Source organism: Thunnus albacares, chromosome 3, assembly GCF_914725855.1.
Source record: "Thunnus albacares chromosome 3, fThuAlb1.1, whole genome shotgun sequence".
In the NCBI taxonomy this organism is placed as follows: Eukaryota; Metazoa; Chordata; class Actinopteri; order Scombriformes; family Scombridae; genus Thunnus; species Thunnus albacares.
In genome coordinates, this window is record NC_058108.1 from 17,263,371 (window position 1) to 17,403,324 (window position 139,954).

The following is a 139,954-nucleotide window of genomic DNA, read 5'->3' on the forward strand; positions in this document are numbered from 1 at the left end:
TAATCCAGAAGAAAAAGTACACATATACACACAACACAGACCCAGCAATGGAGGTTACATGTATTCAAAATATTCCCCTCTGAAGAATTACTTCTTCTCTTCTTTTACACACTTAATATGTGACCAATGACAGGATGAAGATCTTTTGTCTGCCTTGCAATGACTATTTTTAACGGCACGGAAATGCAACAACCCTTTTTGGCCATGATTTCTAAAGAAAGGAGACCAGTAGTCTACAGCCATGCTGGTGGCTCTGTGAGGCTGTGTAAGGCTAAATGTAAATGCTAGCATGGCAACATTCTCACAATGACAATGCTATCATACTGATGTTTTAACAACTTTACAAGAACATTGTGTAGCAGGATGAGCCATTCGTAAAAGGCCTGCTGAGTTGTGTCATGTACAGATGGAGAACATTATGGAAACACTGTACAAAAGCAGGAATGTGAGGAAAGAAAAGTTTCTGAATAAACAATAATCCTGTATCATCAGATACACACATACAGTACATACATCCTTTGTCCCGAGGACAAAACTGAGGCTGACATTCTGCCCAGCCCATGTTGCTTTGTTAATGTGTTTACTACAGTGAAATTATATGGTAGAAACCTTGTCAGCCTATCTGCCCCTACATATTTTACTTGTTCATATGTTTATTACATTTTAATCATATCAAACTTTTTCAAGCTCATTTCTTATGGTGTGCTCTGTAAATTTCATTCATGAGGCCTTGTGAAGTTAAATAATTTGAAGAAAACTATAATGGGATATTATTGGATACACATAAAGAAAACCAACCGCACAATGTATTCAAATGAATTACACTAGTATGAGAGTGTAATAATTTCATTTGTTCAATATCAGTTTAATTTTATCACTTAATTCGCTCATAAGTATTAATTTCTATCATATAAAGATAAAATGCAAAAGATCTGTTGCATTAACACAAGTCTACAGAAGGCTGGAAATATGTACAGATGTAATAATAACCCAAACTGCAACCTACGGTAATTCTGTGGCACAGGAATGTAGAGATAGTGGAGCAACACTGACACTCAGAGGTGCTGATGTGGTATTGCAGCAGACTGATAACCAGCATTTTTACACCACAGTTTAACAGTTTTTCTCTGGAGTCAATAGCAGATCTGCAGATGTCATGTGTCAGAGCTGCATCACACCAGTCATTACAGCATCATGCACGACATGCCAGGATTAATCCCTTTGAAAGACTATCATTGTATCCGACATTATACTGTATATGCTTCAATATATTGAAAATGTAGGAAAGAATGCTATGTTATGCTATTTATGCTGTTTGGGATCTCATTTATACCCATTTTAAATGAGTTACAATAAAGAGTATTTAATCATTTTATGTGATAAGCATCTGTAGAAGTCCTACATGATGTTTTTATGTTATTCAAACACATTTGTTTATTCATATAGATAAAGCTTAATTTGTCTTTTCTCACCAACTCACAAGAATATTGTACAGCTGATGAGCTGTTGGGTTTTGACCACATGGTGGTGCTAGATAAAAAGTCAGGATCACCAAATTTATAAAAATGAGAATATAATTAAAGAGGTTGAACTTCTGTCTTTCCCTCAATTTTAACTGGGGAATTTACATATGCATAGTACATCAGTGTTTGTGACAAGATAGACGTTATTTTTTTTTATCCATTTAAGGCATTATCGACATGTTCATTGGTCAATAATTGTCTAACATTCATTAATTACCTCAACATTAAGTCACTTTCATTGTTAGCTGCTGAGTTTATTCAAATTGACTTCACACACGAGCTAACAGTGTTTCTGTTGATAACTGGATCTCACTGATATCAGCCTCACTGTTTACTGTTAAGTTATTGCTAAATGCAAACCGACCATTTTCAACTACTGCTGCTTCACATTAAGTGTTCAATTGGCAAAACATGGGGGTTAGTTAGTACTTTTATTGTTAAGCAATAACAGGAAACATAATGTATTTGACACCAAGGCTAGATTGTTCATCAAAAATGCGTCTACAAAACAAGGCAGCAGTCATTTTTTCATTATTTTTTGACAGCGGATCAGTTTTAAATTTTGCAGAGAGTAATGGAAGTCATAAGCAGCCACAGTGAGCTGTACACCGACAAACCCCTCAGCAAGCTAACAAACTTTCCTGTGCCCTGCTGTTGTGTAGAAAACTAGTCACGCTGTGTCCAGCATGAAATCAGATTGTGGTTCAAATTTGCACTACATTTGGATGGAAAGCTAGCTATAGAGGATATTGACATGGACGTTCCACCAATACATAAGAAGATCAATTCTTTGATGGCCTTGAGTCCTCAACATCAGAATCCTCTAATTAATTCTGCTGTCCTATACAAAGATCTGGTATAATCTGGTATCTATCCATCCATCCATTTTCTGCTGCAGTCCTCTGCAACCCATGAAGGGTCAGTGGCATCAGACTGAGTAAGGACACCTACACATCACCCTCCTACGAGTTGGACGTGCCCGGAACACCTCCAGAGGGCGGCTTCCAGGAGGCATCAGGTGCCCAAATCACCTGAACTGGTTCCTTTCAACGCAAAGGAGCAGCAGCTGTACTCCAAGCTCCTCCTGGATCTCCGAACTCCTCAACCTATCTGCAAGGCTGACCCCAGACACCCTCCGGAGGAAACTCATTTTGGCTGTTTGTATCTGAATTCTCATTCTTTCAGTCACTACCCAAAGCTTGTGACCATAGATGAGGGTTGGAACGTAGATCAACTGGTAAATTGAGAGCATTGTCTTCTGGCTCAGCTCCTTCTTCACCAAAGTGGTCCTGTACAATGCCCGCATTACTGCTGATGCTGCATTGATCTGCCTGTTGACCTCACTGGCATAGCACCATGGCCTCAGACTTGGAGGTGACTCTCATTCCGACCACTTCACATTCAGCTGCAAACCATCAGTGTGTTGAAGCCAGCAGGACCACATCATCTGCAAAAAGTAGAGAAGCAATCCTGAGGTCCCCACACTAGAGACTCTCCTGAACTGTGATGAAAAACATATTCGACCTGCTAGAAATGTAATGTACTTCACTAATACAACAATCTCCATCAAGAGAGATAAAAATTAATTTCATTAACATTTCATCTTTCCAAAATAATCAGTGCACACAGAGGAAGCTCTTAAAAGAACCGTTGTGGTTTGTGGAGCAGCACAGAGTTTAAGCTCTCTCACCAAGGATGCAGCGGGTAAGCTGGATGTATTTGGGCATGATGGTGACCCTCTTGGCATGGTTGGTGTCCTTGAACAGGCTGACCAGGAAAGCCTTACTGGCCTCTTGCAGAGTCATGACAGTGGAGCTCTAGAAGCACAGGTCGGCCTTGAAATCCTGAGCGATTTCTCTGACCACGTGCTGTAAGGGCAGCTTGCAGATCAGCAGTTTGGTGGATTTCTGGTAGCGACAGATCTCTCTCAGAGCCATGGTACTGAGCCTGTAACAGTGAGGCTTCTTCACAGGGTTGGTGGCCAGGGTGCTCCTACAGGCAGCCTTGGTGGCCAATTGCTTTTTGGGGGCTTTGCCTATGCAACAGGAGAAATAGTGAGGAGAAGAGAAGACACACTGTTCCATTTCTTATAGGCTTCGCCCTCTAAGGCTATCGCTAGTGGGTTTATCCCTCGTGCACCCATGCAGCACTGAGAAAATTTAGTCCACACCCACCTGCAGGATGGGCCAGACTCCTGGTCTCACCTTGAGTATAAATTGCATTAAGACTGTACAGTCAGCTCCCACTTTTCTTCAGCAACTGCTGCAAGCACTAGAGAGCAGGAAGTATGTCTTTGAAGAAAACTGTGAGCAGTGTGAGAAAGAAAGGGGGAGGGGGGACACAGAGAAGCAGAACAACAACAGCAACAACAACAACAACAACAACAACAATAAATACATGACTAGCAACAACAAACAGCAACAACGGCTGGAGAAGGACATCCCCATGGCCAAGGGCAGGTCCCTGGGGTTTCCTGCGGATGAGAAAGCACAAAGACCTCCAGGGAAGAAGTCAAGTTAGTAACATGCAGTAATGGTATATGAATACATACAGATGGAAAGGAGGAGAGAGGAGCTCAGTGCATCATGAGTAGTCCCCCGGCAGTCTAGGCCTATAGCAGCCTCACTAAGGGCTGGTCCAAGGCAAGCTTGGTCGGCCCTGACTATAAGCTTTATCAAAAAGGAAAGTTTTAAGCCTACTCTTAAATGTAGAGAGGGTTTCTGCCCCCTGGACTGAATCTGGAAAATGGTTCCACAGGAGAGGAGCCTGATAGCTGAAGGCTCTACCTCCCATTCTACTTTTGGAGACTGTAGGAACCACAAGTAAGCCTGCATTCTGGGAGCGTATTCTGATGTTGCCTGACCATTAAGAGCTTTGTAGGTGAGGAGAAGGATTTTAAATTAAATTCTGGATTTTACCGGAAGCCAATGCTGCGAAGCTAAGATGGGAGAAATATGATCTCTTTTTCTAGTCTTTGTCAGTACATGTGCAGCTGCATTCTGGACCAGCTGGAGAATCTTTAGAGACTTGTTAGGGCAGCCTGATTATAAGGAATTGCAATAATCCAGCCTGGAAATTACAATTGCGTAGACTATTTTTTCTGCATCTTTTTGAGAAACGATGTGCCTGATTTTTGCAATATTACATAAGTTAAAAAAGGTGGTTAAAGGACATATCCTGATCAAAAATTACTCCCAGATTCCTTACAGTGGTGTTGGAAGCCAGGGTAATGCCATCTAGGGTAGCTATATCATTAGTTAATGTGTTTCTACCTGAGAGTGTCCGGTCTGCCAGACCGGTTACATCATGAGCTTCAACCTGCACAGCTGCTGTGAAGCATGCCTGGGACCAAAGCACGCTCTCACTGGCTCTCACTGACTCTCACTAGCTCTCACTCCACAGTTGCTGTGTCTGTACTATGCTCTCCTCCCTAAAGCCAAGAAGCAGCTAAGAGCAGATGCTTTTGCTGCTGAAGCGGAGGATGTGTGGTTGGTACGGGACTTACTAGCTCTGGATATCCTGGACACGTTTGACAAGCCAGAGTCAGACGACTCCGCCCCCTCCATTCATGAATCGTGCTTGTTGCTCCTAGCTTCCCTCCTTCCAGCAGAAGACCCAGAACTCAGCAGCAGCTCACTGAGTGCTCACCCAGGGGATCCTGGGGTCCCTTTCTATGCTTCAACCTCCCTGCTGGCAATCGGCAGCCTCCTCCGCGAGCTCCCATAGATCATCAAAAAGGCAGCCACCTACAGAGATCTCGCAGTGCTGCCAGGGCGGGAAGCTGCTTTCGTGGACAAGATGAAAAGGGATTTGCCGCTGGCCCAAACGGCCAGACGAGATCATTGTTGTGGCCTCATTTTCCTGCCATCAGGGAATATCAGGAAGGGACGGCGGCAGAGCCGAGAAGTCTGGAAGCAATTGTCTCCACCTACGTCCTCGTCACCAAGGTGGAGGGATTCACCGACCTGCCCCTGGTCCAATTCCCCCCAAGAGTCTTCAAGAAAGCAGAGCAGGAGACTGTGATGGGTTGGGGGGGTTGTGTGCTATCAACCTCCAGGGGCTTCCACTCAGCCCTTTTGACACAAGCCCCCCATGGGTTGCACCGGAGAGCCCCCAGACTCATAAAATGGTGGCAAGGGCTGACCTGGCTCATTTCCCCGGCAACCACAGCACAACGAATGCATGTACACCCACTCTCAGAGCATTGCTCAGAGTGGCGAAGTGTATGTTCAATCGACAACTGGACGACCAGGCTGATCAGCAGAGGCTACACACTGCAGTTCCCAGAGGAACCCTAGAGATTGCATCCCGCTATTTCCTGGTTCTGAAAAAGACATGGAGGATGAGACCCATTCTTAATTTATCCCCGTTCAACAAATCAATAATGGACAGACCCTTTCACATGCTAATGATCAAGAGGGTGCTGGAATGTGTTCACCAAGGCAACTGATTCACTCTATCAACCTGAACGATGCGTATTTCCATGTCTCCATCATACCGAAACACAGGAAATTCCTGCATTTCTCATTTCAGGGAATACAATACCAGTATACCCGCCTAATACACCTAAATCTGTGCAGCCCAGGAAACATTATTTTATGTGACACATTCAGGACATGAACACAAAGTAGCCTCTAGACAACTGACCCAGGGAAGCACCCTGTACTTAGTCAAGTTGCACACTACGATGACCTCTAAAGGTCTGCACAAAATAGGCAAATATAAACGGGCTGAGGTCAAGAAACTAGAAAAGTAGGCAGGTAGATAAACTGTCTGGAACGCTTGACACAAAGGTAAGAGAGGCAGAGGACTGTGGTGGAGTGGGCAGGTGTATGTAGACTAGAAGACTGATTAGGGGAATGAGAAACAGATGTGCTGGCAGATGATCAGGTGGTAGCACTTGGTGGGCAGTGGGGGGAAAACAGTTCTGAAATGACAAGAGGTTAGAGATCAGGAGAACAGAGGATCCCGACATGGACAAAAGCCCTGAATTACAATAAACTGACAGGTAAAAAGAAGCGATATACAATTTTAAAGGTCAGTAGAAACATTTTATTGTTCCAGGCTTTCTATTTCAACTCTGGTTTTAAACAGATCTTCTAACAAACAGTGAGATCGTTTATGACACCAAATACATAATGATGATTTTAGTTGCATTTTAAATGTGCAAAGTTTATTTTATCCCCAGAGAGATAGCTGACAGTGTGGATGATTTTACACTCTGATTCCATCACTGCAGCTCAGAATAACATGAGGCAACTATGTGATGAAAACTAGAAATAAGCACGAAAGACTGTCTTTTATTAGAAAAACTATCCACACACTGTTAATTGGCTCCCATGATTATAAATGCAAAATGTTGATCAGATAGACCTCATCAGTCATTAACTACTTTTCCACTATTTGATTTGGTAGCAGAAACAGTCTGGCATTACTTTTAAGTTTTTTTATGTGCGTGACATATTCAGAATGGTTTCTTCAAAAATACTCTATAGTTAAGTCATATATAATAATTCATACATGTATTCTACATATATTTTAAGCCTTAGCCTACGTTTAACATGTGGAAATTATTTCTAGTGTTACTACATCTTCTTATTCTGTTGTATGATAACAGGCTATCGTTTACATTTTACTTCACTGAATATGACTTTTTGCTGTCCCTAAAGCAGAAGTTTTCCACAGGTGCTTTGTATCACTGTTGCATCTCATATCATATGAAACACTTCATTGGTTCTGATGTCGCTTGTAATTAAAAACCCTGCCTCTTTCACATGAACATGCTCATAGCTGGATAGGAAAACTCAGAGGTTGACTCAGCTAGTTGATAGCCAGTTTCACAATACTGGTTATCTGGACGGCCAATGTTAGGCTCAGTGAAGCCAGCTAACTTGAGCTTTGCAGTGTGTAAATAAAGCAAAAACTTCAAATAAACAAAACTTCTGTTTATTTTACTTTCAATTTAACTGTCTTCATCTGTTGAATAACTGAGCTAAAAATAATAAAACCAGTTCTTCTTTGTTTTTTCAGGCTGATTTTTCAAACATGATTGTGTGTGTAACCCAATAACAGCACCGTGCAGTTTGACATTTGTTACAACCCCCAGAAAGGCTCAATTTAAGAAAAGTCCATAACATAATTTGCAGAGTCAAGGAGAAGTAGAAAAGCAATTTTGTTTTTTTCTTTAATTTAAGAATATATGTGACCCCAACTTAATACTAACTTAGTAAAAGTGAAATAAAATAATGTCTGGCCAGCCAAAGTTAACAAAAAGAAGGGAGGTCAACCCCTCAATGGGTCATCTGACCTGTGCATTCCCCCTAACCCCAGTAAGTTAACTCCAATTTTTGAGAGGAGAAAGAAAATGACCCATGTCAAAAAAATTGTGTCTTATTTACCTTGTTGGGGAAGGTTGAAAAATGTCATACTCTCCTACCCCTTGTACAATCTTTATTGAGCAGGCTGTAGCTGCTTAAAGAAAAGTTATATTTACTGTGATTTATTGTACAGTTTTTAACATCAAAACCACAGATGAAAGTACTTGTTCTGAGATGTACTTACTTTTGGTTACTTGCCTCTGTAAGTCTGAGTTGAATGACTGCTAGCATTTTGAATGGCCACTTTTCAATAAGCTCTTAAAGAAAGATCACACATTGTTTCATTCTTTTACAACTTTATTATAGAAACAAAGCCTACCATCACAAACATAAATGCTTTTACACAAAAGTTACTTCAAGAATAAACAATGGAAAACGGTAATTCATTAAGACACATACAACAAACTTAAAGGTTTGGCTTTAAACAGAAAAAATGGCAGCTGGTCCAGCACAGGACCCCAGATGTTTACGATGTTGTGTCAACAGTCAAATGGGCTCTTGGAACAAATGAAGCGATAAGAATAGGAACATTGGCTGTTACCCCAACCATCTGAAATTTGATAAAAGAGGAGAAAAATACAAAAACTTTTAATTGATGCATCAGATGATGTCATTGCATCTGAAACACTTGAACCAAAAACATACAGACAAGTGACAAATTAAAGGAAAAACCAGTACAGATCTGAATGCTTGACCCCTACAGGGCATTTTGCTGGCATGGTTTGGGTCCACTTGTTCCCTTAGAGGGAAGGGTCAAAGCAAATCAATACAATGTTGTCATCTATCCTGATGGGTGTGGTCTCTTCTAGGATGACAATGCCCCAGTTCACAGGACACAAGGGGTCAATGAATGGTTTGATGGGTATGAAAATGATGTGAATCATATGCTATAGCCTTCACAGTCACCAGATCTCAACTCAATTAAACACCTATGGGAGATTTTGGACTGTCGTGTTAGGTTTCAGAGACGTGTTAAATCAACGCCAAGGCTGAGGAACGCTGTAAAATTAAATTTTTTTAGTTAATAAATTTTACACCATTATGTGTGAGTGAATCCATCACAGCACAGCGTGGACAGCTGCTATTGATTAATAGCGCAGAAGATTTCATATTATATTCGAATATCACGTAGAATTGTACAATGTTTGGTGTTGGCCTCCTCAGAAAAGCCAGCCAGCACTTAAACTGATAACAAATTTTATCTTGACCAACACATTAGCTAAGATTATAATCCTGCTCCAATCCAAACACAGCTGTTTTTTCCACAAGTTATATTCCTTGTGAGAAAACATTAGAAAACAGCTGAGTCAGGGTTGTAAAAGTAAACCGCTAAAACTTTAGCTCATTTAGCCAGTCAGCAACAAACAGGTGGACTTACTGGTGCTGCGCAAGTACATGCAGGGGTAGCTGCTGGAGGAGGCCTGGGAGTACCAGTTAGTGTAATACAAACGTTCACCGTCAATCCACAACCACGTGCCCTGAGAGACAAAGAGCACAAGTTTGGATAAGTATTATCTTACTATCTTCATTTGCTCTGAAGTCTAGATTCCCTTTGGACCAGGTCCTGGGCTAGATCTGGACTGACTAAGGTGGTATTTATTCATAAATTCAGACCTGCAAGTAGAAGCCTCCCAGCCATGCGATGCTCTGACCGGCTGCATTTGTCATCTGCTGGAGGAATCTGTACTCTCTGGGGTTGGTGGCTGAGGCGAGTTGGGCATCCAAGTTATTGCAGTGCTCCTGTTGGACAGAGGAAGAAGACCAGGATCTTTGTGGATACACAACACAGTAGTCATTTACTTCCTCCAAATCGATTTTTCTTCAATTTCAATGTGAAGATTTACTCGTAAAGCTCAGCTTTTCATGGACTGATGATAACACACTGACTGATTAACCGACAAATACCGTGACTATCCTTTAGCCGTAGGCTAGCGCAGAGTAGACATTTCTGAGTTTTAGAATATGTTACATTCATCAGTGGCATCGATGGTAAGCTCTGAAATAGCTAAACTGAATGAATAAGTCTATCAAATGAGAGGAAAAGCTATAATTCCATTCATCTAGTTCACAGTGTGTACAAGCTCAATGAGGGTGACTTCTCAATAATAATATAGATGTATTACAGTGGCAGTACCTCAGCATTGTACCAGTTCATGGGAGTGTTGACCAATTTGAAGCAGCGAGAGCCATAGCTGAACCAGCCGTCTGGGCAGAAGCTAAAGCGAGCTACAGGGACAGAGGATAGAGAATATGAACTTTACTTCAACAGACTGAGCTACTCTGATAAAAGCTCATTGCTAATCACAGATTCTACAGCATCTTTGAACACAACCGCAAAAAAAGTTCTTCCTAAAGTGTTGAAATGTATATTGCATATCTTGTAGAATAGTAGCAGTGATGTAAACACTAGATGGGTTTTAGTTAATGCCCCTAACACATGTAGATATTACCGGTATGCTCATTTATACATCCTAGCATTATATGACATTAGTAATGTTTGGAGAAAGCTGTATGACTTAATTTCTCTTTCAGTGGTGTCATTGTTGTTGCCATGACAGCCTCACACACAAATAAGTGAATATTACATTCAGGTGCTGCTCCCTCCTCAAACACATGTAATGCACAAACAGAGAGTTTTAGTTGATTTGGGACATACTCAATATAATGAAAAGTGATATTTATATTTGTGTATGTATGTGTATATTTGCAGTTACTGTAAAATATATCAAACTTTTGTAAAAACTACTCTACATTCTTGAAGAAACAACAATAAAAATTGACATGTACTATAAGATACTATCCATATATAATAGGCCTATATTGCATGACAGTATGTGTTGGTTACATAAGTCTTCTAAATTGTGTGTTTTCTCTTTGATATGTGGCAAATCGTGTGCAAATTTGTCTATAAAAATATATTTAACCTAATCAAAATTTGTCTATAGCACAATGAAATGCGGAACAGTTAGGAAGCCTATACTTGACAAAGTTGAACTGATAACTCAAATATGTATTTCAGTGTTGTACAATATATAGTTATATGTCCATTTTGATTACCGTTAATGGGAACAGGGACAGAATCTTCTGCCACAACTTCTTCTTTCATCATCTTCTCCTCAATCTCTGTTGAGTCAAGGATGTCCGGGTAACATCATATCACAAACAAATCAACACAGTCAATACCTACATTACCACCAGAGTCTGAGTCATACACAAAAAGTAAGTTAGAGCGAGATAAGAGTGTAGTAGTGCTATGAGGGTGTACTTTTGCACAGTGTGCTGTAAGCCAGATGCTAACATTATCATGCTAACATTCTGATGTCAGCTAATGTTTACTGGTTCACCATTTTAGTAATGCGTGTTAGTATGCTAACATTTGCTAAATAGCACTAAACATCAAGTACAGCTTAAGCTAATAGAAATGTTTTGTAGCTTTGCTAATATTTGGTCATAAACCAAAGAAAGGGACCAACAGAACCCCCCAGAGCAAACCCACTAGCATGGTTAAAAACTTGCATGAATTTGAACTAAGATGATAAATCTACACTTTCAGATTTCCCACATAGCATTTGGCCCTGGGTCCAAACTTAACACAACCCTGACTAACTTGCATTGGGAGAATTCGTTTTTAAGTATTATATATCAGTGAACAACTTGAATAGTCAAAACAACTCTAAACAATGTAAATTAAATTAACTTTTCTGTCAAAAAAACCTGTTGCTCTGTTCTGTTGTTTACTTTCTCCAGATTCTTTCAATGTCATATCAAACAGACATCCCGCCTAGATAACAAGCAGAAAGACAGCAATACCGGTTAAATTTGGGTTCTTTCTAGGTTTGGATCCTAGTTGACTGAGCTATTTTGGTCATTTATTTGGTTACATAACAAATAAGAAAAACATAGAAAACTCTGTAGAAAAAAGTTGAATTAGATTTGAAGAGAACCTGGTGCAGTAGCCATCTCTTCCTTCGGGGCCACCACTGCTGCTTCTGTGGATGAATCATATTAATGTTGATGTCAGATATATGCAGATCTTACATTCTGACCATCTCTATGTGTATTAACCCAAACCTTCAATACTAACCAAGAGCCTATAATGTTACATAAATGTACATACAGGGTGCACAGGGTAACCATACAGTACAATGTTATTGGACTGCTGACTGACTCATGACCACATGGATGATGGTGTATGTTAAGTCTAAAGTGTCTGACCTGCAAATGCAGCACAGAGGAGAATGGAGATGACCAGGACAGTCTTCATGGTGATGATGGAGATCAAAAGATTGTTCTGTGTGGAGAAAATAACTGGCAATAAATATACCGATAGAGAGCAGAAACATAAGCTCCGCTGAGTGAAAAGCTTGGATAGACAGAAAATGTCAATGCAGCAGGTGTCTTACCTGTCAGGTAAATGTCAGGTGTTGTTCTTCAGTTATCAGTGATTAAAGAAGGCTGCTCCACTCTTTATATACATACTGAAGCACAGTGAGTCACGTTTTGGTGTGTGTGGGTGTGTGTGGCAGCACGTGCTGGTGTTTATTTATGACTCACTGTGTGTGTGGGAAGATGATTGTGGATTGCACTTGAAGATCTGACCCTGAATTCTGATCTGTTTTCAGAAAGCACTTCCTTGTTGTGCGACTGATGATTTAAAAAGTACTGAAATTGGGTTATGCATGTGTGTGTGTCAAGGACACACAGGCAACACTTGTTAATAGGATCAATTCACTAGGGCCTAAGCACCTAGGCCCTATTGTATCTGAAGGAATTCTTCTTCTTCTTCTTCTTCTTCTTCTTCTTCTTCTTCTTCTTCTTCTTCTTCTTTTTCTTCTTCTTCTTCTTCTTCTTCTTCTTCTTCTTCCTCTTCTTTTTATCCGCAATGAATTGCATTATCGAGGGGCTAAAGGTCTAAAGGCCCTGCCCCTTGTATCACCCTTCTTCCCTCCTTCCCCGCTTTGTCTCTGGGGGTGGTGGAATGGGGCACCACGGCCGGGGTGGTGCGATTGGGCTGACAGGAGAGGGAGATGTGTGAATAGGAAAGTCATAAATTGGCTGTACCTGAGACAGCACCAGCCTCCCCTACCAAGAAAATTCTTTGAATATATCATATTCTTACTTGAAACAAAATTAAGCAGCTTTATGGAGAGAGACCCAACATAGTTCATACAGCTCACATAGGGTTATCGAAAATAACCTACGATACTGGCATCATAATCTATTGGCTTTGTTGCATAAGGATAGTGAAAATATTTTTGCATCTTATTTGATAGCTAAGATGCACTGCATACTATCATTAGCAATAAGAAAATATAATTTCAGATGCATAAACTCCAAAGTGAAAAACTAGAGCACAAACTATTACAAAATCAAGATGGAAGGCACAGTATCTATATTAATAATAATAATTATATTAATAATAATAACAATAGTAATACTTAAAAAAAGAAAAAAGATATTAAATAAGTAAACAGAACTATAAAAATAAAATAAAGTGCATACTCATCAAATATCATTGTTGACCATCATTGTCAATCAGTGCTTTTGCATGAGCGTAATAAAAATATGTTACATTAGAGATGCCCTGCACCCTGACTCTATCAGATGAGTAAATGAAATATGAAATAATAAATTTATAAACCCCAGAGTAAACAACCAGAGCAGCAGTAGTCCAAAGGCAGGATTGGTTCCCACTCAAGGTAGGAGGTATTGTAGGATTAGTAAGAAAGGGTAATAATGAATAAATGAATGAGTAGATCAATTAGGGAACAAATATGTAAATACATCAAGATAAAGTGTTTATTTGTTAATCATCGATATTGACATCGTAGTCGACCAGTGCCTTTACACAAGGATAATGAAAATATATATATGACTTTGGAGGTGTGCTGCAATCTAACGTTATCAAATAAATAGAGAAGTAACTGAAATTACAGATTCATAAACTCCAAAGTGAGAAAATAGGGCAACAATAGCTTTCTACCTTGAGCACACTCAAGGTAGAAAGCACTGTAGGATTAATTAATTTAAGAAAACAAGAAAATAGAACATCTCAACCCAATATGTACAGGATTTTACAACATCGACCATCATAAACTGAAATTGTCCGAGATGGTGAACATCTGGCAGTGTCACCAACATTGTACTTATTCGTGCCTTATAACTAGGCACATCTAGTGGTGACACATAGACCTGAACAGCATGTAACAGATATAATAAAAGAAAGAGTAAATTTCCATGTTTCGCCATGAAACAGGAAGTTGTTGTAACTCTACTGGACTTTGTCCAATCTGTCTCAAATTTCACGTGCTCGAGTGGAGTCAAAACCTGAACATATCTACATGTCAGTAGTGAGTCATATTCATAGTGCCACCTACTCACAACAGGAAGTCAGCAGTCATTTTGGAACAAAGTTGCTTTGGTTTTTCGCCTGACAGGAAGTCAGCCATTTTGAATTTCATGTGTCAATTTTCATTTTACAAACACATGTTTGAGGCCTTTAGGATGCGCAAAAACTCACAAAACTTAGCAAGCATGTTCAAACTACTGATTTCATTTGATATTGCAATTGGGCATGGGCATGGGCATGGCATGTTGCCTCTATAGTGCCCCCTAATTACTTTTACCATCTTTGAGGTGCTAGGGGTGGTACAAAATTCACTAAACTTTGCACATGCATCAGAAGTGGCGAATCTTGACAAATGATATGGGTCTTGGGCTTGTTTGTGGCAAAAAGGCTTGACAGCGCCCCCTACAAAAATACATGGTCAAAGCCCCCACCTTTAAATTTGACATAGATGAGCAAAATTTGGTCAGCACATGTATCATGTCCACATGCACAAAAAAGCATCTTGGAGCCACACCTTAAGTCCAATGTGAAGTCAGCCATTTTGAATGTACTTTTTTAGCAGTTGTTGCCATTTACAGGCGTTCTATTTTAACAAACTCCTAGAGATTTAACTAACTAATTTGGTTGGCATCATCTAAAGACCTTTGCGATGAAAGTTATCAAAATCTTGAGTTTTCATTGAACACTGTTGCCATGGTGATGCGGCAAACTTCGATGTTTCACCATGAAACAGGGAATTGTTGTAACTTTAATGTAATGTACATTTTCCAACCTGCACCAAGTTTATCATGCGTGATAAGAGTACCAGCCTGAACACATCTACATGTCAATTTTGACTCATAGCACAACAGGAAGTCAGCCTTATATGACAAACATCATCCGGTTTTACATGGTCTGATCTACACATGATATACAGCAACATGTTGTATAATTAGCATTTGTTCTCTTGCTCCACATAGTGGACACAGGAAGTGATATTTATTTCCTTTGTGCAACATCTGATAAGAGTCCAGGCCTGAACACATCGACATACCTGCTATAAAACCCTTCAACTGTGGCAACGTAGGCGAAGGTGTGAGGGCCCGATCATCTGTGCTTGCAGCTTTAATTGTTAGTTTTGGATTTCATGGGATTTGTTAACAATAAGAAAAATACAGACTAAGTCTTTAAGTACTGTTTAAGCAAATACTGTTTGTCAATTTTCTATAAAACAGCGATTTCAGATCAATCAGTGTTTGCTGTATAGCACAGAAAACAATATGCAAGTTTTGAACAGCCTGGGCGGCTGTTTATTACTTTTTCACTTAATTCATTTATGAAAATAATGAATAAAAGTGGGCCTAAAATGGAACCCTGTGGCACTCCTAGAGGTGTTGTCACCTGATTGTTTACCAGTTTCTCTAATATGTTAGCTAGACATGATAGTTTAGAAATTGGTCAATAATTATGTAGCTCATTGGACTGTCCCCCTTTATGTAAAGGTAAAACGTAGGCTGTCTTCCAAATGTCAGGGATGCTTCCTGTTACCACAGTCAGATTAAAAATATAAGTCAAGCAATCAACTAAAAATTGAGCTGCTATTATCCAAGCCTCTGCTCCAACTGATCAGCCCTAGTGGATTTTTTTGGATTAATAGAACAAAGAACACTAAATATTTCAAGACTCTTAAAGGGCTTCCCTTTTTACTCTGAATGTCTTAATAGGTGCATAATTTTCTGCAATGGAATTAAATGTCATTATAAAATAATCTAAGGGCAAGTGTAGATCAGGACAAAAATGCTTCTTCAGAAAAGTGTTTAATATTCCTTTTGACAGTGATCCATGTTTGGATCTTTGTAATTTTGTGTCATGGATGCATGTAGTTGAGCAGTGGGCACTGAAGTCGAGAGGAAAAACACCATTAGATTTATAATGTTGGGGTCTGTTGGTCAAATTAATATCTAGGAATGTGGCCTTTCCTGTATTTTTTGGATCCGGCCAAGTTGGGGAAGAAATAAACTGTGTGAGATTGAATTCATTGCAGATATTTTTTTACATTATCAGAAATATTAGTTAACCAGTTACTGTTCATATCAGCATTTATCAGCATTTGTTCGACAACCATGTTTCATAAAACACAAAAATACCAGGCTGTTTGTTGCACCCAGACTTTAATATAGTCCATTTTGGACATAATACTACACATGTTCATATGAATAATTCCCAAGCCCTTGCAATGCAGGAAGCTCTGCATACTAAAATCTGCATTCTGAGTTTCCTCTGCATTTGAGTCACGACCTCCAAAATACAAAATGCAAAACTAGGGCAATTTTAAATTATGCTTGTTATCAAAAGGTGAACCAGGAGCATTCATTGTCGATATTTTTAGCTATGATTTTTAGCCAGAATAGCAGCAGGTTGGGGCAATTAAATCCGTGTCAGCGCCAAGAGGTGCAATGCGCAAACAATGTTTGCCCCCAACACAAAGAGTGAACCAGTATCAAGTTTATTAATCAAGTGTAATTATTTTGTTTCTAAAAAAATCTCTTCTTTACAGCACCGGTTAGATAATACAACCCAAATAATAAGATTACAGGTAAGACAGGTTTTGCAACAAGCACTCTCACTGCATCCATGTAGTTGTAGGCTATTTGACTAAATATGCAACAATAAATATGCATATTAGAAAATGGATTCACTCTCCTCCAAAAGTTAATTCAAGACAAGATGCAAATTATGAAGGGGATGATGCACAGGCAAACATAGATCTCACACTGTGTGTGCGCCTTGTGCCACAAAAATGGATGAACAGGCCATGAAGCAAAAGCAGACAACCTTTAAGGTTTAAGCACATCAAACGGTTGTGCCTAATATCCTCTCAATGAAATTTGACTTTCGATTCCTTCACTGCTATGTATGAGCATTTAGTTTACATGAGGCAACTGACCAATGGTGTAACTTCATCACTCACTCAGGCACTCACTTGCTCAGGCACTCACTCACAGACAACGGCAGTTATAGGGCTGGTTCGTGGCCAGTCCAGCCAAAAGGGAATGGAAAGAAAATATGTGAAAATATATGAGTGTTAAGTTTGAGATATGTGTTATGGTACAACACTGCCAACTGCTGGACACAGATGGATACAGTTGGATACAGATAGTATCCTGTAATAGGGTTTTGTTTAAATAAAGGTTACCGAATTAAACACAAGACATGTGGTCCTGAGCTTTAACTTCTACACTCCTTTCTTGCCACCCTAACATGATGAAAAAAACTAGGATATATTATAACCGATTTATTATTCTATAGTTGGGGCTTGATATTTTTAATGGTTGGATCTTTCCGTTCTGGTAAATATGTCTGATGAGATTACATTAACTATGATTATAGGGCGATTAGGCTATTGTAGGCAACTATTGGCTGTCGATAAGATCTGTGGCCATGTGAGGATATTTATTATATTCAGTTAATATTTCCAAAACCATAGCCTATGTTCTGTTAATATGTAGGCTACAAGGGTTTTATTTCTTGCGACTGGGAATTTTTTCTGCCAGAGAGGATAATTATTGTTAGCAGCTTTTATCAGTAGACATATTTTCAACCAATTAATCAATAACAGACTGCACATTGCCTGACCTATCCCACATTTCTATTGGTGTAACAGTGGGAGAAAACTCTCTTATGGAACTTCAAGCCAACAACACAACATCAACTTTTATAATAGATAGGTAGAGTCCTCGATATGTGCTGTTGTAGGCCTAAGTGCTGTATAGGTTTGATTCATTTGGCTTTAGGATTAGGCTACTGTTGACAGATTAGTGGATGTGATATATTAACAGAGGATGTGCAATCATTTTGCAGCCAATTCATATTCATGTTGCAAAAGATAGAGATTGGAAATTACATGGACATGGATTAAGTGAAGTTAAATTAACCATTAAATTTGATAAAATAGTTGGGAGATTACCCCACATATTGTAGGCAGAACACTATTGTCTTGGACTCATTCTGTGTGGGCCATTCTGTGCCTATTTATAGACTGGACACAGCCTTCGTATACAATTTACAAGTTTACAATTTACAATTTCATTTAGCAGATGCTTTTCCAAGGTGATGTATATCTGAGAGCTGATACAATACAAGCAGGGATCTAGTCATTACAGAACAACATGAGTAAGCACCATAAAGCTAAGTCCAATAGGACATAGATGCCAACAGGCAGTGCACAGAGGCAATGCATAGAGTGCATAGATTGCATAAAAGCAGAGGTTTTTTTTGTTTTTTTTAACGTATAACTGAGCTGTCAATGTTGAGCTGTTGTTAATAGTGTTGAAGGGCTAGGGTTAATATTAACCTGTATTTCGTGTCAGAAAATAGTTTGATATGCTTTTCTTTTTCTTTTTCTTTTTTCTTTTCAAATTGAGTGACAAAAAGGATTAAACTATTTCCTCATAATGTTAAAGCCTTGACTCAAAGTCATATTGTTTGGTCATGTCATTCCTTCCCATCAGTAGTTACATGTGTAACTATGTCCACATCTGAAGGATCATTGTGGAATAAGGAAGGTATAAAGCCTCTATGGCTCCTGTAACTCTTACATCACTGTGTCAATGAAGGAACCAAGACACCTACTTCGTAAGGAAATAATCATAAGGAAATAACAATCTTTTATTGTCTGAGGATGTTTTGTTAACATTTTCAAGAGTTTATGAATACACAGACTAGAGCAAGAATCTACACTGAGGCCTGGTCGCTGGGAATGTTACTGTTACTGCAGTAGAAACAGACTGAGTGGGTTCTTAGCTGGTTTTCATGTTTTTATTCTCATATTTTGCTGGAAAGTTACCCAGTTTACCAGTCTTTTTGAACATGATTTGGGGATCAAATGATTGTTAGTCCATCTAGTCTGCTATGCTTTCTAACTGTTCCCAATTTTTTTTCTTGGATATGTTTTGGTCAGGTATAGGTGCAAAACCTACCTGGTTAAAGTTAAAGTGGTTACAATCGATATTTTTCTTAATAACAATGTCTGAGTTGACAGTGTGTGATGTGTTGCATGTGGCTTGTAGTGATGAACCTACAGAGAATTATCAGCAGGTCCCCTCTGCTTTACGGAGCTTTATAGCAAGTTTCAGCTCATTGTTTAGTCGTCTGGCTGCAATTTTACTGTTCTGGTTCAGTCTCACCGCTCTCATAGCATCGTTTTCGTTTCCTGCTGTTTTCAGAGAAAATGCTCTGAACAGCCACTGTACACTACCCGCTCAGCACCAAATGGCAAACAGACACAGTTAGCTGTAGACTAGCTGGTGAACAACACCAGTGAAAACAGAGCAAAAAGAGAATGAATATTGGACTTAGATTCACCAGGGCAGAAACACAACTCCAATTCAATGATTATGCTGCTCTGCAACTGCTGGATGTGGAAATATGCCACTGTTTGCTAACAAGTTCAACATATCAGCGTAAAAGGTTATATTATGACAGTGTTCTGTGTACACATGCACCAACGTTCTGTATGTGCTCTATTACTAATAGACTTAATGTTGCAAATGTAAATGGGAAATGTTTGCTTGTTTGCTTGATAAGTTGAATTTACCAGAACACCCAAATGGTTTGGAAAGTCTTGCATTTCATTTTTCCTAGATATGTTTGCCTGTAAGCACAACAGACTTAAGTTGATGCTTCATTCAAAATCTATCTTTTGAGTATCAAGCTCTCACCTTCAGGAAGCTGTGATCGGTCATGAGTGTAATGCTTGTTTTTATTATTATTATAAAACTGTAAATATTGACTACAGTAATGGGAGAGAGAGATAGTGGAATTCAAAGTACAATATGTTGTTTCCTGGTTCAGATTCAAATTAATTAATGTTTACCAGTTACAGGATGTGGTGTGTTGGGAAAAGCAGAGCAGAGTGCTGACCTTTCTTACTGAATGAGGAGGATATAACAAATCATTAGGTGTGGAAGAAAGAAGAGTCATAAAAAAGAGTGCATGGCCTCCAGTAAACATTTTATCATTTGATTTTATAGTGACTGACCCTGCATACTTATCTCTATTTACAAGTGTGTTTATAATGAAAAAGTAAAACATCATTCATCACTATCTCTGCACAAGATCTTGAAAGCTCACATGTCAAACACAAGTTTGAAAAAATTTGGTCCATTATTATTTCAGGTTATGAGATGTGTGATTTAGGAGAAGAAGGAAATCAGTCCCATGTTCCTCTGTGTTATAGATACTATGATGATTTCATTTTACATTAAATGACTCAAAAAAAACCCTGAAATATTATGGGTTACAGACAATGAAGAAATGGAATGGTTACTTAATTTTGATGTGTTCAAGTTTGCTAAAAGCCTAGAAAAAAGGAAAGATGCTTTCTCCAGTGTTATAATTATGTAGATAATAAATGATTTGTGAGTGAATTATCTGTTGTCAAGGTTTAAAAATTTGATTCAAGGGAAAATTCTTTAAGTAGGTTCTCTTTTCATTTTGGGACTTATTTGCGACAGTATTTTTTTTGAAAATGTACATGTAACAAGTCAGGTAATGAATTTTACATTTTACAATACAACAAAAGTTATGATTTATAAGTGTTGCCTTGCCCAACTTTTGCTCCTCAAATTTACTACATTCAACTTTCATTTACAGTCTGAAACAATCACCCTGGATTCTAAAGTCTTGAATGGAAGACTGCTTTTACTGCAGTTTTACACTGAGGTAGTTTCACTTTTACTCAAGTAACAACAACAAGTTGCTTAAATATTTTATCTTCACCAGTGTTGTAGTCGAGTCACTAAATCTCGAGTCTGAGTCGAGTCTTGAATCCCCAGTGTTCAATTCAATTCAATTCAATTTTATTTATACAGCGCCAAATCATAACAAAAGTTATCTCAGGGCACTTTTCACATAGAGCAGGTCAAGACTGAACTCTAATTTACAGAAACTCAACAATTCCCCCATGAGCAGAACTTAGCAACAGCGGCAATGAAAAGCTCCTCTTTAACAGGAAGAAACCTCAAGCAGAACCAGGCTCTAGGTGGGCGGCCATCTGCCTTGACCGGTTGGGTTGAAGAGAAAGAAGGAGGGAGGGAGAGAGACACAAAGAAGCATAATAACAACAAGTTTCTAGATGGGCTCCAGTGCTCCACTCTGGCACAGTCAAAGAGCTGACATACAAATAAAAAAGGTCTACATTAAACAAAAATGACAGAGCTGTCACCATTTCATATTAATAATAATGATGCACTGTTATATTCTTGGCCTATTCTGATTTCCAATGTTGTAAAAGTCTGACCGACAGATTCTGATTTTTGACAATCTTATTTTCTTTCTTTATAAGAATGAAATAAGTTTTTTGGTTTTTTTTGGACTTAAAGGTATTACAAATTGCGAGCTTTGTGTCTTCTTCACTCAAAGAACTTCCATACCAACGACGTGTGTGTGTGGCTACACTGTCTATGCACTGTGTATGCACAAACAGTCGACATCATTAAATTTTGATGATGTGGACACAGGCTATTGTTTTATTCACTACCATGTTTAGATGAGGATATCATGCCTCATGTTGCACTTTAATTTAACAATTGAGAATCGAAGTTATAGTTATAAGTTGTAGTTAAATCTCTTATATCTGTTTTTTTTGTTTGTTTGTTTGTTTTTTTTTGTTTGTTTTTTTTGGCTGATCTGAAATGATCCGATTTGTGACTCAAAACCGTGATATGATCCCAACCGTGAGTTTTCTGATCCGTTGCACCCCTAATTACAACCAGCAGCACTATCAGGCACAATACTCAAGACCAGTTCGAAATCGCCAAATGAACATCCTCGTAATGCAAAAATTGTATCGTCGCCGATAGGTAAGGAAGCAAAGACTACAAGCAACCTTGCGAGCCTTGGCAGCTCTCTGTTTCAGGAGAGACAGATAGGGTGAGTGGTTGTCTATTTCACCAGATGAGCTGTCACAAGCGATTTATTATGGTGTCTTTATTGCGATACATTTTTCTGTGCAGTAGTGTAGGGAAAATGCTTCCAGTTCAACATTGTAACAGGCAAGGCTACTCTTGCAATTTAAACACTTCCTGTTTTACATCTTTCAACATAAAAGCCCTCTGGTGTTTCAGTCGACAGAATCCATTCATGTCCTATTAAACTTTTATTGTGAAACATTTTCAGGAATGTGTTATGGAAAATTCAGTGACTTTCACAGTTCTCATATGGTACTTCATGTGTAGCCACTGCCATCTTGTGACACTAATGACATTACTACAATGTCTGACATAGAACAAGTGCATGTCTACAGCATGTCAACATATAGGCTAATAGTTATTCAACAGTCAATTCATTGTAGATTAAATAAATAAAGAAAATAAATGCTTATTTTAAACAGCCTTCTTGCATGCGTTTTATTTAAATCCTTGTTTTTTAATTATTTAATAGGAGTTTGTGAAAATTATGGTATTTGCATTTATTTTTGTTTTTGTTTTTTTTTCTAATTTTTTGCAGGAACATCTGGGCGTCATGCTTGGTGGCAGCATGTATGTGACAGCTGGACACAGAGAGATTGGCTGCTTAACTTCAGAATGAGAAGAACCACCTTCTCTGTGACAGTTTTCATTCAAGGCTGACTCGACGGGATACCAGATACCGCTAGGCAGTGGGGTTGTGTGTGGTAATATGCTTGTGGAAGCTGGCCACCAATCTCTCACCTAATTGGTATGGTATAATCGAGTGACTGTGCGTTCGCCCAACAAGTTGTTGCTGCCATCAATGACACCCTAAAGCCACAATACCTTCACAGACCTTCAGCTGCAGAAGTCGAAGAAATAGTCAGAGGATTCCATGACGGAGCTGTGGCTGGCACTCATATTTGCATCCTGGAACCACCTCACAACACAGTGGACTTCTACAATTGCAAATGCTTCCACTCAGTAGTCCTGCAAGGTGTTGTGGACCACAATGAGAAGTTTTGGGATGTCAGAAAGCAAGGAAATGGAAATATATTTTCTTAAATTCAGTGATATCTTGGTAATGAGATGTTAAAGTGTTGAAATATGAATAGAAATCATTTCAACGGTCCCAAAAATTTATTAGACGGTCAAATTCATTCCTCCAATTGATTTTCAGCAGAAAGCAGGGAAATTGAAATATATTTTGTGTTACATCAAATTAATAGATTCCTATTGCCCCAGATTGACTATCAACAAGAGGACAATGGAGCTGTTTAGCTGCAACAATGTCCATTTAAGCCTCATCTTTTGACCTCCTTATATGCTCCCTCAGTAGGAATAACAAGTTGATAAACTTTTAAGTACATTTGACATCCCAACTATAAATATTGCAGTTGAAATTGAATGCCTCACTAACCATTAGGTCACTGCAAATAAATGGATTTTTGCAAAATTAGAAAATCTTTCTTAGCCCAGGTAAAACTAAAAGTATCTTTTCTTTAATCCAGTATACAGGCAAAAGAGAAAAAAAAACATATTTCTGAATCATGTTTCATGTGATAAGTTATGAATTACTAAACAAACAAACAAAAACAAAAAAAACACCCTGAATTTATAAATAGCCTACATGGAATCATTACATTAACCATAACCTACCTGAACACACTTGAATGCAGGCTGCTGAGCAAATGATACAAGATCTTCAATTGTCTTGTTTTTCATCTCCTGGAAAGTCATTGGCTGCTTAATGAACTCTTTACACATTGAGGGAGAAAATAGGTCTCATACAGTAACACATATGCTTTTCTACATTCAAAGAATTACATTGTTAATTGTAATAATAATAATAATAATTTCATGTTCAAATTGCATTTAAACCGAGTTTATGTACTTAGTTACTTTCCACCACTACAAAAAGCTAAACTTTCCTACTGTTGTTATTCTACAGTTTCTCAATGTTGTAAAAATGAGTAAAAGAAATAAGTCCAACTATTGATCCCAATGATCCTGTACAGAAATGTTGTTCATCTGCTAATTATACTGTTGGCTGCAATTTTCATGGGTGCTGCTGTCTGAATTCAGTTTGAACAAGTACTGAAAACTGCCAACGATTCTACATCACATACATCACCACTGGAAGAACCAAACAATAAAACAGATCATTTTCACAGTGTGAACAACTTCTGTTGTTCTCAACTGAATAATCAGAGTTTATTAAGCTATTTATTAAGGCTTGTGAGAGTGTTACAATGTCTCATCACATGGAACTTCATATACTGTGGCCTTAGTGTAGCATTAAGGACATTTCTCCAGGACTGTTTGTTGACATAGAAATGCTGCAGCTCCCAGAGGAGCACTTATCTCACATGTCACATTCCACATTCCTCTGCGTTACACAACAGAACTGTGTCTGACTGCCTCAATGGCTCAGTGCCACACATCACATGCTGTCATTAATGTGCAATGTCCTAGTGCTTATTCTTTACATTAAAACAGTGGGGGTTCATAATAGAAGCTTGGAATGCATACCGTATACTATCCAGTAACAGAGAAACATCATGCTTTTTGAGTTATCTGTATTGTCAGACATGACAAGGACAGAAGCAGTTCTCCTCTTCACATGAATAACTTCTGGATCTTGGGTTTGAAAAGGTGAATCTTGCTGGTGCTCATCTGTTTCACACTCTCCTGAGCGCCCAGGATGGCCTGGTGGGCATCGTCAAACAGCTCCTTTCCAATGGCTTCCTGGACTCTGTCCCGCCATGCGCTTAGCCTGGGCCTCCCCTCAAACACGTCCAGGCCGGAGCCCACAGGCTGTCAGTGACACACACACACACACACACAAACACACACAGAGAAAGCCTGTATATGTAGACCTCTTCGCCCATCCACTGTGACTGTCCATATTTTCTCCTATGAACACTAGAATACAATACTGTAGTGTTTTTGATTTCTGAGTCTGTTTTTGTACCTTCCAAGCAGCCACTGGTATCTGTTCATTACACAAGGCCATGAAAGTGTCGATAATGTAACTTTAGACCTGAAGAAAACCCACAGTGATTGAAATGTTGTCATGTCCATGTGGACTTTAAGAACTGGGCTCTGTTCTCCATAGATGGATAATCAGGTTATACAGATTAGAATGTTGATGATGTTGAAGTTCTTAAATCCAAACCTGCTAGAGTGCAGCTTATTGATAGTAAACTGGATCATGACCAAGATGTTTTAGGGTGAACTCAAAACATGAACTCATTTTTTGATACAAATATCTCACTTTCTTAGATTTATAATGAAATTATGTTGATATAATTAGGATTTTTGATGAGAACATGCAGGTTATTGACAAATCATTATGATCTGTTGGTGTTAATTTTTAGAATGAAGATTTAGCTATACTTATACATGATAAAATGTACAACTAAATGACAGTTTGTACACTAAAAAGAGCCAATTAAAATTCAGTTAAGTATACTCTGAGCAGAAAGACATCATTCAAAATATGATTTGTTAGAGGACCAGTGGAGCCAGAACATATGACATTTAATTTGATATTTGAAACACTGAAACTTATTCAGTGATTAACTGCAGTACTCACTTTACTGAAACATGTTTATGCAATTGATGCTGACTGTTAAGAAAGTTATTAATAAGTTTTCTCTTTCACAGCAGACTTATATGTGTCATCACTGGCAGTCTGACCACATTCACTGGTAATATCTGATTGTTTAACAGTGATCAAAGTGTGGACACAATGTGGGATACAATGTATAACAATGCAGGAACACATAAAATAAGACTTAGATCCATGAAGCTATTGCCCCAGTGCATGCTGGGGGGGATTCCCAACACATCTACCTCATGTAACAGCAATCACACGACCAGCACTCAGCCAATCATATGAATGCTGATCATGGTTTCAACTCTCTACTCATTTCGTCTTTGTTATTTATGATGACTTCATCCAGGATTAACATATCAATCCTCAAACTGCATTCAAAGAACCAAATTACCTGGATGAGAATTAACAGGATTATTTTAGCCTGGATTAGTTACGCCTCCTTTGAAGAACAGGGCCCTGAGAACTATATAACAGTGTTAGCAAGGTACTTTATTATTCTTTTTTTGTAATGTAACTTTAACCACACTCAAACATACAGTGACCCTGAGGTACAAAACACAACAACATTTCTGGAGTGTACTCCAGAAAGCAGGTTTGGTGAAAACTCTCAAAGCTTGTTCACCCTGAGATGAGGGAAACTGTAGGTTTTCTGTTCCAGAAAATTTACACTCTACACTCTACACTCTACACTAAAACTTAAACTCTGGGTCAGTTGCCACGGCAACTTACTCTGTGAACCTAACCTGCTTGCTGGCAGGATTACTTCAAAAGACCCAGTCAGAATTTATCACAGTCAGATATTCATTTTTTACACAAGAACTACAGCATTTCAGTCAAGACCACTTTAGTCAAAAAGAAAATTTTTATTGCCATTTGCAGTGGTTATATTTTGCAGTATGGCTCTGTTCTGGGACCTCCCTACCCTTCCATGTGCCTATATAGAAAGCCCAAGGCACCAGCGCACCAGCAAAGACCCCAAGTACAGAACAGCAGGCAACAATGACAACAGAATGACATTGTTTAAGTGAGAAATAGCAAGTAAGGAGGAACTGGGGTGGAAATGGGTTGCAAGCGACATGTGGATGAAGCAGCAAGGGTAGGCAGGCTGATGCAGCTATGAATAAGGCAACCTGTATGAGATTTGCAAATTGAATGCATAGAAGGTATCAGCTGAGCCATCAGCTAACGTAGGCTGGCTTGAGATCAGATGCTAGCTGATGTAGTTGAGTTTGTGAGTTGAGCTTGACTTTGTGGCTTGCCTGAACTAATGCCATGCTCACACTGTTTTTTAGGAAAATCCTGAATAGTATATCTTTAAAGCTACACTAACCATTATTTTGATATAAACAACCAGTCTCACTGCTCTCATCAGCGTTCTTCTACTGCCTCCAAGTGGCCAAACAGCAATGAATGCAGCTTTAGTTTCAAACGTTGACAGTAAAACAAATTTTATTTTACGGCTGCTCATATCTTTCTATTGCCCCTTTGAGAAAGTTAGCTCCTTTTGTTTATGAAAATGATGTTTATATTCCTCAAAGTACAATATTGGAAGCCATATTCTTTTGGTGTCAGTACAGAATCTCAGATTGCCACTAGTATAGAAACTCAGACACAACAAGACAACCTGTCCCAAACTAGTTTTAAATCTAGTGAAACAAATAGAAAGTAGGAAAACCACATTCAGTCTGAAACATGATGACATTTTCATGATATCTCTTGCACTGGGCTAACGTGCACGCACACTGGTTTATCAATGTGGACCATTTTACTACACTCACCTGCATAACCTCCACAATAGCAACCAGGTCGGCCAATGAGACATGCTCTCCTGCAATGAAGGGCCTATCCTGGATGAACTTCTCTTCGATGAGTTTCAGAGAGCTGTTCAGATCCTCCAATGCTGCATCCAGCTTGTCCTGGGGGACATCCACACCCAGAACCTTGGGAATCAAAAGCTACAGCCCAAACATAAAAACAATGTTTCATCCTCGGGGAGAGCAGATGAAATTACACATGATCAACACAGTCAACATGATGTTGACTGTATTGCAGTTGTTGTTTTCCAACTCAAAAGAAGTTTCCTCTCCCTCTTTCTCCCCTCTACCTATTGCCGAACAAGACAAAGTAGTTTTGCTGTAAAATATATAATTACATGTTAAATCAGTTGCCAATAAATATAGGCATTAAAGGACGGGTTCACAATTTCAAGTCTGTCTTAAAACAGCCGTCGAGTACCCAAATGAACAGTGAAACATGTTTTTCTTGTTGTAATCATTCCCCCTGTTCATACTGACCATTAGAAGATCCCTTCATAATGCATTTATGATATAAGTGATGGGGGACAAAATCCACAGTCCTCCTTCTGTGCAAAAATGCATTTATCTGTTATCTAGTTTATCTGAAGCTAATATGAAGCTTCAACGTCCAAATGAGTCAAATCAAGTAGATATCTTTCAACATTACAGTCTTTTTAGTGCCAAAGTCCCTCTTTTTGTTACTATACTTCCACCGCAGCTCAACAGGGAAACACTGTCCAAGGAAACACAAGTCCAAAGCTTGAACAGGCTGACCAGGAAAGCCTTACTGGCCTCTTGCAGAGTCATGACAGCGGAGCTCTAGAAGCACAGGTCGGCCTTGAAATCCTGAGCGATTTCTCTGACCACGTGCTGTAAGGGCAGCTTGCAGATCAGCAGTTTGGTGGATTTCTGGTAGCGACAGATCTCTCTCAGAGCCATGGTACTGAGCCTGTAACAGTGAGGCTTCTTCACAGGGTTGGTGGCCAGGGTGCTCCTACAGGCAGCCTTGGTGGCCAATTGCTTTTTGGGGGCTTTGCCTATGCAACAGGAGAAATAGTGAGGAGAAGAGAAGACACACTGTTCCATTTCTTATAGGCTTCGCCCTCTAAGGCTATCGCTAGTGGGTTTATCCCTCGTGCACCCATGCAGCACTGAGAAAATTTAGTCCACACCCACCTGCAGGATGGGCCAGACTCCTGGTCTCACCTTGAGTATAAATTGCATTAAGACTGTACAGTCAGCTCCCACTTTTCTTCAGCAACTGCTGCAAGCACTAGAGAGCAGGAAGTATGTCTTTGAAGAAAACTGTGAGCAGTGTGAGAAAGAAAGGGGGAGGGGGGACACAGAGAAGCAGAACAACAACAGCAACAACAACAACAACAACAACAATAAATACATGACTAGCAACAACAAACAGCAACAACGGCTGGAGAAGGACATCCCCATGGCCAAGGGCAGGTCCCTGGGGTTTCCTGCGGATGAGAAAGCACAAAGACCTCCAGGGAAGAAGTCAAGTTAGTAACATGCAGTAATGGTATATGAATACATACAGATGGAAAGGAGGAGAGAGGAGCTCAGTGCATCATGAGTAGTCCCCCGGCAGTCTAGGCCTATAGCAGCCTCACTAAGGGCTGGTCCAAGGCAAGCTTGGTCGGCCCTGACTATAAGCTTTATCAAAAAGGAAAGTTTTAAGCCTACTCTTAAATGTAGAGAGGGTTTCTGCCCCCTGGACTGAATCTGGAAAATGGTTCCACAGGAGAGGAGCCTGATAGCTGAAGGCTCTACCTCCCATTCTACTTTTGGAGACTGTAGGAACCACAAGTAAGCCTGCATTCTGGGAGCGTATTCTGATGTTGCCTGACCATTAAGAGCTTTGTAGGTGAGGAGAAGGATTTTAAATTAAATTCTGGATTTTACCGGAAGCCAATGCTGCGAAGCTAAGATGGGAGAAATATGATCTCTTTTTCTAGTCTTTGTCAGTACATGTGCAGCTGCATTCTGGACCAGCTGGAGAATCTTTAGAGACTTGTTAGGGCAGCCTGATTATAAGGAATTGCAATAATCCAGCCTGGAAATTACAATTGCGTAGACTATTTTTTCTGCATCTTTTTGAGAAACGATGTGCCTGATTTTTGCAATATTACATAAGTTAAAAAAGGTGGTTAAAGGACATATCCTGATCAAAAATTACTCCCAGATTCCTTACAGTGGTGTTGGAAGCCAGGGTAATGCCATCTAGGGTAGCTATATCATTAGTTAATGTGTTTCTACCTGAGAGTGTCCGGTCTGCCAGACCGGTTACATCATGAGCTTCAACCTGCACAGCTGCTGTGAAGCATGCCTGGGACCAAAGCACGCTCTCACTGGCTCTCACTGACTCTCACTAGCTCTCACTCCACAGTTGCTGTGTCTGTACTATGCTCTCCTCCCTAAAGCCAAGAAGCAGCTAAGAGCAGATGCTTTTGCTGCTGAAGCGGAGGATGTGTGGTTGGTACGGGACTTACTAGCTCTGGATATCCTGGACACGTTTGACAAGCCAGAGTCAGACGACTCCGCCCCCTCCATTCATGAATCGTGCTTGTTGCTCCTAGCTTCCCTCCTTCCAGCAGAAGACCCAGAACTCAGCAGCAGCTCACTGAGTGCTCACCCAGGGGATCCTGGGGTCCCTTTCTATGCTTCAACCTCCCTGCTGGCAATCGGCAGCCTCCTCCGCGAGCTCCCATAGATCATCAAAAAGGCAGCCACCTACAGAGATCTCGCAGTGCTGCCAGGGCGGGAAGCTGCTTTCGTGGACAAGATGAAAAGGGATTTGCCGCTGGCCCAAACGGCCAGACGAGATCATTGTTGTGGCCTCATTTTCCTGCCATCAGGGAATATCAGGAAGGGACGGCGGCAGAGCCGAGAAGTCTGGAAGCAATTGTCTCCACCTACGTCCTCGTCACCAAGGTGGAGGGATTCACCGACCTGCCCCTGGTCCAATTCCCCCCAAGAGTCTTCAAGAAAGCAGAGCAGGAGACTGTGATGGGTTGGGGGGGTTGTGTGCTATCAACCTCCAGGGGCTTCCACTCAGCCCTTTTGACACAAGCCCCCCATGGGTTGCACCGGAGAGCCCCCAGACTCATAAAATGGTGGCAAGGGCTGACCTGGCTCATTTCCCCGGCAACCACAGCACAACGAATGCATGTACACCCACTCTCAGAGCATTGCTCAGAGTGGCGAAGTGTATGTTCAATCGACAACTGGACGACCAGGCTGATCAGCAGAGGCTACACACTGCAGTTCCCAGAGGAACCCTAGAGATTGCATCCCGCTATTTCCTGGTTCTGAAAAAGACATGGAGGATGAGACCCATTCTTAATTTATCCCCGTTCAACAAATCAATAATGGACAGACCCTTTCACATGCTAATGATCAAGAGGGTGCTGGAATGTGTTCACCAAGGCAACTGATTCACTCTATCAACCTGAACGATGCGTATTTCCATGTCTCCATCATACCGAAACACAGGAAATTCCTGCATTTCTCATTTCAGGGAATACAATACCAGTATACCCGCCTAATACACCTAAATCTGTGCAGCCCAGGAAACATTATTTTATGTGACACATTCAGGACATGAACACAAAGTAGCCTCTAGACAACTGACCCAGGGAAGCACCCTGTACTTAGTCAAGTTGCACACTACGATGACCTCTAAAGGTCTGCACAAAATAGGCAAATATAAACGGGCTGAGGTCAAGAAACTAGAAAAGTAGGCAGGTAGATAAACTGTCTGGAACGCTTGACACAAAGGTAAGAGAGGCAGAGGACTGTGGTGGAGTGGGCAGGTGTATGTAGACTAGAAGACTGATTAGGGGAATGAGAAACAGATGTGCTGGCAGATGATCAGGTGGTAGCACTTGGTGGGCAGTGGGGGGAAAACAGTTCTGAAATGACAAGAGGTTAGAGATCAGGAGAACAGAGGATCCCGACATGGACAAAAGCCCTGAATTACAATAAACTGACAGGTAAAAAGAAGCGATATACAATTTTAAAGGTCAGTAGAAACATTTTATTGTTCCAGGCTTTCTATTTCAACTCTGGTTTTAAACAGATCTTCTAACAAACAGTGAGATCGTTTATGACACCAAATACATAATGATGATTTTAGTTGCATTTTAAATGTGCAAAGTTTATTTTATCCCCAGAGAGATAGCTGACAGTGTGGATGATTTTACACTCTGATTCCATCACTGCAGCTCAGAATAACATGAGGCAACTATGTGATGAAAACTAGAAATAAGCACGAAAGACTGTCTTTTATTAGAAAAACTATCCACACACTGTTAATTGGCTCCCATGATTATAAATGCAAAATGTTGATCAGATAGACCTCATCAGTCATTAACTACTTTTCCACTATTTGATTTGGTAGCAGAAACAGTCTGGCATTACTTTTAAGTTTTTTTATGTGCGTGACATATTCAGAATGGTTTCTTCAAAAATACTCTATAGTTAAGTCATATATAATAATTCATACATGTATTCTACATATATTTTAAGCCTTAGCCTACGTTTAACATGTGGAAATTATTTCTAGTGTTACTACATCTTCTTATTCTGTTGTATGATAACAGGCTATCGTTTACATTTTACTTCACTGAATATGACTTTTTGCTGTCCCTAAAGCAGAAGTTTTCCACAGGTGCTTTGTATCACTGTTGCATCTCATATCATATGAAACACTTCATTGGTTCTGATGTCGCTTGTAATTAAAAACCCTGCCTCTTTCACATGAACATGCTCATAGCTGGATAGGAAAACTCAGAGGTTGACTCAGCTAGTTGATAGCCAGTTTCACAATACTGGTTATCTGGACGGCCAATGTTAGGCTCAGTGAAGCCAGCTAACTTGAGCTTTGCAGTGTGTAAATAAAGCAAAAACTTCAAATAAACAAAACTTCTGTTTATTTTACTTTCAATTTAACTGTCTTCATCTGTTGAATAACTGAGCTAAAAATAATAAAACCAGTTCTTCTTTGTTTTTTCAGGCTGATTTTTCAAACATGATTGTGTGTGTAACCCAATAACAGCACCGTGCAGTTTGACATTTGTTACAACCCCCAGAAAGGCTCAATTTAAGAAAAGTCCATAACATAATTTGCAGAGTCAAGGAGAAGTAGAAAAGCAATTTTGTTTTTTTCTTTAATTTAAGAATATATGTGACCCCAACTTAATACTAACTTAGTAAAAGTGAAATAAAATAATGTCTGGCCAGCCAAAGTTAACAAAAAGAAGGGAGGTCAACCCCTCAATGGGTCATCTGACCTGTGCATTCCCCCTAACCCCAGTAAGTTAACTCCAATTTTTGAGAGGAGAAAGAAAATGACCCATGTCAAAAAAATTGTGTCTTATTTACCTTGTTGGGGAAGGTTGAAAAATGTCATACTCTCCTACCCCTTGTACAATCTTTATTGAGCAGGCTGTAGCTGCTTAAAGAAAAGTTATATTTACTGTGATTTATTGTACAGTTTTTAACATCAAAACCACAGATGAAAGTACTTGTTCTGAGATGTACTTACTTTTGGTTACTTGCCTCTGTAAGTCTGAGTTGAATGACTGCTAGCATTTTGAATGGCCACTTTTCAATAAGCTCTTAAAGAAAGATCACACATTGTTTCATTCTTTTACAACTTTATTATAGAAACAAAGCCTACCATCACAAACATAAATGCTTTTACACAAAAGTTACTTCAAGAATAAACAATGGAAAACGGTAATTCATTAAGACACATACAACAAACTTAAAGGTTTGGCTTTAAACAGAAAAAATGGCAGCTGGTCCAGCACAGGACCCCAGATGTTTACGATGTTGTGTCAACAGTCAAATGGGCTCTTGGAACAAATGAAGCGATAAGAATAGGAACATTGGCTGTTACCCCAACCATCTGAAATTTGATAAAAGAGGAGAAAAATACAAAAACTTTTAATTGATGCATCAGATGATGTCATTGCATCTGAAACACTTGAACCAAAAACATACAGACAAGTGACAAATTAAAGGAAAAACCAGTACAGATCTGAATGCTTGACCCCTACAGGGCATTTTGCTGGCATGGTTTGGGTCCACTTGTTCCCTTAGAGGGAAGGGTCAAAGCAAATCAATACAATGTTGTCATCTATCCTGATGGGTGTGGTCTCTTCTAGGATGACAATGCCCCAGTTCACAGGACACAAGGGGTCAATGAATGGTTTGATGGGTATGAAAATGATGTGAATCATATGCTATAGCCTTCACAGTCACCAGATCTCAACTCAATTAAACACCTACGGGAGATTTTGGACTGTCGTGTTAGGTTTCAGAGACGTGTTAAATCAACGCCAAGGCTGAGGAACGCTGTAAAATTAAATTTTTTTAGTTAATAAATTTTACACCATTATGTGTGAGTGAATCCATCACAGCACAGCGTGGACAGCTGCTATTGATTAATAGCGCAGAAGATTTCATATTATATTCGAATATCACGTAGAATTGTACAATGTTTGGTGTTGGCCTCCTCAGAAAAGCCAGCCAGCACTTAAACTGATAACAAATTTTATCTTGACCAACACATTAGCTAAGATTATAATCCTGCTCCAATCCAAACACAGCTGTTTTTTCCACAAGTTATATTCCTTGTGAGAAAACATTAGAAAACAGCTGAGTCAGGGTTGTAAAAGTAAACCGCTAAAACTTTAGCTCATTTAGCCAGTCAGCAACAAACAGGTGGACTTACTGGTGCTGCGCAAGTACATGCAGGGGTAGCTGCTGGAGGAGGCCTGGGAGTACCAGTTAGTGTAATACAAACGTTCACCGTCAATCCACAACCACGTGCCCTGAGAGACAAAGAGCACAAGTTTGGATAAGTATTATCTTACTATCTTCATTTGCTCTGAAGTCTAGATTCCCTTTGGACCAGGTCCTGGGCTAGATCTGGACTGACTAAGGTGGTATTTATTCATAAATTCAGACCTGCAAGTAGAAGCCTCCCAGCCATGCGATGCTCTGACCGGCTGCATTTGTCATCTGCTGGAGGAATCTGTACTCTCTGGGGTTGGTGGCTGAGGCGAGTTGGGCATCCAAGTTATTGCAGTGCTCCTGTTGGACAGAGGAAGAAGACCAGGATCTTTGTGGATACACAACACAGTAGTCATTTACTTCCTCCAAATCGATTTTTCTTCAATTTCAATGTGAAGATTTACTCGTAAAGCTCAGCTTTTCATGGACTGATGATAACACACTGACTGATTAACCGACAAATACCGTGACTATCCTTTAGCCGTAGGCTAGCGCAGAGTAGACATTTCTGAGTTTTAGAATATGTTACATTCATCAGTGGCATCGATGGTAAGCTCTGAAATAGCTAAACTGAATGAATAAGTCTATCAAATGAGAGGAAAAGCTATAATTCCATTCATCTAGTTCACAGTGTGTACAAGCTCAATGAGGGTGACTTCTCAATAATAATATAGATGTATTACAGTGGCAGTACCTCAGCATTGTACCAGTTCATGGGAGTGTTGACCAATTTGAAGCAGCGAGAGCCATAGCTGAACCAGCCGTCTGGGCAGAAGCTAAAGCGAGCTACAGGGACAGAGGATAGAGAATATGAACTTTACTTCAACAGACTGAGCTACTCTGATAAAAGCTCATTGCTAATCACAGATTCTACAGCATCTTTGAACACAACCGCAAAAAAAGTTCTTCCTAAAGTGTTGAAATGTATATTGCATATCTTGTAGAATAGTAGCAGTGATGTAAACACTAGATGGGTTTTAGTTAATGCCCCTAACACATGTAGATATTACCGGTATGCTCATTTATACATCCTAGCATTATATGACATTAGTAATGTTTGGAGAAAGCTGTATGACTTAATTTCTCTTTCAGTGGTGTCATTGTTGTTGCCATGACAGCCTCACACACAAATAAGTGAATATTACATTCAGGTGCTGCTCCCTCCTCAAACACATGTAATGCACAAACAGAGAGTTTTAGTTGATTTGGGACATACTCAATATAATGAAAAGTGATATTTATATTTGTGTATGTATGTGTATATTTGCAGTTACTGTAAAATATATCAAACTTTTGTAAAAACTACTCTACATTCTTGAAGAAACAACAATAAAAATTGACATGTACTATAAGATACTATCCATATATAATAGGCCTATATTGCATGACAGTATGTGTTGGTTACATAAGTCTTCTAAATTGTGTGTTTTCTCTTTGATATGTGGCAAATCGTGTGCAAATTTGTCTATAAAAATATATTTAACCTAATCAAAATTTGTCTATAGCACAATGAAATGCGGAACAGTTAGGAAGCCTATACTTGACAAAGTTGAACTGATAACTCAAATATGTATTTCAGTGTTGTACAATATATAGTTATATGTCCATTTTGATTACCGTTAATGGGAACAGGGACAGAATCTTCTGCCACAACTTCTTCTTTCATCATCTTCTCCTCAATCTCTGTTGAGTCAAGGATGTCCGGGTAACATCATATCACAAACAAATCAACACAGTCAATACCTACATTACCACCAGAGTCTGAGTCATACACAAAAAGTAAGTTAGAGCGAGATAAGAGTGTAGTAGTGCTATGAGGGTGTACTTTTGCACAGTGTGCTGTAAGCCAGATGCTAACATTATCATGCTAACATTCTGATGTCAGCTAATGTTTACTGGTTCACCATTTTAGTAATGCGTGTTAGTATGCTAACATTTGCTAAATAGCACTAAACATCAAGTACAGCTTAAGCTAATAGAAATGTTTTGTAGCTTTGCTAATATTTGGTCATAAACCAAAGAAAGGGACCAACAGAACCCCCCAGAGCAAACCCACTAGCATGGTTAAAAACTTGCATGAATTTGAACTAAGATGATAAATCTACACTTTCAGATTTCCCACATAGCATTTGGCCCTGGGTCCAAACTTAACACAACCCTGACTAACTTGCATTGGGAGAATTCGTTTTTAAGTATTATATATCAGTGAACAACTTGAATAGTCAAAACAACTCTAAACAATGTAAATTAAATTAACTTTTCTGTCAAAAAAACCTGTTGCTCTGTTCTGTTGTTTACTTTCTCCAGATTCTTTCAATGTCATATCAAACAGACATCCCGCCTAGATAACAAGCAGAAAGACAGCAATACCGGTTAAATTTGGGTTCTTTCTAGGTTTGGATCCTAGTTGACTGAGCTATTTTGGTCATTTATTTGGTTACATAACAAATAAGAAAAACATAGAAAACTCTGTAGAAAAAAGTTGAATTAGATTTGAAGAGAACCTGGTGCAGTAGCCATCTCTTCCTTCGGGGCCACCACTGCTGCTTCTGTGGATGAATCATATTAATGTTGATGTCAGATATATGCAGATCTTACATTCTGACCATCTCTATGTGTATTAACCCAAACCTTCAATACTAACCAAGAGCCTATAATGTTACATAAATGTACATACAGGGTGCACAGGGTAACCATACAGTACAATGTTATTGGACTGCTGACTGACTCATGACCACATGGATGATGGTGTATGTTAAGTCTAAAGTGTCTGACCTGCAAATGCAGCACAGAGGAGAATGGAGATGACCAGGACAGTCTTCATGGTGATGATGGAGATCAAAAGATTGTTCTGTGTGGAGAAAATAACTGGCAATAAATATACCGATAGAGAGCAGAAACATAAGCTCCGCTGAGTGAAAAGCTTGGATAGACAGAAAATGTCAATGCAGCAGGTGTCTTACCTGTCAGGTAAATGTCAGGTGTTGTTCTTCAGTTATCAGTGATTAAAGAAGGCTGCTCCACTCTTTATATACATACTGAAGCACAGTGAGTCACGTTTTGGTGTGTGTGGGTGTGTGTGGCAGCACGTGCTGGTGTTTATTTATGACTCACTGTGTGTGTGGGAAGATGATTGTGGATTGCACTTGAAGATCTGACCCTGAATTCTGATCTGTTTTCAGAAAGCACTTCCTTGTTGTGCGACTGATGATTTAAAAAGTACTGAAATTGGGTTATGCATGTGTGTGTGTCAAGGACACACAGGCAACACTTGTTAATAGGATCAATTCACTAGGGCCCAAGCACCTAGGCCCTATTGTATCTGAAGGAATTCTTCTTCTTCTTCTTCTTCTTCTTCTTCTTCTTCTTCTTCTTCTTCTTCTTCTTTTTCTTCTTCTTCTTCTTCTTCTTCTTCTTCTTCTTCCTCTTCTTTTTATCCGCAATGAATTGCATTATCGAGGGGCTAAAGGTCTAAAGGCCCTGCCCCTTGTATCACCCTTCTTCCCTCCTTCCCCGCTTTGTCTCTGGGGGTGGTGGAATGGGGCACCACGGCCGGGGTGGTGCGATTGGGCTGACAGGAGAGGGAGATGTGTGAATAGGAAAGTCATAAATTGGCTGTACCTGAGACAGCACCAGCCTCCCCTACCAAGAAAATTCTTTGAATATATCATATTCTTACTTGAAACAAAATTAAGCAGCTTTATGGAGAGAGACCCAACATAGTTCATACAGCTCACATAGGGTTATCGAAAATAACCTACGATACTGGCATCATAATCTATTGGCTTTGTTGCATAAGGATAGTGAAAATATTTTTGCATCTTATTTGATAGCTAAGATGCACTGCATACTATCATTAGCAATAAGAAAATATAATTTCAGATGCATAAACTCCAAAGTGAAAAACTAGAGCACAAACTATTACAAAATCAAGATGGAAGGCACAGTATCTATATTAATAATAATAATTATATTTATAATAATAACAATAGTAATACTTAAAAAAAGAAAAAAGATATTAAATAAGTAAACAGAACTATAAAAATAAAATAAAGTGCATACTCATCAAATATCATTGTAGAGCATCATTGTCAATCAGTGCTTTTGCATGAGCGTAATAAAAATATGTTACATTAGAGATGCCCTGCACCCTGACTCTATCAGATGAGTAAATGAAATATGAAATAATAAATTTATAAACCCCAGAGTAAACAACCAGAGCAGCAGTAGTCCAAAGGCAGGATTGGTTCCCACTCAAGGTAGGAGGTATTGTAGGATTAGTAAGAAAGGGTAATAATGAATAAATGAATGAGTAGATCAATTAGGGAACAAATATGTAAATACATCAAGATAAAGTGTTTATTTGTTAATCATCGATATTGACATCATAGTCGACCAGTGCCTTTACACAAGGATAATGAAAATATATATATGACTTTGGAGGTGTGCTGCAATCTAACGTTATCAAATAAATAGAGAAGTAACTGAAATTACAGATTCATAAACTCCAAAGTGAGAAAATAGGGCAACAATAGCTTTCTACCTTGAGCACACTCAAGGTAGAAAGCACTGTAGGATTAATTAATTTAAGAAAACAAGAAAATAGAACATCTCAACCCAATATGTACAGGATTTTACAACATCGACCATCATAAACTGAAATTGTCCGAGATGGTGAACATCTGGCAGTGTCACCAACATTGTACTTATTCGTGCCTTATAACTAGGCACATCTAGTGGTGACACATAGACCTGAACAGCATGTAACAGATATAATAAAAGAAAGAGTAAATTTCCATGTTTCGCCATGAAACAGGAAGTTGTTGTAACTCTACTGGACTTTGTCCAATCTGTCTCAAATTTCACGTGCTCGAGTGGAGTCAAAACCTGAACATATCTACATGTCAGTAGTGAGTCATATTCATAGTGCCACCTACTCACAACAGGAAGTCAGCAGTCATTTTGGAACAAAGTTGCTTTGGTTTTTCGCCTGACAGGAAGTCAGCCATTTTGAATTTCATGTGTCAATTTTCATTTTACAAACACATGTTTGAGGCCTTTAGGATGCGCAAAAACTCACAAAACTTAGCAAGCATGTTCAAACTACTGATTTCATTTGATATTGCAATTGGGCATGGGCATGGGCATGGCATGTTGCCTCTATAGTGCCCCCTAATTACTTTTACCATCTTTGAGGTGCTAGGGGTGGTACAAAATTCACTAAACTTTGCACATGCATCAGAAGTGGCGAATCTTGACAAATGATATGGGTCTTGGGCTTGTTTGTGGCAAAAAGGCTTGACAGCGCCCCCTACAAAAATACATGGTCAAAGCCCCCACCTTTAAATTTGACATAGATGAGCAAAATTTGGTCAGCACATGTATCATGTCCACATGCACAAAAAAGCATCTTGGAGCCACACCTTAAGTCCAATGTGAAGTCAGCCATTTTGAATGTACTTTTTTAGCAGTTGTTGCCATTTACAGGCGTTCTATTTTAACAAACTCCTAGAGATTTAACTAACTAATTTGGTTGGCATCATCTAAAGACCTTTGCGATGAAAGTTATCAAAATCTTGAGTTTTCATTGAACACTGTTGCCATGGTGATGCGGCAAACTTCGATGTTTCACCATGAAACAGGGAATTGTTGTAACTTTAATGTAATGTACATTTTCCAACCTGCACCAAGTTTATCATGCGTGATAAGAGTACCAGCCTGAACACATCTACATGTCAATTTTGACTCATAGCACAACAGGAAGTCAGCCTTATATGACAAACATCATCCGGTTTTACATGGTCTGATCTACACATGATATACAGCAACATGTTGTATAATTAGCATTTGTTCTCTTGCTCCACATAGTGGACACAGGAAGTGATATTTATTTCCTTTGTGCAACATCTGATAAGAGTCCAGGCCTGAACACATCGACATACCTGCTATAAAACCCTTCAACTGTGGCAACGTAGGCGAAGGTGTGAGGGCCCGATCATCTGTGCTTGCAGCTTTAATTGTTAGTTTTGGATTTCATGGGATTTGTTAACAATAAGAAAAATACAGACTAAGTCTTTAAGTACTGTTTAAGCAAATACTGTTTGTCAATTTTCTATAAAACAGCGATTTCAGATCAATCAGTGTTTGCTGTATAGCACAGAAAACAATATGCAAGTTTTGAACAGCCTGGGCGGCTGTTTATTACTTTTTCACTTAATTCATTTATGAAAATAATGAATAAAAGTGGGCCTAAAATGGAACCCTGTGGCACTCCTAGAGGTGTTGTCACCTGATTGTTTACCAGTTTCTCTAATATGTTAGCTAGACATGATAGTTTAGAAATTGGTCAATAATTATGTAGCTCATTGGACTGTCCCCCTTTATGTAAAGGTAAAACGTAGGCTGTCTTCCAAATGTCAGGGATGCTTCCTGTTACCACAGTCAGATTAAAAATATAAGTCAAGCAATCAACTAAAAATTGAGCTGCTATTATCCAAGCCTCTGCTCCAACTGATCAGCCCTAGTGGATTTTTTTGGATTAATAGAACAAAGAACACTAAATATTTCAAGACTCTTAAAGGGCTTCCCTTTTTACTCTGAATGTCTTAATAGGTGCATAATTTTCTGCAATGGAATTAAATGTCATTATAAAATAATCTAAGGGCAAGTGTAGATCAGGACAAAAATGCTTCTTCAGAAAAGTGTTTAATATTCCTTTTGACAGTGATCCATGTTTGGATCTTTGTAATTTTGTGTCATGGATGCATGTAGTTGAGCAGTGGGCACTGAAGTCGAGAGGAAAAACACCATTAGATTTATAATGTTGGGGTCTGTTGGTCAAATTAATATCTAGGAATGTGGCCTTTCCTGTATTTTTTGGATCCGGCCAAGTTGGGGAAGAAATAAACTGTGTGAGATTGAATTCATTGCAGATATTTTTTTACATTATCAGAAATATTAGTTAACCAGTTACTGTTCATATCAGCATTTATCAGCATTTGTTCAACAACCATGTTTCATAAAACACAAAAATACCAGGCTGTTTGTTGCACCCAGACTTTAATATAGTCCATTTTGGACATAATACTACACATGTTCATATGAATAATTCCCAAGCCCTTGCAATGCAGGAAGCTCTGCATACTAAAATCTGCATTCTGAGTTTCCTCTGCATTTGAGTCACGACCTCCAAAATACAAAATGCAAAACTAGGGCAATTTTAAATTATGCTTGTTATCAAAAGGTGAACCAGGAGCATTCATTGTCGATATTTTTAGCTATGATTTTTAGCCAGAATAGCAGCAGGTTGGGGCAATTAAATCCGTGTCAGCGCCAAGAGGTGCAATGCGCAAACAACGTTTGCCCCCAACACAAAGAGTGAACCAGTATCAAGTTTATTAATCAAGTGTAATTATTTTGTTTCTAAAAAAATCTCTTCTTTACAGCACCGGTTAGATAATACAACCCAAATAATAAGATTACAGGTAAGACAGGTTTTGCAACAAGCACTCTCACTGCATCCATGTAGTTGTAGGCTATTTGACTAAATATGCAACAATAAATATGCATATTAGAAAATGGATTCACTCTCCTCCAAAAGTTAATTCAAGACAAGATGCAAATTATGAAGGGGATGATGCACAGGCAAACATAGATCTCACACTGTGTGTGCGCCTTGTGCCACAAAAATGGATGAACAGGCCATGAAGCAAAAGCAGACAACCTTTAAGGTTTAAGCACATCAAACGGTTGTGCCTAATATCCTCTCAATGAAATTTGACTTTCGATTCCTTCACTGCTATGTATGAGCATTTAGTTTACATGAGGCAACTGACCAATGGTGTAACTTCATCACTCACTCAGGCACTCACTTGCTCAGGCACTCACTCACAGACAACGGCAGTTATAGGGCTGGTTCGTGGCCAGTCCAGCCAAAAGGGAATGGAAAGAAAATATGTGAAAATATATGAGTGTTAAGTTTGAGATATGTGTTATGGTACAACACTGCCAACTGCTGGACACAGATGGATACAGTTGGATACAGATAGTATCCTGTAATAGGGTTTTGTTTAAATAAAGGTTACCGAATTAAACACAAGACATGTGGTCCTGAGCTTTAACTTCTACACTCCTTTCTTGCCACCCTAACATGATGAAAAAAACTAGGATATATTATAACCGATTTATTATTCTATAGTTGGGGCTTGATATTTTTAATGGTTGGATCTTTCCGTTCTGGTAAATATGTCTGATGAGATTACATTAACTATGATTATAGGGCGATTAGGCTATTGTAGGCAACTATTGGCTGTCGATAAGATCTGTGGCCATGTGAGGATATTTATTATATTCAGTTAATATTTCCAAAACCATAGCCTATGTTCTGTTAATATGTAGGCTACAAGGGTTTTATTTCTTGCGACTGGGAATTTTTTCTGCCAGAGAGGATAATTATTGTTAGCAGCTTTTATCAGTAGACATATTTTCAACCAATTAATCAATAACAGACTGCACATTGCCTGACCTATCCCACATTTCTATTGGTGTAACAGTGGGAGAAAACTCTCTTATGGAACTTCAAGCCAACAACACAACATCAACTTTTATAATAGATAGGTAGAGTCCTCGATATGTGCTGTTGTAGGCCTAAGTGCTGTATAGGTTTGATTCATTTGGCTTTAGGATTAGGCTACTGTTGACAGATTAGTGGATGTGATATATTAACAGAGGATGTGCAATCATTTTGCAGCCAATTCATATTCATGTTGCAAAAGATAGAGATTGGAAATTACATGGACATGGATTAAGTGAAGTTAAATTAACCATTAAATTTGATAAAATAGTTGGGAGATTACCCCACATATTGTAGGCAGAACACTATTGTCTTGGACTCATTCTGTGTGGGCCATTCTGTGCCTATTTATAGACTGGACACAGCCTTCGTATACAATTTACAAGTTTACAATTTACAATTTCATTTAGCAGATGCTTTTCCAAGGTGATGTATATCTGAGAGCTGATACAATACAAGCAGGGATCTAGTCATTACAGAACAACATGAGTAAGCACCATAAAGCTAAGTCCAATAGGACATAGATGCCAACAGGCAGTGCACAGAGGCAATGCATAGAGTGCATAGATTGCATAAAAGCAGAGGTTTTTTTTGTTTTTTTTAACGTATAACTGAGCTGTCAATGTTGAGCTGTTGTTAATAGTGTTGAAGGGCTAGGGTTAATATTAACCTGTATTTCGTGTCAGAAAATAGTTTGATATGCTTTTCTTTTTCTTTTTCTTTTTTCTTTTCAAATTGAGTGACAAAAAGGATTAAACTATTTCCTCATAATGTTAAAGCCTTGACTCAAAGTCATATTGTTTGGTCATGTCATTCCTTCCCATCAGTAGTTACATGTGTAACTATGTCCACATCTGAAGGATCATTGTGGAATAAGGAAGGTATAAAGCCTCTATGGCTCCTGTAACTCTTACATCACTGTGTCAATGAAGGAACCAAGACACCTACTTCGTAAGGAAATAATCATAAGGAAATAACAATCTTTTATTGTCTGAGGATGTTTTGTTAACATTTTCAAGAGTTTATGAATACACAGACTAGAGCAAGAATCTACACTGAGGCCTGGTCGCTGGGAATGTTACTGTTACTGCAGTAGAAACAGACTGAGTGGGTTCTTAGCTGGTTTTCATGTTTTTATTCTCATATTTTGCTGGAAAGTTACCCAGTTTACCAGTCTTTTTGAACATGATTTGGGGATCAAATGATTGTTAGTCCATCTAGTCTGCTATGCTTTCTAACTGTTCCCAATTTTTTTTCTTGGATATGTTTTGGTCAGGTATAGGTGCAAAACCTACCTGGTTAAAGTTAAAGTGGTTACAATCGATATTTTTCTTAATAACAATGTCTGAGTTGACAGTGTGTGATGTGTTGCATGTGGCTTGTAGTGATGAACCTACAGAGAATTATCAGCAGGTCCCCTCTGCTTTACGGAGCTTTATAGCAAGTTTCAGCTCATTGTTTAGTCGTCTGGCTGCAATTTTACTGTTCTGGTTCAGTCTCACCGCTCTCATAGCATCGTTTTCGTTTCCTGCTGTTTTCAGAGAAAATGCTCTGAACAGCCACTGTACACTACCCGCTCAGCACCAAATGGCAAACAGACACAGTTAGCTGTAGACTAGCTGGTGAACAACACCAGCGAAAACAGAGCAAAAAGAGAATGAATATTGGACTTAGATTCACCAGGGCAGAAACACAACTCCAATTCAATGATTATGCTGCTCTGCAACTGCTGGATGTGGAAATATGCCACTGTTTGCTAACAAGTTCAACATATCAGCGTAAAAGGTTATATTATGACAGTGTTCTGTGTACACATGCACCAACGTTCTGTATGTGCTCTATTACTAATAGACTTAATGTTGCAAATGTAAATGGGAAATGTTTGCTTGTTTGCTTGATAAGTTGAATTTACCAGAACACCCAAATGGTTTGGAAAGTCTTGCATTTCATTTTTCCTAGATATGTTTGCCTGTAAGCACAACAGACTTAAGTTGATGCTTCATTCAAAATCTATCTTTTGAGTATCAAGCTCTCACCTTCAGGAAGCTGTGATCGGTCATGAGTGTAATGCTTGTTTTTATTATTATTATAAAACTGTAAATATTGACTACAGTAATGGGAGAGAGAGATAGTGGAATTCAAAGTACAATATGTTGTTTCCTGGTTCAGATTCAAATTAATTAATGTTTACCAGTTACAGGATGTGGTGTGTTGGGAAAAGCAGAGCAGAGTGCTGACCTTTCTTACTGAATGAGGAGGATATAACAAATCATTAGGTGTGGAAGAAAGAAGAGTCATAAAAAAGAGTGCATGGCCTCCAGTAAACATTTTATCATTTGATTTTATAGTGACTGACCCTGCATACTTATCTCTATTTACAAGTGTGTTTATAATGAAAAAGTAAAACATCATTCATCACTATCTCTGCACAAGATCTTGAAAGCTCACATGTCAAACACAAGTTTGAAAAAATTTGGTCCATTATTATTTCAGGTTATGAGATGTGTGATTTAGGAGAAGAAGGAAATCAGTCCCATGTTCCTCTGTGTTATAGATACTATGATGATTTCATTTTACATTAAATGACTCAAAAAAAACCCTGAAATATTATGGGTTACAGACAATGAAGAAATGGAATGGTTACTTAATTTTGATGTGTTCAAGTTTGCTAAAAGCCTAGAAAAAAGGAAAGATGCTTTCTCCAGTGTTATAATTATGTAGATAATAAATGATTTGTGAGTGAATTATCTGTTGTCAAGGTTTAAAAATTTGATTCAAGGGAAAATTCTTTAAGTAGGTTCTCTTTTCATTTTGGGACTTATTTGCGACAGTATTTTTTTTGAAAATGTACATGTAACAAGTCAGGTAATGAATTTTACATTTTACAATACAACAAAAGTTATGATTTATAAGTGTTGCCTTGCCCAACTTTTGCTCCTCAAATTTACTACATTCAACTTTCATTTACAGTCTGAAACAATCACCCTGGATTCTAAAGTCTTGAATGGAAGACTGCTTTTACTGCAGTTTTACACTGAGGTAGTTTCACTTTTACTCAAGTAACAACAACAAGTTGCTTAAATATTTTATCTTCACCAGTGTTGTAGTCGAGTCACTAAATCTCGAGTCTGAGTCGAGTCTTGAATCCCCAGTGTTCAATTCAATTCAATTCAATTTTATTTATACAGCGCCAAATCATAACAAAAGTTATCTCAGGGCACTTTTCACATAGAGCAGGTCAAGACTGAACTCTAATTTACAGAAACTCAACAATTCCCCCATGAGCAGAACTTAGCAACAGCGGCAATGAAAAGCTCCTCTTTAACAGGAAGAAACCTCAAGCAGAACCAGGCTCTAGGTGGGCGGCCATCTGCCTTGACCGGTTGGGTTGAAGAGAAAGAAGGAGGGAGGGAGAGAGACACAAAGAAGCATAATAACAACAAGTTTCTAGATGGGCTCCAGTGCTCCACTCTGGCACAGTCAAAGAGCTGACATACAAATAAAAAAGGTCTACATTAAACAAAAATGACAGAGCTGTCACCATTTCATATTAATAATAATGATGCACTGTTATATTCTTGGCCTATTCTGATTTCCAATGTTGTAAAAGTCTGACCGACAGATTCTGATTTTTGACAATCTTATTTTCTTTCTTTATAAGAATGAAATAAGTTTTTTGGTTTTTTTTGGACTTAAAGGTATTACAAATTGCGAGCTTTGTGTCTTCTTCACTCATGCCAAAGAACTTCCATACCAACGACGTGTGTGTGTGGCTACACTGTCTATGCACTGTGTATGCACAAACAGTCGACATCATTAAATTTTGATGATGTGGACACAGGCTATTGTTTTATTCACTACCATGTTTAGATGAGGATATCATGCCTCATGTTGCACTTTAATTTAACAATTGAGAATCGAAGTTATAGTTATAAGTTGTAGTTAAATCTCTTATATCTGTTTTTTTTGTTTGTTTGTTTTTTTTTTGTTTGTTTTTTTTGGCTGATCTGAAATGATCCGATTTGTGACTCAAAACCGTGATATGATCCCAACCGTGAGTTTTCTGATCCGTTGCACCCCTAATTACAACCAGCAGCACTATCAGGCACAATACTCAAGACCAGTTCGAATTCGCCAAATGAACATCCTCGTAATGCAAAAATTGTATCGTCGCCGATAGGTAAGGAAGCAAAGACTACAAGCAACCTTGCGAGCCTTGGCAGCTCTCTGTTTCAGGAGAGACAGATAGGGTGAGTGGTTGTCTATTTCACCAGATGAGCTGTCACAAGCGATTTATTATGGTGTCTTTATTGCGATACATTTTTCTGTGCAGTAGTGTAGGGAAAATGCTTCCAGTTCAACATTGTAACAGGCAAGGCTACTCTTGCAATTTAAACACTTCCTGTTTTACATCTTTCAACATAAAAGCCCTCTGGTGTTTCAGTCGACAGAATCCATTCATGTCCTATTAAACTTTTATTGTGAAACATTTTCAGGAACGTGTTATGGAAAATTCAGTGACTTTCACAGTTCTTATATGGTACTTCATGTGTAGCCACTGCCATCTTGTGACACTAATGACATTACTACAATGTCTGAAATAGAACAAGTGCATGTCTACAGCATGTCAACATATAGGCTAATAGTTATTCAACAGTCAATTCATTGTAGATTAAATAAATAAAGAAAATAAATGCTTATTTTAAACAGCCTTCTTGCATGCGTTTTATTTAAATCCTTGTTTTTTAATTATTTAATAGGAGTTTGTGAAAATTATGGTATTTGCATTTATTTTTGTTTTTGTTTTTTTTTCTAATTTTTTGCAGGAACATCTGGGCGTCATGCTTGGTGGCAGCATGTATGTGACAGCTGGACACAGAGAGATTGGCTGCTTAACTTCAGAATGAGAAGAACCACCTTCTGTCATCTCTGTGACAGTTTTCATTCAAGGCTGACTCGACGGGATACCAGATACCGCTAGGCAGTGGGGTTGTGTGTGGTAATATGCTTGTGGAAGCTGGCCACCAATCTCTCACCTAATTGGTATGGTATAATCGAGTGACTGTGCGTTCGCCCAACAAGTTGTTGCTGCCATCAATGACACCCTAAAGCCACAATACCTTCACAAACCTTCAGCTGCAGAAGTCGAAGAAATAGTCAGAGGATTCCATGACGGAGCTGTGGCTGGCACTCATATTTGCATCCTGGAACCACCTCACAACACAGTGGACTTCTACAATTGCAAATGCTTCCACTCAGTAGTCCTGCAAAGTGTTGTGGACCACAATGAGAAGTTTTGGGATGTCAGAAAGCAAGGAAATGGAAATATATTTTCTTAAATTCAGTGATATCTTGGTAATGAGATGTTAAAGTGTTGAAATATGAATAGAAATCATTTCAACGGTCCCAAAAATTTATTAGAAGGTCAAATTCATTCCTCCAATTGATTTTCAGCAGAAAGCAGGGAAATTGAAATATATTTTGTGTTACATCAAATTAATAGATTCCTATTGCCCCAGATTGACTATCAACAAGAGGACAATGGAGCTGTTTAGCTGCAACAATGTCCATTTAAGCCTCATCTTTTGACCTCCTTATATGCTCCCTCAGTAGGAATAACAAGTTGATAAACTTTTAAGTACATTTGACATCCCAACTATAAATATTGCAGTTGAATTGAATGCCTCACTAACCATTAGGTCACTGCAAACAAATGGATTTTGCAAAATTAGAAAATCTTTCTTAGCCCAGGTAAAACTAAAAGTATCTTTTCTTTAATCCAGTATACAGGCAAAAGAGAAAAAAAACATATTTCTGAATCATGTTTCATGTGATAAGTTATGAATTACTAAACAAACAAACAAAAACAAAAAAACACCCTGAATTTATAAATAGCCTACATTATTAATTACATTATTACATTAACCATAACCTACCTGAACACACTTGAATGCAGGCTGCTGAGCAAATGATACAAGATCTTCAATTGTCTTGTTTTTCATCTCCTGGAAAGTCATTGGCTGCTTAATGAACTCTTTACACATTGAGGGAGAAAATAGGTCTCATACAGTAACACATATGCTTTTCTACATTCAAAGAATTACATTGTTAATTGTAATAATAATAATAATAATTTCATGTTCAAATTGCATTTAAACCGAGTTTATGTACTTAGTTACTTTCCACCACTACAAAAAGCTAAACTTTCCTACTGTTGTTATTCTACAGTTTCTCAATGTTGTAAAAATGAGTAAAAGAAATAAGTCCAACTATTGATCCCAATGATCCTGTACAGAAATGTTGTTCATCTGCTAATTATACTGTTGGCTGCAATTTTCATGGGTGCTGCTGTCTGAATTCAGTTTGAACAAGTACTGAAAACTGCCAACGATTCTACATCACATACATCACCACTGGAAGAACCAAACAATAAAACAGATCATTTTCACAGTGTGAACAACTTCTGTTGTTCTCAACTGAATAATCAGAGTTTATTAAGCTATTTATTAAGGCTTGTGAGAGTGTTACAATGTCTCATCACATGGAACTTCATATACTGTGGCCTTAGTGTAGCATTAAGGACATTTCTCCAGGACTGTTTGTTGACATAGAAATGCTGCAGCTCCCAGAGGAGCACTTATCTCACATGTCACATTCCACATTCCTCTGCGTTACACAACAGAACTGTGTCTGACTGCCTCAATGGCTCAGTGCCACACATCACATGCTGTCATTAATGTGCAATGTCCTAGTGCTTATTCTTTACATTAAAACAGTGGGGGTTCATAATAGAAGCTTGGAATGCATACCGTATACTATCCAGTAACAGAGAAACATCATGCTTTTTGAGTTATCTGTATTGACATGACAAGGACAGAAGCAGTTCTCCTCTTCACATGAATAACTTCTGGATCTTGGGTTTGAAAAGGTGAATCTTGCTGGTGCTCATCTGTTTCACACTCTCCTGAGCGCCCAGGATGGCCTGGTGGGCATCGTCAAACAGCTCCTTTCCAATGGCTTCCTGGACTCTGTCCCGCCATGCGCTTAGCCTGGGCCTCCCCTCAAACACGTCCAGGCTGGAGCCCACAGGCTGTCAGTGACACACACACACACAAACACACACAGAGAAAGCCTGTATATGTAGACCTCTTCGCCCATCCACTGTGACTGTCCATATTTTCTCCTATGAACACTAGAATACAATACTGTAGTGTTTTTGATTTCTGAGTCTGTTTTTGTACCTTCCAAGCAGCCACTGGTATCTGTTCATTACACAAGGCCATGAAAGTGTCGATAATGTAACTTTAGACCTGAAGAAAACCCACAGTGATTGAAATGTTGTCATGTCCATGTGGACTTTAAGAACTGGGCTCTGTTCTCCATAGATGGATAATCAGGTTATACAGATTAGAATGTTGATGATGTTGAAGTTCTTAAATCCAAACCTGCTAGAGTGCAGCTTATTGATAGTAAACTGGATCATGACCAAGATGTTTTAGGGTGAACTCAAAACATGAACTCATTTTTTGATACAAATATCTCACTTTCTTAGATTTATAATGAAATTATGTTGATATAATTAGGATTTTTGATGAGAACATGCAGGTTATTGACAAATCATTATGATCTGTTGGTGTTAATTTTTAGAATGAAGATTTAGCTATACTTATACATGATAAAATGTACAACTAAATGACAGTTTGTACACTAAAAAGAGCCAATTGAAATTCAGTTAAGTATACTCTGAGCAGAAAGACATCATTCAAAATATGATTTGTTAGAGGACCAGTGGAGCCAGAACATATGACATTTAATTTGATATTTGAAACACTGAAACTTATTCAGTGATTAACTGCAGTACTCACTTTACTGAAACATGTTTATGCAATTGATGCTGACTGTTAAGAAAGTTATTAATAAGTTTTCTCTTTCACAGCAGACTTATATTTGTCATCACTGGCAGTCTGACCACATTCACTGGTAATATCTGATTGTTTAACAGTGATCAAAGTGTGGACACAATGTGGGATACAATGTATAACAATGCAGGAACACATAAAATAAGACTTAGATCCATGAAGCTATTGCCCCAGTGCATGCTGGGGGGGATTCCCAACACATCTACCTCATGTAACAGCAATCACACGACCAGCACTCAGCCAATCATATGAATGCTGATCATGGTTTCAACTCTCTACTCATTTCGTCTTTGTTATTTATGATGACTTCACCCAGGATTAACAAATCAATCCTCAAACTGCATTCAAAGAACCAAATTACCTGGATGAGAATTAACAGGATTATTTTAGCCTGGATTAGTTACGCCTCCTTTGAAGAACAGGGCCCTGAGAACTATATAACAGTGTTAGCAAGGTACTTTATTACTCTTTTTTTGTAATGTAACTTTAACCACACTCAAACATACAGTGACCCTGAGGTACAAAACACAACAACATTTCTGGAGTGTACTCCAGAAAGCAGGTTTGGTGAAAACTCTCAAAGCTTGTTCACCCTGAGATGAGGGAAACTGTAGGTTTTCTGTTCCAGAAAATTTACACTCTACACTCTACACTAAAACTTAAACTCTGGGTCAGTTGCCACGGCAACTTACTCTGTGAACCTAACCTGCTTGCTGGCAGGATTACTTCAAAAGACCCAGTCAAAATTTATCACAGTCAGATATTCATTTTTTACACAAGAACTACAGCATTTCAGTCAAGACCACTTTAGTCAAAAAGAAAATTTTTATTGCCATTTGCAGTGGTTATATTTTGCAGTATGGCTCTGTTCTGGGACCTCCCTACCCTTCCATGTGCCTATATAGAAAGCCCAAGGCACCAGCGCACCAGCAAAGACCCCAAGTACAGAACAGCAGGCAACAATGACAACAGAATGACATTGTTTAAGTGAGAAATAGCAAGTAAGGAGGAACTGGGGTGGAAATGGGTTGCAAGCGACATGTGGATGAAGCAGCAAGGGTAGGCAGGCTGATGCAGCTATGAATAAGGCAACCTGTATGAGATTTGCAAATTGAATGCATAGAAGGTATCAGCTGAGCCATCAGCTAACGTAGGCTGGCTTGAGATCAGATGCTAGCTGATGTAGTTGAGTTTGTGAGTTGAGCTTGACTTTGTGGCTTGCCTGAACTAATGCCATGCTCACACTGTTTTTTAGGAAAATCCTGAATAGTATATCTTTAAAGCTACACTAACCATTATTTTGATATAAACAACCAGTCTCACTGCTCTCATCAGCGTTCTTCTACTGCCTCCAAGTGGCCAAACAGCAATGAATGCAGCTTTAGTTTCAAACGTTGACAGTAAAACAAATTTTATTTTACGGCTGCTCGTATCTTTCTATTGCCCCTTTGAGAAAGTTAGCTCCTTTTGTTTATGAAAATGATGTTTATATTCCTCAAAGTACAATATTGGAAGCCATATTCTTTTGGTGTCAGTACAGAATCTCAGATTGCCACTAGTATAGAAACTCAGACACAACAAGACAACCTGTCCCAAACTAGTTTTAAATCTAGTGAAACAAATAGAAAGTAGGAAAACCACATTCAGTCTGAAACATGATGACATTTTCATGATATCTCTTGCACTGGGCTAACATGCACGCACACTGGTTTATCAATGTGGACCATTTTACTACACTCACCTGCATAACCTCCACAATGGCAACCAGGTCGGCCAATGAGACATGCTCTCCTGCAATGAAGGGCCTATCCTGGATGAACTTCTCTTCGATGAGTTTCAGAGAGCTGTTCAGATCCTCCAATGCTGCATCCAGCTTGTCCTGGGGGACATCCACACCCAGAACCTTGGGAATCAAAAGCTACAGCCCAAACATAAAAACAATGTTTCATCCTCGGGGAGAGCAGATGAAATTACACATGATCAACACAGTCAACATGATGTTGACTGTATTGCAGTTGTTGTTTTCCAACTCAAAAGAAGTTTCCTCTCCCTCTTTCTCCCCTCTACCTATTGCCGAACAAGACAAAGTAGTTTTGCTGTAAAATACATAATTACATGTTAAATCAGTTGCCAATAAATATAGGCATTAAAGGACGGGTTCACAATTTCAAGTCTGTCTTAAAACAGCCGTCGAGTACCCAAATGAACAGTGAAACATGTTTTTCTTGTTGTAATCATTCCCCCTGTTCATACTGACCATTAGAAGATCCCTTCATAATGCATTTATGATGTAAGTGATGGGGGACAAAATCCACAGTCCTCCTTCTGTGCAAAAATGCATTTATCTGTTATATAGTTTATCTGAAGCTAATATGAAGCTTCAACGTCCAAATGAGTCAAATCAAGTAGATATCTTTCAACGTTACAGTCTTTTTAGTGCCAAAGTCCCTCTTTTTGTTACTATACTTCCACCGCAGCTCAACAGGGAAACACTGTCCAAGGAAACACAAAGAGGGAATTTGATGCTAAAAAGACACTAAATGTGGCAGATATCCACTTGGAATGAGTAACTCATAGCCTCATAAAAGCTTCAGATAAACTTTTAAATGCACAAAATGACTGTGTGGACACAGGCCTTCACCACTTACATTGAAAGCACATTTGAAGGGGATCTTTTAATAGCCAGTATTGCAGGAGAAATTATTACAGCGAGGAAAACCTTTAATATACATTCATGATTGAATTTTAACAGGCAACAAGCCAAAAAGGTGGCAAACCACTTGTTTAAATTATGTAAAATGAGTTTGACAGTTTGACTAACACTTGTAATGCAAAGAATGGACTGTATTGACTCTTTGTGTTCTGTCTAAGTGATGTGACTCTGTATAGAAACAGATGGTCAGAATCCTGAGTAATGTTAGGCTATATTTTATGTGAATAACCAGGGTTCTCTATGTTTCATGTAAATCTCTTATGTTGATGTGCATCTGCGGGAATAATCTCCTTCCTTTATGTTTGGTTGATCTACAGAAATCAGAGTGCAATGGATGCAGCACTGATATGAAATGAAAATGAAACAGGATGCAACTTCTTCAAAACCAGTTTCAAGCTTGATGTTAACACTGATGTGTTATCTCTCTCACTGTATTGGGCTCAGTAGCAGTAAAAGGTGCAAAACAAGCCCTGACCTTTCTAACTGCACACACCAGCAGGAACAATAGAAAGAAGCAGGAAGCCTGGATCACTGTCTCTAACTTACAACACTGGACTGGTATTTTCCTTTTTGCTCACTTCACCCCTTAGTCCTTTAGTTTGGAGAAAAGTCAAAACGTTATCATGCAGGAGATGATTACAGGCGTTAGTGAACATACCCGAAGCCAGAATATCTTGGATCCATGCATACGGATGGCCATATGCTGCCATGACAGGTACTCATTGATGCGAGCACGCTGCTGGAGGTCGTCTGGGTACCAGAAGTCTGGAGTCTTAAACTTCTCTGCCAGATACAGCAGGATGGCAATGCTGCAGAGACAAACATCACACATCACATCACAAACACGCCATTAGACAAAAATGTCTTCACTAGATGCCTATCTGATAGTGCTGTAGCTAAATTTAAGGAAGCAATTCCATCATTGCTGAATTCAGTGCCATGTCTCAATACTTCAGAGGACTCCTATGCTAATTTTAGTCCCTCCCAAATTGATAATCTTGTTGATAGTGCTGCAGGCTCATTGCAAATAACACTTGACTCCATCGCCCCCTTGAAAAGGAAAATGATAAAACAAGAGGTTAGCTCCATGGTTTAACTCATAAACCCGCAAATTAAAGCAAATATCACAAAAATTTGAAAGGATTTGATGTTCCACCGAACTAGAAGAATCTCTTTTAACATTTAAGATAGTCTTAAAACATATAGGAAGGCCCTCTGTAATACCAGAGCCACCTATTGCTCATCATTAATTGAGGAGAATAAAAATAGCTCTAGGTTTCTTTTCAGCACTTTGGCCAAGCTGACAAAGAGTCATAACTCTATTAATCCATGGTAGTGACTTCATGAGCTTTTTAATGATAAAATTCTAACAACTAGAGACAAAATTCAACAGTCTCTGCCCTCAACAGGCACTGATGTATCCACAAACTCAAGAACCTGACATACATTTGGACTGTTTTTCTCCAATTGACTTTCCTGAACTAACTTCAACTATTTCTACATCCAAACCTTCAACCTGTCTCTTAGACCCCATTCCAACTAGGCTGCTTAAGGATGTCTTACCCTTAATTAGCACTTCCTTACTAAATATGATCAATCTGTCTTTAGTAACAGGCTATGCACCACAGTCCTTTAGTAGCTGTAATTAAACCTCTTCTTAAGAAACCTACTCTTGATTCAGGCATCTTAGCCAACTATAGACCCATATCTAACCTTCCCTTTCTCTCTAAGACCCTTGAGAGAGCAGTCGCCAATCAGTTGTGTGACTTTCTAGATAACGATAGTTTATTCGAAGATTTTCAGTCAGGGTTTAGAGTGCATCATAGCATAGAGACAAACTGGTGAAGATCACAAATGACCTCCTGACTACATCAGACAAATGACTTGTCTCTGTACTTGTCTTGTTAGATCTTCTGTACTTCTCTTGTTAGATCTGTTGCATTTGACACAATTGATCATCAAATCCTATTACAGAGACTAGAACATTTAATTGGCATTAAAGGACCTGCATTAAGCTGTATTAAGTCCTATTTATCAGATCAATTTCAGTTTGTTCATGTTAATGATGAATCCTCCATGAAAGCAAAAGTTAGACACAGAGTTCCACAAGATTTTGTTCTTGGACCAATACTATTCACCTTGTATATGCTTCCTTTAGGTATATTTTATTCGGAAACACTCTATAAAGTTTCATTGCTATGCAGATGATACCCAAATATATTTATCAATGAGGCCAGATGAAACCAATCAGTTAAATAGACTCCAAGCATGCCTTAAGGACATAAAGACCTGCATGACCTGCAATGTTCTGCTACTAAACTCAGACAAAACTGAAGTTATTATGCTTGGCCCTAAACACCTTAGAACACCTTATCTAATGATTTAGCTAATCTCGATGGCACTACCCTGGACTCTAGCACCACTGTAAGGAATCAGGGAGTTCTTTTTGATCAGGGTATGTCCTTTAAGTCCCACATAAAACAAATTTCAAGGACTGCCTTTTTTCACTTACGTAATATTGCAAAAATCAGGCACATCCAGCCTCAACAAGATGCAGAAAATATAGTCCAAGCATTTGTTACTTCTAGGCTGGATTATTGCAACTCATTATTATCAGGCTGCCCTAACAAGTCTCTAAAGACTCTCCAGCTGGGCCAGAATGCAGCTGCACATGTACCGACTAAAACTAGAAAAAGAGATAATTTCCCCCATCTTAGCTTCGCTGCATTGGCTTCCAGTAAAATCCAGAAATGAATTTAAAATCCTTCTCCTCACATACAAAGCCCTTAACGGTCAGGCACCATTATATCTTAAAGAGCTCATAGTACCCTATTACCCCACTAGAGCACTAGCTCCCAGAATGCAGGTTTACTAGTGGTTCCTACAGTTGCCAAAAGTAGAATGGGAGGCAGAGCCTTCAGCTATCAGGCTCCTCTCTTGTGAAACCATCTTCCAGATTCGGTCCGTAAGAGTAGGCTTAAAACTTTCCGTTTTGATAAAGCTTATAGTTAGGGCCGACCAAGCTCACCTTGAACCAGCCCTTAGTTATGCTGCTATAGGCCTAGACTGCCAGAGGACTTCCAATTGTGCACTGAGCTCCTCTCTCCTCTTCTCCATTCGTATGTATTCTTTTACCATTAATGCATGTTACTAACTTGACTTCTTCCCCAGAGTTCTTTGTGCTTTCTCATCCGCAGGAAACCCCATAAACCATGCTGACGTGTTGACGTCCTTCCTCTGTCCTTCACCAGCTGTTCCTGCTGTTGTTGCTATTTGTTGCTTCTAGTCATGTATCTATTGTTGTTGTTGTTGCTGCTCTGCTTCTGTGTCCCCACGCCCCCACCCTCTTCTCTCTCTCTCAACCCAACTAGTCAAAGCAAATGGCCGCCCACCTAGAGCCGGGTTCTGCTTGAGGTTTCTTCCCGTTAAAGGGGGGGGTTTATGGTCTAGACCTGCTCCATGTGAAAAGTGCCCTCATGATTTATGTGGAAGAGCATTTGTATTTCAATAATCACCTTTCAGCCAGGCAGAAGTCTCCATCTCGAAGAGCAGGGACTTTTCTTATCAAGCTGATCTTTCCAAACTCTTCCCCATACTGCTCACCTGAAACCAACACACACAAACAATAAAATTTTACTATTTACCATGGTAATCCAGGTGTCAGTGGAGCACTTCCGATTGTGTTAGCTAGTTATCAATTATAGCTAGCTGACAACAACAATAACGTTATTGATTGAAAAATGACAAGTATTATAAGAAGGTGCCAGTAAGAGGGTGCCATACTAATTGGAAGAAACAACGGGAATCTTTACAACAGGAATGTTTTGAACATTGACCTCAACTTCAGTCTCAGTGTAATACCAGTGGGTCCCATATGACCTGCACCCACCTCAGAGGGAAGATGAAGCTCTAAGACTCTGGTTGAATGGTGTGAACCTGAAAAACCCAACCAAACCCTTTTGTGTGTTCCTTCTACTTTGTGGATAAAAAGCCAACAAAAGAGCATCCCTCCCTGAAGCTCTGTTGAAGAAACCACGTCAGGCAGTCAGGTATGTAAAATTATCAATTATCAGCTTTGCATTTGTACTGGTTTGTTAAAAAGTATGTGTACAATTTGTAACAATAACAACAATAATGTCAAAAAACAAAGGCTGTATCATGTAAAGTTTGTTACCAAATTAATTCCTCATTCAGTTTAAACATTCACTACCTACCTACTTATGAAATGTTTAACACCAGGAATTAACATATACCTTCTAATGTATACGTACTTCTGAGACACATTGCATATCTATGGCTGTCCGTATGGCTAAATATAGGCTAATAATGACCACGTAATCTGGCAAAGTACAGATCAGATCATTTGCCATTATTGTGGATAATTTGATAGTTAATGAAAATGTCTCATTTACAGTAGTCTACAGTGGGGAAATTATTATATTTGTTTACAGGCTACATATTGTTCAAGAAATGCAATTTACTATTTCACTAGGTAACAGTGCAATACCCAGCATGGAGCATGAGGCCATGGATCAACCAAATGTGCCAAACTCCCAGAGAGACTTTGGGACCCAGTGGGAGGACTACACACTTGGCGACCATAGCTACAGCTCAAGTCTCCCCCCGATGCCTTTGCTTACCACTGCTGACCAGGGAACACAGTGTACCAAACCTCTCCACAAGACTCTGCTTGGGACCGAAGCTCTGCTCCATACTGGCTTGTCGCTCACTGCCTTTTATTCAGTGGCTGAACACCTTATAAATATAAACTGATAAAAATCAGACAATTAACGGGACAGAGTGCACAGTAAACTCGGCAGCCACACATTTCTCAGTTCTGTATTTCTCTGTTTTGTGTCTTCAGGTTATGCTAACCCATTGTTGCTAACTTTGGAGCTAACTCCCTTTACTTTTCCAGCATTTGGGGAAACAACAGACGTGACTTTTTAGCATTTATTAACCGACACACTGTAGTCTGTACTGTACATCTACTGCCAGATTGACAACTTACTACTAACCTTTTCCTCTGCCCCGCTGGCATCCACCGTCACTTCTCTGCCCCTCGCTCTTTCCCACTCGCTACGCAAACATACTCCTTAACGGAGATACGCCAGACAGAGGTTGACTCACGTACCGGAACAGCGCTGCACAGAGACTCTCAAACGCTATTAAATATTAAAAAATATTTTGGGGGGGCTGGCAGGGGTTCTCGCTGTGTCATCGGGGAGGAACACAGATTCAGCTAAAGTTCAGTAAACGTTGAGTACAGTTAGACCGAGCAGTCTCCATTAGGTTGGGCAAGTTCAAAGTTGTGAAAACAACGGGGTGTTTTGAATACACCCGTTTTCACAGGTAATTTGTTAGTCTGTCCCTCCCGCTGCAGGAAATAATGGATTACTCCTAGAAAGCTATTGATATAGCACTTTTCTCCTTATGAAAATAACACGGAGATTATTCGACCAAACAGAATTTAGTCGGATGAGAGCATATAGACCAACTAATCGACCAGTCGACCAGCAGACTACAGCCCTATTAATGTGATCTTCATTCATGTGTGAATGCTCGAGTTATCAATTGAAAGGAAAATCAATACACACCAGTGTCCTAGTTTGGTGCTAGTAGTGGTAAAATAACTAAAGAAAAAGGAGAAAATACTGCACACTCAAAAACAGCACCATAGAGAAAGATGTAATGCTCATACCAACCTTAAGGTGGTGGTCAAAAGCAATAGGCTTGAATATTGATACGGGTATTACATCTTTCTCTAGGGTGCCATTTTTTCACCTTTTCCATAGTTATTTTGCCACTACCAACACCAAAACTAGGACACTGGTATGTGTTGATTTTTCTTTAAACTGATGATGTCAGCATTCACACATGAATGCAGATGAAATAGTTAAATTACTTGTTAATTCCTTTCAACTCTCCAGGGGTGCACTCCCTGAGACACAGCATTCTGGTTCTGAGACAGAGACAACTATATAAAGATATGTATTTCAAGCAGCAATGGAGTGGTTGAATCAATATACAGCAATTCTAACACTTTCAGTTTAAAAAAGGTGGACATCTGAATATCCTAATAATAAACTTTGGATCCTAGTGATATGATTATACTTATAGCTACTTTCTGTGACATCTCCTATTAGCCTATTTCTGTATGGCTGGAGCAATGTACCCCAAACCTGTGCAACTGATTAGGCTACTATCATTAAGAAAGTGACAGCTTGATAGAAAAATCTGTACCTTGCATTGTGTACCATGTATGGTTATATGTTAGACGGCAGGGTCTCGCGGGTATCAGCAGGACAAAGTCATATGGATATCATGTGAAAGGGAGAGTTCTGTAAAGCTTTGTCTAGGTCTGGTGGGAATCTGTATATATATACACACAATACAATATATACCAGTGAATTTCTTTCTCATTAATACCCAATATTGACACCATCAGACCATTGCAGCATAGAAAAAAGTATGCTCCCATGTGTTAACCATGTTATCCATGTCAGCTAATTTACTGCAAACTAACTGCTTATAGATGTAAACAAATTTTGTCACCATATATTGCAAATTATCTTTGTTGTTTATCACTGTTTACACTTCCTCTTTCTGCCAGTGTTTAAAACAGAAATCATATGTTCGAACTGGAAGAGAAAAAATGGGAAGGGCTATATAAGGTGAATAGCTCATATTATTGCTCATTAGACCCTACATGCTGTTCTTCATATAGCTTCAATACAAGAGAAACTCCTGTGTGATAGGGCTGCATATAAAATGTTGCCAAATTTAGATTTTCTTTTCATTTAGGCAGGGTTCTTCTACAGCTGCTTTTGCATAATGTTCTTTTGTTGCAAAAAAAAAGACTTTTGTAGAAAAACATGTTTTTCTTAAATATTTCTCAAGGTAAGTTAAGGCAGCAGTTCCTGCCCTTAAATTTAAGTGAGCTTTAAGTGAGCCCACAGTTACCTTTGATGACCCATCATCAAAGGTAACTGTGGGCATGAGATGTGAGCAGTTCAACTAAAGACAAAACTTTCTTTTGTTGAATGTTTCTTTTGACTGAGGAAGTATTAAAAGGACAGGTTCAAAATTTTTCAAGTCAAGTCTTCAAACAACAGTCAGGAGCCCAAATGAACAGTGAAACATGTTTTTCTTGCTGTAATCATTCCTCCTGTTCATATTGACCATTAGAAGATCCCTTCATAATGCACTTACAATGTAAGTGATGGGGGACAAAATCCACAGTCCTCCTGTGCAAAAATGTATCTAAAAGTTTATCTGGAGCTAATATGAAGCTTCAGCGTCCAAATGAATCAAATCAAGTAGATATCTTTCAACAATAGTCTTTTTACTGCCAAAGTTCCACCACAGCTCAACAGGGAAATACTGTCCGAGGAAACACAAAGAGGGAATTCGATGCTAAAAATACTGTAAATGTGGCAGATATCCACTTGATATGACTAACTCAGACTGCTGAAGCCTAATGGAAGCTTCACATCAACTTTTAAATGTATTTTGCACAAAATGGCTGTGTGGACACACTGTGGACTCCATCACTTACATTGAAAGCACATTTGAAAGGGATCTCTTAATAGCCATTATGACCACGAGGAATGATTACAGTGAGGAAAACCTCTTTCACTGTTCATATGGACACCTGACTGTTATTTTAAGAAAGACTTGAGAAATTGTGAACCTGTCCTTGGGCCACCAGAACAGCTTCCATGCTCCTTGGCATTGATTCTAGAGTCTCTCAACTCTTCTGGAGGGATGAACACCATTCATCCAAAAGATATTCCCTCATTTGGTGTTTTGAAGATGGTGGTGGAGAGCGCTGTCTAACACGTCAGCTCAAAATCTCCCATCGGTGTTCACATAGGTTGAGATCTGGTGACTGTGAAAGTCATAGCATATGATTCACATAATTTTCATACTCATCAAACCATTCAGTGACCCCTCGTGCCCTGTGAACTGGGGCATTGTCATTGAAATGGAAACATATACTTATGTTATTGTCTTAAGATTATGTCACACTGCCTTATAGTCAAAAGCTCATTGTAAGACTTTATAATCTCCGCTTCCCATATAAAAATGTTCCTAGGTCCAAAGGTGAGGCGTGGGACTCGGTCACTGTAACTTTAGAGGGAATGTCCAGGGAGGAAAGGCAGATAAGGATTTGGCCTTCAACTCTTAATTCTCAGCAGAGACCGAAAGAAACTCCCTAGAGATACGGTGAATTAATTAAAAATAACTGTTAGGGTGATGAATATGGGATGATTGTGATGCATGTGGCTGTATATGCAAATACCAACACTGAACTTCATTCAATATCTCTTCAGCCTAACAAACTGGGAGATCTGGACTTGCAAATATGTATTCTGGATATTGCAATAAAACTCTGAAAGACAACTTGCTCTCTGTGGATTCATCTTAAATTTTCACAACAGTCATTCTGGGAGAAACAACTCCCATCAGGATAGAAATATTTCATCATAGGATAAAGGTGATCACTCACAACTACTTTGTATTGATAAGCAGTGACCCTTCCCTCTAAGGGGACAAGTGGACCCAAACCATGCCAGCAAAATGCCCCCCACAGCATAACAGAGCCCTCAGATCCCCTCACTGTGGGGGTCCAGCATTCAAACCTGGACCAGGTTTTCCTTTAATTTGTCACCTATCTGTTTAAACAAAAGCACATTTACACACACATTCTTTCTGTAGCTAGTAGTAACACTCAAAGATCACAGTTTAATCTTGACTGAAAGTGTTTAGGTAACATGTTGAACAACAGGGCACAAACATATCATTTCACTGAAAAGTATGAGTTTTTGCCTTTGTTAAATTGATGGCATTAATAAAGTTCAAAATTATCTCAAATTTGTTTGATTTTGTGTAATTTTTATATCAGTATTTAATGGTAACACTATTTAGCCATAGTTGTGCCATAGGACTAACTTTTTTTGATGGCATTGTTCTAAGACCATAATAATTAGATAACTTGTTTTAATTTCCATGGGTACACAACAACCTGAGGTATATATAGTAACTATTATTTGAAACAAATACACTTTCATTTTATAGTAAAATCATCAAATGTAAAAAGTGGCTCATGTTACCCCGAACTTTCTGGTTTCAGCTGGACTTTACATAGCCCGTCTTTAATCTATTATACATGTTACGTGAATATGAATAGCAGATGGAAGTCAACATCAAATTCTACATGTTTTATCCAGCTCTGAATTTACAGTGTCATGGCTGCAAACTACTGTCTGTGAATTGGAAACGGATTCTAAGTGTGTCGCTGTGTGTGAACGTGAACTCACCGTCCAGCAGAGATAGCTGTTTGAACTCAAACGGAATGTTGTTCTTCTTGGCGAACATATAAACTGAGCGGCAGGGCTGAGAGAAAAGATCCAAGTACAGCTCCATTCTTGTTCTGCAACACGGCTTTCTACTCAGTGACTTCTTGATGGCGCTTTTTAAAAAGTAAGCTGTTTGCTTGTTTTGCTCGAGACGCCAAAGACACTTTATTTTAAGATAGTTCATGTCCGGTTCACGATAGGTCAACTGTGGGAAACAAGCCCCGTCTGTCCAAGGAACCTCAGCTGGTCTGTATTTTCTCATAGGGGATTTTTCATCTGGATTTCTATAAAGTTGAAACGTGATACTGGATACATGGATATTCTTCACTGTACCAAATAGTAACAGTTCGTAGATGTATAGCTGCTATTAAAGTAATTTGAGCATTCAGTCGAGATAAATTGAAGAACTGTTACAGAGGGATTTCAGTGAAAGTAGGTAAGGAGTGTATGCTCTTGCTTCATCTCTGTACTCTCTGCTGCTTCCGGCACTGTGCAATAATCTGATATGATACTATTAAAGGCAAAGAGATTTCTTTTTAAACACACTATACATGTAAGAAAATAATTGCTGAAAACATGTGAAAAGACTGTGAACTATGTAGTACTGAATTGTGCAGTTAGAGCATTAAACTGTCACTATTTCTGTGTTCAGAATTATTTGGCCTGAAATGGTGGCTCGATGATGCTCAGGGGTGACAAGCATGACCCCTCCCGCACTATATAAACACTAGAGCACACGTAGGCTATTTATAGTTAATATTTTCCAAGCGGATAGTTCCCAGTTTGAAAAGTGAAGCCAATGCGAACGTGCCTTAAACCTGCATTCTTTCTAATGGCCAGCAGGGGGCGACTCCACTGGCTGCAAAAAGAAGTCTGATTGTATTGGAGTCTATGAGAAAATGACCCTGCTTCTCACTTGATTTATGATCCCATTAAACACTTTCCTAATGAGTTTATGATCTCAATCGCTAGTTCCAAGTCCAATTTCATTCCTGAAGAAATGTCAGAATGCAAAAAAATTAATAGGGTGATTTTTTTCTGAACATTGCTCTCAGGAAGCCTAAATAGTTGAATATGTAGAGTGGAAGTTGCCTGTTTAAGAGGATTAAGAAATCTTTAAGAAAGTGCAAATGTGCACATTTTATGTTGTTAATATCTTAATTTAATTTATTCAAATATAATAATTTATTTATTCCATTATTATTTAATCAGTTTTTCTGTAAAATACTGGACTATTTGTATTTAATAATAATATCTATTTTTCTACACTCATGAGCACAAACATTTTTATTTAACTGTACTCATATTTGCTTTAGTAATGATTTTGTTATCGATGGCTGGTTTGTGTCATGTGATTTGCCTTCAGGTGTAATGATCTTTTTTTTTTCTCCTAAAACTATTATTTTAAGAAATCACATACCCATTTAAGAAAGTTTCATTATTGATAAAATTTTGGTATCACCCATTCCTATGTTGTAGTAACAAACAAAATACTTGTTAATGCAGGATCCACAGTAGTGATGGGGAAAAGAAAGCTTTTTGAAGCACTGAATCAATATGAAGCAATTGCATATTTCCTCTTCTGTTCTTGCTGATTAATGTTGTTACCTCTTCTTTTCTGAAGATTGTTTTGAAGGTTATTTTGCAAAATGTCCCCCTTTTTAGGTCCAAGTTTGAGATGTATTGTATAGACATATTCAGGAGCCCATCTCTGCAGCCACTCTCTCTCATAGAACATACAACAGTGGACTTTCTGTCTTTTTAAAGCAGTTTGTTATAGATCACCATAATTTGTTCAAGAGTCTTTATCCAGACTGGCTGCTCATAAAGCATTATTTTATGACTCACTATTGGCACATGATGATAGAGTTTGGCCCACTTTTAAGTTATGGTGTGTGAAATTTCTGTGTAAGCCCAAAAAGGCATGTTCGTGTGTAATTTCATAAATATTTCTATGACTTTAGTTTATAAGAATCAAATTCAAAGTATGTTCAGTTGGAAATTTAATGGTCCACTGACAAAAAATAACTATCCCAAATGCCTTTCCAGTCATGGTTGGATCTTTGGAAAAAAGTTATCTGTTCATTGAAAATTTGAAATCACTTGGGTATGATATTGGCACTTGCAGTACAATTCATGTGGTTCACTCTGTGTGCTGGTCAGACGTAGAACTGATTGGGTACTTGCTTTAAACTGTGACTGTAAACGTAAGAGGAGAGCATTTCCTTGGAGACACGGGTGGAGTACACCTGCTTCCCAATTGTGAAAAGAAAGAGGTAGTCATTTTTCTTAAAATTTTAACTGTGAAACACTTTGATGATCACCTGTATTCATATGTGGTGGAGCAGAATGACAAGTATGAAATGATCAGTGTAAAAGATGATGCAGACATCAGACCACTAGACTTGTTGTCATCTTTCAGTGGAAACCAACTGCATGTAAATCCAAGATGCAAATTGAATTTCATGACATTGTTTGTTTACTTTGGGAGCATTTCAGTAGAATTTTAGCATATAGACAAAAATAGCATTTTAGGATAATTAAAAAAACCAACATTTTCAAAACAGAAATAGAGCCGTTTTCCTTTAATTTTTTCCTGAAAATAGAATTTTGTGTTGTCTCCTCATTATGGATTTTCTTATAGTGAGTCAAACATGAAAAATACAGTTTCCATTAGGCCTACTACAAAATGCAAAATTAGGGCACTTTTAAATTTTTAATTTTAATTTTTTTATCTTTATTATCAAAAGGTGAACCAGAAGCATTCATTTTCGGTATTTTTAGCTATGATTTTTAGCCAGAATAGCAGCAGGTCAGGGCAAGAAAATCCATGTCGGCACCAAGGGTATACTGGCACTCACAGCTTAATGCTTGCCCCACACACACACAGTGAACCATCAAGTTTATTTATCAAGCATAATTATTTTGTCTCTATAAAATCTTTTCTTTACATCACTAGTTAGATAATACATTTACACATACAGATCAGTTCATCAGATCATGAGCTGTTAGCAGCTGAGATGACCAGCTGCGTTCATCCAACCAGCGGCTCCTCACATCTCTGAAAACATAGCAGCAGATTAACAAACAGGTGTTATTTGGATAAACTGACCACATATTTGGAATCTACATGGTTACTGTCTCACGATAAAAAATATTTAATCTTAATGAAGTGAGATATTAACAGTCCTAGCCCTTTCATGCATAGTGGTCACTACAGTGGACAGCTATTCAAAAGCCATTTTCCTATATATGCATGGGTTTTCATGGTATAATTACACATCAGCCACCAAAATGGACGCTAGTGCAATATTCCATACACTGCCATCCACTGGCCAGCCTTTGTAAGTGCAACACAAATTTCCAAAACCAAGATGACTGATAGACGGCCGGAAACACTCAGCAGCTCAGGAATATCTTGCCAATCCTTCTGTGGTAGGAGACCCTTGAAGGTAAATATAATTTTGTAACATCAAGTAACAACTAAGGGGTAATACAATTGTTAAAATTTCCAAGTATTGATTTTATGTTGGGAGAAAATGACGATTAATCATCTTTCCACTAAGCTGAACATCATGCATGGCTGGCTATATTTCAACTACAATTTATACTATGACTGCAACTTTGTTGTTCTCAAAAATACGTCATCTGCAGTAACTTTTTTGGCTGTAAATCAATTGATTTATGTTATTAGAATGTAACTTGCAGTTTTGAGGGGGCTGACGATCCCGGGGGAGCTAAGGATGCTGAGGATGCTGAGGGGGCTGAGGATGCTGAGGGAATGCCTGGCACGTCAGCAGAATGTCTGGATTAGAAAAGAAGGATCTTCAGCATTTGAAGTTATCTGTAGCTCATGTACTAATAAATGCAGTAAGAGAGAGGGGAGAGGCTGAGGAGTCAGGAGCAAGGTTCAATGTTTTTGCATTGCATTGAACAGTATTAGAATATGTTAAAATATGTTAAAACATTAGTTTGACAGCATTAAAAAAATATATATTATTTTATAGTTCTCACATAATATGTCATTGTATTCATTGGTTAGTTAAATACATATTTCTTAAGTCGAAAACTCAAACGCATGCTGTCCACCTGAGTGCAAAACTTACATGGACAGCATGCAAATTCATGCCTAAAGGAGAATAAAAACACTTGGGGAAAAAAAATCCTGACTGACGTTGTCATAATTCGTGCATGCAAGGGCTAGAGTGAAAATTTGAATTAATCTTGAGACAAAAATATGAGCAATTCGTGGGAGAAAGTGATGAGGAAGAGAGGACAATGTAAAGTTTTTTTCTTGTGGATTGATGACTCTCCCCTGCAAGTACTACATAAGGTGGGCAAATTGAAGAGATAACAGCCAATAACTTGGAGTAAAATAAGCTTTCAAAAGTATATGGGGCATAAGCATTTTTGAGATGAATGAGGATTAATAAATCTGGCCAACCCAGTCTTGTTTTAATTTTAAGTGTTCAAGATCAGTGAGGTGAGTCTTTCTTGTAACAGTGCTACTTGCACCTTATCTTTTTTAAGCATGGAAAGTATTTTACATCTCTTCACCATGTGAATAATACCTTAGACATTCAGTGTGATGATTTTTGTGTTACTTATGATATAGAGTACAACTTAAAATTATCCATTTCAAAAAGAAAAACAACCCATTAGAAAAAGAAAGTGCAGTTCACTATAATTTGGCAGATGAACTGTGCTGGAAAAAACATCTTCATGCCCAAAAAACAATGCAAATATGAAAATAGCAATAGAGCATAAAAGGCTATGGAAAACTAAAATTTAAATTTAAACAAAGAGCTACCCAATGAATAGTGCTGTAGGAGCACATGCTGCTAAAAGGAGCAATCGCCTCGGGAAAAAAACAAAAAACACTTCCATATCCCATTCCCCCCTCGCAACATAACAAGCATATTATTATTCTGGCCACCTAGATCAACACACAGCTTCTGCAGCTACAAAATTATCGGTAATAAAAGGGCCTCTCATTTGTTATTATTAACATGTTAGAATAGCGAGCCATACATAAAGGTGACTTCATCACACTGCAAAAATTACATGAGAGAGAAAAAGCACAGTTGAGCAAAGTCAGCATTGAAACCCTCTTATGTTTGATTGCTCTCTCAAGATAGGATAGCTTCTGTATTGATTAAGGAAAACACATCTCAGTCAGCCATCATCACGTGACCAACTAATTGTACTCTGATGGAAGTTTGAAGTTCTCAGGTTTTTCGTTTGTTCGTTGTACTTCTTCCAAATGTAGAACTGTTTTTCTATGTAATGATATTTACAATGCCAAGTTATCTGTCTCTCTCTCTCTCTGAAAGGATTATGACAATGCCTGAATACTGCAGCAGTGTGGAGAGGCCTGATTAGGGGGATCCTTCCCTGAACTACATTTTAAAATGTTTTTAAAGACTTGAACAACTGATTCCATATGTACACACTCAAGGGGAAAATTGTGTATACCTACTGCATTAAAGAGCTGCATAAACTTCAGCTGAACAGCAGGGCTAACACAGTGTGGAGGAAAAGCTGGCTGTGGAGGAACCAGCATGGAGGTTCCTCTACAAACCTCCACTAAACAAAAGAACAGGGGATCTTCAGTGGAGGATCATACATGGGGCCATTGCTGTGAATTCTTTTACTGTAAAGATCAATCCAAGTTATTCAACAATGGTGCTCTGTGGTCTTATTTTCAGCCCTGTTTAAATGAGAGATGTCTTATCTAAAGGACATTTTTTAAAACATGCCTCTTATTGTTATTGTCTGATTACTCAAGGGTGTTTTCATTATGTTTTTTATTTGTGAGGCTGTTCTTATTGTGGCTCCTTAAATCCCCAAAATACAGTCTGTCTAAAATCTGTCTGCCTGTATCTCTCACTCTCTCTGTCATGTTTAACAGCATTATAAAAATGGACCGTCTGTCCTCTCTCAGTCTGGAGTCCAGCTTGTAGACAGCTGGCTGTGTCTAAGGCAGCGTTTAGACCGAACACAGCCCTGCATTAAAACAATGAAAGGGGCTGCATTGATGGGTACCAGTGAGACATGAAATACAAATCCAGGAAGTCAGTTGGAGCCACAGATGAATGTTTTTAAGGGTTATCAGACTCCAAAACACCACACAGCAGTTTGTGATACTCAGACAGTATTTTACAACTCTGGTAACTGTTTTATCTGCCATGATAATTTCAAAATAATTGCAAACAGAATGCAGTGTTCACGTTACAAAGTAATCCACCATGAATATGCGCTCAACAACTGTTAAGCCTGGTTTAACTTTTTTGTTTAATGACTGCTGTGGTGTTTTGCCAAGCCCTCTGCCATGGTATGCATGCTGCATCAACACACTAACCCCATTCAACTGAATAAGAGGGCTGCGTTTTTTCACACAGAGCTAATGTCAGTCTTAACGCCCCCAAACTGGGACACCTCATGAAAACACCAGCCAGAGATATATGGCTGGGGTCCGATCATCTAGGCTGCTGCACAGGTTGGTGAGGAAGGTCTGTGAAGCTCTGCTGAGGTCCTTGAGAGCATTTGCTGAGAATGGTACTCTATCTGATCAATGGGACAATGACTGTGTGTACATCATCTTCCTGTCTGTGCTGCTCTCAGGGAGTGGCAGGATTAGCCAGGAGGTCTTCTGTCCTTTAACATCACTCCACTGGGGCAGTCTGAGTGCTTGGAGGAGAAGGCTTTGTATTTGAGCTGTGTGAAAATGTCATTCTTTACATTTTCTCTGGCATGGTACAGGGCATTGAGGTGGACTGGGGTGCAGAACCTTCTCCAAAAGGCTGTTGGGGGTCCCTGTACAAACTGATTTCCTATTCACTTTAAATATTTTTGGAAATGTATTGTAAATGAAGATTTCTCCCAAGTTTGCATCAGTTCTTGGCACCAAATAATAACTTAATTTTATTCTCTATTGATGAGTATGTGGCAAATGTGCCTGTTTGAGCCTAATCAACATATTTCTTGCCATGCACCTTCCCAGGTGTCTTCCTATTAGATTGTTGATTGCTTAGTCCGTGTTAGTGCTTAGTTAGCTTTAGCTACAATGTGACGTCATCTAGCAAGGTGCCATAACATACTGTAGATGCAAGCTCACATCGTTGGTGGATTACTTTGTGATGTGACGATGCATTGCTACTGTTTACCTAGTGACGAGAGATTAATTAGTTGCCTCAGTGATAACTTTCCACAGTTGTAAAATCCCATCTCTTGAGCATCACAAACCATTGTGTAGTGTTTTGGAATACATTCATCTGTTACTCCAACTGGACTTCCTGAATCATGTTTCATTGCCTCACTGGTACCTTAAACAACCCCCACCACCACAGTCCCCCGTTGTTTTAATGCAGGGCTGTTTCCATTTGAATCCCCAATTAGAGTCTACAGCCATGCTAGTGTTAACTCAAAAGGCACTAACCTGTCTTGGCAAACCAGCACCTGCGGAGCCTGTGATACAAGTCTTCTGCAAGTCAAAATACCAACTGTACACCACATATGGTCTGTCAAGAAACAAAAATGTCTAGAAGGATTTTTTGCTTGAACTACGACTTTATTTACATATAACCTTTTCTTGTAATATTACACTTTCTTAAAATGACGACACTGTACTGACATACAGTATTACCACCGTTTAAAACATGGACAGTGTTTTCTCTACAATAGATTGCACTTTATTGTAAATGTAGCTTTAATATAATATATATATATGTATATTCAAAATACAATTAGTCAATTAATTGATAGTTGCCAACTTTAAAATTAATTACCAACTATTTGGATAATCAATTAACTGTTTTGAGTAATTTTTTAAGAATAAAATGTCCAAATTCTCTGATTGCAGCATTCAAATGTGATTATTTTCTGGTTTCATTAGTCCTCTATGACAGTAAACTGAATATCTTTGGGTCAGGCAAGGATTATCCACCAGGCCAATTGGGCCGATACCTGGATTTTTGAATATCAAATAAATTAATTGAGTGTGTTTGTGTTGAAATACAAATCAATAAATGCAGAGTTAGTTTATTTGCAAATAAGTAAAATATTATGATTGGTCCAACAAATGTTGGAGCAGTGGAGCAGCAAAGAGAATGACAAAAAAGGAAAAGGATATCAGAACGATGCTAACAGCAAAGAGGAGAAGGACAGTAACATGGCAGCAGCTGCTAGTTCAGCTGAGCATCAGCATGAAGCTAAGGCAGAGAACCACAGTCGTGCAACACCTGTTCAACTGCTCCACCCTCATCTCCACTTGAGCCCGACACCAATGCAGATGGCACAGACCCGGTGGCGGGTAGGTTACCAGTTTAGCAGCCTAACAATTTATCTATTACTTTTTACTATTTCAACCATACTTTTAGGTAACTATTTCAACCAATCAGGCCAGGAACCAGGATAAAGTGACTGAGGGGGCTGTTTAAAATTGCGCAGGGTCAATTTTTTTTCATAAAATAAAATTCATTGATTTAACAGCATGGTTTGTGTCCATATAGCATCTTTCTCAGGCAGAAAAGCGATGGCAGGGCCAGGATGAAGTGCTTCAAGTTTATCCCAGCACCCAGCGTTCATCCCTAAGGCTTCTGTTTCAAAATCAAAGGATACATTTATTAATCAGACTACTTACATAATAACGTCTGCCTGTCTGTTTATATCCTGTTTAAGCCTTAAAAGCTGAGTAAATCCATAGACATAGGTAGACTATTTTATGGCAAAGTATTTTTATTAACAACTTGGTAGGTTTTTCTGTAGTTATGTCCTTAAACTCATGGGTTGAGTGTTAAGTGTTTACCACTTTACTAACCCATAACTGCATCTTTTAACATTTTATCAAGATCAATGGCTGGCTGTGTTTTGTTGCTTGCATGGCTATGTGTCGAAATGGTGTTTGTTGTTGCTGTATTATTGTACTTTGCTGTTTCCTGTTGCTCTGCATGGCTTGTGTTCTGAATCATAGAACTGTATTGGTGGAAGTGGGGCAGTATGTGCTACACACTGTAGGCTAATGTGTTGATATTGTTGCTGCTAGCCCAGGAAAATATTGTAGCAATCATGTGGTGTAAATCCTGTATGACAGAAGATCTCTACAGGTGTTGATTGTTCTTCAGGTTGTGACCATAGGCTGTAACCTGTCAGTTTAAATCCTGTATAAGCTACAGCTTTTTCCAACAAATAGCAGCCTACACTGAAAACCTAAAATTGAAAAGTTGGATTGCGCATGTGTGTCTAGGGGCCTCTTCATTCTTAATCCATGCCTGCTTTGGGTTGTGGACTGTTGGTCGGGACAAAAGAAGACCTTTAAAGATGTCATCTCGACATTTTTCACCATTTTATGACACAATAGGTAAAACAACTAATTAATCGAGAAAATAACTGACACATTCATCAATAATTCAAATAATTGTTTGTTGCAGCCCTAATGTACAGCAGCAGTTAAAAGTTTGGACACACTTTCTCATTCAAGTGAATGGGAAAGTGTGTCCAAACTTTTGACTGGTACTGTCTATAAACTTAAAATCTCACTCTGAGATGGCAAAAAGAACTTTTTCCATCCTACTACACACATTCTGAGCTCTCTTCGTCTGTCTCTACACATCTGTGTTTCTTCAAGGACAAAGACCAAGCAAAGAATTTCTTACACTTTGGACACCAGTATGGTTTCTCTCCAGTGTGGATATGCAAGTGTTGGTTGTAACTTCCAGACTGACTGAAACTTTTACCACATTGGTCACACCAGTATGGTTTTTCTCCAGTGTGAACACGAAGATGACGAATGTAAGTCCCTAACCTATTGAAACTTTTCCCACATTGATCACACCTGTTTGATCTCTCTCCAGTGTGGACACGCTGGTGTTGGTTGTAATTGCTTGATCGACTGAAACTCTTCCCACACAGTTCACACTGGTATGGTTTTTCTCCGGTGTGGATACGCAAGTGTTGATCGTAAGTGCTAAACTGAGTGAATCTCTTCCCACAGTAGTCACAACAGTATGGTTTCTCTCCAGTGTGGGTACGCACATGATTCTTGTAAGTACTTAAACAACGGAAACTTTTTCCACATTGGTCACAGTAGTGTGGTTTCTCTCCGCTGTGGACACGTAAGTGTACTGTGAAATTACCCCACTGACTGAAACTCTTTTCACATTGGTCACACTGGTATGTTCCATTATGTTTAAACAGGTGTTTTCTGTATGAAGTCTTGTTGCTGAAATGCGACCCACATTGGTCGCAGCAGTATGGTATTTCTTCAGTGTGGGTATGCAGGTGTAGCTTGTATTCATGTAATTGGCTGAAGCTGATGTCACATTGTTCACAGTGGTACAATTTCTCTTCGGTGTGAGTGATTTCATGTCGTCTTAGACTACAAATCCGACTGAAAGATTTCCAACACTGTTGACACTGATGAAGTCTGCTCCTGTCTGTGTCTGACTGTTTCACCTGAGGAGAAAAAAAAACAGAGAGAAATTAAAGAATGGTCTTGATAAAAATGCTGCTACCTATTAGCTAGCAATACTATGGTACTCCCACATGTAGCACCATCACCTATTGAATAAATTAATCTCAACAGCAGAGAACATTCATTAGACAGACGTTCAAAAACAAGCGTTTATTTCTAATTTACCCTGTTACCCTGTCATTTTATTCACAATTTATCCACTTTGTAATTTTTTTCAGTCAATGTTAAGCTCCTGTCAATGAAACTAAACATTTACTGTACAAGTGCCTCAAATTAAAGGCTTTTGAGTTGCCTAATTATATAACCCCTCTCTTTCCAGGTAGGCTTTTAATATGAAACATCAAGCTTTCAGTTTCATTGACATTACTGAAAAAACAGCAAAGTAGAAGTCATTTGAAATAATTAGTGAATGAAACTGGTGCTTTGACAATTAACTGTCACATTAATCTCTGTAATAATAAACAATTTATTTTTTAATACTCTTGTGCACAAGATCTCCCACCCTTAGTGGGTCACGTATTAATTGTTTGTATGGAAAAATACACCAAAAGTCAGGGGTTATGACTGAGAACATTGTATTTAACATTGATCACCATATTAGGCATTTGCTTGCTAAATTAGAACTTAAAACTTAAAGCTACCTCTTTATTTATATCTATTTTATCTAGTTTTTATTTTAGTCTATTATTTCTTTAATCTATTTTGATTTTTATTATATTACTTTTATTTCTCATGTACATTAGTGTCAAATTGTCTTATTATCAGCTTGTCAGGTCTTCTGTGAAGCACTTTGAATTGCAATAACCTGTATGAAAGGTGCCTTACAAATAAAGTTTGATTGATTGATTCTTGATCTCACCTCTTCTGAAGAACTCATTTCACCTTCTTATTGGTGAAAGTTAACAACCTCCAAATGCTTTTCTTCCTGTCAGCCGGCTGCAGCTCTGCAATGATCAAATACAGACAGACTGGTCAGAGCAGGAACATCACGACACTGGAACAGCAACAATACAGCAGCTACATGTGACTGTGGCAGGGTTTGAACCAGAATGCGCCATCACTAAAATCTCCACCATAAAACATAAAATATCCAGTCAAAAGAACCTCCCTGCACCCACTGTACTCAGAGTCTGGGCTTCTCTTTCTTAGATTTTATTAACTATCAATATTATTTTGTGAGTGAGGCTGTCACACGGTAAACATGCATCACAAATCAGTGTCTGTACACTTCATCACAAGATGATTTGTTAGAGAGAGAAAACCTTTGTACCACTTCGAATTTTAAAACATTAGTGAGAATTCAATCAATCAATCAATCAATTTTTATTTATATAGCGCCATATCACAACAGAAGTCATCTCAAGGCACTTTTCACATAGAGCAGGTCAAGACCGTACTCTTTAATATACAGAGACCCAACAATTCCCCTATGAGCAAGCACTTGGTGACAGCGGTAAGGAAAAACTCCCCTTTAACGGGTAGAAACCTCAAGCAGACCCCGGCTCTTGGTGGGCGGCCATCTGCTTTGACCGGTTGGGTTGAGAGAGAGAAAGAGAGAGGGAAAGGGGGAGGGGGGACAGAAGAAAAAAATCACAACAACAACAACAACAAGCACAAGCAGCAACAGCCAGGGAAGGATGCCATCAGGACTGTGAAGGACCGCAAAGGTTCGGCCCGGGACTCAGGTTAAGAATTGTGTTTTCTGGGGGAGTTTTTTGAGTTCAAAATGATCAACAGAGTGATGAGTCTGTCAGTCATCTTGTGTTAGCTGTCAATGCATGTAAATTGAAAAGATACCCACTTAAAGGACGGGTTCACAATTTTTCAAGTCTGTCTTAAAAAAGTCAGGAGCCCAAATGAACACTGAAACATGTTTTTCTTGCTGTAATCATTCTTCCTGTTCATACTGAACATTAGAAGATCCCTTCATAATGCACTTACAATATAAGGGATGGGGGATAAAATCCACAGTCCTCCTTCTGTGCAAAAATGTATTTAAAAGTTTATCTGAAGCTAATATGAAGCTTCAGCATCCAAATGAGTCAAATCAAGTAGATATCTTTCAAAGTTTTCAACAACAATTGGCCAGACAAAATATTAAACGCAGCAAACACAGCATTTGCCCTAGACTTTTTAAGCATCTGCAATTCTTTTAACCCTGTGCAGCACGTCTCTGGACCTACTCATAATCATGGACACACTCTTGATTTAGTTTTGACTCTAGACATGCCGCTTAACTCCTTAAATATGACTGAGTTTGCCTCTGACGATAAATGTATTATCTTTGATTTCCACACAGCTAAATTAAGCTTGACAGTTAGTCTGCAACAGAGCAGGCTAGATTTTTCTCCTCATGATCTGTTATTTCACTGATTAACTGTTATTATAGATAAAATTAAAGTCAGGGAGATTCTGTCTGTCAGAAAGAAACACAGTTTAAAGACATTTATATTTTACATAATTTGTCATCATTTCCATTCAGTCACATGTGAGGCTCAAAATTCCTGAGCGGGGGGTTCGATATGAATTACATAATTTCAATTTTCCCTGCAACATTTAGCCCGATAGATAATTGCCAGTGTTCAAAAGACACTTGACTATGATCTGGGTTATGAAATAATGAATTCACAATCAGGATATCAATAAATAATGAATAAGTAATGTAAACGCATTCTGCCAGTAGAAATGGTTCATGTGCGTCTGAGCAGGACACAGTACGCAGTATAAATACAGAATGCAGGTAATTATTTAGGTGTTTGTTAAACAGGTAACAGTCTGCAGAGAGGAAACAGCTGCTAGCAGTGATAACTGTGAGCTTTTATTAGTGTCAGCACAGTGCGCGTGCGCAGACAGAAGTGTGCGTACATGCGCACTGTGCCACTCCGTCAGAAGTCACTGCCGACTGATAGATGATCCAGCTGTGATCAGCTGCCACTGTCAACAGAAACACATGACGCTTCAGAGAAAAGGACGTCTCATTTCTCTCCAAACATGCCTCTCTCCTCGCACGGTTTCCTTGCGTCTCTCCATGTATCATTGGTGGGAAGGACTAAGACACAAGGAAAAGAAGCAATTAAGGGAAACGTGGATACAATTAAGAGACTTGAGATGTACACAATTCCTGCGGTCTAAATTGCCTTGGTTACCGAGCAGGGAATAATATAAGCCACAGTGATGGAATTAAACTTTCACTTAAATTAGCGCGGCTTATCGAAATAATGTTAAGCCAGGCATTTCCTTTATCCAGCTTGATGGAATACCCCTCTGGTGTATTGTTTGACATTTGTCTTGATATAAGATGCTGCATCTACGTGTTTATATCTATAGCACTGTCGGGGCGAACTTAGCACCCAAGCAAAACACATCCGAGCTAACATGCTAACACAAGTTAGCCGCCAGGAGCTGGAAGAAAAGTGCTACATTTACACACTACTTCCAACTTCAGATAAATACGAAGTGCTTCCACTAAACAGTAGAGTAAACACAAACAAAGCAAGAAAACAAATAAGCTACCATTTTCTCCACAGTCTCTCTTCATCTATTGGTGCCGCTGCTCTTGTCGCCACCATCTTCTTTATATTTATTGCCGGATCGCGAACCAACGTACAACTTGCATACCGCCACCTACTGTATCGGAGTGTGTAGAGTCATGACACGAAACCATTCACTGACATCTGTATTCTGCTTCTTCTTTTTGAGTTTTATGGCGGTTGGCAAACAACGACTTTTGTATTAATATCTGAATCCCATTTCTTCTGCCAAGCCTTAACGAGGCTGAAGTTGTTATCCGATTCACAGCCTCCGATTGGAATTTCCCGGTCCACCTTAAAAGTGGCAAAAGCCTTAAGAGAGGCTAAAGATTGATTAAAACACAGAATCAGACTCTTGAAACCTCTATTCTACTTGTAAAAATGCAAAAAAGTGTGATCTCACTCCTTTTTTCGCATCTAGATCACATTAGACCAGGTCCAGATCAGAAACCACTATACTTAGACCCATCATTTATGGACTGGATTAACATAGAGACTCCAGAGACTCAATAAAACACAGTTTCAGATTTGTGAAAAGTTTATTCTATTTGTGAAAAAGAAAAAAGGGTGATTTAACTGCTTTTTTCCATCCAGACCACATCAGACTAGGTCCAGATCAAAATCAACTATACTTAGACCTGTCAAATCTGGACTAATTATCTAAGAGAGGCTAAAGATTCTTTAAAACACAGTTTCAGACTTGTGAAATCTTTATTGTATTTGTGAAAATGGAAAATCAAAAACCACTATACTATACAATTTCCACCGCAGCCTCCTTATCTGAGAAAAAGGCAGAAAAAAGGTGCATGAGGGAGTTAAAACACCCCAAATAACAATCACTGAAAAAACAATCAATATAGTGAAAAACGCTGGGTGAAAAAGATAAAAGACAGATAGATAATTAGAATAGTTAGAATAAGAAGTAAAATCAGTTTTCTTTCAAATCAAACATCCCAAGATATGAGTGGAAAGTATTGTTCTTGCAACTGCATTCATAACCTTTTTTTTACTCTTGATGCTACTTCAGTACACTTTACCAGCAAATATTACTGGGTCCACAACAGAAAATTGCAGATGAACATTTAATATTCAGGAATTCACATTATAGACACTACCACTGACTATCCCTGTAACAAACTGGCCACAATTTCACACACTGACCATACACAGTCCAGCCATATACTAGGTTTTGACCTATTCTTGTTTGATTACACATAAACAATATGGGTTTCAGATTACAACATTTCATTCTGAAATGGAAATACATAAATTAAAAATAGTTTCCTAATGACCCGACTATGTTCAATGTCGGTGAGATTGCAGAAATTTTGACCTCTTTACAAACCTTTTAAATTTTACTTTGTTTGCACTGAAAAGCGATTACTTTGATTTTTCCTCTTTCCAGCAAGAATGATCATAAAAGTGTTACCCTGTTGATTTACACAGTGTAAGGACAGAGAAATTGTTGTTCATTTATTATTATTATTTATTTATTTATAATTGGTGTTCATTTCTTATGGACAATCAAACTTAAAAACCTTACACGAACCAATTATGTCTAAAACTTACTGAGTGATTGCAGACTAGCTGTGCAGACAAGTACTGTGACTACTACGTAAAAAAAAAGTAGCTGCTGGATCAAAGTTCTGGTCCTCAGCGTCCTAGGCTACCTATTGGTGCCCATCGAAAACTTCAAATTTTTCAAATTTCAAATTGGCGGCTTTCCTCTCAAAATAAACTTTTTTCTTTTATCGTCTAACTCCATATTGCATTTCTTGCATAATACATGGGATTAAATTGAACATTTGCATATTATTTTACATTTTGATGAGTAATTTTCACAATAGTTTATAGATTATGTTGTAAAGTCTGGCTTAATGTGTTCATGCAGATTTTTTTTAATGTAAATTATATTATTTGCCATGAAGTAGACAATATTTAATGGGGTGGAGTTAATAAGGAACAAAAAACACTTCATACATATGGACACCATCAACTATGTCTATAAGCCAAGTCTGTCTATACTCTATCTATATTTCTGTTGTCCTTGCAAGAAAATAGAATTCTATCATGTGGGGTGTATGGATCAACATCATCTCAACCTCTTAACCTCTCAACCTCAACCTCAACCTCAACCTCACCCACCACGCCCACCCCACACACCTTACCCTAGTGACTGAACTTTTGCACATTTGCACCTTGCAGCCAATCTCACGTCCTGTTACTTATGCTGCATTCAGGCAATGTCTGCAGAATGGATAGGCTAGAACAAGAAAAAAACTTCTTATTTCGACTATGGAGTGTTCATGCATTATTCCAAGGATGTTAGCCCTAATGCTAACCTTGTAGTCACACCAGATTAACAGCCTAAAATAGCTGCTTTTGTTGTGATAAATATTTGCTGTCGTTTGTTACCAAGTGAAACTAGATCAGACCAGTGTACAGCTGCTACAAAATGAGGTGAATCCATTGAATTAGTGTTTTATTTGGATGTAACTGCCAGTGGAGGTGCATTTGCAGCCAAAAGACTGCTAACATGTCTGTAATTCTTTTTCACCAAGTGGGAGTTATCACCACTGTCAGAGGCTGACGTGAATGGGTTTTCACACTCACTGCTCCTGATTATGGTCTTTGTATAGTGGTTTCTGATCTGAACGTGGTCTAATGTAGTCTAGATGGAAAAAGCAGTGAAATCACCCTTTTTTCATTTTCACAAATACAAAAAAAGGTTTCTCAAATCTGAAACTGTGTTAATCTAGTCCAGAAATATAGTGGTCTGCGATTCATTCTCATTTAATTTTCCCCCTTTTTGTAGCGTTTTTCAGTTCATGAATTAGCTTGAAAATGAACAACATCATCTACAGGTGCCACTTTTAAGGTGGATTTGGAAATTCCAATCAGAAGCTGTGAATCAGATGCCAACTTAAGCCTTGTCAGGCGTTAATTATGGCTGTTCTAATCAGAGATTTTGCTTCTCCACTACCATAAACTACATCAATCACTCAATCAATTTGGTATCATATACTTTTAGAGCCTTCTTTGTTATATGTTCTTTGTCTTTGTACTGGAAGGAAGCGGCAGGAACTGAAGGGAAAAAACTGTCATTACCCGTCTCAGAATAGAGCACACAGGACTTAAAGATCCCATCCAGACATGTTGTAAGATATTTAAAAAAATGAATACTCAGCTTGGAATAATAATCCACATCGCACTTATGTAAATTGCATACTGACCACAGTTAGCCTCAAAACTAGCTGTGATGTCACAAATCATGCTCAAAAGCCCACCCCTTACAATCTGATTCTCAGTGAGCACAGATGGATGTCCATGCTGCCTAGCAGTGGTGTTCTCACAACTTAACCACTTGAACGCCAAGCATATTGTGTACACGACTTCCCATGTCCCAACCACAAGTTCCATTTGAAGGTAGCATCAATTAAGGGGCCGCATCCTTCAAAGGCTGCATTTGAACCCGAATGCATCAGAGTGGTACGACTAAGGCTGTCCCATTTCTAAGGCTCCCTCAGTGAGCAGGAAGTATGTCTTCGAAGAAAACTGAGCGGTATCTGAGAGTGTCTGGTCTGCCAGGCTGGTTACATCATGAGCTTCAACCTGCACCGGCTGCTGTGAAGCATGCTTGGGACTAAAGCACGCTCTCACTAGCTCTCACTCCACAGTTGTTGTGTTTGTACTATGCTCTCCCCCCTAAAGCCAAGAAGCAGCTAAGAGCAGACGCTTTTGCTGCTGAGGCAGAGAATGTGTGGCTGGTATGGGACTTGTAACTGGTCATTGTAGCTCTGGAAATCCTTGATGCGATGGACAAGCCGGACTCAGACAACTCCGCCCCCTCCATTCATAAATCATGCGGGTCACTCCTAGCCTCCCTCCTTCCAGTGGAGGAGCCAGAACTCGGCAGCAGCTCACACCTAGGGGACCCTGGGGTCCCTTTCCATGCTTCAACCTCCCTGCCGGCGATAGGTAGCCTCCTCCGGGAGCTCCTGGAGATCGTCAAAAAGGCAGCCACCTACAGAGATCTCCCGGTACCACCAGGGCAGGAAATTGCTTCCCTGGACAAGATGAGCAGGGATTTTCCACTGGTCCAGACAACCAGACAAGATCCTTGTTGTGGCCCTGTTTTCCTGCCATCAGGAAATAACAGGAGGGGGTGGCGGCAGAGCTGAGAAGCCTGGAAGCACCTGTCTCCACCTATGTCCCCGTCACCAAGGTGGAGGGATTCACCGCCTTCAAGGAAGCAGAGCAGGAGACTGTGACAGGTTGGGGGGGTTGTATGTTATCAACCTCCAGGGGCTTCCACTCAGCCCTTTTGACACAAGCCCCCCATGGGTTGCACCGGAGAGCCCTCTGACTCATAAAACAGCACAACAACCACAGCACAACAAATGCATGTACACCCACTCTCAGAGCATTGCTCAGAGTAGTGAAGTGTATGTTCAATCGACAACTGGATGACCAGGCTGATCAGCAGAGGCTACACACTGCAGTTCCCAGAGGAACCCTAGAGATTGCATCCCGCTATTTCCTGGTTCTGAAAAGACATGGAGGATGAGACCCATTCTTAATTTATCCCCGTTCAACAAATCAATAATGGACAGACCCTTTCACATGCTAATGATCAAGAGGGTGCTGGAATGTGTTCACCAGGGCAACTGATTCACTCTATCAACCTGAACGATGCGTATTTCCATGTCTCCATCATACCGAAACACAGGAAATTCCTGCATTTCTCATTTCAGGGAATACAATACCAGTATACCCGCCTAATACACCTAAATCTGTGCAGCCCAGGAAACATTGTTTTATGTGACACATTCAGGACATGACCACAAAGTAGCCTCTAGACAACTGACCCAGGGAAGCACCCTGTACTTAGTCAAGTTGCACACTACAATGACCTCTAAAGGTCTGCACAAAATAGGCAAATATAAATGGGCTGAGGTCAAGAAACTAGAAAAGTAGGCAGGTAGATAAACTGTCTGGAATGCTTGACACAAAGGTAAGAGAGGCAGAGGACTGTGGTGGAGTGGGCAGGTGTATGTAGACTAGAAGACTGATTAGGGGAATGAGAAACAGATGTGCTGGCAGATGATCAGGTGGTAGCACTTGGTGGGCAGTGGGGGGAAAACAGTTCTGAAATGACGAGAGGTTAGAGATCAGGAGAACAGAGGATCCCGACATGGACAAAAGCTCTGAATTACAATAAACTGACAAGTAAAAAGAAGCGATATATAATTGTTCCAGATACTTTCAATTTAACTGTCTTCATCTGTTGAATGACTGAGCTAAAAATAATAAAACCAGTTCTTCTTTGTTTTTTCAGGCTGATTTTTCAAACATGATTGTGTGTGTAACCCAATAACAGCACCGTGCAGTTTTTTTCTTTAATTTAAGAATAAATGTGACCCCAACTTAATACTAACTTAGTAAAAGTGAAATAAAATAATGTCTGGCCAGCCAAAATTAACAAAAAGAAGGGAGGTCAACCCCTCAATGGGTCATCTGACCTGTGCATTCCCCCTAACTCCAGTAAGTAACTCCAATTTTTGAGAGGAGAAAAAAAATGACCCATGTCAAAAAAATTGTGCCTTATTTACCTTGTTGGGGAAGGTTGAAAAATGTCATACTCTCCTACCCCTTGTACAATCTTTATTGAGCAGGCTGTAGCTGCTTAAAGAAAAGTTATATTTACTGTGATTTATTGTACAGTTTTTAACATCAAAACCACAGATGAAAGTACTTGTTCTGAGATGTACTTACTTTTGGTTACTTGCCTCTGTAAGTTTGAGTTGAATGACTGCTAGCATTTTGAATGGCCACTTTTCAATAAGCTCTTAAAGATCACACATTGTTTCATTCTTTTACAACTTTATTATAGAAACAAAGCCTATCATCACAAACATAAATGCTTTTACACAAAAGTTACTTCAAGAATAGACAATGGAAAACGGTAATTCATTAAGACACATACAACAAACTTAAAGGTTTGGCTTTAAACAGAAAAAATGGCAGCTGGTCCAGCACAGGACCCCAGATGTTTACGATGTTGTGTCAACAGTCAAATGGGCTCTTGGAACAAATGAAGCGATAAGAATAGGAACAGCGGCTGTTACCCCAACCATCTGAAATTTGATAAAAGAGGAGAAAAATACAAAAACTTTTAATTGATGCAACAGATGATGTCATCACATCTGAAACACTGGAACCAAAAACATACAGACAAGTGACAAATTAAAGGAAAAACCGGTACAGATCTGAATGCTTGACCCCTACAGTGAGGGGATCTGGTGGCTCTGTTATGCTGTGGGGGGCATTTTGCTGGCATGGTTTGGGTCCACTTGTCCCCTTAGAGGGAAGGGTCAAAGCAAATTAATACAATGTTGTTCTGAGTGATCACCTTTTTCCAATGATGAAACATTTCTATCCTGATGGGTGTGGTCTCTTCTAGGATGACAATGCCCCAGTTCACAGGGCACGAGGGGTCAATGAATGGTTTGATGGGTATGAAAATGATGTGAATCATATGCTATGGCCTTCACAATCAAACAAACAACAAACAAACTCAATTAAACATCTATGGGAGATTTTGGACTGTCGCGTTAGGTTCCAGAGACATGTTAAATCAATGCCAAGGCTGAGGAACACTGTAAAATTACATTTTTTTAGTTAATAAATTTTACACCATTATGTGTGAGTGGATCCATCACAGCACAGTGTGGACAGCTGCTATTGATTAATAGTGCAGAAGATTTCATATTATATTCAAATATCACTGTAGAATTGTGTAATGTTTGGTGTTGGCCTCCTGAGAAAAACAACCAGCCAGCACTTAAACTGATAAGAAATTTAAACTTGACCAACACATTAGCTAAGATTATAATCCTGCTCCAATCCAAACACAGCTGTTTTTTCCACAAGTTATATTCCTTGTGAGAAAACATTAGAAAACAGCTGAGTCAGGGTTGTAAAAGTAAACCGCTAAAACTTTAGCTCATTTAGCCAGTCAGCAACAAACAGGTGGACTTACTGGTGCTGCTCAAGTACATGCAGGGGTAGCTGCTGGGGGAAGCCTGGGAGTACCAGTTAGTGTAATACAAACGTTCACCGTCAATCCACAACCACGTGCCCTGAGAGACAAAGAGCACAAGTTTGGATAAGTATTATCTTACTATCTTCATTTGCTCTGAAGTCTAGATTCCCTTTGGACCAGGTCCTGGGCTAGATCTGGACTGACTAAGGTGGTATTTATTCATAAATTCAGACCTGCAAGTAGAAGCCTCCCAGCCATGCGATGCTCTGACCAGCTGTATTTGTCATCTGCTGGAGGAATCTGTACTCTCTGGGGTTGGTGGCTGAGGCGAGTTGGGCATCCAAGTTATTGCAGTGCTCCTGTTGGACAGAGGAAGAAGACCAGGATCTTTGTGGATACACAACACAGTAGTCATTTACTTCCTCCAAATCGATTTTTCTTCAATTTCAATGTGAAGATTTACTCGTAAAGCTCAGCTTTTCATGGACTGATGATAACACACTGACTGATTAACTGACAAATACCGTGACTATCCTTTAGCCGTAGGCTAGCGCAGAGTAGACATTTCTGAGTTTTAGAATATGTTACATTCATCAGTGGCATCGATGGTAAGCTCTGAAATAGCTAAACTGAATGAATAAGTCTATCAAATGAGAGGAAAAGCTATAATTCCATTCATCTAGTTCACAGTGTGTACAAGCTCAATGAGGGTGACTTCTCAATAATAATATAGATGTATTACAGTTGCAGTACCTCAGCATTGTACCAGTTCATGGGAGTGTTGACCAATTTGAAGCAGCGAGAGCCATAGCTGAACCAGCCGTCTGGGCAGAAGCTAAAGCGAGCTACAGGGACAGAGGATAGAGAATATGAACTTTACTTCAACAGACTGAGCTACTCTGATAAAAGCTCATTGCTAATCACAGATTCTACAGCATCTTTGAACACAACCGCAAAAAAAGTTCTTCCTAAAGTGTTGAAATGTATATTGCATATCTTGTAGAATAGTAGCAGTGATGTAAACACTAGATGGGTTTTAGTTAATGCCCCTAACACATGTAGATATTACCGGTATGCTCATTTATACATCCTAGCATTATATGACATTAGTAATGTTTGGAGAAAGCTGTATGACTTAATTTCTCTTTCAGTGGTGTCATTGTTGTTGCCATGACAGCCTCACACACAAATAAGTGAATATTACATTCAGGTGCTGCTCCCTCCTCAAACACATGTAATGCACAAACAGAGAGTTTTAGTTGATTTGGGACACACTCAATATAATGAAAAGTGATATTTATATTTGTGTATATATGTGTATATTTGCAGTTACTGTAAAATATATCAAACTTTTGTAAAAACTACTCTACATTCTTGAAGAAACAACAATAAAAATTGACATGTACTATAAGATACTATCCATATATAATAGGCCTATATTGCACGACAGTATGTGTTGGTTACATAAGTCTTCTAAATTGTGTGTTTTCTCTTTGATATGTGGTATATCATGTGCAAATTTGTCTATAAAAATATATTTAACCTAATCAAAATTTGTCTATAGCACAATGAAATGCGGAACAGTTAGGAAGTCTATACTTGACAAAGTTGAACTGATAACTCAGATATGAATTTCAGTGTTGTACAATATATAATTATATGTCCATTCTGATTACCGTTAATGGGAGCAGGGACAGAATCTTCTGCCACAACATCTTCTTGTATCATCTTCTCCTCCATCTCTGTTGAGTCAAGGATATCCAGGTAACATCATATTACAAACAAATCAACACAGTCAATACCTACATTACCACCAGAGTCTGAGTCATACACAAAAAGTGAGTTAGAGTGAGATAAGAATCTACTAGTGCTATGAGGGTGTACTTTTGCACAGTGTGCTGTAAGCCAAGTACTAACATCATCATGCTAACATTCTGATGTTAGCTAATGTTTACTGGTTCACCATTTTAGTAATGCATGTTAATATGCTAATATTTGCTAAATAGCACTAAACATCAAGTACAGCTTCAGCTAATAGAAATGTTTTGTAGCTTTGCTAGTCCACTAGCATGGCTTTCAGTGTACAACTTGAATAGTCAAACCAGCTCTAAACAAGAGAACTGACTGACCTTCCATTGTCAATTAAATGAACTTTTCTGTCAAAAAAACCTGTTGCTCTGTTCTGTTGTTTACTTTCCCCAGACTCTTTCAATGTCATATCTAACAGACATCCCACGTAGATAACAAAAAAAAAAAAAAAATACCGGTTAAATTTGGGTTCTTTCTAGGTTTGGATCCTAGTTGACTGAGCTATTTTGGTCATTTATTTGGTTACATAACAAATAAGAAAAACACAGAAAACTATGTAGAAAAAAGTTGAATTAGATTTGAAGAGAACCTGGTGCAGTAGCCATCTCTTCCTTTGGGGCCACCACTGCTGCTTCTGTGGATGAATCATATTAATGTTGATGTCAGATATATGCAGATCTTATGAATATGAATTTCAGTGTTGTACAATATATAGTTATATGTCCATTCTGATTACCGTTAATGGGAGCAGGGACAGAATCTTCTGCCACAACTTCTTCTTTCATCATCTTCTCCTCAATCTCTGTTGAGTCAAGGATGTCCGGGTAACATCATATCACAAACAAATCAACACAGTCAATACACAGTCAATACCTACATTACCACCAGAGTCTGAGTCATACACAAAAAGTAAGTTAGAGCGAGATAAGAGTCTAGTAGTGCTATGAGGGTGTACTTTTGCACAGTGTGCTGTAAGCCAGATGCTAACATTATCATTCTAACATTCTGATGTTAGCTAATGTTTACTGGTTCACCATTTTAGTAATGCGTGTTAATATGCTAACATTTGCTAAATAGCACTAAACATCAAGTACAGCTTAAGCTAATAGAAATGTTTTGTAGCTTTGCTAATATTTGGTCATAAACCAAAGAAAGGGACCAACAGAACCCCCCAGAGCAAACCCACTAGCATGGTTAAAAACTTGCATGAATTTGAACTAAGATGATAAATCTACACTTTCAGATTTCCCACATAGCATTTGGCCCTGGGTCCAAACTTAACACAACCCTGACTAACTTGCATTGGGAGAATTCGTTTTTAAGTATTATATATCAGTGAACAACTTGAATAGTCAAAACAACTCTAAACAATGTAAATTAAATTAACTTTTCTGTCAAAAAAACCTGTTGCTCTGTTCTGTTGTTTACTTTCTCCAGATTCTTTCAATGTCATATCAAACAGACATCCCGCCTAGATAACAAGCAGAAAGACAGCAATACCGGTTAAATTTGGGTTCTTTCTAGGTTTGGATCCTAGTTGACTGAGCTATTTTGGTCATTTATTTGGTTACATAACAAATAAGAAAAACATAGAAAACTCTGTAGAAAAAAGTTGAATTAGATTTGAAGAGAACCTGGTGCAGTAGCCATCTCTTCCTTCGGGGCCACCACTGCTGCTTCTGTGGATGAATCATATTAATGTTGATGTCAGATATATGCAGATCTTACATTCTGACCATCTCTATGTGTATTAACCCAAACCTTCAATACTAACCAAGAGCCTATAATGTTACATAAATGTACATACAGGGTGCACAGGGTAACCATACAGTACAATGTTATTGGACTGCTGACTGACTCATGACCACATGGATGATGGTGTATGTTAAGTCTAAAGTGTCTGACCTGCAAATGCAGCACAGAGGAGAATGGAGATGACCAGGACAGTCTTCATGGTGATGATGGAGATCAAAAGATTGTTCTGTGTGGAGAAAATAACTGGCAATAAATATACCGATAGAGAGCAGAAACATAAGCTCCGCTGAGTGAAAAGCTTGGATAGACAGAAAATGTCAATGCAGCAGGTGTCTTACCTGTCAGGTAAATGTCAGGTGTTGTTCTTCAGTTATCAGTGATTAAAGAAGGCTGCTCCACTCTTTATATACATACTGAAGCACAGTGAGTCACGTTTTTGTGTGTGTGGGTGTGTGTGGCAGCACGTGCTGGTGTTTATTTATGACTAACTGTGTGTGTGGGAAGATGATTGTGGATTGCACTTGAAGATCTGACCCTGAATACTGATCTGTTTTCAGAAACCACTTCCTTGTTGTGCGACTGGATGCAGATTAGGTTAATGATTAAAAAATACTGAAACTGGGTTATGCATGTGTGTGTGTCAAGGACACACAGGCAATACTTGTTAATAGGATCAATTCATTAGGGCCCAAGCACCTAGGCCCTATTGTATCTGAAGGAATTCTTCTTCTTCTTCTTCTTCTTCTTCTTCTTCTTCTTCTTCTTCTTCTTCCTCTTCTTTTTATCCGCAATGAATTGCATTATTGAGGGGCTAAAGGTGTAAACGAACGAAACTTTGCACATTTGTCAGAGGTGCGAGGGAATTTTCTCTCTCTTCCCTTTCCCTGCCCCTTGTATCACCCTTCTTCCCTCCTTCCCCGCTTTGTCTCTGGGGGTGGTGGAATGGGGCACCACGGCCGGGGGGGTGCGATTGGGCTGACAGGAGAGGGAGATGTGTGAATAGGAAAGTCATAAATTGGCTGTACCTGAGACAGCACCAGCCTCCCCTACCAAGAAAATTCATTGAATATATCTTATTCTTACTTGAAACAAAATTAAGCAGCTTTATGGAGAGAGACCCAACATAGTTCATACAGCACATAGCTACAAAGAAAATATAATTTCAGATGCATAAACTCCAAAGTGAAAAACTAGAGCACAAACTATTACAAAATCAAGATGGAAGGCACAGTATCTATATTAATAATAATAATTATATTAATAATAATAACAATAGTAATACTTAAAAAAAGAAAAAAGATATTAAATAAGTAAACAGAACTATAAAAATAAAATAAAGTGCATACTCATCAAATATCATTGTTGACCATCATTGTCAATCAGTGCTTTTGCATGAGCGTAATAAAAATATGTTACATTAGAGATGCCCTGCACCCTGACTCTATCAGATGAGTAAATGAAATATGAAATAATAAATTTATAAACCCCAGAGTAAACAACCAGAGCAGCAGTAGTCCAAAGGCATGATTGGTTCCCACTCAAGGTAGGAGGTATTGTAGGATTAGTAAGAAAGGGTAATAATGAATAAATGAATGAGTAGATCAATTAGGGAACAAATATGTGAATACATCAAGATAAAGTGTATATTTGTTAATCATCGATATTGACATCGTAGTTGACCAGTGCCTTTACACAAGGATAATGACAATATATATATGACTTTGGAGGTGTGCTGCAATCTAACTTTATCAAATAAATAGAGAAGTAACTGAAATTACAGATTCATAAACTCCAAAGTGAGAAAATAGGGCAACAATAGCTTTCTACCTTGAGCACACTCAAGGTTTTCCACACCCAAATGGTTTGGAAAGTCTTGCATTTCATTTTTCCTAGATATGTTTGCCTGTAAGCACAATAGACTTAAGTTGATGCTTCATTCAAAATCTATCTTTTGAGTATCAAGCTCTCACCTTCATGAAGCTGTGATCGGTCATGAGTGTAATGCTTGTTTTTATTATTATTATAAAACTGTAAATATTGACTACAGTAATGGGAGAGAGAGATAGTGGAATTCAAAGTACAATATGTTGTTTCCTGGTTCAGATTCAAATTAATTAATGTTTACCAGTTACAGGATGTGGTGTGTTGGGAAAAGCAGAGCAGAGTGCTGACCTTTCTTACTGAATGAGGAGGATATAACAAATCATTAGGTGTGGAAGAAAGAAGAGTCATAAAAAAGAGTGCATGGCCTCCAGTAAACATTTCATCATTTGATTTTATAGTGACTGACCCTGCATACTTATCTCTATTTACAAGTGTGTTTATAATGACGGAAAAAGTAAAGCCAACATCATTCATCACTATCTCTGCACAAGATCTTGAAAGCTCACATGTCAAATACAAGTTTGAAAAAATTTGGTCCATTATTATTTCAGGTTATGAGATGTGTGATTTAGGAGAAGAAGGAAATCAGTCCCATGTTCCTCTTTGTTATAGATACTATGATGATTTCATTTTACATTAAATGACTCAAAAAAAACCCTGAAATATTATGGGTTACAGACAGTGAAGAAATGGAATGGTTACTTAATTTTGATGTGTTCAAGTTTGCTAAAAGCCTAGAAAAAAGGAAAGATGCTTTCTCCAGTGTTATAATTATGTAGATAATAAATGATTTGTGAGTGAATTATCTGTTATCAAGGTTTAAAAATTTGATTCAAGGGAAAATTCTTTAAGTAGGTTCTCTTTTCATTTTGGGACTTATTTGCGACAGTATTTTTTTTGAAAATGTACATGTAACAAGTCAGGTAATGAATTTTACATTTTACAATACAACAAAAGTTGTGATTTATAAGTGTTGCCTTGCCCAACTTTTGCTCCTCAAATTTACTACATTCAACTTTTACAACATTTACAGTCTGAAACAATCACCCTGGATTCTAAAGTCTTGAATGGAAGACTGCTTTTACTGCAGTTTTACACTGAGGCAGTTTCACTTTTACTCAAGTAACAACAACAAGTTGCTTAAATATTTTATCTTCACCAGTGTTGTAGTCGAGTCACTAAATCTCGAGTCTGAGTCGAGTCTTGAATCCCCAGTGTTCAATTCAATTCAATTCAATTTTATTTATACAGCGCCAAATCATAACAAAAGTTATCTCAGGGCACTTTTCACATAGAGCAGGTCAAGACTGAACTCTAATTTACAGAAACTCAACAATTCCCCCATGAGCAGAACTTAGCAACAGCGGCAATGAAAAGCTCCTCTTTAACAGGAAGAAACCTCAAGCAGAACCAGGCTCTAGGTGGGCGGCCATCTGCCTTGACCGGTTGGGTTGAAGAGAAAGAAGGAGGGAGGGAGAGAGACACAAAGAAGCATAATAACAACAAGTTTCTAGATGGGCTCCAGTGCTCCACTCTGGCACAGTCAAAGAGCTGACATACAAATAAAAAAGGTCTACATTAAACAAAAATGACAGAGCTGTCACCATTTCATATTAATAATAATGATGCACTGTTATATTCTTGGCCTATTCTGATTTCCAATGTTGTAAAAGTCTGACCGACAGATTCTGATTTTTGACAATCTTATTTTCTTTCTTTATAAGAATGAAATAAGTTTTTTTTTTTTTTTTTTTTTGGACTTAAAGGTATTACAAATTGCGAGCTTTGTGTCTTCTTCACTCATGCCAAAGAACTTCCATACCAACGACGTGTGTGTGTGGCTACACTGTCTATGCACTGTGTATGCACAAACAGTCGACATCATTAAATTTTGATGATGTGGACACAGGCTATTGTTTTATTCACTACCATGTTTAGATGAGGATATCATGCCTCATGTTGCACTTTAATTTAACAATTGAGAATCGAAGTTATAGTTATAAGTTGTAGTTAAATCTCTTATATGTTTTTTTTTTTTTTTTTTTTTGTTTTTTTTTGTTTTTTTGGCTGATCTGAAATGATCCGATTTGTGACTCAAAACCGTGATATGATCCCAGCCGTGAGTTTTCTGATCCGTTGCACCCCTAATTACAACCAGCAGCACCATCAAGCACAATACTCAAGACCAGTTCGAATTCGCCAAATGAACATCCTCGTAATGCAAAAATTGTATCGTCGCCGATAGGTAAGGAAGCAAAGACTACAAGCAACCTTGCGAGCCTTGGCAGCTCTCTGTTTCAGGAGAGACAGATAGGGTGAGTGGTTGTCTATTTCACCAGATGAGCTGTCACAAGCGATTTCTTATGGTGTCTTTATTGCGATACATTTTTCTGTGCAGTAGTGTAGGGAAGGTGCTTCCAGTTCAACATTGTAACAGGCAAGGCTACTCTTGCAATTTAAACACTTCCTGTTTTACATCTTTCAACATAAAAGCCCTCTGGTGTTTCAGTCGACAGAATCCATTCATGTCCTATTAAACTTTTATTGTGAAACATTTTCAGGAACGTGTTATGGAAAATTCAGTGACTTTCACAGTTCTTATATGGTACTTCATGTGTAGCCACTGCCATCTTGTGACACTAATGACATTACTACAATGTCTGAAATAGAACAAGTGCATGTCTACAGCATGTCAACATATAGGCTAATAGTTATTCAACAATCAATTCATTGTAGATTAAATAAATAAAGAAAATAAATGCTTATTTTAAACAGCCTTCTTGCATGCGTTTTATTTAAATCCTTGTTTTTTAATTATTTAATAGGAGTTTGTGAAAATTATGGTATTTGCATTTATTTTTGTTTTTGTTTTTTTTTCTAATTTTTTGCAGGAACATCTGGGCGTCATGCTTGGTGGCAGCATGTATGTGACAGCTGGACACAGAGAGATTGGCTGCTTAATTTCAGAATGAGAAGAACCACCTTCTGTCATCTCTGTGACAGTTTTCATTCAAGGCTGACTCGACGGGATACCAGATACCGCTAGGCAGTGGGGTTGTGTGTGGTAATATGCTTGTGGAAGCTGGCCACCAATCTCTCACCTAATTGGTGTGGTATTATCGAGTGATTGTGCGTTCACCCAACAAGTTGTTGCTGCCATCAATGACACCCTAAAGCCACAATACCTTCACAGACCTTCAGCTGCAGAAGTCGAAGAAATAGTCAGAGGATTCCATGACAGAGCTGTGGCTGGCACTCATATTTGCATCCTGGAACCACCTCACAACACAGTGGACTTCTACAATTGCAAATGCTTCCACTCAGTAGTCCTGCAAGGTGTTGTGGACCACAATGAGAAGTTTTGGGATGTCAGAAAGCAAGGAAATGGAAATATATTTTCTTAAATTCAGTGATATCTTGGTAATGAGATGTTTAAGTGTTGAAATATGAATAGAAATCATTTCAACGGTCCCAAAAATTTATTAGAAGGTCAAATTCATTCCTCTAATTGATTTTCAGCAGAAAGCAGGGAAATTGAAATATATTTTGTGTTACATCAAATTAATAGATTCCTATTGCCCCAGATTGACTATCAACAAGAGGACAATGGAGCTGTTTAGCTGCAACAATGTCCATTTAAGCCTCATCTTTTGACCTCCTTATATGCTCCCTCAGTAGGAATAACAAGTTGATAAACTTTTAAGTACATTTGACATCCCAACTATAAATATTGCAGTTGAAATTGAATGCCTCACTAACCATTAGGTCACTGCAAATAAATGGATTTTGCAAAATTAGAAAATCTTTCTTAGCCCAGGTAAAACTAAAAGTATCTTTTCTTTAATCCAGTATACAGGCAAAAGAGAAAAAAAACATATTTCTGAATCATGTTTCATGTGATAAGTTATGAATTACTAAACAAACAAACAAAAACAAAAAAACACCCTGAATTTATAAATAGCCTACATGGAATCATTACATTAACCATAACCTACCTGAACACACTTGAATGCAGGCTGCTGAGCAAATGATACAAGATCTTCAATTGTCTTGTTTTTCATCTCCTGGAAAGTCATTGGCTGCTTAATGAACTCTTTACACATTGAGGGAGAAAATAGGTCTCATACAGTAACACATATGCTTTTCTACATTCAAAGAATTACATTGTTAATTGTAATAATAATAATAATAATTTCATGTTCAAATTGCATTTAAACCGAGTTTATGTACTTAGTTACTTTCCACCACTACAAAAAGCTAAACTTTCCTACTGTTGTTATTCTACAGTTTCTCAATGTTGTAAAAATGAGTAAAAGAAATAAGTCCAACTATTGATCCCAATGATCCTGTACAGAAATGTTGTTCATCTGCTAATTATACTGTTGGCTGCAATTTTCATGGGTGCTGCTGTCTGAATTCAGTTTGAACAAGTACTGAAAACTGCCAACGATTCTACATCACATACATCACCACTGGAAGAACCAAACAATAAAACAGATCATTTTCACAGTGTGAACAACTTCTGTTGTTCTCAACTGAATAATCAGAGTTTATTAAGCTATTTATTAAGGCTTGTGAGAGTGTTACAATGTCTCATCACATGGAACTTCATATACTGTGGCCTTAGTGTAGCATTAAGGACATTTCTCCAGGACTGTTTGTTGACATAGAAATGCTGCAGCTCCCAGAGGAGCACTTATCTCACATTTCACATTCCACATTCCTCTGCGTTACACAACAGAACTGTGTCTGACTGCCTCAATGGCTCAGTGCCACACATCACATGCTGTCATTAGTGTGCAATGTCCTAGTGCTTATTCTTTACATTAAAACAGTGGGGGTTCATAATAGAAGCTTGGAATGCATACCGTATACTATCCAGTAACAGAGAAACATCATGCTTTTTGAGTTATCTGTATTGTCAGACATGACAAGGACAGAAGCAGTTCTCCTCTTCACATGAATAACTTCTGGATCTTGGGTTTGAAAAGGTGAATCTTGCTGGTGCTCATCTGTTTCACATTCTCCTGAGCGCCCAGGATGGCCTGGTGGGCATCGTCAAACAGCTCCTTTCCAATGGCTTCCTGGACTCTGTCCCGCCATGCGCTTAGCCTGGGCCTCCCTTCAAACACGTCCAGGCCGGAGCCCACAGGCTGTCAGTGACACACACACACACAAACACACACAGAGAAAGCCTGTATATGTAGACCTCTTCGCCCATCCACTGTGACTGTCCATATTTTCTCCTATGAACACTAGAATACAATACTGTAGTGTTTTTGATTTCTGAGTCTGTTTTTGTACCTTCCAAGCAGCCACTGGTATCTGTTCATTACACAAGGCCATGAAAGTGTCGATAATGTAACTTTAGACCTGAAGAAAACCCACAGTGATTGAAATGTTGTCATGTCCATGTGGACTTTAAGAACTGGGCTCTGTTCTCCATAGATGGATAATCAGGTTATACAGATTAGAATGTTGATGATGTTGAAGTTCTTAAATCCAAACCTGCTAGAGTGCAGCTTATTGATAGTAAACTGGATCATGACCAAGATGTTTTAGGGTGAACTCAAAACATGAACTCATTTTTTGATACAAATATCTCACTTTCTTAGATTTATAATGAAATTATGTTGATATAATTAGGATTTTTGATGAGAACATGCAGGTTATTGACAAATCATTATGATCTTTTGGTGTTAATTTTTAGAATGAAGATTTAGCTATACTTATACATGATAAAATGTACAACTAAATGACAGTTTGTACACTAAAAAGAGCCAATTGAAATTCAGTTAAGTATACTCTGAGCAGAAAGACATCATTCAAAATATGATGTATGTATGTCTGTTAGAGGACCAGTGGAGCCAGAACATATGACATTTAATTTGATATTTGAAGCACTGAAACTTATTCAGTGATTAACTGCAGTACTCACTTTACTGAAACATGTTTATGCAATTGATGCTGACTGTTAAGAAAGTTATTAATAAGTTTTCTCTTTCACAGCAGACTTATATTTGTCATCACTGGCAGTCTGACCACATTCACTGGTAATATCTGATTGTTTAACAGTGATCAAAGTATGGACACAATGTGGGATACAATGTATAACAATGCAGGAACACATAAAATAAGACTTAGATCCATGAAGCTATTGCCCCAGTGCATGCTGGGGGGGATTTCCAACACATCTACCTCATGTAACAGCAATCACACGACCAGCACTCAGCCAATCATATGAATGCTGATCATGGTTTCAACTCTCTACTCATTTCGTCTTTGTTATTTATGATGACTTCATCCAGGATTAACATATCAATCCTCAAACTGCATTCAAAGAACCAAATTACCTGGATGAGAATTAACAGGATTATTTTAGCCTAGATTAGTTACGCCTCCTTTGAAGAACAGGGCCCTGAGAACTATATAACAGTGTTAGCAAGGTACTTTATTATTCTTTTTTTGTAATGTAACTTTAACCACACTCAAACATACAGTGACCCTGAGGTACAAAACACAACAACATTTCTGGAGTGTACTCCAGAAAGCAGGTTTGGTGAAAACTCTCAAAGCTTGTTCACCCTGAGATGAGGGAAACTGTAGGTTTTCTGTTCCAGAAAATTTACACTCTACACTCTACACTAAAACTTAAACTCTGGGTCAGTTGCCACGGCAACTTACTCTGTGAACCTAACCTGCTTGCTGGCAGGATTACTTCAAAAGACCCAGTCAAAATTTATCAGTCAGATATTCATTTTTTTTACACAAGAACTACAGCATTTCAGTCTAGACCACTTTAGTCAAAAAGAAAATTTTTATTGCCATTTGCAGTAGTTATATTTTGCAGTATGGCTCTGTTCTGGGACCTCCCTACCCTTCCATGTGCTTATATAGAAAGCCCAAGGCACCAGCGCACCAGCAAAGACCCCAAGTACAGAACAGCAGGCAACAATGACAACAGAATGACATTGTTTAAGTGAGAAATAGCAAGTAAGGAGGAACTGGGGTGGAAATGGGTTGCAAGCGACATGTGGATGAAGCAGCAAGGGTAGGCAGGCTGATGCAGCTATGAATAAGGCAACCTGTATGAGATTTGCAAATTGAATGCATAGAAGGTATCAGCTGAGCCATCAGCTAACGTAGGCTGGCTTGAGATCAGATGCTAGCTGATGTAGTTGAGTTTGTGAGTTGAGCTTGACTTTGTGGCTTGCCTGAACTAATGCCATGCTCACACTGTTTTTTAGGAAAATCCTGAATAGTATATCTTTAAAGCTACACTAACCATTATTTTGATATAAACAACCAGTCTCACTGCTCTCATCAGCGTTCTTCTACTGCCTCCAAGTGGCCAAACAGCAATGAATGCAGCTTTAGTTTCAAACGTTGACAGTAAAACAAATTTTATTTTACGGCTGCTCGTATCTTTCTATTGCCCCTTTGAGAAAGTTAGCTCCTTTTGTTTATGAAAATGATGTTTATATTCCTCAAAGTACAATATTGGAAGCCATATTCTTTTGGTGTCAGTACAGAATCTCAGATTGCCACTAGTATAGAAACTCAGACACAACAAGACAACCTGTCCCAAACTAGTTTTAAATCTAGTGAAACAAATAGAAAGTAGGAAAAACACATTCAGTCTGAAACATGATGACATTTTCATGATATCTCTTGCACTGGGCTAACATGCACGCACACTGGTTTATCAATGTGGACCATTTTACTACACTCACCTGCATAACCTCCACAATGGCAACCAGGTCGGCCAATGAGACATGCTCTCCTGCAATGAAGGGCCTATCCTGGATGAACTTCTCTTCGATGAGTTTCAGAGAGCTGTTCAGATCCTCCAATGCTGCATCCAGCTTGTCCTGGGGGACATCCACACCCAGAACCTTGGGAATCAAAAGCTACAGCCCAAACATAAAAACAATGTTTCATCCTCGGGGAGAGCAGATGAAATTACACATGATCAACACAGTCAACATGATGTTGACTGTATTGCAGTTGTTGTTTTCCAACTCAAAAGAAGTTTCCTCTCCCTCTTCCTCCCCTCTACCTATTGCCGAACAAGACAAAGTAGTTTACATTGAAAGCACATTTGAAGGGGATCTTTTAATAGCCAGTATTGCAGGAGAAATTATTACAGCGTGGAAAACCTTTAATATACATTCATGATTGAATTTTAACAGGCAACAAGCCAAAAAGGTGGCAAACCACTTGTTTAAATTATGTAAAATGAGTTTGACAGTTTGACTAACACTTGTAATGCAAAGAATGGACTGTATTGACTCTTTGTGTTCTGTCTAAGTGATGTGACTCTGTATATAAACAGATGGTCAGAATCCTGAGTAATGTTAGGCTATATTTTATGTGAATAACCAGGGTTCTCTATGTTTCATGTAAATCTCTTATGTTGATGTGCATCTGCGGGAATAATCTCCTTCCTTTATGTTTGGTTGATCTACAGAAATCAGAGTGCAATGGATGCAGCACTGATATGAAATGAAAATGAAACAGGATGCAACTTCTTCAAAACCAGTTTCAAGCTTGATGTTAACACTGATGTGTTATCTCTCTCACTGTATTGGGCTCAGTAGCAGTAAAAGGTGCAAAACAAGCCCTGACCTTTCCAACTGCACACACCAGCAGGAACAATAGAAAGAAGCAGGAAGCCTGGATCACTGTCTCTAACTTACAACACTGGACTGGTATTTTCCTTTTTGCTCACTTCACCCCTTAGTCCTTTAGTTTGGAGAAAAGTCAAAACGTTATCATGCAGGAGATGATTACAGGCGTTAGTGAACATACCCGAAGCCAGAATATCTTGGATCCATGCATACGGATGGCCATATGCTGCCATGACAGGTACTCATTGATGCGAGCACGCTGCTGGAGGTCGTCTGGGTACCAGAAGTCTGGAGTCTTAAACTTCTCTGCCAGATACAGCAGGATGGCAATGCTGCAGAGACAAACATCACACATCACATCACAAACACACCATTAGACAAAAATGTCTTCACTAGATGCCTATCTGACAGTGCTGTAGCTAAATTTAAGGAAGCAATTCCATCATTGCTGAATTCAGTGCCATGTCTCAATACTTCAGAGGACTCCTATGCTAATTTTAGTCCCTCCCAAATTGATAATCTTGTTGATAGTGCTGCAGGCTCATTGCAAATAACACTTGACTCCATCGCCCCCTTGAAAAGGAAAATGATAAAACAAGAGGTTAGCTCCATGGTTTAACTCATAAACCCGCAAATTAAAGCAAATATCACAAAAATTTGAAAGGATTTGATGTTCCACCAAACTAGAAGAATCTCTTTTAACATTTAAGATAGTCTTAAAACATATAGGAAGGACAGAGCCACCTATTGCTCATCATTAATTGAGGAGAATAAAAATAGCTCTAGGTTTCTTTTCAGCACTTTGGCCAAGCTGACAAAGAGTCATAACTCTATTAATCCATGGTAGTGACTTCATGAGCTTTTTAATGATAAAATTCTAACAATTAGAGACAAAATTCAACAGTCTCTGCCCTCAACAGGCACCGATGTATCCACAAACTCAAGAACTCTAGAAGCAGCCGTAAAACCTGACATACATTTGGACTGTTTCTCCAATTCTCCAATTGACTTTCCTGAACTAACTTCAACTATTTCTTCATCCAAACCTTCAACCTGTCTCTTAGACCCCATTCCAACTAGGCTGCTTAAGGATGTCTTACCCTTAATTAGCACTTCCTTACTAAATATGATCAATCTGTCTTTAGAAACAGGCTATGCACCACAGTCCTTTAGTAGCTGTAATTAAACCTCTTCTTAAGAAGCCTACTCTCGATTCAGGCATCTTAGCCAACTATAGACCCATATCTAACCTTCCCTTTCTCTCTAAGACCCTTGAGAGAGCAGTCGCCAATCAGTTGTGTGACTTTCTAGATAACGATAGTTTATTCGAAGATTTTCAGTCAGGGTTTAGAGTGCATCATAGCATAGAGACAAACTGGTGAAGATCACAAATGACCTCCTGACTACATCAGACAAATGACTTGTCTCTGTACTTGTCTTGTTAGATCTTCTGTACTTCTCTTGTTAGATCTGTTGCATTTGACACAATTGATCATCAAATCCTATTACAGAGACTAGAACATTTAATTGGCATTAAAGGACCTGCATTAAGCTGTATTAAGTCCTATTTATCAGATCAATTTCAGTTTGTTCATGTTAATGATGAATCCTCCATGAAAGCAAAAGTTAGACACAGAGTTCCACAAGATTTTGTTCTTGGACCAATACTATTCACCTTGTATATGCTTCCTTTAGGTAATATTATTCGGAAACACTCTATAAAGTTTCATTGCTATGCAGATGATATCCAAATATATTTATCAATGAAGCCAGATGAAACCAATCAGTTAAATAGACTCCAAGCATGCCTTAAGCACATAAAGACCTGCATGACCTGCAATTTTCTGCTACTAAACTCAGACAAAACTGAAGTTATTATGCTTGGCCCTAAACACCTTAGAACACCTTATCTAATGATTTAGCTAATCTCGATGGCACTACCCTGGACTCTAGCACCACTGTAAGGAATCAGGGAGTTCTTTTTGATCAGGGTATGTCCTTTAAGTCCCACATAAAACAAATTTCAAGGACTGCCTGTTTTCACTTACGTAATATTGCAAAAATCAGGCACATCCTGCCTCAACAAGATGCAGAAAATATAGTCCACGCATTTGTTACTGCTAGGCTTGATTATTGCAACTCATTATTATCAGGCTGCCCTAACAAGTCTCTAAAGACTCTCCAGCTGGGCCAGAATGCAGCTGCACATGTACCGACTAAAACTAGAAAAAGAGATCATTTCCCCCATCTTAGCTTCGCTGCATTGGCTTCCAGTAAAATCCAGAATTGAATTTAAAATCCTTCTCCTCACATACAAAGCCCTTAACGGTCAGGCACCATTATATCTTAAAGAGCTCATAGTACCCTATTACCCCACTAGAGCACTAGCTCCCAGAATGCAGGTTTACTAGTGGTTCCTACAGTTGCCAAAAGTAGAATGGGAGGCAGAGCCTTCAGCTATCAGGCTCCTCTCTTGTGAAACCATCTTCAAGATTCGGTCCGTAAGAGTAGGCTTAAAACTTTCCATTTTGATAAAGCTTGTAGTTAGGGCCGACCAAGCTCACCTTGAACCAGCCCTTAGTTATGCTGCTATAGGCCTAGACTGCCAGAGGACTTCCAATGGTGCACTGAGCTCCTCTCTCCTCTTCTCCATCCGTATGTATTCTTTTACCATTAATGCATGTTACTAACTTGACTTCTTCCCCAGAGTTCTTTGTGCTTTCTCATCCGCAGGAAACCCCATAAACCATGCTGACATGTTGACGTCCTTCCTCTGTCCTTCACCAGCTGTTCCTGCTGTTGTTGCTATTTGTTGCTTCTAGTCATGTATCTATTGTTGTTGTTGTTGCTGCTCTGCTTCTGTGTCCCCACGTCCCCACCCTCTTCTCTCTCTCTCAACCCAACCGGTCAAAGCAAATGGCCGCCCACCTAGAGCCGGGTTCTGCTTGAGGTTTCTTCCCGTTAAAGGGGGGGTTTTATGGTCTAGACCTGCTCCATGTGAAAAGTGCCCTCATGATTTATGTGGAAGAGCATTTGTATTTCAATAATCACCTTTCAGCCAGGCAGAAGTCTCCATCTCGAAGAGCAGGGACTTTTCTTATCAAGCTGATCTTTCCAAACTCTTCCCCATACTGCTCACCTGAAACCAACACACACAAACAATAAAATTTTACTATTTACCATGGTAATCCAGGTGTCAGTGGAGCACTTCCGATTGTGTTAGCTAGTTATCAATTATAGCTAGCTGACAACAACAATAACGTTATTGATTGAAAAATGACAAGTATTATAAGAAGGTGCCAGTAAGAGGGTGCCATACTAATTGGAAGAAACAACGGGAATCTTTACAACAGGAATGTTTTGAACATTGACCTCAACTTCAGTCTCAGTGTAATACCAGTGGGGCCCATATGACCTGCACCCACCTCAGAAGGAAGATGAAGCTCTAAGACTCTGGTTGAATGGTGTGAACCTGAAAAACCCAACCAAACCCTTTTGTGTGTTCCTTCTACTTTATGGATAAAAAGCCAACAAAAGAGCATCCCTCACTGGAGAAGTGGCTTGGCTATGAAGCTCTGTTGAAGAAACCACGTCAGGCAGTCAGGTACGTAAAATTATCAATTATCAGCTTCGCATTTGTACTGGTTTGTTAAAAAGTATGTGTACAATTTGTAACAATAACAACAATAATGTCAAAAAACAAAGGCTGTATCATGTAAAGTTTGTTACCAAATTAATTCCTCATTCAGTTTAAACATTCACTACCTAATACTACAGATTATACTTATGAAATGTTTAACACCAGAAATTAACATATACCTTCTAATGTATACGTACTTCTGAGACACATTGCATATCTATGGCTGTCTGTATGGCTAAATATAGGCTAATAATGACCACGTAAGCTAGCAAAGTACAGATCAGATCATTTGCCATTATTGTGGATAATTTGATAGTTAATGAAAATGTCTCATTTACAGTAGTCTACAGTGGGGAAATTATTATATTTGTTTACAGGCTACATATTGTTAAAGAAATGCAATTTACTATTTCACTAGGTAACAGTGCAATACCCAGCATGGAGCATGAGGCCATGGATCAACCAAATGTGCCAAACTCCCAGAGAGACTTTGGGACCCAGTGGGAGGACTACACACTTGGCGACCATAGCTACAGCTCAAGTCTCCCCCCGATGCCTTTGCTTACCACTGCTGACCAGGGAACACAGTGTACCAAACCTCTCCACAAGACTCTGCTTGGGACCGAAGCTCTGCTCCATACTGGCTTGTCGCTCACTGCCTTTTATTCAGTGGCTGAACACCTTATAAATATAAACTGATAAAAATCAGACAATTAACGGGACAGAGTGCACAGTAAACTCGGCAGCCACACATTTCTCAGTTCTGTATTTCTCTGTTTTGTGTCTTCAGGTTATGCTAACCCATTGTTGCTAACTTTGGAGCTAACTCCCTTTACTTTTCCAGCATTTGGGGAAACAACAGACGTGACTTTTTAGCATTTATTAACCGACACACTGTAGTCTGTACTGTACATCTACTGCCAGATTGACAACTTACTACTAACCTTTTCCTCTGCCCCGCTGGCATCCACCGTCACTTCTCTGCCCCTCGCTCTTTCCCACTCGCTACGCAAACATACTCCTTAACGGAGATACGCCAGACAGAGGTTGACTCACGTACCGGAACAGCGCTGCACAGAGACTCTCAAACGCTATTAAATATTAAAAAATATTTTGGGGGGGCTGGCAGGGGTTCTCGCTGTGTCATCGGGGAGGAACACAGATTCAGCTAAAGTTCAGTAAACGTTGAGTACAGTTAGACCGAGCAGTCTCCATTAGGTTGGGCAAGTTCAAAGTTGTGAAAACAACGGGGTGTTTTGAATACACCCGTTTTCACAGGTAATTTGTTAGTCTGTCCCTCCCACCGCAGGAAATAATGGATTACTCCTAGAAAGCTATTGATATAGCACTTTTCTCCTTATGAAAATAACACAGAGATTATTCGACCAATCAGAATTTAGTCGGATGAGAGCATATAGACCAACTAATCGACCAGTCGACCAGCAGACTACAGCCCTATTAATGTGATCTTCATTCATGTGTGAATGCTCAAGTTATCAATTGAAAGGAAAATCAATACACACCAGTGTCCTAGTTTGGTGCTAGTAGTGGTAAAATAACTAAAGAAAAAGGAGAAAATACTGCACACTCAAAAACAGCACCATAGAGAAAGATGTAATGCTCATACCAACCTTAAGGTGGTGGTCAAAAGCAATAGGCTTGAATATTGATATGGGTATTACATCTTTCTCTAGGGTGCCATTTTTTCACCTTTTCCATAGTTATTTTGCCACTACCAACATCAAAACTAGGACACTGGTATGTGTTGATTTTTCTTTAAACTGATGATGTCAGCATTCACACATGAATGCAGATGAAATAGTTAAATTACTTGTTAATTCCTTTCAACTCTCCAGGGGTGCACTCCCTGAGACACAGCATTCTGGTCCTGAGACAGAGACAACTATATAAAGATATGTATTTCAAGCAGCAATGGAGTGGTTGAATCAATATACAGCAATTCTAACACTTTCAGTTTAAAAAAGGTGGACATCTGAATATCCTAATAATAAACTTTGGATCCTAGTGATATGATTATACTTAAAGCTACTTTCTGTGACATTTCCTATTAGCCTATTTCTGTATGGCTGGAGCAATGTACCCCAAACCTGTGCAACTGATTAGGCTACTATCATTAAGAAAGTGACAGCTTGATAGAAAAATCTGTACCTTGCATTGTGTACCATGTATGGTTATATGTTAGACAGCAGGGTCTCGCGGGTATCAGCAGGACAAAGTCATATGGATATCATGTGAAAGGGAGAGTTCTGTAAAGCTTTGTCTAGGTCTGGTGGGAATCTGTATATATACACACAATACAATATATACCAGTGAATTTCTTTCTCATTAATACCCAATATTGACACCATCAGACCATTGCAACATAGAAAAAAGTATGCTCCCATGTGTTAACCATGTTATCCATGTCAGCTAATTTACTGCAAACTAACTGCTTATAGATGTAAACAAATTTTGTCACCATATATTGCAAATTATCTTTGTTGTTTATCACTGTTTACACTTCCTCTTTCTGCCAGTGTTTAAAACAGAAATCATATGTTCGAACTGGAGGAGAAAAAATGGGAAGGGCTATATAAGGTGAATAGCTCATATTATTGCTCATTAGACCCTACATGCTGTTCTTCATATAGCTTCAATACAAGAGAAACTCCTGTGTGATAGGGCTGCATATCCAACCTTAACACCTTTCTGGGAAACAGCTGAAATACGTTTGTAACAAGTATCAAAACTGTAAAGTAGCAAAAGTTGACTTCATAAACTTGTTTATTTATCCTAAACTAAAATGTTGCCAAATTTAGATTTTCTTTTCATTTAGGCAGGGTTCTTCTACAGCTGCTTTTGCATAATGTTCTTTTGTTGCAAAAAAAAGACTTTTGTAGAAAAACATGTTTTTCTTAAATATTAAGTTAAAGTTAAGGCAGCAGTTCCTGCCCTTAAATTTAAGTGAGCTTTCATTATGACCCATCATCAAAGGTAACTGTGGGCATGAGATGTGAGCAGTTCAACTAAAGACAAAACTTTCTTTTGTTGAATGTTTCTTTTGACTGAGGAAGTATTAAAAGGACAGGTTCAAAATTTTTCAAGTCAAGTCTTCAAACAACAGTCAGGAGCCCAAATGAACAGTGAAACATGTTTTTCTTGCTGTAATCATTCCTCCTGTTCATATTGACCATTAGAAGATCCCTTCATAATGCACTTACAATGTAAGTGATGGGGGACAAAATCCACAGTCCTCCTGTGCAAAAATGTATCTAAAAGTTTATCTGAAGCTAATATGAAGCTTCAGCGTCCAAATGAGTCAAATCAAGTAAATATCTTTCAACATTAGTCTTTTTACTGCCAAAGTTCCACCACAGCTCAACAGGGAAACACTGTCCGAGGAAACACAAAGAGGGAATTCAATGCTAAAAATACTGTAAATGTGGCAGATATCATCTTGATATGACTAACTCAGACTGCTGAAGCCTAATATAAGCTTCACATCAACTTTTAAATGTATTTTGCACAAAATGGCTGTGTGGACACACTGTGGACTCCATCACTTACATTGAAAGCACATTTGAAAGGGATCTCTTAATAGCCATTATGACCACGAGGAATGATTACAGTGAGGAAAACCTCTTTTACTGTTCATATGGACACCTGACTGTTATTTTAAGAAAGACTTGAGAAATTGTGAACCTGTCCTTGGGCCACCAGAACAGCTTCCATGCTCCTTGGCATTGATTCTTGTCTCTCAACTCTTCTGGAGGGATGAACACCATTCATCCAAAAGATATTCCCTCATTTGGTGTTTTGAAGATGGTGGTGGAGAGCGCTGTCTAACACGTCAGCTCAAAATCTCCCATCGGTGTTCACATAGGTTGAGATCTGGTGACTGTGAAAGTCATAGCATATGATTCACATAATTTTCATACTCATCAAACCATTCAGTGACCCCTCGTGCCCTGTGAACTGGGGCATTGTCATTGAAATGGAAACATATACTTATGTTATTGTCTTAAGATTATGTCACACTGCCTTATAGTCAAAAGCTCATCGTAAGACTTTATAATCTCCGCTTCCCATATGAAAATGTTCCAAGGTCCAAAGGTGAGGCGTGGGACTCGGTCACTGTAACTTTAGAGGGAATGTCCAGGGAGGAAAGGCAGATAAGGATTTGGCCTTCAACTCTTAATTCTCAGCAGAGACCGAAAGAAACTCCCTAGAGATACGGTGAATTAATTAAAAATAACTGTTAGGGTGATGAATATGGGATGATTGTGATGCATGTGGCTGTATATGCAAATACCAACACTGAACTTCATTCAATATCTCTTCAGCCTAACAAACTGGGAGATCTGGACTTGCAAATATGTATTCTGGATATTGCAATTAGACAACTTGCTCTCTGTGGATTCATCTTGAATTTTCACAACAGTCATTCTGGGAGAAACAACTCCCATCAGGATAGAAATATTTCATCATAGGATAAAGGTGATCACTCACAACTACTTTGTATTGATAAGCAGTGACCCTTCCCTCTAAGGGGACAAGTGGACCCAAACCATGCCAGCAAAATGCCCCCCACAGCATAACAGCCCTCAGATCCCCTCACTGTGGGGGTCAAGCATCCTGGACCAGGTTTTCCTTTAATTTGTCACCTATCTGTTTAAACAAAAGCACATTTACACACACATTCTTTCTGTAGCTAGTAGTAACACTCAAAGATCACAGTTTAATCTTGACTGAAAGTGTTTAGGTAACATGTTGAACAACAGGGCACAAACATATAATTTCACTGAAAAGTATGAGTTTTTGCCTTTGTTAAATTGATGGCATTAATAAAGTTCAAAATTATCTCAAATTTGTTTGATTTTGTGTAATTTTTATATCAGTATTTAATGGTAACACTATTTAGCCATAGTTGTGCCATAGGACTAACTTTTTTTGATGGCATTGTTCTAAGACCATAATAATTAGATAACTTGTTTTAATTTCCATGGGTACACAACAACCTGAGGTATATATAGTAACTATTATTTGAAACAAATACACTTTCATTTTATAGTAAAATCATCAAATGTAAAAAGTGGCTCATGTTACCCCGAACTTTCCGCTTTCAGCTGGACTTTACATAGCCCGTCTTTAATCTATTATACATGTTACGTGAATATGAATAGCAGATGGAAGTCAACATCAAATTCTACATGTTTTATCCAGCTCTGAATTTACAGTGTCATGGCTGCAAACTACTGTCTGTGAATTGGAAACGGATTCTAAGTGTGTCGCTGTGTGTGAACGTGAACTCACCGTCCAGCAGAGATAGCTGTTTAAACTCAAACGGAATGTTGTTCTTCTTGGCGAACATATAAACTGAGCGGCAGGGCTGAGAGAAAAGATCCAAGTACAGCTCCATTCTTGCTCTGCAACACGGCTTTCTACTCAGTGACTTCTTGATGGCGCTTTTTAAAAAGTAAGCTGTTTGCTTGTTTTGCTCGAGACGCCAAAGACACTTTATTTTAAGATAGTTCATGTCCGGTTCACGATAGGTCAACTGTGGGAAACAAGCCCCGTCTGTCCAAGGAACCTCAGCTGGTCTGTATTTTCTCATAGGGGATTTTTCATCTGGATTTCTATAAAGTTGAAACGTGATACTGGATACATGGATATTCTTCACTGTACCAAATAGTAACAGTTCGTAGATGTATAGCTGCTATTAAAGTAATTTGAGCATTCAGTCGAGATAAATTGAAGAACTGTTACAGAGGGATTTCAGTGAAAGTAGGTAAGGAGTGAATGCTCTTGCTTCATCTCTGTACTCTCTGCTGCTTCCGGCACTGTGCAATAATCTGATATGATACTATTAAAGGCAAAGAGATTTCTTTTTAAACACACTATACATGTAAGAAAATAATTGCTGAAAACATGTGAAAAGACTGTGAACTATGTAGTACTGAATTGTGCAGTTAGAGCATTAAACTGTTTTTCACTATTTCTGTGTTCAGAATTATTTGGCCTGAAATGGTGGCTCGATGATGCATCACCCCTCCCGCACTATATAAACACTAGACCACACGTAGGCTATTTATAGTTAATATTTTCCAAGCGGATAGTTCCCAGTTTGAAAAGTGAAGCCAATGCGGAAGTGCCTTAAACCTGTATTCTTTCTAATGGCCAGCAGGGGGCAACTCCACTGGCTGCAAAAAGAAGTCTGATTGTATTGGAGTCTATGAGAAAATGACCCTGCTTCTCACTTGATTTATGATCCCATTAAACACTTTCCTAATGAGTTTATGATCTCAATCGCTAGTTCCAAGTCCAATTTCATTCCTGAAGAAATGTCAGAATGCAAAAAAATTAATAGGGTGATTTTTTTCTGAACATTGCTCTCAGGAAGCCTAAATAGTTGAATATGTAGAGTTGAAGTTGCCTGTTTAAGAGGATTAAGAAATCTTTAAGAAAGTGCAAATGTGCACATTTTATGTTGTTAATATCTTAATTTAATTTATTCAAATATAATAATTTATTTATTCCATTATTATTTAATCAGTTTTTCTGTAAAATACTGGACTATTTGTATTTAATAATAATATCTATTTTTCTACACTCATGAGCACAAACATTTTTATTTAACTGTACTCATATTTGCTTTTGTAATGATTTTGTTATCGATGATCTTTTTTTCTCCTAAAACTATTATTTTAAGAAATCACATACCCATTTAAGAAAGTTTCATTATTGATAAAATTTTGGTATCACCCATTCCTATGTTGTAGTAACAAACAAAATACTTGTTAATGCAGGATCCACAGTAGTGATGGGGAAAAGAAAGCTTTTTGAAGCACTGAATCAATATGAAGCAATTGCATATTTCCTCTTCTGTTCTTGCTGATTAATGTTGTTACCTCTTCTTTTCTGAAGATTGTTTTGAAGGTTATTTTGCAAAATGTCCCCCTTTTTAGGTCCAAGTTTGAGATGTATTGTATAGACATATTCAGGAGCCCATCTCTGCAGCCACTCTCTCTCATAGAACATACAACAGTGGACTTTCTGTCTTTTTAAAGCAGTTTGTTATAGATCACCATAATTTGTTCAAGAGTCTTTATCCAGACTGGCTGCTCATAAAGCATTATTTTATGACTCACTATTGGCACATGATGATAGAGTTTGGCCCACTTTTAAGTTATGGTGTGTGAAATTTCTGTGTAAGCCCAAAAAGGCATGTTCATGTTGTGTGTAATTTCATAAATATTTCTATGACTTTAGTTTATAAGAATCAAATTCAAAGTATGTTCAGTTGGAAATTTAATGGTCCACTGACAAAAAATAACTATCCCAAATGCCTTTCCAGTCATGGTTGGATCTTTGGAAAAAAGTTATCTGTTCATTGAAAATTTGAAATCACTTGGGTATGATATTGGCACTTGCAGTACAATTCATGTGGTTCACTCTGTGTGCTGGTCAGACGTAGAACTGATTGGGTACTTGCTTTAAACTGTGACTGTAAACGTAAGAGGAGAGCATTTCCTTGGAGACACGGGTGGAGTACACCTGCTTCCCAATTGTGAAAAGAAAGAGGTAGTCATTTTTCTTAAAATTTTAACTGTGAAACACTTTGATGATCACCTGTATTCATATGTGGTGGAGCAGAATGACAAGTATGAAATGATCAGTGTAAAAGATGATGCAGACATCAGACCACTAGACTTGTTGTCATCTTTCAGTGGAAACCAACTGCATGTAAATCCAAGATGCAAATTGAATTTCATGACATTGTTTGTTTATTTTGGGAGCATTTCAGTAGAATTTTAGCATATAGACAAAAATAGCATTTTAGGATAATTAAAAAAACCAACATTTTCAAAACAGAAATAGAGCCGTTTTCCTTTAATTTTTTCCTGAAAATAGAATTTTGTGTTGTCTCCTCATTATGGATTTTCTTATAGTGAGTCAAACATGAAAAATACAGTTTCCATTAGGCCTACTACAAAATGCAAAATTAGGGCACTTTTAAATTTTTAATTTTAATTTTTTTATCTTTATTATCAAAAGGTGAACCAGAAGCATTCATTTTCGGTATTTTTAGCTATGATTTTTAGCCAGAATAGCAGCAGGTCAGGGCAAGAAAATCCATGTCGGCACCAAGGGTATACTGGCACTCACAGCTTAATGCTTGCCCCACACACACACAGTGAACCATCAAGTTTATTTATCAAGCATAATTATTTTGTCTCTATAAAATCTTTTCTTTACATCACTAGTTAGATAATACATTTACACATACAGATCAGTTCATCAGATCATGAGCTGTTAGCAGCTGAGATGACCAGCTGCGTTCATCCAACCAGCGGCTCCTCACATCTCTGAAAACATAGCAGCAGATTAACAAACAGGTGTTATTTGGATAAACTGACCACATATTTGGAATCTACATGGTTACTGTCTCACGAAAAAAAATATTTAATCTTAATGAAGTGAGATATTAACAGTCCTAGCCCTTTCATGCATAGTGGTCACTACAGTGGACAGCTATTCAAAAGCCATTTTCCTATATATGCATGGGTTTTCATGGTATAATTACACATCAGCCACCAAAATGGACGCTAGTGCAATATTCCATACACTGCCATCCACTGGCCAGCCTTTGTAAGTGCAACACAAATTTCCAAAACCAAGATGGCTGATAGACGGCCGGAAACACTCAGCAGCTCAGGAATATCTTGCCAATCCTTCTGTGGTAGGAGACCCTTGAAGGTAAATATAATTTTGTAACATCAAGTAACAACTAAGGGGTAATACAATTGTTAAAATTTCCAAGTATTGATTTTATGTTGGGAGAAAATGACGATTAATCATCTTTCCACTAAGCTGAACATCATGCATGGCTGGCTATATTTCAACTACAATTTATACTATGACTGCAACTTTGTTGTTCTCAAAAATACGTCATCTGCAGTAACTTTTTTGGCTGTAAATCAATAGATTTATGTTATTAGAATGTAACTTGCAGTTTTGAGGGGGCTGACGATCCTGGGGGAGCTAAGGATGCTGAGGGGGCTGAGGATGCTGAGGGAATGCCTGGCACGTCAGCAGAATGTCTGGATTAGAAAAGAAGGATCTTCAGCATTTGAAGTTATCTGTAGCTCATGTACTAATAAATGCAGTAAGAGAGAGGGGAGAGGCTGAGGAGTCAGGAGCAAGGTTCAATGTTTTTGCATTGCATTGAACAGTATTAGAATATGTTAAAATATGTTAAAACATTAGTTTGACAGCATTAAAAAATATATATTATTTTATAGTTCTCACATAATATGTCATTGTATTCATTGGTTAGTTAAATACATATTTCTTAAGTCGAAAACTCAAACGCATGCTGTCCACCTGAGTGCAAAACTCACATGGACAGCATGCAAATTCATGCCTAAAGGAGAATAAAAACACTTGGGAAAAAAAATCCTGACTGAGGTTGTCATAATTCGTGCATGCAAGGGCTAGAGTGAAAATTTGAATTAATCTTGAGACAAAAATATGAGCAATTCGTGGGAGAAAGTGATGAGGAAGAGAGGACAATGTAAAGTTTTTTTCTTGTGGATTGATGACTCTCCCCTGCAAGTACTACATAAGGTGGGCAAATTGAAGAGATAACAGCCAATAACTTGGAGTAAAATAAGCTTTCAAAAGTATATGGGGCATAAGCATTTTTGAGATGAATGAGGATTAATAAATCTGGCCAACCCAGTCTTGTTTTAATTTTAAGTGTTCAAGATCAGTGAGGTGAGTCTTTCTTGTAACAGTGCTACTTGCACCTTATCTTTTTTAAGCATGGAAAGTATTTTACATCTCTTCACCATGTGAATAATACCTTAGACATTCAGTGTGATGATTTTTGTGTTACTTATGATATAGAGTACAACTTAAAATTATCCATTTCAAAAAGAAAAACAACCCATTAGAAAAAGAAAGTGCAGTTCACTATAATTTGGCAGATGAACTGTGCTGGAAAAAACATCTTCATGCCCAAAAAACAATGCAAATATGAAAATAGCAATAGAGCATAAAAGGCTATGGAAAACTAAAATTTAAATTTAAACAAAGAGCTACCCAATGAATAGTGCTGTAGGAGCACATGCTGCTAAAAGGAGCAATCGCTTCGGGAAAAAAAACAAAAAACACTTCCATATCCCATTCCCCCCTCACAACATAACAAGCATATTATTATTCTGGCCACCTAGATCAAAATTATTGGTAATAAAAGGGCTTCTCATTTGTTATTATTAACATGTTAGAATAGCGAGCCATACATAAAGGTGACTTCATCTCACTGCAAAAATTACATGAGAGAGAAAAAGCACAGTTGAGCAAAGTCAGCATTGAAACCCTCTTATGTTTGATTGCTCTCTCAAGATAGGATAGCTTCTGTATTGATTAAGGAAAACACATCTCAGTCAGCCATGATCACGTGACCAACTACTTGTACTCTGATGGAAGTTTGAAGTTCTCAGGTTTTTCGTTTGTTCGTTGTACTTCTTCCAAATGTAGAACTGTTTTTCTATGTAATGATATTTACAATGCCAAGTTATCTGTCTCTCTCTCTCTCTGAAAGGATTATGACAATGCCTGAATACTGCAGCAGTGTGGAGAGGCCTGATTAGGGGGATCCTTCCCTGAACTACATTTTAAAATGTTTTTAAAGACTTGAACAACTGATTCCATATGTACACACTCAAGGGGAAAATTGTGTATACCTACTGCATTAAAGAGCTGCATAAACTTCAGCTGAACAGCAGGGCTAACACAGTGTGGAGGAAAAGCTGGCTGTGGAGGAACCAGCATGGAGGTTCCTCTACAAACCTCCACTAAACAAAAGAACAGGGGATCTTCAGTGGAGGATCATACATGGGGCCATTGCTGTGAATTCTTTCACTGTAAAGATCAATTCAAGTTATTCAACAATGGTGCTCTGTGGTGGATGACAATCTTATTTTCAGCCCTGTTTAAATGAGAGATGTCTTATCTAAAGGACATTTTTTAAAACATGCCTCTTATTGTTATTGTCTGATTACTCAAGGGTGTTTTCATTATGTTTTTTATTTGTGAGGCTGTTCTTATTGTGGCTCCTTAAATCCCCAAAATACAGTCTGTCTAAAATCTGTCTGCCTGTATCTCTCACTCTCTCTGTCATGTTTAACAGCATTATAAAAATGGACTGTCTGTCCTCTCTCAGTCTGGAGTCCAGCTTGTAGACAGCTGGCTGTGTCTAAGGCAGCGTTTAGACCGAACACAGCCCTGCATTAAAACAATGAAAGGGGCTGCATTGATGGGTACCAGTGAGAGATGAAATACAAATCCAGGAAGTCAGTTGGAGCCACAGATGAATGTTTTTAAGGGTTATCAGACTCCAAAACACCACACAGCAGTTTGTGATACTCAGACAGTATTTTACAACTCTGGTAACTGTTTTATCTGCCATGATAATTTCAAAATAATTGCAAACAGAATGCAGTGTTCACGTTACAAAGTAATCCACCATGAATATGCGCTCAACAACTGTTAAGCCTGGTTTAACTTTTTTGTTTAATGACTGCTGTGGTGTTTTGCCAAGCCCTCTGCCATGGTATGCATGCTGCATCAACACACTAACCCCATTCAACTGAATAAGAGGGCTGCGTTTTTTCACACAGAGCTAATGTCAGTCTTAACGCCCCCAAACTGGGACACCTCATGAAAACACCAGCCAGAGATATATGGCTGGGGTCCGATCATCTAGGCTGCTGCACAGGTTGGTGAGGAAGGTCTGTGAAGCTCTGCTGAGGTCCTTGAGAGCATTTGCTGAGAATGGTACTCTATCTGATCAATGGGACAATGACTGTGTGTACATCATCTTCCTGTCTGTGCTGCTCTCAGGGAGTGGCAGGATTAGCCAGGAGGTCTTCTGTCCTTTAACATCACTCCACTGGGGCAGTCTGAGTGCTTGGAGGAGAAGGCTTTGTATTTGAGCTGTGTGAAAATGTCATTCTTTACATTTTCTCTGGCATGGTACAGGGCATTGAGGTGGACTGGGGTGCAGAACCTTCTCCAAAAGGCTGTTGGGGGTCCCTGTACAAACTGATTTCCTATTCACTTTAAATATTTTTGGAAATGTATTGTAAATGAAGATTTCTCCCAAGTTTGCATCAGTTCTTGGCACCAAATAATAACTTAATTTTATTCTCTATTGATGAGTATGTGGCAAATGTGCCTGTTTGAGCCTAATCAACATATTTCTTGCCATGCACCTTCCCAGGTGTCTTCCTATTAGATTGTTGATTGCTTAGTCCGTGTTAGTGCTTAGTTAGCTTTAGCTACAATGTGACGTCATCTAGCAAGGTGCCATAACATACTGTAGATGCAAGCTCACATCGTTGGTGGATTACTTTGTGATGTGACGATGCATTGCTACTGTTTACCTAGTGACGAGAGATTAATTAGTTGCCTCAGTGATAACTTTCCACAGTTGTAAAATCCCATCTCTTGAGCATCACAAACCATTGTGTAGTGTTTTGGAATACATTCATCTGTTACTCCAACTGGACTTCCTGAATCATGTTTCATTGCCTCACTGGTACCTTAAACAACCCCCACCACCACAGTCCCCCGTTGTTTTAATGCAGGGCTGTTTCCATTTGAATCCCCAATTAGAGTCTACAGCCATGCTAGTGTTAACTCAAAAGGCACTAACCTGTCTTGGCAAACCAGCACCTGCGGAGCCTGTGATACAAGTCTTCTGCAAGTCAAAATACCAACTGTACACCACATATGGTCTGTCAAGAAACAAAAATGTCTAGAAGGATTTTTTGCTTGAACTACGACTTTATTTACATATAACCTTTTCTTGTAATATTACACTTTCTTAAAATGACGACACTGTACTGACATACAGTATTACCACCGTTTAAAACATGGACAGTGTTTTCTCTACAATAGATTGCACTTTATTGTAAATGTGGCTTTAATATAATATATATATATGTATATTCAAAATACAATTAGTCAATTAATTGATAGTTGCCATTATTACTATTTGGATAATCAATTAACTGTTTTGAGTAATTTTTTAAGAATAAAATGTCCAAATTCTCTGATTGCAGCATTCAAATGTGATTATTTTCTGGTTTCATTAGTCCTCTATGACAGTAAACTGAATATCTTTGGGTCAGGCAAGGATTATCCACCAGGCCAATTGGGCCGATACCTGGATTTTTGAATATCAAATAAATTAATTGAGTGTGTTTGTGTTGAAATACAAATCAATAAATGCAGAGTTAGTTTATTTGCAAATAAGTAAAATATTATGATTGGTTTTATGATTGGTCCAACAAATGTTGGAGCAGTGGAGCAGCAAAGAGAATGACAAAAAAGGAAAAGGATATCAGAACGATGCTAACAGCAAAGAGGAGAAGGACAGTAACATGGCAGCAGCTGCTAGTTCAGCTGAGCATCAGCATGAAGCTAAGGCAGAGAACCACAGTCGTGCAACACCTGTTCAACTGCTCCACCCTCATCTCCACTTGAGCCCGACACCAATGCAGATGGCACAGACCCGGTGGCGGGTAGGTTACCAGTTTAGCAGCCTAACAATTTATCTATTACTTTTTACTATTTCAACCATACTTTTAGGTAACTATTTCAACCAATCAGGCCAGGAACCAGGATAAAGTGACTGAGGGGGCTGTTTAAAATTGCGCAGGGTCAATTTTTTTTCATAAAATAAAATTCATTGATTTAACAGCATGGTTTGTGTCCATATAGCATCTGGCCCTGCCATCTAAAGCGATGGCAGGGCCAGGATGAAGCGCTTCAAGTTTATCCCAGCACCCAGCGTTCATCCCTAAGGCTTCTGTTTCAAAATCAAAGGATACATTTATTAATCAGACTACTTACATAATAACGTCTGCCTGTCTGTTTATATCCTGTTTAAGCCTTAAAAGCTGAGTAAATCCATAGACATAGGTAGACTATTTTATGGCAAAGTATTTTTATTAACAACTTGGTAGGTTTTTCTGTAGTCATGTCCTTAAACTCATGGGTTGAGTGTTAAGTGTTTACCACTTTACTAACCCATAACTGCATCTTTTAACATTTTATCAAGATCAATGGCTGGCTGTGTTTTGTTGCTTGCATGGCTATGTGTCGAAATGGTGTTTGTTGTTGCTGTATTATTGTACTTTGCTGTTTCCTGTTGCTCTGCATGGCTTGTGTTCTGAATCATAGAACTGTATTGGTGGAAGTGGGGCAGTATGTGCTACACACTGTAGGCTAATGTGTTGATATTGTTGCTGCTAGCCCAGGAAAATATTGTAGCAATCATGTGGTGTAAATCCTGTATGACAGAAGATGTCTACAGGTGTTGATTGTTCTTCAGGTTGTGACCATAGGCTGTAACCTGTCAGTTTAAATCCTGTATAAGCTACAGCTTTTTCCAACAAATAGCAGCCTACACTGAAAACCTAAAATTGAAAAGTTGGATTGCGCATGTGTGTCTAGGGGCCTCTTCATTCTTAATCCATGCCTGCTTTGGGTTGTGGACTTAATCCATGCCTGCTTTGGGTCGGGACAAAAGAAGACCTTTAAAGATGTCATCTCGACATTTTTCACCATTTTATGACACAATAGGTAAAACAACTAATTAATCGAGAAAATAACTGACACATTCATCAATAATTCAAATAATTGTTTGTTGCAGCCCTAATGTACAGCAGCAGTTAAAAGTTTGGACACACTTTCTCATTCAAGTGAATGGGAAAGTGTGTCCAAACTTTTGACTGGTACTGTCTATAAACTTAAAATCTCACTCTGAGATGGCAAAAAGAACTTTTTCCATCCTACTACACACATTCTGAGCTCTCTTCGTCTGTCTCTACACATCTGTGTTTCTTCAAGGACAAAGACCAAGCAAAGAATTTCTTACACTTTGGACACCAGTATGGTTTCTCTCCAGTGTGGATACGCAAGTGTTGGTTGTAACTTCCAGACTGACTGAAACTTTTACCACATTGGTCACACCAGTATGGTTTTTCTCCGGTGTGGACACGAAGATGACGAATGTAAGTCCCTAACCTATTGAAACTTTTCCCACATTGATCACACCTGTTTGATCTCTCTCCAGTGTGGACACGCTGGTGTTGGTTGTAATTGCTTGATCGACTGAAACTCTTCCCACACAGTTCACACTGGTATGGTTTTTCTCCGGTGTGGATACGCAAGTGTTGATCGTAAGTGCTAAACTGAGTGAATCTCTTCCCACAGTAGTCACAACAGTATGGTTTCTCTCCAGTGTGGGTACGCACATGATTCTTGTAAGTACTTAAACAACGGAAACTTTTTCCACATTGGTCACAGTAGTGTGGTTTCTCTCCGCTGTGGACACGTAAGTGTACTGTGAAATTACCCCACTGACTGAAACTCTTTTCACATTGGTCACACTGGTATGTTCCATTATGTTTAAACAGGTGTTTTCTGTATGAAGTCTTGTTGCTGAAATGCGACCCACATTGGTCGCAGCAGTATGGTATTTCTTCAGTGTGGGTATGCAGGTGTAGCTTGTATTCATGTAATTGGCTGAAGCTGATGTCACATTGTTCACAGTGGTACAATTTCTCTTCGGTGTGAGTGATTTCATGTCGTCTTAGACTACAAATCCGACTGAAAGATTTCCAACACTGTTGACACTGATGAAGTCTGCTCCTGTCTGTGTCTGACTGTTTCACCTGAGGAGAAAAAAAAACAGAGAGAAATTAAAGAATGGTCTTGATAAAAATGCTGCTACCTATTAGCTAGCAATACTATGGTACTCCCACATGTAGCACCATCACCTATTGAATAAATTAATCTCAACAGCAGAGAACATTCATTAGACAGACGTTCAAAAACAAGCGTTTATTTCTAATTTACCCTGTTACCCTGTCATTTTATTCACAATTTATCCACTTTGTAATTTTTTTCAGTCAATGTTAAGCTCCTGTCAATGAAACTAAACATTTACTGTACAAGTGCCTCAAATTAAAGGCTTTTGAGTTGCCTAATTATATAACCCCTCTCTTTCCAGGTAGGCTTTTAATATGAAACATCAAGCTTTCAGTTTCATTGACATTACTGAAAAAACAGCAAAGTAGAAGTCATTTGAAATAATTAGTGAATGAAACTGGTGCTTTGACAATTAACTGTCACATTAATCTCTGTAATAATAAACAATTTATTTTTTAATACTCTTGTGCACAAGATCTCCCACCCTTAGTGGGTCACGTATTAATTGTTTGTATGGAAAAATACACCAAAAGTCAGGGGTTATGACTGAGAACATTGTATTTAACATTGATCACCATATTAGGCATTTGCTTGCTAAATTAGAACTTAAAACTTAAAGCTACCTCTTTATTTATATCTATTTTATCTAGTTTTTATTTTAGTCTATTATTTCTTTAATCTATTTTGATTTTTATTATATTACTTTTATTTCTCATGTACATTAGTGTCAAATTGTCTTATTATCAGCTTGTCAGGTCTTCTGTGAAGCACTTTGAATTGCAATAACCTGTATGAAAGGTGCCTTACAAATAAAGTTTGATTGATTGATTCTTGATCTCACCTCTTCTGAAGAACTCATTTCACCTTCTTATTGGTGAAAGTTAACAACCTCCAAATGCTTTTCTTCCTGTCAGCCGGCTGCAGCTCTGCAATGATCAAATACAGACAGACTGGTCAGAGCAGGAACATCACGACACTGGAACAGCAACAATACAGCAGCTACATGTGACTGTGGCAGGGTTTGAACCAGAATGCGCCATCACTAAAATCTCCACCATAAAACATAAAATATCCAGTCAAAAGAACCTCCCTGCACCCACTGTACTCAGAGTCTGGGCTTCTCTTTCTTAGATTTTATTAACTATCAATATTATTTTGTGAGTGAGGCTGTCACACGGTAAACATGCATCACAAATCAGTGTCTGTACACTTCATCACAAGATGATTTGTTAGAGAGAGAAAACCTTTGTACCACTTCGAATTTTAAAACATTAGTGAGAATTCAATCAATCAATCAATCAATTTTTATTTATATAGCGCCATATCACAACAGAAGTCATCTCAAGGCACTTTTCACATAGAGCAGGTCAAGACCGTACTCTTTAATATACAGAGACCCAACAATTCCCCCATGAGCAAGCACTTGGTGACAGCGGTAAGGAAAAACTCCCCTTTAACGGGTAGAAACCTCAAGCAGACCCCGGCTCTTGGTGGGCGGCCATCTGCTTTGACCGGTTGGGTTGAGAGAGAGAAAGAGAGAGGGAAAGGGGGAGGGGGGACAGAAGAAAAAAATCACAACAACAACAACAACAAGCACAAGCAGCAACAGCCAGGGAAGGATGCCATCAGGACTGTGAAGGACCGCAAAGGTTCGGCCCGGGACTCAGGTTAAGAATTGTGTTTTCTGGGGGAGTTTTTTGAGTTCAAAATGATCAACAGAGTGATGAGTCTGTCAGTCATCTTGTGTTAGCTGTCAATGCATGTAAATTGAAAAGATACCCACTTAAAGGACGGGTTCACAATTTTTCAAGTCTGTCTTAAAAAAGTCAGGAGCCCAAATGAACACTGAAACATGTTTTTCTTGCTGTAATCATTCTTCCTGTTCATACTGAACATTAGAAGATCCCTTCATAATGCACTTACAATATAAGGGATGGGGGATAAAATCCACAGTCCTCCTTCTGTGCAAAAATGTATTTAAAAGTTTATCTGAAGCTAATATGAAGCTTCAGCATCCAAATGAGTCAAATCAAGTAGATATCTTTCAAAGTTTTCAACAACAATTGGCCAGACAAAATATTAAACGCAGCAAACACAGCATTTGCCCTAGACTTTTTAAGCATCTGCAATTCTTTTAACCCTGTGCAGCACGTCTCTGGACCTACTCATAATCATGGACACACTCTTGATTTAGTTTTGACTCTAGACATGCCGCTTAACTCCTTAAATATGACTGAGTTTGCCTCTGACGATAAATGTATTATCTTTGATTTCCACACAGCTAAATTAAGCTTGACAGTTAGTCTGCAACAGAGCAGGCTAGATTTTTCTCCTCATGATCTGTTATTTCACTGATTAACTGTTATTATAGATAAAATTAAAGTCAGGGAGATTCTGTCTGTCAGAAAGAAACACAGTTTAAAGACATTTATATTTTACATAATTTGTCATCATTTCCATTCAGTCACATGTGAGGCTCAAAATTCCTGAGCGGGGGGTTCGATATGAATTACATAATTTCAATTTTCCCTGCAACATTTAGCCCGATAGATAATTGCCAGTGTTCAAAAGACACTTGACTATGATCTGGGTTATGAAATAATGAATTCACAATCAGGATATCAATAAATAATGAATAAGTAATGTAAACGCATTCTGCCAGTAGAAATGGTTCATGTGCGTCTGAGCAGGACACAGTACGCAGTATAAATACAGAATGCAGGTAATTATTTAGGTGTTTGTTAAACAGGTAACAGTCTGCAGAGAGGAAACAGCTGCTAGCAGTGATAACTGTGAGCTTTTATTAGTGTCAGCACAGTGCGCGTGCGCAGACAGAAGTGTGCGTACATGCGCACTGTGCCACTCCGTCAGAAGTCACTGCCGACTGATAGATGATCCAGCTGTGATCAGCTGCCACTGTCAACAGAAACACATGACGCTTCAGAGAAAAGGACGTCTCATTTCTCTCCAAACATGCCTCTCTCCTCGCACGGTTTCCTTGCGTCTCTCCATGTATCATTGGTGGGAAGGACTAAGACACAAGGAAAAGAAGCAATTAAGGGAAACGTGGATACAATTAAGAGACTTGAGATGTACACAATTCCTGCGGTCTAAATTGCCTTGGTTACCGAGCAGGGAATAATATAAGCCACAGTGATGGAATTAAACTTTCACTTAAATTAGCGCGGCTTATCGAAATAATGTTAAGCCAGGCATTTCCTTTATCCAGCTTGATGGAATACCCCTCTGGTGTATTGTTTGACATTTGTCTTGATATAAGATGCTGCATCTACGTGTTTATATCTATAGCACTGTCGGGGCGAACTTAGCACCCAAGCAAAACACATCCGAGCTAACATGCTAACACAAGTTAGCCGCCAGGAGCTGGAAGAAAAGTGCTACATTTACACACTACTTCCAACTTCAGATAAATACGAAGTGCTTCCACTAAACAGTAGAGTAAACACAAACAAAGCAAGAAAACAAATAAGCTACCATTTTCTCCACAGTCTCTCTTCATCTATTGGTGCCGCTGCTCTTGTCGCCACCATCTTCTTTATATTTATTGCCGGATCGCGAACCAACGTACAACTTGCATACCGCCACCTACTGTATCGGAGTGTGTAGAGTCATGACACGAAACCATTCACTGACATCTGTATTCTGCTTCTTCTTTTTGAGTTTTATGGCGGTTGGCAAACAACGACTTTTGTATTAATATCTGAATCCCATTTCTTCTGCCAAGCCTTAACGAGGCTGAAGTTGTTATCCGATTCACAGCCTCCGATTGGAATTTCCCGGTCCACCTTAAAAGTGGCAAAAGCCTTAAGAGAGGCTAAAGATTGATTAAAACACAGAATCAGACTCTTGAAACCTCTATTCTACTTGTAAAAATGCAAAAAAGTGTGATCTCACTCCTTTTTTCGCATCTAGATCACATTAGACCAGGTCCAGATCAGAAACCACTATACTTAGACCCATCATTTATGGACTGGATTAACATAGAGACTCCAGAGACTCAATAAAACACAGTTTCAGATTTGTGAAAAGTTTATTCTATTTGTGAAAAAGAAAAAAGGGTGATTTAACTGCTTTTTTCCATCCAGACCACATCAGACTAGGTCCAGATCAAAATCAACTATACTTAGACCTGTCAAATCTGGACTAATTATCTAAGAGAGGCTAAAGATTCTTTAAAACACAGTTTCAGACTTGTGAAATCTTTATTGTATTTGTGAAAATGGAAAATCAAAAACCACTATACTATACAATTTCCACCGCAGCCTCCTTATCTGAGAAAAAGGCAGAAAAAAGGTGCATGAGGGAGTTAAAACACCCCAAATAACAATCACTGAAAAAACAATCAATATAGTGAAAAACGCTGGGTGAAAAAGATAAAAGACAGATAGATAATTAGAATAGTTAGAATAAGAAGTAAAATCAGTTTTCTTTCAAATCAAACATCCCAAGATATGAGTGGAAAGTATTGTTCTTGCAACTGCATTCATAACCTTTTTTTTACTCTTGATGCTACTTCAGTACACTTTACCAGCAAATATTACTGGGTCCACAACAGAAAATTGCAGATGAACATTTAATATTCAGGAATTCACATTATAGACACTACCACTGACTATCCCTGTAACAAACTGGCCACAATTTCACACACTGACCATACACAGTCCAGCCATATACTAGGTTTTGACCTATTCTTGTTTGATTACACATAAACAATATGGGTTTCAGATTACAACATTTCATTCTGAAATGGAAATACATAAATTAAAAATAGTTTCCTAATGACCCGACTATGTTCAATGTCGGTGAGATTGCAGAAATTTTGACCTCTTTACAAACCTTTTAAATTTTACTTTGTTTGCACTGAAAAGCGATTACTTTGATTTTTCCTCTTTCCAGCAAGAATGATCATAAAAGTGTTACCCTGTTGATTTACACAGTGTAAGGACAGAGAAATTGTTGTTCATTTATTATTATTATTTATTTATTTATAATTGGTGTTCATTTCTTATGGACAATCAAACTTAAAAACCTTACACGAACCAATTATGTCTAAAACTTACTGAGTGATTGCAGACTAGCTGTGCAGACAAGTACTGTGACTACTACGTAAAAAAAAAGTAGCTGCTGGATCAAAGTTCTGGTCCTCAGCGTCCTAGGCTACCTATTGGTGCCCATCGAAAACTTCAAATTTTTCAAATTTCAAATTGGCGGCTTTCCTCTCAAAATAAACTTTTTTCTTTTATCGTCTAACTCCATATTGCATTTCTTGCATAATACATGGGATTAAATTGAACATTTGCATATTATTTTACATTTTGATGAGTAATTTTCACAATAGTTTATAGATTATGTTGTAAAGTCTGGCTTAATGTGTTCATGCAGATTTTTTTTAATGTAAATTATATTATTTGCCATGAAGTAGACAATATTTAATGGGGTGGAGTTAATAAGGAACAAAAAACACTTCATACATATGGACACCATCAACTATGTCTATAAGCCAAGTCTGTCTATACTCTATCTATATTTCTGTTGTCCTTGCAAGAAAATAGAATTCTATCATGTGGGGTGTATGGATCAACATCATCTCAACCTCTCAACCTCTCAACCTCAACCTCAACCTCAACCTCACCCACCACGCCCACCCCACACACCTTACCCTAGTGACTGAACTTTTGCACATTTGCACCTTGCAGCCAATCTCACGTCCTGTTACTTATGCTGCATTCAGGCAATGTCTGCAGAATGGATAGGCTAGAACAAGAAAAAAACTTCTTATTTCGACTATGGAGTGTTCATGCATTATTCCAAGGATGTTAGCCCTAATGCTAACCTTGTAGTCACACCAGATTAACAGCCTAAAATAGCTGCTTTTGTTGTGATAAATATTTGCTGTCGTTTGTTACCAAGTGAAACTAGATCAGACCAGTGTACAGCTGCTACAAAATGAGGTGAATCCATTGAATTAGTGTTTTATTTGGATGTAACTGCCAGTGGAGGTGCATTTGCAGCCAAAAGACTGCTAACATGTCTGTAATTCTTTTTCACCAAGTGGGAGTTATCACCACTGTCAGAGGCTGACGTGAATGGGTTTTCACACTCACTGCTCCTGATTATGGTCTTTGTATAGTGGTTTCTGATCTGAACGTGGTCTAATGTAGTCTAGATGGAAAAAGCAGTGAAATCACCCTTTTTTCATTTTCACAAATACAAAAAAAGGTTTCTCAAATCTGAAACTGTGTTAATCTAGTCCAGAAATATAGTGGTCTGCGATTCATTCTCATTTAATTTTCCCCCTTTTTGTAGCGTTTTTCAGTTCATGAATTAGCTTGAAAATGAACAACATCATCTACAGGTGCCACTTTTAAGGTGGATTTGGAAATTCCAATCAGAAGCTGTGAATCAGATGCCAACTTAAGCCTTGTCAGGCGTTAATTATGGCTGTTCTAATCAGAGATTTTGCTTCTCCACTACCATAAACTACATCAATCACTCAATCAATTTGGTATCATATACTTTTAGAGCCTTCTTTGTTATATGTTCTTTGTCTTTGTACTGGAAGGAAGCGGCAGGAACTGAAGGGAAAAAACTGTCATTACCCGTCTCAGAATAGAGCACACAGGACTTAAAGATCCCATCCAGACATGTTGTAAGATATTTAAAAAAATGAATACTCAGCTTGGAATAATAATCCACATCGCACTTATGTAAATTGCATACTGACCACAGTTAGCCTCAAAACTAGTTGTGATGTCACAAATCATGCTCAAAAGCCCACCCCTTACAATCTGATTCTCAGTGAGCACAGATGGATGTCCATGCTGCCTAGCAGTGGTGTTCTCACAACTTAACCACTTGAACGCCAAGCATATTGTGTACACGACTTCCCATGTCCCAACCACAAGTTCCATTTGAAGGTAGCATCAATTAAGGGGCCGCATCCTTCAAAGGCTGCATTTGAACCCGAATGCATCAGAGTGGTACGACTAAGGCTGTCCCATTTCTAAGGCTCCCTCAGTGAGCAGGAAGTATGTCTTCGAAGAAAACTGAGCGGTATCTGAGAGTGTCTGGTCTGCCAGGCTGGTTACATCATGAGCTTCAACCTGCACCGGCTGCTGTGAAGCATGCTTGGGACTAAAGCACGCTCTCACTAGCTCTCACTCCACAGTTGTTGTGTTTGTACTATGCTCTCCCCCCTAAAGCCAAGAAGCAGCTAAGAGCAGACGCTTTTGCTGCTGAGGCAGAGAATGTGTGGCTGGTATGGGACTTGTAACTGGTCATTGTAGCTCTGGAAATCCTTGATGCGATGGACAAGCCGGACTCAGACAACTCCGCCCCCTCCATTCATAAATCATGCGGGTCACTCCTAGCCTCCCTCCTTCCAGTGGAGGAGCCAGAACTCGGCAGCAGCTCACACCTAGGGGACCCTGGGGTCCCTTTCCATGCTTCAACCTCCCTGCCGGCGATAGGTAGCCTCCTCCGGGAGCTCCTGGAGATCGTCAAAAAGGCAGCCACCTACAGAGATCTCCCGGTACCACCAGGGCAGGAAATTGCTTCCCTGGACAAGATGAGCAGGGATTTTCCACTGGTCCAGACAACCAGACAAGATCCTTGTTGTGGCCCTGTTTTCCTGCCATCAGGAAATAACAGGAGGGGGTGGCGGCAGAGCTGAGAAGCCTGGAAGCACCTGTCTCCACCTATGTCCCCGTCACCAAGGTGGAGGGATTCACCGCCTCCAAGGAAGCAGAGCAGGAGACTGTGACAGGTTGGGGGGGTTGTATGTTATCAACCTCCAGGGGCTTCCACTCAGCCCTTTTGACACAAGCCCCCCATGGGTTGCACCGGAGAGCCCTCTGACTCATAAAACAGCACAACAACCACAGCACAACAAATGCATGTACACCCACTCTCAGAGCATTGCTCAGAGTAGTGAAGTGTATGTTCAATCGACAACTGGATGACCAGGCTGATCAGCAGAGGCTACACACTGCAGTTCCCAGAGGAACCCTAGAGATTGCATCCCGCTATTTCCTGGTTCTGAAAAGACATGGAGGATGAGACCCATTCTTAATTTATCCCCGTTCAACAAATCAATAATGGACAGACCCTTTCACATGCTAATGATCAAGAGGGTGCTGGAATGTGTTCACCAGGGCAACTGATTCACTCTATCAACCTGAACGATGCGTATTTCCATGTCTCCATCATACCGAAACACAGGAAATTCCTGCATTTCTCATTTCAGGGAATACAATACCAGTATACCCGCCTAATACACCTAAATCTGTGCAGCCCAGGAAACATTGTTTTATGTGACACATTCAGGACATGACCACAAAGTAGCCTCTAGACAACTGACCCAGGGAAGCACCCTGTACTTAGTCAAGTTGCACACTACAATGACCTCTAAAGGTCTGCACAAAATAGGCAAATATAAATGGGCTGAGGTCAAGAAACTAGAAAAGTAGGCAGGTAGATAAACTGTCTGGAATGCTTGACACAAAGGTAAGAGAGGCAGAGGACTGTGGTGGAGTGGGCAGGTGTATGTAGACTAGAAGACTGATTAGGGGAATGAGAAACAGATGTGCTGGCAGATGATCAGGTGGTAGCACTTGGTGGGCAGTGGGGGGAAAACAGTTCTGAAATGACGAGAGGTTAGAGATCAGGAGAACAGAGGATCCCGACATGGACAAAAGCCCTGAATTACAATAAACTGACAAGTAAAAAGAAGCGATATATAATTGTTCCAGATACTTTCAATTTAACTGTCTTCATCTGTTGAATGACTGAGCTAAAAATAATAAAACCAGTTCTTCTTTGTTTTTTCAGGCTGATTTTTCAAACATGATTGTGTGTGTAACCCAATAACAGCACCGTGCAGTTTTTTTCTTTAATTTAAGAATAAATGTGACCCCAATTTAATACTAACTTAGTAAAAGTGAAATAAAATAATGTCTGGCCAGCCAAAATTAACAAAAAGAAGGGAGGTCAACCCCTCAATGGGTCATCTGACCTGTGCATTCCCCCTAACTCCAGTAAGTAACTCCAATTTTTGAGAGGAGAAAAAAAATGACCCATGTCAAAAAAATTGTGCCTTATTTACCTTGTTGGGGAAGGTTGAAAAATGTCATACTCTCCTACCCCTTGTACAATCTTTATTGAGCAGGCTGTAGCTGCTTAAAGAAAAGTTATATTTACTGTGATTTATTGTACAGTTTTTAACATCAAAACCACAGATGAAAGTACTTGTTCTGAGATGTACTTACTTTTGGTTACTTGCCTCTGTAAGTCTGAGTTGAATGACTGCTAGCATTTTGAATGGCCACTTTTCAATAAGCTCTTAAAGATCACACATTGTTTCATTCTTTTACAACTTTATTATAGAAACAAAGCCTATCATCACAAACATAAATGCTTTTACACAAAAGTTACTTCAAGAATAGACAATGGAAAACGGTAATTCATTAAGACACATACAACAAACTTAAAGGTTTGGCTTTAAACAGAAAAAATGGCAGCTGGTCCAGCACAGGACCCCAGATGTTTACGATGTTGTGTCAACAGTCAAATGGGCTCTTGGAACAAATGAAGCGATAAGAATAGGAACAGCGGCTGTTACCCCAACCATCTGAAATTTGATAAAAGAGGAGAAAAATACAAAAACTTTTAATTGATGCAACAGATGATGTCATCACATCTGAAACACTGGAACCAAAAACATACAGACAAGTGACAAATTAAAGGAAAAACCGGTACAGATCTGAATGCTTGACCCCTACAGTGAGGGGATCTGGTGGCTCTGTTATGCTGTGGGGGGCATTTTGCTGGCATGGTTTGGGTCCACTTGTCCCCTTAGAGGGAAGGGTCAAAGCAAATTAATACAATGTTGTTCTGAGTGATCACCTTTTTCCAATGATGAAACATTTCTATCCTGATGGGTGTGGTCTCTTCTAGGATGACAATGCCCCAGTTCACAGGGCACGAGGGGTCAATGAATGGTTTGATGGGTATGAAAATGATGTGAATCATATGCTATGGCCTTCACAATCAAACAAACAACAAACAAACTCAATTAAACATCTATGGGAGATTTTGGACTGTCGCGTTAGGTTCCAGAGACATGTTAAATCAATGCCAAGGCTGAGGAACACTGTAAAATTACATTTTTTTAGTTAATAAATTTTACACCATTATGTGTGAGTGGATCCATCACAGCACAGTGTGGACAGCTGCTATTGATTAATAGTGCAGAAGATTTCATATTATATTCAAATATCACTGTAGAATTGTGTAATGTTTGGTGTTGGCCTCCTGAGAAAAACAACCAGCCAGCACTTAAACTGATAAGAAATTTAAACTTGACCAACACATTAGCTAAGATTATAATCCTGCTCCAATCCAAACACAGCTGTTTTTTCCACAAGTTATATTCCTTGTGAGAAAACATTAGAAAACAGCTGAGTCAGGGTTGTAAAAGTAAACCGCTAAAACTTTAGCTCATTTAGCCAGTCAGCAACAAACAGGTGGACTTACTGGTGCTGCTCAAGTACATGCAGGGGTAGCTGCTGGGGGAAGCCTGGGAGTACCAGTTAGTGTAATACAAACGTTCACCGTCAATCCACAACCACGTGCCCTGAGAGACAAAGAGCACAAGTTTGGATAAGTATTATCTTACTATCTTCATTTGCTCTGAAGTCTAGATTCCCTTTGGACCAGGTCCTGGGCTAGATCTGGACTGACTAAGGTGGTATTTATTCATAAATTCAGACCTGCAAGTAGAAGCCTCCCAGCCATGCGATGCTCTGACCAGCTGTATTTGTCATCTGCTGGAGGAATCTGTACTCTCTGGGGTTGGTGGCTGAGGCGAGTTGGGCATCCAAGTTATTGCAGTGCTCCTGTTGGACAGAGGAAGAAGACCAGGATCTTTGTGGATACACAACACAGTAGTCATTTACTTCCTCCAAATCGATTTTTCTTCAATTTCAATGTGAAGATTTACTCGTAAAGCTCAGCTTTTCATGGACTGATGATAACACACTGACTGATTAACTGACAAATACCGTGACTATCCTTTAGCCGTAGGCTAGCGCAGAGTAGACATTTCTGAGTTTTAGAATATGTTACATTCATCAGTGGCATCGATGGTAAGCTCTGAAATAGCTAAACTGAATGAATAAGTCTATCAAATGAGAGGAAAAGCTATAATTCCATTCATCTAGTTCACAGTGTGTACAAGCTCAATGAGGGTGACTTCTCAATAATAATATAGATGTATTACAGTTGCAGTACCTCAGCATTGTACCAGTTCATGGGAGTGTTGACCAATTTGAAGCAGCGAGAGCCATAGCTGAACCAGCCGTCTGGGCAGAAGCTAAAGCGAGCTACAGGGACAGAGGATAGAGAATATGAACTTTACTTCAACAGACTGAGCTACTCTGATAAAAGCTCATTGCTAATCACAGATTCTACAGCATCTTTGAACACAACCGCAAAAAAAGTTCTTCCTAAAGTGTTGAAATGTATATTGCATATCTTGTAGAATAGTAGCAGTGATGTAAACACTAGATGGGTTTTAGTTAATGCCCCTAACACATGTAGATATTACCGGTATGCTCATTTATACATCCTAGCATTATATGACATTAGTAATGTTTGGAGAAAGCTGTATGACTTAATTTCTCTTTCAGTGGTGTCATTGTTGTTGCCATGACAGCCTCACACATAAATAAACATAAAGGAAAACATTAAAACTGTGAAGTGAATATTACATTCAGGTGCTGCTCCCTCCTCAAACACATGTAATACACAAACAGAGAGTTTTAGTTGATTTGGGACACACTCAATATAATGAAAAGTAATAGTATATTTGCAGTTACTGTAAAATATATCAAACTTTTGTAAAAAGGACTCCGACATTCTTGAAGAAACAACAATAAAAATTGACATGTACTATAAGATATTATATGTAGACTTTCCATATATAATAGGCCTATAGATTGCATTGACAAACACGTCAGTACATAAGTCTTCTAAATTGTGTGTTTTCTCTTCGATATGTGGTATATCATGTGCAAATTTGTCTATAAAAATATATTTAACCTAATCAAAATTTGTCTATAGCACGATGAAATGCGGAACAGTTAGGAAGTCTATACTTGACAAAGTTGAACTGATAACTCAAATATGAATTTCAGTGTTGTACAATATATAGTTATATGTCCATTCTGATTACCGTTAATGGGAGCAGGGACAGAATCTTCTGCCACAACTTCTTCTTGTATCATCTTCTCCTCCATCTCTGTTGAGTCAAGGATATCCAGGTAACATCATATTACAAACAAATCAACACAGTCAATACCTACATTACCACCAGAGTCTGAGTCATACACAAAAAGTGAGTTAGAGTAAGATAACAATCTAGTAGTGCTATGAGGGTGTACTTTTGCACAGTGTGCTGTAAGCCAAATACTAACATCATCGTGCTAACATTCTGATGTTAGCTAATGTTTACTGGTTCACCATTTTAGTAATGCATGTTAATATGCTAATATTTGCTAATTAGCACTAAACATCAAGTACAGCTTCAGCTAATAGAAATGTTTTGTAGCTTTGCTAGTCCACTAGCATGGCTTTCAGTGTACAACTTGAATAGTCAAACCAGCTCTAAACAAGAGAACTGACTGACCTTCCATTGTCAATTAAATGAACTTTTCTGTCAAAAAAACCTGTTGCTCTGTTCTGTTGTTTACTTTCTCCAGATTCTTTCAATGTCATATCTAACAGACATCCCACGTAGATAACAAGCAGAAAAAAAAAAAAATACCGGTTAAATTTGGGTTCTTTCTAGGTTTGGATCCTAGTTGACTGAGCTATTTTGGTCATTTATTTGGTTACATAACAAATAAGAAAAACACAGAAAACTATATAGAAAAAAGTTGAATTAGATTTGAAGAGAACCTGGTGCAGTAGCCATCTCTTCCTTTGGGGCCACCACTGCTGCTTCTGTGGATGAATCATATTAATGTTGATGTCAGATATATGCAGATCTTACATTCTGACCATCTCTATGTGTATTAACCCAAACCTTCAATATTAACCAAGAGCCTATAATGTTACATAAATGTACATACAGGGTGCACAGGGTAACCATACAGTACAATGTTATTGGACTGCTGACTGACTCATGACCACATGGATGATGGTGTATGTTAAGTCTAAAGTGTCTGACCTGCAAATGCAGCACAGAGGAGAATGGAGATGACCAGGACAGTCTTCATGGTGATGATGGAGATCAAAAGATTGTTCTGTGTGGAGAAAATAACTGGCAATAAATATACCGATAGAGAGCAGAAACATAAGCTCCGCTGAGTGAAAAGCTTGGATAGACAGAAAATGTCAATGCAGCAGGTGTCTTACCTGTCAGGTAAATGTCAGGTGTTGTTCTTCAGTTATCAGTGATTAAAGAAGGCTGCTCCACTCTTTATATACACACTGAAGCACAGTGAGTCACGTTTTTGTGTGTGTGGGTGTGTGTGGCAGCACGTGCTGGTGTTTATTTATGACTAACTGTGTGTGTGGGAAGATGATTGTGGATTGCACTTGAAGATCTGACCCTGAATACTGATCTGTTTTCAGAAACCACTTCCTTGTTGTGCGACTGGATGCAGATTAGGTTAATGATTAAAAAATACTTGTTAAACACTTGTTAATAGGATCAATTCATTAGGGCCCAAGCACCTAGGCCCTATTGTATCTGAGGGAATTCTTCTTCTTCTTCTTCTTCTTCTTCTTCTTCTTCTTCTTCTTCTTCTTCTTCTTCCTCTTCTTTTTATCTGCAATGAATTGCATTATTGAGGGGCTAAAGGCGTGAACGAACGAAACTGCACATTTGTCAGAAGTGCAAGGAAATTTTCTCTCTCTTTCCTTTCCCTGCCCCTTGTAACACTCTTCTTCCCTCCTTCCTCTTTTTGCCTCTGGGGGTGGTGGAATGGGGCACCACAGCCGGGGGGGTGCGATTGGGCTGACAGGAGAGGGAGATGTGTGAATAGGAAACTCATAAATTGGCTGTACCTGAGACAGCACCAGCCTCCCCTACCAAGAAAATTCATTGAATATATCTTATTCTTACTTGAAACAAAATTAAGCAGCTTTATGGAGAGAGACCCAACACAGTTCATACAGCTCACATAGGGTTATTGAAAATAAAACTGGGTTGAAAAACTAAAGGAATCTGAGCGTACAAAACCTCGCTTAGAGATTAACATCCTCTTCAAAATATTCCATCTGAAACATATTGCACTGATATAATAAGGCAAAAAAATAAAAGATAAATAAATAAATAAGCAATTTGTGAGCTTGACTTGATATCTATGTGTAAATTTCCTTCCTATTGTTTTTTTTATAAATACACAGAAGACAGCACAAAATGCATATTGCAGTTGAGACTTATTTAGAAATTGCAATTTAGAATAACAACAATATTAAAAATAACAATAATGATCATTGTCAATCAGTGCTTTTGCATGAGCATAATAAAAATATGTTACATTAGAGATGCCCTGCACCCTGACTCTATCAGATGAGTAAATGAAATATGAAATTATGAATTTATAAACCCCAAAGTAAACAACCACAGCAGCAGTAGTCCAAAGGCATGATTGGTTCCCACTCAAGGTAGGAGGTACTGTAGGATTAGTAAGAAAGGGTAATAATGAATAAATACATGAGTAGTAGTAAAATCATGAGTAGTAGGGAACAAATATGTAAATACATCAGAATAAAGTGTATATTCGTTAATTATCGATATTGACATCGTAGTCAACCAGTGCCCTAACACAAGGATAATGAAAATATATATATGACTTTGGAGGTGTGCTGCAATCTAACTTTTACTTAAAATAGCAAGTATATATAACTCATAGCTTCAGCTCATTGTTTATCTGTCCTTCTGCAATTTTACTATTCTGGTTCACTCTCAGTGCTCTCATAGCATCATTTTAAGCTGCAGCACCTGCTGTTTTCAGAGAAAACAGCCACTGTACACTTCCTGCTCAGCACCAAACGGCAAACAGACACAGTTAGCTGTAGACTAGCTGGTGAACATAGTGGAGCATTTAGTAGCTAAAAAGCCAGATTTTTCTCTCAGGAGTTGGTAGAGAGCAAAAACAGAGCAAAAAGAGAGTGAATATTGGACTTAGATTCACCAGGTGGACAGAGACACGACTCCAAATGAATGATAATGTTGCTCTGCAACTGCTGGATGTGGAAATATGCCACTGTTTGCTAACAAGTTCAACATATCAGCGTAAAAGGTTATATTATGACAGTGTTCTGTGTTCACATGCACCAATGTTCTGTATGTGCTCTATTACTAATAGACTTAATGTTGCAAATGTAAATGGGAAATGTTTGCTTGATAAGCAAGCTATTAGCTATACCTAATATATAAAAAGAGTCCTGGACTCGAATCCAGCATTTGGACTTGAGTACGACTGGAGTCCTGATTTTCAGGACTCATGACTCAACTCGGACTTGCGTACTGATGACTCGGACTCGAGCATTGACTGCATTCGGACTCAAACTTGTTAACTGATAAAGAAGTAATATATATCCGATTTTTTTCCGGTCAAATTTTCACATAGCCACATTATGGTTCACATCACGCACACAGCAGCAGCTGTGGCACAGACATTGTTGCCACACACAACATGCAGTCATGCACACAGCACACAGAAAGCCCCAGCCCAAAAATCCAATAAAATTTCAATCAGTGCATCATTAATATTAATATGAAATCACAGCTGTGTCATTTTTGTTTAATGTAAACTTTTTTTATTTGTATGTCAGCTCTTTGACCGTGCCAGATTGGAGCACTGGAGCCCATCTTGGGACTCGACTCAGACTCGACTCAGGGCCCCCATGACCATGCTTAGGGCCTCCAAATGGTTAGCAGCAGCCCTGAAGCTGAATTTACCAGAACCCCCAAATGGTTTGGAAAGTCTTGCGTTTCATTTTTCCCATATATGTTTGCCTGTAAGCACAACAGACTTAAACTGATGCTTCATTCAAAACCTATCTTTTAAATATCAAGCTCTCACCTTCAGGAAGCTGTGATCGGTCATGAGTGTAATGCTTGTTTTTATTATAAAACTGTAAGTATTAACTACAGTTATGGGAGAGAGAGATAGTGGAATTCAAAGTACAATATGTTGTTTACTGGTTCAGATTCAAATTAATTAATGTTTACCAGTTACAGGGTGTGGTGTGTTGGGAAAAGCAGAGCAGAGTGCTGACCTTTCTTACTGAATGAGGAGGATATAACAAATCATTACTGTGGAAGAAAGAAAAGTCATAAAAAAGAGTGCATGACCTCCAGTAAACATTTTATCATTTGATTTTATAGTGACTGACCCTGCATACTTATCTCTATTTACAAGTGTGTTTATAATGACGGAAAAAGTAAAGCCAACATCATTCATCACTATCTCTGCACAAGATCTTGAAAGCTCACATGTCAAATACAAGTTTGAAAAAAAATTTGGTCCATTATTATTTCAGGTTATGAGATGTGTGATTAAGGAGAAGTAGGAAATCAGTCCCATGTTCCTCTGTGTTATAGATACTATGATGGTTTAAGATGATGGTTTCATTTTCCATTAAATGACTCAAAAAAAACCCTGAAATGTTCTGGGTTACAGACAATCAAAAGTTGGAATGGTTGCTTAATTTTGATGTGTTCAAGTTTGCTAAAAGCCTAGAAAAAAGGAAAGATGCTTTCTCCAGTGTTATAATTATGTAAATAATAAATAATTTGTGAGTGAATTATCTGTTGTCAAGGTTTGAAAATTTGATTCAAGGGAAAATTGTTTAAGTAGGTTTTCTTTTCATTTTGGGACTTATTTTTTATTTTTTCCATTTTGGGACCTATTTGCGACTATTTTTTTGAAAATGTACTTACAGAAGGTCAGGTAATGAATTTTACATTTTACATTAAAACAAAAGTTATTATTTATAAGTGTTGCCTTGCCCAACTTTTGCTCCTCAAATTTACTACATTCAACTTTCATTTACAGTCTGAAACAATCACCCTGGATGCTAAAGTCTTGAATGGAAGACTGCTTTTACTGCAGTTTTACACTGAGGTAGTTTCACTTTTACTCAAATAACCACAACTTGCTTAAATATTTTATCTTCACCAGTGTTGTAGTTGAGTCACTAAATCTCGAGTCTGAGTCGAGTCTTGAATCCCCAGTGTTCAATTCAATTCAATTCAATTCAATTTTATTTATATAGGGCCAAATCATAACAAAAGGGCACTTTTCACATAGAGCAGGTCAAGACCGAACTCTAATTTACAGAGACTAAACAATTCCCCCATGAGCAGAACTTGGCGACAGCGGCAATGAAAAGCTCCTCTTTAACAGGAAGAAACCTCAAGCAGAACCAGGCTCTAGGTGGGCGGCCATCTGCTTTGACCGTTTGGGTTGAGAGAGAAAGAAGGAGGGAGGGAGAGAGACACAAAGAAGCATAATAACAACAATAATAATAACAGAGATATTAGTAATGATATGAGATATGAATAATAATTATAGCAATAGTGTGTTTGAGTCCAAGTCCAAATCACTGAAAGGAAGGATGTGTGATGATATCGTTCAAAGGAAGAGCTGGCGAAGTTCTTATTTTGAAGATGTTTATTAGACGATGGCCATCGGGTCCATTCCGTGTACAAAGATGGTCTGGGCAACGTACCACTGTCGGTGCGTAGCTTATGTAGGGTTACACCTCTGTATCTTATCACATGAACAACATAGGTTCTCCATGGGCACTAATTCAGTTGGGAGCCATCCATCAAGTGATTGACAGCTACCTCACAACATATTATGTGTCATAACATACCACATCTGGAACAGCTCCAAGCTTGACCATGGACCCATTGTTTATATCTATAAGGCCCCCCAGAAGGGCTATACCATATTACCTAAGGTGACATGCAGACTATGGAATGTTTATGTCACATGTCCAACACCCAAAATCAGTAAAGCATATAGGGTCAGATAAAAATCATACTAACAATCACCAAAGAAGAGTCAGAGTCAAGTCCCCATTACATGAGTCTGAGTCCGTGTCATCAAGGTTGAGTCTGAGTCAAGTCCCAAGATGGGCTCCAGTGCTCCACTCTGGCACAGTCAAAGAGCTGACATACAAATAAAAAAGGTCTACATTTAACAAAAATGACACAACTGTCATTTCATATTAATATTAATGATGCACTGTTATATTCTTGGCCGATTCTGATTTCTAATTTTGTAAAAGTCTGACCTACAGATTCTTACTTATTTTCTTTCTTTTAAGATTTTTTTAGATAAGATTTTTTTTTCATTTTTGGACTTAAAAGTATTACAAATTGCAAGCTTTGTGTCTTCTTCACTCATGCTAAAGCACTTCCACACCAACGATGTGTGTGTGTGTGTGTGGCTACACTGCCCGTGCATTGTGTGCGCAACATACTTGTTGTGTGTGTGGCTACACTGTTTGTGCTGCAGCTGATCCATAGTGCAGTTGTGTGTGGAAAACTTGACCAGCAGAAAATTGAATATATGAGACAGATCTGCCAGTCACCGATGGCCGATCAGCTGAAAACCAGTTGTTTTAGATCAGTGGATTATCGATCAGTGTATCTCTAATTAATATAGCTAATATCTTATGCCAAATTACAAAATTACAAAAACAAATGAACAAAAAACCTTTAACTTCTTTATCAATTAACAAGTCCGAGTCTGAGTCTCCAACTTCCGAGTCCAAATGCAGTCAATACTCAAGTCCAAGTCTGAGTCCAAGTCATCAGTGCTGTTGGGCCTCATACTTCATGTGCATGAGACAAAGGCAGTCTTAAACGGACTCCATCTCCCAACATGCTTTGCTCAGCTCGCACCTTGGTGTCAAATCCAGACACTCTCTTCTCTCATTGGCGGCGCCGCTCCAACCCAAGGACCCACAGTGCTTATTTAGATACTGCCTGTGTTTTAGTGGAATCTATTTTAAGAATGGAGCCATACATGGAGGTGATAATAGCTTTAATATCCTTCAGTCTTTAAGGATATTTTGGCTGTACCTTGGAAGCATGGTGGGAGCAGGCCAGGGTTAGAGAAGAAAGCGATACACTCTGATGTGTAGCAAGCCACCCGCTGCAATTATGCGGGCAGGACTGTTTACCAGGCCCTGCTCACAAGCAAGCAGATAACCCGTATGTCACAAGCAAACCTTGGGAAAGAAGGTCAATTTAAAACATTATCATTATCTGAGAATGTATATATGTATAAATTACTAAGACCTTCTGCTGGATTTCTGTGTGTTAAAGAGACAGAAAGTGAATATAAAGCAGGGAAGAAGAGGGAAGGATATTGTCTCCATTCGGCTGCTGAGAAAAACTTGTTAAAAGTGAATTAGTAGGAACCCTTGGCAGGTTGGTATTTTTCTGAGGACCGAGGAATGACAGTTCTCTTTTTTCTTAGTATCATTCCATCTATGACCCTCAGCTATTGTCTGATGTGGTAGTATCTTGAACATGAACTTTTGGACCTGCCATCATTGATATATGTTGTATCACTGACTCAGCATCTTTAGCTGTCTCTGATGCTATTCGTTTTGACACACAATCTGGTACTGGCAGGATGACATCTTCCCCTGTGGAACTCACACAGTCAATGAGGGGTGCTCTTGATAGTGTATCTGCTAGTACTATGTGTTTACCAGGTGTACAAATGAGATCAAAGTCAAACCTTTGTAGTTTCATCATTAGGTGCTGGATCCTTGGCAACATCTCAATCAAGTTCTTCTTGATGATCGATATAAGTGGTCGATGATCTGTTTCAACCATGAAGGTGGGATGTCCATATATGGCAGTTGGATACTGCCAATTTAAGGATTACCAGGGAAAGAAGAAGGAGCAGACTACCCTTCCATAGCCGCAAGACCATGTGGAGTTTTAAATGGTTTTGATTGATTGGGACTGCAGACAAGAAACAACAACCTACTAAGTATGTTTGAACTACATATGTCGCTTTAAAACTGCGTGACACACACGTGACGCTTGTGATGGCCGCACTTGCAGCCACACAGCTGCTTTGAAGTTCGTATCCCAGCTGGCACTCACACTTTGGTCTCTTTTACATTTGTAGTTCATTTTTTTCTCAGTTAGCTAATTTAATTACATTGCACATTACATACAATTTTACATTTTTTGGGTAAAATAGAAACCCTCTTTTGAAACCTCCTGAGTCTCCTTTGTCTGCCAGCTCGGTCCCTTACACGCCACAATGTAACTAGTAGCACAATAAATAACAATAAGATACCATACACACACAATACATAAATAGTTGGTGAAAGACAGACTATTGAATCAGTTTAAGCAATTACAAGTTGAAATACAGTAGGTTTTAAACTGCCCAGTAGATAAAAGTGAATAAAATCCTCAGGGTGTGCTGAAGTTTATTTCAGGTGCTTGGGGCACAAGAACTAAAGGCTAACTTTCCCATTTCAGAATATACACGTGGAACCTGGAACATAAGCCAATCATTAGTGTATGAGAAGGACCAAGGTTCCAGCTCAGTAATGATGTAATGTAGGGTGGTAGTTCCCCAAGAAGAGCCTTGTAGATAAATAGATACCAATGCTTGGTGCGTCTTTCAGACAGAGAAGACCAGCCAACCTTATATAGGATAGGTTATACAGGATAAAATGATGAGTATGATAACTATCACCTGTATAAAATCTCTAAAAACCCAGGGATTAAAGTGTGGAGGTAGAGGCATCCCTGTAGATTACATCACCATAATCCAGAACTGGCATAAAAACTGCTTTGATCACCCTCTTCTTACACATTGGCTCTGTTTCTGTAAAAGAAGCCTACTTTTTGCCACAGTTTACCAACAAAGCTGTGCACGTGATATTTGAGGATAGTAACTTTCTAACTTTCTGGTGCTAACGAGTTACTAATTCATGTAATGCTTTAAATTATTTTTTTGCATTCCATCTGTACTTTTCTGTTTATCTCTTACGTTGGCATTGAAGTGCAAGACAGCAAATTAAATATCTTCAGACCATTAGCCAAAGGTTTCATTTTTCGTCTAGATGCTACACTAAGAGAAACAGCCTTTCATCGTTATAAGACAAAAGCCATGACATATTCGTCCTCAACTTATTTTATCACTCTACCTTGCCATTCTATACCATTAAATGCACAACTGCAGACAAACGTACAGGGTAAATGCACGGTAGGGAGTCACTTAGGTTACACAACAATTGTTAAGCTTCTAAAACAATATTTAAGGCAATATCAAATGGGGGGAACAGAGAAAATTAAATAGTGTAATAAAAAGTGTATAGCCTAGATGTTGATCTATGTTCAATATCGCAAAAAACAGTATGTTCGCTACACAAATGAAATAATGAAAGCACCATTTTGAATATACAACAGAAAAGAAAAAAATAGACGTGGAAATCAGCCTCATATCCCAACAGCTGTGAACAGACTTTTACTGTTTTATTTCCCCGTTTTTGGACTTCTTGAAGTTATGTGTGTAACCCAAAACATCCATTTACAACTTCAGTACACATTCCTGCGAATCATAAAGTCAGACATCTCCAGTTAAGTTCTTACCAGACGCCCTGTAGTGGGCCAGTTCCTGCTTTACCAGTTTTAAGTAGTTTTTATCCCACAAATTCAATATCCTCAACACAACAAACACTGTATTTGTTTATATTTACTCCAAAATCCAGCATTGATGAAATGTTGAGTGGACTTTGATTTGAGATGGATTATATCTTTTAAAATTGAAAGGTGCTCATGGAATAGTTATGGCTCACTGGTGCAAGCATAAATAACACTGCTGGTTTGAATGCTTATGGTAAAGTGGAATTACAGTGAAATTAAAAGTGTGAGAGGAATCATCATACAATCAGGTTTCAATTCACCAACTCACCATCTGCATCGCCAATTTCCCCTGTCACCTAAATGTTTGCACACATTGGTCAGAGTATACTTACAGGTGTGCACATTCTCCCATCAAGTTTTATAGATCACAACTTTTGTGTGGGAAGTAGCATATGCCTCTTTCAGGCCCCATTTTGTGCGTACATACTGGTTATAAATAGTGGTGTAACAGATCGCAGTTGATCCGTGATCTGTATGGATCGCCCTCCATGGTTTGGCATGTGAACTGCGGATTAATTGCAAAATTTAATGTTTAAGACAAAGTAAACAAACTGCTGTATCTACAAGTCATGGACAGACAGCTTGTCACTAACAGGGATTTTGAAGAGCAACGACCAAACCAGCATCTATCGGGTCTGAAGTGACATCTGCAGGTATATTTACATGCTGTTTAATGTGCTGCAGCTGAGCAGCT

General features: G+C 38.7%; 8 protein-coding genes, 2 long non-coding RNA genes and 1 pseudogene across 19 annotated transcripts; 1 reads left to right on the forward strand and 10 right to left on the reverse strand.

Annotated features, from left to right (window-relative positions):
* Positions 1-1,534: 1,534 nt before the first annotated feature.
* LOC122979131 lies at positions 1,535-4,052 on the reverse strand. Its single transcript, XR_006402802.1, has 3 exons — positions 3,728-4,052; positions 3,214-3,558; positions 1,535-2,970 (listed from the first exon to the last, which is right to left on the reverse strand). It is a non-coding gene; the product is annotated as an uncharacterized LOC122979131 (long non-coding RNA).
* A 4,126-nt stretch (positions 4,053-8,178) lies between these two features.
* LOC122979341 (ladderlectin-like) lies at positions 8,179-10,470 on the reverse strand. The gene is made up of 4 exons (XM_044346700.1): positions 10,035-10,470; positions 9,515-9,640; positions 9,279-9,378; positions 8,179-8,450 (listed from the first exon to the last, which is right to left on the reverse strand). Exons 1-4 carry the CDS (start codon positions 10,053-10,055, stop codon positions 8,380-8,382), a joined length of 318 nt encoding a protein of 105 aa, XP_044202635.1. The 5' UTR covers positions 10,056-10,470; the 3' UTR covers positions 8,179-8,379.
* Positions 10,471-24,339: 13,869 nt separating this feature from the next.
* Positions 24,340-27,784, reverse strand: LOC122979340 (annotated as a pseudogene).
* Positions 27,785-33,249: 5,465 nt separating this feature from the next.
* Positions 33,250-35,541, reverse strand: LOC122979342 (ladderlectin-like). Its single transcript, XM_044346701.1, has 4 exons — positions 35,106-35,541; positions 34,586-34,711; positions 34,350-34,449; positions 33,250-33,521 (listed from the first exon to the last, which is right to left on the reverse strand). The coding sequence occupies exons 1-4, from the start codon at positions 35,124-35,126 to the stop codon at positions 33,451-33,453; spliced, it is 318 nt and encodes a 105-aa protein (XP_044202636.1). The 5' UTR covers positions 35,127-35,541; the 3' UTR covers positions 33,250-33,450.
* A 13,881-nt stretch (positions 35,542-49,422) lies between these two features.
* On the reverse strand, positions 49,423-63,086 carry LOC122979343 (glutathione S-transferase theta-4-like). 2 transcript variants are annotated; one of them, XM_044346702.1, is made up of 5 exons: positions 62,939-63,085; positions 57,131-57,218; positions 54,274-54,424; positions 52,644-52,820; positions 49,423-50,073 (listed from the first exon to the last, which is right to left on the reverse strand). In XM_044346702.1, exons 1-5 carry the CDS (start codon positions 63,042-63,044, stop codon positions 49,876-49,878), a joined length of 720 nt encoding a protein of 239 aa, XP_044202637.1. In that variant the 5' UTR covers positions 63,045-63,085; the 3' UTR covers positions 49,423-49,875. The 2 variants fall into 2 exon arrangements, with proteins under 2 accessions (XP_044202637.1, XP_044202638.1); XM_044346703.1 differs by lacking the exon at positions 49,423-50,073 and adding an exon at positions 51,370-52,511 and having other exon boundaries at positions 62,939-63,086.
* Positions 63,087-71,748: 8,662 nt separating this feature from the next.
* On the reverse strand, positions 71,749-77,234 carry LOC122979359 (gastrula zinc finger protein XlCGF7.1-like). Of its 3 annotated transcripts, none has more exons than XM_044346737.1 (5): positions 76,962-77,234; positions 76,444-76,497; positions 74,308-74,392; positions 72,479-73,429; positions 71,749-72,431 (listed from the first exon to the last, which is right to left on the reverse strand). In XM_044346737.1, exons 3-4 carry the CDS (start codon positions 74,323-74,325, stop codon positions 72,548-72,550), a joined length of 900 nt encoding a protein of 299 aa, XP_044202672.1. In that variant the 5' UTR covers positions 74,326-74,392; positions 76,444-76,497; positions 76,962-77,234; the 3' UTR covers positions 71,749-72,431; positions 72,479-72,547. The 3 variants fall into 3 exon arrangements, with proteins under 3 accessions (XP_044202672.1, XP_044202670.1, XP_044202671.1); XM_044346735.1 differs by having other exon boundaries at positions 76,314-76,497; XM_044346736.1 differs by lacking the exon at positions 76,444-76,497.
* A 5,615-nt stretch (positions 77,235-82,849) lies between these two features.
* LOC122979363 (ladderlectin-like) lies at positions 82,850-88,290 on the reverse strand. Of its 4 annotated transcripts, XM_044346741.1 has the most exons (10): positions 87,926-88,285; positions 87,738-87,813; positions 87,467-87,511; positions 86,569-86,634; positions 86,422-86,466; positions 85,700-85,765; positions 84,777-84,868; positions 84,257-84,382; positions 84,021-84,120; positions 82,850-83,115 (listed from the first exon to the last, which is right to left on the reverse strand). In XM_044346741.1, the coding sequence occupies exons 2-10, from the start codon at positions 87,784-87,786 to the stop codon at positions 83,045-83,047; spliced, it is 660 nt and encodes a 219-aa protein (XP_044202676.1). In that variant the 5' UTR covers positions 87,787-87,813; positions 87,926-88,285; the 3' UTR covers positions 82,850-83,044. The 4 variants fall into 4 exon arrangements, with proteins under 4 accessions (XP_044202676.1, XP_044202680.1, XP_044202678.1 ...); XM_044346745.1 differs by lacking the exons at positions 85,700-85,765; positions 86,422-86,466 and having other exon boundaries at positions 87,926-88,290; XM_044346743.1 differs by lacking the exons at positions 86,569-86,634; positions 87,467-87,511 and having other exon boundaries at positions 87,926-88,019.
* A 5,679-nt stretch (positions 88,291-93,969) lies between these two features.
* On the reverse strand, positions 93,970-107,272 carry LOC122979357 (glutathione S-transferase theta-4-like). 2 transcript variants are annotated; one of them, XM_044346729.1, is made up of 5 exons: positions 107,055-107,270; positions 101,153-101,240; positions 98,283-98,433; positions 97,205-97,381; positions 93,970-94,624 (listed from the first exon to the last, which is right to left on the reverse strand). In XM_044346729.1, the coding sequence occupies exons 1-5, from the start codon at positions 107,158-107,160 to the stop codon at positions 94,427-94,429; spliced, it is 720 nt and encodes a 239-aa protein (XP_044202664.1). In that variant the 5' UTR covers positions 107,161-107,270; the 3' UTR covers positions 93,970-94,426. The 2 variants fall into 2 exon arrangements, with proteins under 2 accessions (XP_044202664.1, XP_044202666.1); XM_044346731.1 differs by lacking the exon at positions 93,970-94,624 and adding an exon at positions 96,238-97,072 and having other exon boundaries at positions 107,055-107,272.
* Positions 107,273-110,239: 2,967 nt separating this feature from the next.
* LOC122979368 lies at positions 110,240-112,896 on the forward strand. The gene is made up of 2 exons (XR_006402844.1): positions 110,240-110,498; positions 112,348-112,896. It is a non-coding gene; the product is annotated as an uncharacterized LOC122979368 (long non-coding RNA).
* Positions 112,897-115,794: 2,898 nt separating this feature from the next.
* Positions 115,795-121,295, reverse strand: LOC122979358 (zinc finger protein 239-like). Of its 3 annotated transcripts, none has more exons than XM_044346734.1 (5): positions 121,023-121,295; positions 120,505-120,558; positions 118,369-118,453; positions 116,540-117,490; positions 115,795-116,492 (listed from the first exon to the last, which is right to left on the reverse strand). In XM_044346734.1, the coding sequence occupies exons 3-4, from the start codon at positions 118,384-118,386 to the stop codon at positions 116,609-116,611; spliced, it is 900 nt and encodes a 299-aa protein (XP_044202669.1). In that variant the 5' UTR covers positions 118,387-118,453; positions 120,505-120,558; positions 121,023-121,295; the 3' UTR covers positions 115,795-116,492; positions 116,540-116,608. The 3 variants fall into 3 exon arrangements, with proteins under 3 accessions (XP_044202669.1, XP_044202667.1, XP_044202668.1); XM_044346732.1 differs by having other exon boundaries at positions 120,375-120,558; XM_044346733.1 differs by lacking the exon at positions 120,505-120,558.
* Positions 121,296-126,910: 5,615 nt separating this feature from the next.
* On the reverse strand, positions 126,911-131,185 carry LOC122979365 (ladderlectin-like). The gene is made up of 8 exons (XM_044346747.1): positions 130,965-131,185; positions 130,777-130,852; positions 130,506-130,550; positions 129,781-129,846; positions 128,838-128,929; positions 128,318-128,443; positions 128,082-128,181; positions 126,911-127,176 (listed from the first exon to the last, which is right to left on the reverse strand). The coding sequence occupies exons 2-8, from the start codon at positions 130,823-130,825 to the stop codon at positions 127,106-127,108; spliced, it is 549 nt and encodes a 182-aa protein (XP_044202682.1). The 5' UTR covers positions 130,826-130,852; positions 130,965-131,185; the 3' UTR covers positions 126,911-127,105.
* Between the last annotated feature and the right edge of the window lie 8,769 nt (positions 131,186-139,954).

What these genes read in the sequence shown, in the direction of transcription:
- LOC122979343 (XM_044346702.1), bottom strand. Translation starts at nt 63,044, where the DNA reads ATGGAGCTGTACTTGGATCTTTTCTCTCAGCCCTGCCGCTCAGTTTAT. An exon ending in ACAGCTATCTCTGCTGGACG is followed by an intron (nt 57,219 to 62,938) that starts GTGAGTTCACGT and finishes TGTTGGTTTCAG; the next exon opens with GTGAGCAGTATGGGGAAGAG. An exon ending in CCATTGTGGAGGTTATGCAG is followed by an intron (nt 50,074 to 52,643) that starts GTGAGTGTAGTA and finishes TGTCACTGACAG; the next exon opens with CCTGTGGGCTCCAGCCTGGA.
- LOC122979365 (XM_044346747.1), bottom strand. Translation starts at nt 130,825, where the DNA reads ATGAAGACTGTCCTGGTCATCTCCATTCTCCTCTGTGCTGCATTTGCA. An exon ending in AGAGATGGCTACTGCACCAG is followed by an intron (nt 129,847 to 130,505) that starts GTTCTCTTCAAA and finishes TTGACTCAACAG; the next exon opens with AGATGGAGGAGAAGATGATA. An exon ending in TGGGAGGCTTCTACTTGCAG is followed by an intron (nt 128,182 to 128,317) that starts GTCTGAATTTAT and finishes TTTGTCTCTCAG; the next exon opens with GGCACGTGGTTGTGGATTGA.
- LOC122979357 (XM_044346729.1), bottom strand. Translation starts at nt 107,160, where the DNA reads ATGGAGCTGTACTTGGATCTTTTCTCTCAGCCCTGCCGCTCAGTTTAT. An exon ending in ACAGCTATCTCTGCTGGACG is followed by an intron (nt 101,241 to 107,054) that starts GTGAGTTCACGT and finishes TGTTGGTTTCAG; the next exon opens with GTGAGCAGTATGGGGAAGAG. An exon ending in GACTTCTGCCTGGCTGAAAG is followed by an intron (nt 98,434 to 101,152) that starts GTGATTATTGAA and finishes TTGTCTCTGCAG; the next exon opens with CATTGCCATCCTGCTGTATC.
- LOC122979342 (XM_044346701.1), bottom strand. Translation starts at nt 35,126, where the DNA reads ATGAACTGGTACAATGCTGAG. An exon ending in TGGGAGGCTTCTACTTGCAG is followed by an intron (nt 34,450 to 34,585) that starts GTCTGAATTTAT and finishes TTTGTCTCTCAG; the next exon opens with GGCACGTGGTTGTGGATTGA. An exon ending in CATGTACTTGCGCAGCACCA is followed by an intron (nt 33,522 to 34,349) that starts GTAAGTCCACCT and finishes ATCAAATTTCAG; the next exon opens with ATGGTTGGGGTAACAGCCAA.
- LOC122979363 (XM_044346741.1), bottom strand. Translation starts at nt 87,786, where the DNA reads ATGAAGACTGTCCTGGTCATCTCCATTCTCCTCTGTGCTGCATTTGCA. An exon ending in TGTCCCTGCTCCCATTAACG is followed by an intron (nt 86,467 to 86,568) that starts GTAATCAGAATG and finishes ATTCATCCACAG; the next exon opens with AAGCAGCAGTGGTGGCCCCA. An exon ending in TGGGAGGCTTCTACTTGCAG is followed by an intron (nt 84,121 to 84,256) that starts GTCTGAATTTAT and finishes TTTGTCTCTCAG; the next exon opens with GGCACGTGGTTGTGGATTGA.
- LOC122979341 (XM_044346700.1), bottom strand. Translation starts at nt 10,055, where the DNA reads ATGAACTGGTACAATGCTGAG. An exon ending in TGAACTGGTACAATGCTGAG is followed by an intron (nt 9,641 to 10,034) that starts GTACTGCCACTG and finishes TCTGTCCAACAG; the next exon opens with GAGCACTGCAATAACTTGGA. An exon ending in CATGTACTTGCGCAGCACCA is followed by an intron (nt 8,451 to 9,278) that starts GTAAGTCCACCT and finishes ATCAAATTTCAG; the next exon opens with ATGGTTGGGGTAACAGCCAA.